Source organism: Oenanthe melanoleuca, chromosome 10 (assembly GCF_029582105.1).
Source record: "Oenanthe melanoleuca isolate GR-GAL-2019-014 chromosome 10, OMel1.0, whole genome shotgun sequence".
In the NCBI taxonomy this organism is placed as follows: domain Eukaryota; kingdom Metazoa; phylum Chordata; class Aves; order Passeriformes; family Muscicapidae; genus Oenanthe; species Oenanthe melanoleuca.
This window is the reverse complement of record NC_079344.1, coordinates 11928763-12071825: the sequence shown is the minus strand read 5'-3', so window position 1 is coordinate 12071825 and position 143063 is coordinate 11928763. Positions and strand designations below refer to the sequence as shown.

The 143063-nt window shown below is 46.9% G+C and overlaps 2 protein-coding genes across 14 annotated transcripts; one reads left to right on the top strand and one right to left on the bottom strand.

The window, feature by feature from the left end:
- Positions 1 to 23928: 23928 nt before the first annotated feature.
- RGMA (repulsive guidance molecule BMP co-receptor a) lies at positions 23929 to 48621 on the top strand. The gene is made up of 4 exons (XM_056500229.1): positions 23929 to 24030; positions 31033 to 31148; positions 42816 to 43327; positions 45513 to 48621. Exons 1-4 carry the CDS (start codon positions 24017 to 24019, stop codon positions 46200 to 46202), a joined length of 1332 nt encoding a protein of 443 aa, XP_056356204.1. The 5' UTR covers positions 23929 to 24016; the 3' UTR covers positions 46203 to 48621.
- Positions 48622 to 50965: 2344 nt separating this feature from the next.
- CHD2 (chromodomain helicase DNA binding protein 2) lies at positions 50966 to 140615 on the bottom strand. 13 transcript variants are annotated; one of them, XM_056500228.1, is made up of 44 exons: positions 121053 to 121493; positions 118405 to 118477; positions 117626 to 117712; positions 113533 to 113593; positions 105322 to 108501; positions 104853 to 104986; positions 95206 to 101135; positions 91650 to 91857; positions 88829 to 88915; positions 83200 to 83261; positions 81757 to 81879; positions 81297 to 81443; positions 80326 to 80459; positions 79469 to 79694; positions 78676 to 78776; positions 77969 to 78013; positions 77647 to 77822; positions 76845 to 76969; positions 76018 to 76234; positions 75311 to 75400; positions 74237 to 74427; positions 73050 to 73238; positions 72393 to 72555; positions 71877 to 72029; positions 71356 to 71427; positions 70147 to 70296; positions 69421 to 69569; positions 68823 to 68919; positions 67990 to 68082; positions 67336 to 67509; positions 66274 to 66449; positions 64780 to 64821; positions 63677 to 63816; positions 62883 to 63021; positions 62594 to 62744; positions 61228 to 61350; positions 60796 to 60924; positions 59909 to 60049; positions 58633 to 58767; positions 57367 to 57545; positions 56747 to 56846; positions 56095 to 56311; positions 55054 to 55303; positions 50966 to 53967 (listed from the first exon to the last, which is right to left on the bottom strand). In XM_056500228.1, exons 9-44 carry the CDS (start codon positions 88913 to 88915, stop codon positions 53634 to 53636), a joined length of 5220 nt encoding a protein of 1739 aa, XP_056356203.1. In that variant the 5' UTR covers positions 91650 to 91857; positions 95206 to 101135; positions 104853 to 104986; positions 105322 to 108501; positions 113533 to 113593; positions 117626 to 117712; positions 118405 to 118477; positions 121053 to 121493; the 3' UTR covers positions 50966 to 53633. The 13 variants fall into 13 exon arrangements, with proteins under 13 accessions (XP_056356203.1, XP_056356199.1, XP_056356200.1 ...); XM_056500224.1 differs by lacking the exons at positions 95206 to 101135; positions 121053 to 121493 and adding an exon at positions 140479 to 140615; XM_056500225.1 differs by lacking the exons at positions 95206 to 101135; positions 121053 to 121493 and adding an exon at positions 137694 to 138156.
- Between the last annotated feature and the right edge of the window lie 2448 nt (positions 140616 to 143063).

The window sequence follows — 143063 nt, the reverse complement described above, 5'->3', positions numbered from 1 at the left end:
AGCCCCGTGTTGATTTAGCAGCACTTTCCATTTACTTTGGACTCACTTTGTGCTGGTGTGAATAACTGCAGAAGTATCAGGCAGTCAGGAGGGCAAAGATGTGCAAGTAAAGCAAAATAAACCATACAAAAATGTGGAAAGGAACAGTTCCAAAAAGTCACTCAAATGTTTTTGATCTGAAGAAATTAAGCATCTCCTCTAAGTCCGGGTCTAGGTAACAGTTGCAGGTATTTCTCCTACAGTCCAGGTCAAAATTTAAAATCTCACCTTTTATTTCCTCCATCAAGCAAAGGATAGTTCAGCAGAGTCCGTGTTTGTGGGAGTTTTCCACAAAGGGCTTCAGGCAACATAAAATGTTCCTGGCACCATTTTCAGCTGTGTGTCCCAGAGACACTTAACTCTGTATTTAATTCAGGTTTAATAGGCTGCGATTATATTAAATAAATACCAGCTGAACTGATTATTTAATACTCAGTTATAGCTGTTTTAACAGCCCTGCAATTGACTGTTACATCTCAATAAACGTATGTTTTTCATCGATCACCTAGTATTTTATTTCACATCCCATAATTTTCCTATATAACTCCTGGACTTTGAAAGCATCGCCGGGGGTTGCCCCAGCCCTCCAGGCTGGAGGAGCAGCAGGAGTGTGCCCCAGAGCTGCTGCCTTTCCAGGGGCTCACTGCAGCTCAGCTCCCTCCTCTCCACCTCCTCCCTGCCTTTCCAGGTGATGTAAAATTCTCCTTGCATCCCTGGTCCAGCTGCTCCATTCGGTACCACAGCTGCATCCCTCCACCCCTGCTCTGGCCTCCCTGCAGGAAGTCAGAGATCATTCTGCTCTCAACAGGCTGTAAAGAGTTTAAACCTTCAAGAGCCTCTAGAAACGTATAATCCAGATTTTATCCTTTAAAATTCATGGTTCCTCACCCAGTGATGCTTCCCAACTGATATTTGTGCTCTCCACTATCGCTTTGCCTGCAGCTTTTCTAAAGGTGTTTACTCAGCTAAGCAGCATCATCACCCCAGCACTGTCAGGAGTTTGGAAGGATCATAAGATACTTAAATAAGAAATTGTTTCTAAAAGCTGCATTTCTTTGCAGGAGTAACAAGCTGTTACAAAAGCACATTGGCGGAGGTCTGACAACTGCACCACAGAATTCACAGAGCTGTGTGCAGAGCTTACCCCAAGGAATCCCTGTGCTTCTCCAAAGATGGTGCCAAAATAAAAATGATACATGTACATCTTTAATCACCTGGTGGTGTTGCTATAAACAAAATGGGGTTTTTAAGGGATACATTTTATGAAGGCTTTTAGCCAAGCATCCCCAGAAACTGCAGGCAAAGCCATTTCCATGTATTATAGCAGTGGAATTTCCATGTTCCAACAGAAATTTCAGGGGGACACAGCAAATAGTAGGTAATTTGTCTGATTTGTGTATGTCAGTGTAAGGTCAGCAAGCTGAAAATACAAATGTGATTCAAAAAGTGTCAGGGAAAAGAATAGAGAGATATTTTGCACTGTTTAGTGCTGCCTACTCTTTCAGAATAAAAAAGACAAACCACTCCATTCCTGGCTGTCACAAGCTGCACTTTCCTATTTAGATCCCAGCCCACCAAAGCCAGTAGTTATAAAAGCTCAAGAGCCAATAAACACTCCTCAGGATTTAGCCCTGGAGAAGCACATGGTAAGGAACAGACAATTCTGTGTTATTACCATACGTAGCCCCCTCCTTAAAATGCCCTGACACGATTTCTCAGGCAATAAATCAGCTTTCTTTTGCTGATGTGCTAAAGCCCATCTACATACCATAAAAGCGTCTTTTTCCTCTCCACAATCTATATCCCTATGATGGCTTTAATCAAAAGCAAGAGCACGTGCATGAGGAGAGAAAATGCAGATCTTGCATTTCTGAGAAATAATTCTTTTTGCAACTTAATACTCCTCTGAGCAAGTGAAAAAGTCCCATCCTCACCCAGCCAGCATGATCTTTATTTGCTTTATATTTTCCTGACACAGTCACAGCTCTGCACTGTTCCATCATATGGTAGAGGTATTAATTCACTATTTCCTGCTTTATACAATCCCCACTTCCTTTCCAGTTTTCTCACTATAATGATGCTATAATAAAAAACAGAGGTAATCATGAAGTTGGAAAACAGTGTAATTTCTACTCAAGTGGGGTGGATTTTGAGGTGGAGTTACAGCTCGAGCACAGTAAGGAGTCCAAGATGCAGGAGTTGCCTCTGCTCCCAAATTCCTCCTGCTGCACCACCTGGGTACTGAACATCCCTGGCACCAGCTTTGCTCCTCCTGATTGCACTGGAATAAACAGGATCTGAATCAGGACATTAAAATGAAGTTTTTAATGAGCAATTTGGAGATAACATTTCCTTTCAGCACACCCAGAGACACACCTCTCCCTGTAAGCTCTGCCCCTCATCTGATTTTCAACACTTCATTCATGCACCCATGACAATTCCTTATACAGTTGCCTTTTCCCAAAAGAAGTCCTCATGATACAGTTAAAGATAGTGATCTTCTGGCTGCCTGCAGCTTCCAGAACTCCTAACACCAGGGGAAATGGCATTTCAAAAGCTGGATGCTCCTGGGAAATGCAGTAATGCCAAGGAGAGAGCTTGGATGCTTTTCCTAACCAAGCAGAAGAAATATCCTCCTGCTCACACTGCACAGCCACGGGAGCAAATGTGAGGAAGGGAATGCCATCTCCAGAAATGGTGACAATGACAGCTTCTTGTGCAATCAGCTAGATCAGGAATGGAGAGGTTTGGCAGTTACCAAGGGAGAGCAGAGCATGGAGAAGGCTGTCCCCAGTGCCAAGGACAATTTTCAAGGTCTCTGCTCCATGGGTCCCTCAAGCTGCACCTCTGGGCTCACTCTCATCTTCCCTTAGCCCCTTCCAAATGCCTCATTTTATGGCTCACCTTCCACCAGTCAATCAGGACAGGCCTGGCCTTACCCTTCCCCAGCAGAACAGTGGGTTTGCAGAGGAAAGTTTACCTCTTCAGCTCCAAAACAAACACAAAATGTGGGATCTCTTTTGTGACACCAGCTGGAGCCTCCCTCCAATGCAGGGTTACCCCCTCACTACCCACGAGGAAAGGCTGGGCAGAGATGAAGCAGGGCCAGGGGCTCTTGCCAGGCCCTGTGAGCTCACACTGAACAGCCAGACACAAAATCCTCCTGTGGAAGAAAGTGTGAGAGCACAACCACTGTGCTCATCTGCCTCCCATGAAGCAGGAGCCTGCAGCCAGCCCTGCCCAGCTCCTGCAATTACAGAGATTTTGGGGGCAATAAACAGCACCCAGCTGGTTGCAGCACGGCCCAGAGCACTTGGTTCCATGTCTGGAGTCTCTGCAGGCTTTGCAAGCAGGGATTTAACAGGGAAACACATTTCCACAGGTGAAGCTGAGCTGCAGCTGGGAGGAAGTGGTGCATGCCTGGATGGATGGAGTGCACGCTGTGGGATGGATCCAGAGACACTGGATCTCTCCCTGGTCAAAAGCTGCCAACCCTGACTGCTAGCACAGGTAGAACTGAGCTCCTGGGGAGCAGGAGGGCTCCAGTGCAGAGAAAAGTGTCATCCTGCACCCCCTGCCCACAATAAAGGAGTGCTGGGTGTCCTGCACCCCCTCACCTGGCTGTCAGCACTCTCCACAGCCCTGTGCACCTGCAGAGAAAATTCCCCACAGCAGAAGCAGATCCCAGACTGCACCAGCTACTCCATACCTTGAACAGAAATGCACACCATCCATCTTCCCTCTGAAGGAAATTTCATGCCACCACTTTGCTTTTTGATCCAGTAGCTGTCACCTGAAACAGCCAGTGCTTCCAAGCACAACCACAAAGAAGGAGATTTGCTTGATGCAGCACTGTTCAAAATATGCCCAAACACATGATGGATACAGTGTCTGAGTGTTTTGACCTTCAAACCTCTCCCTCAGCTTTTCCACAGTCTGCAGTCAGATATCATGGTAGTTTCATTTATTTGGGGTATGTGGGCAGAGATAGGTGTCTGTTGACTGATGGTATCAGGTTGCATAATTTGCTTTTAATTTATATCTGTCCTCCCAAAGTGTCTAGTGGGTAGAATAAAATAGATCTGAGGATAAAAACAATGGCTTTGGGGCGGGAGGGATGTGCAGAACATACAGTCCTCCACTCCCCACACACGTCAGCCTCTGCTGAACAGCTCAACAGACATTAACAGCTCCTGTGGGCTTAAAATGTCATGTAAGCTAGAAAATTAAGCCTAAGTGGTTAGAGCCCAACTAGAACTGGTTTTGGAGCAGAGATCAGTAAACAATCATCTGGAATTGTACTAAACTGCAAGCCTGTGCTAAAGGGATGCTCAGGTGAGCCAAGAGTCGAGGCAGTAGAGAGAGAGCAGGTGCAGGAAAGCAAGAGAGAGGCCAGAGACAGGCTCAGTCACAGCACGCCATCCTGGGAACTGCCTGGCCCTGAGCAATGAAGCCTGGGACAATGTCCTGGCCTGGGACAGTGGGCTGTCTGGGAGCAGGGACAAGGACAGCACGTTGGATGCAGAACCTGGCCTTTAGGGCAAAAGGAGCAGGAACAAGACCCAGAGGGACAGCTACAGCACAGGGCACGTGTGAAAGGTGAGAGCAGCTGGTGGGATTGCCCAGCACCAGTGCCAGCTCTGGCAAGGCTGGTCTGGAACTCGTCCACCAGACAATCTTTCTGAGACTTTGATTAAGACAACAGTCTCTTCACTTGTCAGTGAACAAGTTTGTTGTTTCATTTACAGCTCCTTCTACTCTGCAAACACGAGAGCAGCTTGTGTTTGCAGAGACTGCCAGAATGTGTTAATTAATCCTGAGACACTGAGAATTTTCTCAGCCTTTGTAGTCACACCTGACCTCTGCATCTGCAGAAAATCATTTTAATGCACTTCTCACCAGATTTCACTGCAGTCATATTCAGCCATCCTGCCTCTGGCTTGGCCCTCTGGAAGCAGGCAGGTGCCATCTCTGCCCTCCTAACCTCCCCACACACCTTTCTCCAGGAGAGGGGGAGGATACAGGCACTGCCTGGCACCTTCACTGTGTGGCCATCCTTTGCATGGCCATATGAGTAATACTAAATTCAAACATAAGGGTACTGTTTGTCCCCACCAGCATCCCTGCCTGCTCACAGGAAAATATGGCTTTTGCAGCCCAAGACCCTCTTATACCACAGTGGTGACTCTTTACCTTCTCTATAGTTGCTTCCTAACACATAAAACATGTTACTCAGATTTAAATTGTCCCTGTGCACAAAGCAGCACTGGTGCATTTAACCCACCTGGATTTCCTTCTTTTTGCCATTTGAGGCTTCCCTGGACTCAGGACTCAGTTTATGACAGGCAAGAGCCCTAAACTGCTTTGCACTGCAGCATTGTACCAGACAGTCATTCACACACTGAATTAACTTGTCTGAATCCAGTGAAGATGAGGAAGCAGTACATAAAAAGCCCCATGTAAGCCAAATGTTCATCCAGTTTGATTTGTTTTTAATGCCTCAGCTCATGTCAAGTCTCAGCTGGGATCTGACAGCTTATTTCCACTGACTGGGGTAAGCCCAAATATCTCAAAGAGTCAGGGAGAAACATTCAAAATAATTTTAATAACAGCACTGGTCACTCCCAGCTCCATTGCTCACATTGGAAGGAAGGAACTCTTTTCCTTGCTTATCTCCCACTGTTTGCAACCCAGTCCTGCAGGAAAAGCATGGCCAGCAAGGAAAAAATATCCATCCCACCATCTGAACCTCTCCATGCCTTTGATAACTGACTTGACTCACAGCAAGACTATAGGTAAAACTGAAGGGGAGCCTGAGATCAGCAGAGAATTGAATTCCAGAAAGTAACAGTTGCTTAGAAATAAAACAATTTAGAAGTAAAATGAAATAAAGTAATTTGGAAGTCAAACAACATAAAGGAAGAAGCAGTAAGATTCCAAGTGGGATCAGAATCTTTTGAATATCCATCAGAGTCTGAATCCTGATCCAGCAGGTGAATGAGCCACCCTAGGGATGTGGCTCTGTGAGAGGGTGGGCAGTCCCAGGAGCTAGGACAATGCTCAGACAGAACAAAACTGAAATTTCAGCAGAGCTAGCCAGGATATAAAAATGATCACATAAAAATGATCTCTCTTACTCTTGCACTCGGTGAATGTTGGATCCCAAGAGTGGGTGAAGGACCCCTAGGCTTTCAGGTTTGCTCCATACACAAGTGAGTCTCAGGAGGGGTGGGATGGGGTGAGCCAAATTAACTGGATAGCCAGCATTTGGTTATCCAAAGCTGGCAACTGTGGGAAACCCTTAGAGACTTCTCCCTGGGGTATCTCCACTAGTTACCTAGAAACCCAGGCTGAGTTTTATGAGCAGAAAATATGTTGGGAGGCATGCTGGCCTCATCTGCTTTAAAAAAGAGCTATTTTCCTCTTTTCCCCACCCAGCAATTTCATTAGCTGAGAACTATTTATGGGCTTTAACTACTCCTCTCTTTGCAGCCTAGATTTCCCAGCCTTAAGAACATCCCAGCCCCTTCCACTTCCAGCATTATTTCCATCACCCAGAAGCAATCTGTGCAAGCTTCCATGGTATCCACAGGACTTTGTGTGAATAAGAAACCCTTTATGAGCCTACCACCTCTGCATGCTGTGCTGAGACCTTAGAGAAAACTGCTTGTGAGGCAGACTTTGGTGGGGAGGGGGCGGGTGGGAATGGTTAGGGCTGAGGGCAGCCAGCCCATGATTGAACCCAGCAAGTTTTCCAGTTGATTATCCTCTCCTTTTGTCCTGGACTGTGCTGAGATTTCTTTGCAGCCTGTTTGCTGAGCATCCAGAGCAGAGCCCAGCAGCCAGTGCTGGCTGCTCGTCATCCCTGGGCAGGGCGCTCTCCCTTCAGCCATCGGCTTGGCTTGCAGGAGAGGTTTCCCAAAGTCAGAGCATCACTTTAACAAAGCAGAAGGGGGGCTCAGTGGCAGGGAGGGAGGCCAGAGTATTAGCCTTTCACCTCTGGAGGCCGGGGCTCAGCCCCTGGCTCAGGTTTCCAAAGCAAGGGACTGTGATGTGCTCCTCCCTCCCCAGCCAAGCCAGCAGATGTGCTGCACCACGCTCAGCCCAGCATCCCACATCCCACATCCCTGCCCATGCTGGGCTCCCCTTCCCGGGAAACTTGGCCAGACCCACAGTTCAAACTGCCAGCAGCACCCGAGGCTGTGAAGATGAAGGCAGGCTGGGAAATATTTCCCCATTTATTTTCCTTGGGTTCGCTGATCTTTTTTCTCCAGCCCAACTGGACCAGCTGAAAATTTACTGAGACTTTCTCTCTCTGTCATTCTAATACTCTCTGTGACAAATGGGGTGGCTAAAAATATAGCAAAAAATATAGTTTAACTACAAACTAGCTAGGATCATCACTTTTCTGTGAGGAACTCTGCTTTATGTGGGCTGAGCTGCTGGGGGATTTATTTCTTTAATTACATCAGAAAGAAGCAAAAAGAATTGATTCTGGAAAAAAAATAAACTGAACTCTAAAAATCATCTCAAGCTCCTCTGACTGTTCCTGGAGATAAGGCTGAGCTTGGCTCTCAGAAATGTACTTTCAGAGAGGAAATTTTTCACTTTTCTTCCTTATATTTAACCATAGCCACCAGCTGTGAATTTTTGCAACAGCCTTCTGGGAACAGTATCAAGGACAAAAACACAGCTTTGGAGATGAAGGCAGAGCAGTTTAATGAAAGTTTAAGAAGTGACTGCCAACAGGAGAGATGGGGTTTTAATTTTATCTGAGATGCAGCCTACTTAAGGGTCTGACATAAGTTTAAATTGTTTGCATCTAGAAAGTACTCTGCTTTGGTTCAGGAAGAAGTGAAGCTGAGGTGTTCTTCCAAACCAGCTGATCTCCTGGCACTCTCAAAGAGGGCATTAAAAGGGACAGTAGATTTGTCAGCACTTCTAAATTTCCTGCTTCCTGACTCAAAGAAAAGTGGGTTTGATTCATGGTGAGGTAAACATCCAGATGATTTTGAGACCAGGTTGGATGGGGGAAAGGGGGAGGTATCCTTGCCCATGGCAGGAATGTGGAAATAGCTGAATTTTGAAGCTCCTTCCAAGTGAAACCATGCTGTGATTCTCTGTGCAAGTACCAGTGAAGGATGGGGCAGCAGGACAGCTGGAAGTGGGCTGCAAACTGAGTTACCAGACAGGCTCACCCACGTTCAAGGCCAGACTCATTGACCATGACAAGATCAGTCCCCACACTTGTGTTCCAGGAGAAGCCAGTTAATCTCAGCTAGATCAAGCCCACCAGAGGCTCCCCCCTCCAGCAGCACAAACCTCCAGGGGCTGATGACCACTGCCCTTCACATCTGTGCAAGCTCAGACCTTCCACAGCCCACTGTGGGTGCTCCCAGCACACCTGCAGGTTGGGTACAGACAGCCTAGAGCTGAGCTGGGTCTGGACTGGGGGCTCTTGGCTTTTGAACCCACCCATGTGCCCACGCAGGCACCCCAGGGGGCTCAGCAGGGACCAGTGAGTTTTCCCTGCTGCTTTGCAGGAAGCAGGGACCACCATGGCTGTGCAGCAGACACGACCCACTGGTGCTATTTTAACTTTAGGTATTTCTTTTTCCTTCATGTAGGGGAAAAAAACAAATACCAGACCTTTTGCACCTGGTGAGGAAGGGCTGTTTGTTTAGACAGCCAAATGAAGTCATCGCTGAGACACGATGCCCTCACACCCCCTTTAATACTCACTTGCCAGAAACCATAATGGAGTGAAATGACCCATCACCATCCACAGCTGTCTGATACAACCAGGAATGTTTCTGCCTCCTCCTCAGCCTCCTCTCACCATACAAAAGCCAAACTGATCATTGCCACTTAACGCAAACAAAAATTCATCTCCCTAGAATGAAAAGGAGGTGGAAATCACCACACTACCAATTTCTTCTGCAAGTTGCTCTGTGAACCTTCTAATGAAGGGTACAGCACCCAAACCTGCCCTGCTCTGGGGTCTGGCCAAAGCATTGCACTAACCCCCAGCCCAAGCAAAATTGCCCTAAGGAAGCTCCATGCTCTAACACCGCTCCTCAAGACAAATGGAAAACTAAGCATTTTTAATTTGCATTTTAAAACAAAGGCTTCTAATATCCAAACCATTAACTTGGCTATGAGGCTTCACAGCAAAACTTGTTACCCACTGTGTGTTTTGTTGTCACTAAGGTATATTAAACACTATTAATTGTGAAGCCTTGCTATTATGCTATTTGGAGACTTGCCACAAGCCTGCTTCCGCCCAACCTGTATTGTGCTGTGAACCTTGGAGGCATTTTAAACATCTCGTGCAAAATTCATGAATGTGAAAAGGAGCCTGTCTATGTTTCCAACATCTTGAGGGGCTGGGGAGCCTTCCTGAAACCCAGCTCAGTTCAGGGCTCATCCTTAGCAGCTACTACATCTCAATCCAACCAGCCAAGCCCCATCTCAAGCCCTGATTATTACCAAGGTCCATATGCACCTTCTTTCTAATGAATATAGGCTTAGGGCCATCTCATGCATTATTTACCAAGGTGTGCTTATTATGATTGCAGTGATTTAGGGCAGTTTGTTACAGGCACAGCTCTGAGTGATTGCGATCAATAGAAGAAACAAGAACAAGCCAATCTGCATAGAACAGCAGCCTGGGTCCTCAGGGGCTGTGCCTCCCTGCTTAACCCTTCCCAGCCTGGCACGAGACAGGCTTGCACTTGTTTGACAGACACAGGGAGTTGGTTCCCTCCCTCTTTGCACTCCCCACTCTGTCAGGCCTTCAAAGGGGTTCTGCAGCTCCTCCAGCTGTTTGTTGGGCAGGATCCCACGTGCTGGTACAACATTCCTCGTGGTGTTTAAGGTGCACCTTGGATGTGGCTGTACTCTACTCATGAGCATGTCCAGCCCCCTCCTCCAGGCACCATCTCCAAAACCTCCATCTCTTTTCCCAGACATGAATTTAGAAACAGTGGCTTTTGCTGCCAGCTGGGGAGATCCCAGGTTCAACCCCTGAGGATGGCTAAGGCAGCAGGGATGAAACAACCCAGTAGCTGGACACTGATCCTGCCTGAAAGGTGGTGGGAGTTTCCTCAGTGAGAACTGGAAGGAGACAGGGAGAGGAATGTAGAGCAGTTTTGTGACTTTATAAGTTTACTGACTGAGAGGTATCTTTGCACCTGATACCTTTTAATTATGATTCAGCATTTGCTCTGTGCACCCTGGGAGCTGGAGCAGATCTCTGGGCCAGCCTGGATGCCCCAGAGATGTTGCTGCAATGTCCCAGCACAGCAGCACGAGGTCCCAAATGCTACAAACTCCCTCCCTGTAGCACAGGGAGCAGTAAATGTGACCTCTGGGCAGGCAGGAGTGTGGTTTGAGGACAAGCAGTAAACACTGCTCTATATTTCTCCAAACCTCCTCCCATGAGGTGAGGCTGTCCCCACTAAGGACACCACTGGTCTCAGCTCACCTCACTTTCCATCGGAGCTTTGGATCGGACCCGGCACACGGGAAATATATTCATTACTTCAAAAGGGAAGCAAACAGGATGTCTGGACAAAGCACCAAATAAAAGGCTAATGACACAAATGGATATTTAATACAATGACTTCCTCTGATTATCCTATAAGGAAACACTTCAAATGCTGTCCATTTTCAACATCCTGCATCACTGCAACGTGCTTCAGAGGCTGGGAGGGAATTTTCCACACCACACACTGGTCAGGTGCCCTTACCTGCCTGCTGCAGACAATTTGGTGCATCATGTACAGCCTGCACAAGTGGCTCAGGGCCCTGGGATGCTCTGCCAAGCAGCAGGATGGGAGCATTCTTCCTCCTCACACTCAGTGCTCAGCACCCCCAGCATAGTGAGAAGAGTGGCAAGGCACTGCTTTGGTGGCTGACCACCTTACAGAGAAATTCTCAGTGCTACAGAGGAGCCCAGAGTTACCTTTCCCCCTCCACTCTATCCCTGGGATAGCCAGCAGAGCACCAGGAGCTGGGGATCACACCAGCACTGCAAAGCACTGCTTGGGTTCAGCCCCCAGACTGGCTGTCCCAGGTCTGTCCCACAGCCTGAGCCATCCCCAGGGCTCTTCTGTGCTGGGGGTCACTGAACAAACAGAGTTTATCCCAAATCCCTGCTTAGATTAAACCAAGACAGGATTTCATTAGCACAGCACTTGTTCTGCTGCTTCAGAAATCTCTGGAGAAAAGACAACTGAAGCCTTTTGCTTCATAGCAACTGGAGGGAAGAGACAAGAAAAATGTAGTTCAGTTAAAAAAAAAAAAATTGTTTCCAGAGCCAGCATGACCTGATGATTGCTTTGGGTTAAACTAAATCCAACCCAATTGGCCAAGAGGCCAGAGACATCAATATGTAGGATTAAGCTTAGATTTCTTTTTGCTGGTGAAAGAAGCCTGAAAAACTTCTCTGTAGAAATTACCTTTCATTTCTCTGTAATTTTTGATGTGAAAAATTCAAACAAGAGTTGAGCTTTATATGGTTACTAAATAGCAAAATAATGACACCATTAGGAACACAAAGCTGAATGCAGAAAGTTCCTTTCTAGTTTAAACTCATAGGTTTTGTTAACAGTTATTTCATTCCAGTGCCTAGCCAGCACTTTGTTTAAAAGAGGTCTTTGTTAATATTTTGATTAAGTTAATAAACATTATTAGGCAAACTTGCCTCTACACAGCTAAGGAAGATCTCCTAGCAAAACCAGAAGAGAACATTTGACAGTCCTAAAAATTCTAAGATAAGGAAATACATAGGAAATACAAAAAGGAAATTCCCTCAACATCAGTAGTCTTTAACCATTCCAGCAAAATTAAATACATAAATTAAATGAAGTCTAATTAAACAGCAAATTTTATTACAGGCTATTTTCAAGGCACTGTTCTTCCAATAAAGGAAATCTATGGTCTGGGGAGGAAGAGGAATACTTTGTAATGTCTTTTGAAGTCTGACTTTCTTCCAGCAATTTATACACTGTTTGCTGGGATAATTCCACTGGAAAAAAAAAAAAAAGGAAAAAAGAAAAGGAAAAACCAAGCAAAACTAAAACCCGTTTATCATTTCTCAACAACATCCTTGGGATATAACTTGCTTTCCTGATGCAATAAAGAGAGTTGTGACCAATACAGCCATTGCTGGTAATAATCAGACTCTGGCATCTCTGTACATGGTGTGAATTATAGTTATTTCTGTACCAGTGATGCAATAGCAACTTTCTACCCATCTTGAGTTGTTCCTAAGCTCAAGGGAAAGAGGTTCATTCAATCCCATTTTTGCTGTACAGCTGCTTTAGGAAAGAAGCCAGTTAATGTTCCATCCCAGGCCAAGAAAAATAATTTTCAAGGATGAGATAAGACAGAATTTGATCTCGTGTTTACAGCCCCCATTGCAACAAAGGCCAAGCACACAGACCTGTGGGAATGCCTCTCTGTCTCACAGAGCATCAGTGGCAACCAAGAAGTGTTTGCCCCACCTCCCAAACACCTTTCTGGGGCAACACAAGGGATTAACTGCTCTCATTATTTGATAGCTCAAAGCTCCCTATTGATTCCCAACTACTGCTGACACTAAGGAATTACAATTAGTCGTGGTCAGTTCTCCCACTGGGACAAAGCAGAGCCTGGGGTCCCATGACTCACTCACAGAGCCCAACACCAACAGAAAAATCAAGATGCAAAATGAGGAAAACACCTTCATTCAGATCCAAGGCCACCTCCTTCTTCTCCCACCGGAGCTAGGCTCCATCACCTCCTGCAGCCTGGGAAAAGGGCTGCTGCTCCTCACAAAGGAGCTGTTCCAACAGGCAGCAGCTGATGCGCACCCAGCTCCAGCTGCCGGCGGATCGCGCCGCGCAGGAGGTGAAGTGTCACCGGGGCTCAGCAGCAAGATGGGACCTGCCCTTCCCCAGCTGCATCCGCTGTGCTCTTGGGGCTGGGCCAGCCTCGAGACAGAGGATCTGACGGGGTGGAAAAGGAAATTCTGTGCATTCCTCATCCGTAGCCTGCATGCCAAGTGAAATGCAGCGGCGAGCAGCCGGAGCGGAGCGCTGGCCGAGGCACTGAGAGCTGCAGGAACTGCAGCGTTTTACAGCACTGCTCTTGAGCTGGGTCCAGAAACCAGCCTGCCTGGGGGATGAAATCATCAGCCCTCCAGTTGTACTGCTGCAACAGGTGAAATGTTAGGGGGAATGCAAATCCCGGGATACACCCTCCAAATACTGAATTCTAGCTTAGGAAAAACACCTGCCCCAAAATATTCTGAGCATGCGATTTTAATTTTCTATGACCTTTTTACATCTCTCCTTAGCCAAGCACACAAAAAAATCCTCATCAGAAAAACTTCTGCCTGGAAATGATGGTCCTGTTTTCCCCAAGTTATTTTAAAGGGAAGAAAACTGCTTGTCTTCCAGAAATATGGTGCTATGAACAAGCAGTGCATGAACTGCCTGTTTGGGGGAAGGAAAAAAAATAATGTTCTGCATGGGGAATTCTCTCAGTGCTTATCCATGCTCATCCCAGCTGTATCCTGAGCAACCTGATCTAGTGGGAGGTGGCCCTGCCCATGGTGGTGAGGTTGGAGCTGGATGATCATTAAGGTCCTTCCAACTCAAATCATTCTGTGATTATATCCTAACAAACTCAACTGTAATGAAATTAAAACACAACAGCAGGAAAATCCAACATAAATATAGTGTGACCTTGATAATTAGCAGCTGAAAAAGTCAGCCTTTGGTTGCCTTCTGCCTCCTACCAGTGCATTATTAACTTTGTACATGGAAATCTCCCACAAGCAGAGTCATGGCTGCTAATCACAGCATTGTGATAAATTCCCTTTAGTGCCCCATCTGCCTTCAGAGGGTTTTGGGGGGCAACTGTACTCCACCCCCACAAGAACACCAGCTCCTTTTCATCCCCTAAAGCCCAGGGTGGTTTGCTGGGTTGTTCCAGATTCAGACACATCCCCTTAAAAACTCACCCCAGGTAATTTTGGTCCCATGGTGTAGCTGGGAATCTGTGGGGATGAAGAACATAAAAGACACACAAAGTATGATCCTTTTATAAGAAATGCTGGAGAAGGCTCTGTTCAATATTCATGTCCAGGGGTGCCTGTCAAGTATCCCATGTCCCAGGAGCTGGACTCAATGATCTTTGTGGATCCTTTCCAACTCAGGATATTCTAATATTCTGTGTGCAGTCAAACCTTTAAAACTTTCAGCATGAGGGAGCTGGAGCCAGCAACACTCATGCCTTGGGGAGAGAAGACTCATCCCTCCTAAAACATAACCTGTGCCTTCCCACTCCAGCCTGGCAGCCAAAATTTTAACCAATACCACCACAGCACCTCACCCACTCCATCCATGCTGCTCTGATGGGCCAACAGCTCTGGTCCAGGATGGCTTGCCAGAGCTCAGTCAGCTTTGAGTCCAGGCATTTCTGGCAAATGTACCTCTGATTCAACAACTACATTGGGTTTGGAGACCTTTTGGCTTTTGAAAACACACCAGCTCAGCTAAATCCCTAGGGAACAGAATGGAAAAGGGTGCCAGCAGCCAAAGGGAAACAAATTACTCCAAGGCTCTTCCAGGAAGCCGGTCACGCTGTATTGGCATTGGCCACACAATGCTTTCTTCACCACTAAAACAATGTTTCTGCCCCTGCTACCACTATTTCACTCCAGTATCAGGAAAACACTCCTGCCTTTGTAAATCTGTTTCCTGGAAGGGTTCATAACCCTCCCACTTGTACCATTCAGTGTGGGACTCATTCCAAGCCACAGGGCAGGTGTGTGGCCCAGGCGCACTCAGTGGTCACCTCTGTTGTTGCTGTGTCACATCTGCTTGGAGGAAGGTGCAACACTCTTCAGACACCTATCCATTACTGGGATCCAGGAAAGAGGATGAACTTCAGGAGAGAAAATCCAAGAAAAGCAATATGTGAATACTCCAGAGCTCTTGGTACCATACCCACAAAACTAGAAGTGCCTAGAAATACAAATGTGTATTTCTACACTTCTAGTGTGCTAGAGGTATAAATTATCCCCAAGCAGCTGACTTAAACCACTTCAGCTTCCACATGAGGAGCAGTTTCAGGCTGAGATGACTCTGACTTGAGCAGGTCAAGCTGGAGGCACTGGCCCCACAAGAGAAATGGGTCACAGATCAAGCATGCAGGAGGTATGGGGATGTCACTGACACTTTGTCCATCAAAGGGCTCAGTTAACAGCTGTACCTGATGCCAACAGCAACGCAACAATGCTGCCTAAATGGCTTTTGGTGTTTAAACTTGCTCACATGGATTTGTTACTCTCAACATCCTTCATAAACCATGCCATCAGTGTTCTCTACAAACTGAAGAAAGTCTCTTTTCAGGGCTGATTTCTGCTGAAACTTTTCAAACTCAAATTCACATTCCCCCAGCCAAAATGCCAATGAAAAACTTTGGGATAAATATCAGCAATGACTTGTATTTCTTGAGTAGAGCAGAAACCTCCCAAGGCAGGATAATGCCTGTAGGTGCAGCAGATGGAGCTTATGCTGAGTTGGCACAGGGCTTGCTCTCTTGTTGAAGGACAAGTGACACAAGATCCACAGCTTTTCTTTCACATTTCTTCCCAGAAAACAGTTGGGACCCAGGAACAGCCTTGCAGCACATGTGCTGGGGGTAAACAACTGCACTCCTCCTAAAACAGTGCAAAAAGATCTACAAAAACATGGACCCAAATCCTTTCCCTAAAAGGGTTTTTCCAGCCCTGTGTCCTGTGGTCCTGTTCCTTTGACCTTGCCTTTCTAACATTAACACATACCACACATTTTTCAAAAAGCAACCAGCAAAATGAGATATTTCACTGCATCTGATCCTCCCAGGGAGAGATGAGAACAAAACCTCCTAATGCACGTTAATCCCATCACCAGAGCACTGCTGAAAGATGGCTGATACTTGGGATAGGGGCACTAGCAAGAGATAGGAAAGCCTATATCAAGGCTTCCACATCCCACCCCAGCAGTGGCTGCCTATCAATGGCTGGGGAAAATATTCTCAAACATGATTTTTTTCCAGCATAAATAAGTTTGCAGCAAGGCTCCCCCATGATCACAAAGCAGGTAGCAGCATGGTTCAGGCTCTGCAATCTGCCTGTGTAAGGTGTTGCATCAGGCAGGGAGTGGCCTGGCAGTTTTGGGGTAATGGGAAGCAAACCTCACTGCTCTGCACGTTTTGGGTCAAACCCCCTCCTCAGCAGGAGCCCTTCTGCTCCATCTCAGAAAAACCCAGAACGAGACAATTTCCATCCATGGGACCCTCAGCCACTGGTCTGGGGGAGAAGAAAGCCTCTGGCAAATCCACTGAAATACAAACAGAGCCTGGATGAAGGATGACACCTTCAACAGGAGGAAGGGAGAGTCGAGCAGCAGTTTCCATCCTGGGGCCGGGGCAGGTGGCAGCAGCAGCCGCCGGGCTGTGCACAGACTTGTTCTCATTTTTGTCCTTTGACCTTCTCTCCCTCAGCAGCTGAGCCTTGTTTACTGGCATTTTGGCAGCCCATCTCCTGTTTCCATTAACCCTCGGAGAGGTGGGGGGCAGAGAAAGGAGTGGTTTTGCACACTGGGTGCTTGGTGCCTGTGTGAAGGGCAGTGAGCAGCTCTCAGGAGACACCACAGGCACAGGTTTATCCCTGGGGGAAGCATGGGGACAGCAGCCTGGCACGGGCTTGCTGCTTTGCCTGGTCCACAGCACGGAGGGAGTGGCACAGCAATTATAAGGACTCTGGAGCCACCAGCTTTGCCCCTGATGCTGCACATCTGGGGGGCTTCACTGTTCTGACAATTAGACAGACAGTGTCAAAACTAGCCCTGCTTTGCCCTCAGGCTGTGTTTGTTCAGCACAGAGATGAGACATTTTCAGCATTCCTCCACCAAGTCTGACCTTGTAAGAGAACGAAATCTGAAGGATCTGTCCCCTGCAAGTGACACGGTGGAGACTTCAATGCTCCTGAACAGCCATGCCCCATGGGTTAAATCCAAGAGTTTAACATAAAAACAAAGGGAAAATGTTGCCCTGCTGACATTGAGAGTCACTGAATTCAACTGATCTGAGCCACTTCTGGCCAAACAGATCAGAGATTAAAGATACCTGCTACAGGCAGGAAGGCACATCACTCATTCTCCCCCTTGGTAACAGTGCAGTAACTACAGCACAGCTGGTACCTACCTGAGTTATAGATCAGGATTTTTGTGGGGACAGTGCTGGGACAGTCCTGAGCCATCCTGGCTATAAGCCAGGCTGGCTGCCCTGTGAATGCCCAATTAATTAGTGCTCCATGGAGCATGTGTCAAGGAGAAGCCCTCCCAAGTCTTCACATTTTCAATGCATAGTGAGATATAAGCTCTGCTGCCCTGCAAAACCATCGAGGTTTAGTTTTGGGGTATTTATATTTATGGACTTTTGCTTATCTTTTCTCTTTTTCCTTTCTCTTTATGGAATCTATTGATAGCAACAAAGAAGAAATTCAATCTGTGTACCACTGCCAACTGCAAGGCACCAGCCCTTGCTTTGGAGAAATCCCACAACCATTCTCCAAGAAAAATGCTGATTTTAATGACAAGCTCTTATGCAGTCATACAGAATGGACAAACAGACAGAATCTCCTTCTCCTCCTAAAGGGTTTCACTCAAGCCACACTCAGCCAGCCTGGCTTAGCTGTAGGTTTATTTGCCAATACAAGGACCTGACAGACAGTGAAGGGCACAGATTTATCATTATCCCTGCTGGTACAGGCTCCCCACCCTGTGCCTGGGAATTAACAAATGGCACAAAGAACAAATTGAGGATTACAAGGAGCCCTCGGTCCCTGCAATGTCCTGCTCTGCTGCTGGCCCCAGGGACTGAACGCTCCCCTTCCCTTTGTCTGACCCACACTTGGGCAGCTGGCAGCCCCTCCTGGACCAGACACCCCGCCAGCATCAGGGTGCTGATGAATATCCATCTAATTAGAATTACGGATTCTCCAGACCTGCCCTTCCACTGCAGAAATTAGCTAGTTTATTCCAATAAAGATGCTAATACGAGGGGCTTTGTGAAGGGCGAGAAATTCCCATTGTCATTCAGAAGCAATTTGTAGCGGATTTGAAGCCTTTGAAAAGGTGACGTGCTGGTGGCTGGGTTTGTATAATACCCATCCCCGAAATTCACAGCTGAGCATTCTTCCCCTCCATATGCTTCAGTGCTGCCCAATTTGTATTCCCCCGGTGAGGAGGCGCTGGAGCGGAGCAGGAGGGATAGTGAGGCAGGGGAGGGTGGCTGGTCCTGGGGAGGGGGGACACCAGCCCTGCACGGTGGGGCAGAAGGGTTTGGGATGCTTGGCTAATCTCCCTGCAATGCACAGAAACAGGGAGGAAGGTCTAAGGTGCCTTCAGATATTTGTATTAATTATTTAATGCTTCTTCAGGGTCTTCCTGCCATTTTGTTGGTATTGAGACCCTCCACACTGCTCCTTTGCTTTTTGGAGCTCAGACCTCCATTAGTCTTTATTTCTAGTGATTGATGTTGAAGTTAACACTGTCTCTCCATAACAACCCCAAAATCCTCAGCTGAATTTTTCTATTTAATTTAATTTTACCTCACACTCACTCTCCAGAGGCAGCTTTCTGAACTGGAGACTCTTCTGGTGGTGTCCTGCATGAGTCACTTGAAGGAAGTGAATTATCTGGGGAGGCCTAAAGATCTCCAAAGTGCTTGGCAGGTGACTTTTTACTCACCTTCCAGCCAGACTTGACTCTAACACACCAGTGTCTGCAGCAAACCTAATCAGCATTTTAGGAACAAAGCACTTCTGCAAACTGCAGCCTAAACTCACATAAAACCCTAATGCCTCCCTAAGCTACTCTTCGTGGATCGCTCTAGGAGACATAATGATGTAAAAATGTTTCTCTAACAGCTGCCTGGAAATGGAAGTAGAGCCCTGTAGCACAGCAAAGGACTATTTTTGTGGAGAGGGCATCCTCTTGCCGCTGACCTTCCATCCTCTGCTCTTTCCATCTCGTGACATAAAGTCAAGGAATGACAGCAGAAGCCATGAGCAGCTGGGGCTGCTCTCCAGAAGCCCTGATGCACTTGACTCCTGTCCATCTCTCTGTCTCTGTAGCTTTATCCACACACAGCCTGGACTGAATTTCACATTCGCTGTGGATTGCGTTGCTCCATTAAGTGCCAGGGGTTGCTCTACTGTAAATGTCACTCCAAGGCTCTCAGTCAGGTATTTCAACTCATGCCTAAATTTAAACACAGAATGGCCATGCTGAACCCAAGGGACTACTCCCATGCCTGCTGCAAATACTTTAAGGTCAGACAGTTTAGAAGCATAGGTGAGGGAGGAGAAATATTTCCACCTGCTCAGGATGCTGCCTTTGCCCATGGGCCATGGCCCTTCTTAGGAGAGGATAACACTGGCCAGGTCAGAGCTCATCAATGCTCACTTTCAGCCACAGTGAAGAGCTTCACAGCTCAGGGAATGAGCCCATCAGCAGCTGCAGCTGAGCCAGTACCAGGTTTTGGTGCTTGAAGCAAGCATCAATTTAAAACTAATAGGTAGAAGAATATTAATAAATATTAATAAATAGCTGCATAGGCAAAAAGGAGGTTTGGTCCCCAGCCAGGGCAGCTGATGCATCTGTGAGATGTTGGGTGTGCAGCCTGGCTTGCCATGAGTCCCTTGTGTGACCAGAGCACAGATGAGGATCATACAGAGTAGGAGAGGAGTCTTGGCTGAGCTCAACTTTGTACTCTGAAATAAGCTAAATTCAGCTCTGAAACCCCCTGAGTAGGGATTACAGAATCTGTTTGTGATCACAAAGTGCTACATAATTGTAACTGAACATTTCTTTTCTTATCTTATTTGCAATGTTAATATGAACTTTAATGAAAAAGAGGGGAAAAAAATGTTTCTCAGACATTTTGGCCAGCACTGAAGCAATGCTTTACATTATCTACCCAGAAAAAATAGCTTCACTAGCACAATAATTTTTTTTAAACCTCTTGAAAAATGGAGTGAAGATAGTATTTTATTTTTTGTTTCCAACTAGCTTTTTCAATGTGGGGCTCAGAACTGGGGAGTTTTCTCTGGTCCTTGATGAGGACAGGGCCATGGTATCTTCCTCCCAAATGCAAAAGGGAAAGGAGAAAGGAACCTATATCCCCAAAATGTCCCAAATAGGTTGGTCATGCTCAAGCCAAGGAAAAGATCAGGACATAGACCCAGCAGCACATGGTCACAACACCTCCACACTGAAGCCTCCACAGGAAGAGGGGAAAGGGAAGGTTACTGTGCTCCAGGCAGCAAAAGCATGGCCTTGCAGCCCATCCCTCACTCCAGTCTGGTGATTCCACATCCTTCCCATGGTGAAGAAACCCCACCACGCACCCCACAAAACACTGTCACCTGCCTGCAGGTCAGGTCTCACCTGTGAGTGCTGGTGTTGGTGTTTTGTGGCACTGGAAGGATGAACACATGCCCCTGCTCCCCAGCTCCTCCTCTCCTTGGTGGCTCCACATGCTTTAGCTCTGCAGTTCAGGCTTTTTGGGCCCCCATTTTAGTGCAGCCCATGATGCACTGAATGCAGGAAAGGGGCTAGAATGAAGGATGCTTTCCCTTGGGGACACAGTCCCTATGGGAGGTTTCCCAGTGCCACCATCAGCCCTACCAACACAGCTGGGTTGTCACCTCCTGAATGGTGCCATTGTTCCTGCCTCCAAAATAAAGCAGACACAGGAGGCGTTTCCACCCAAAGAAAACCAGTTTCCACTGGTGACTTCTTCCCCCTTGCTCGAGAATCCTCCCTCCCTTTCAGGGCCCCTGTAGCTTTCCTTTGTGCCTCTTCCAGGATGAAAAGAGGTAGTCATTGATTGTATTAATAATTCAGGGCCTAATCTCACAGACGGGTGTTCACAGCCCGTGAGGTGGCAATCTTTCATCTTGAGATCAGGATCAGCCAGATCTTTTAGAGGTCAAGGAAGATAGCTGCAGCATGGAAAATGCCTTCAAAATAATAGGTTTAGGCAATCCTCATGCATGGATGGAAATGGCAGATGAAAAGCTCGTGTGCCTCATGCTCTCGGTTGCACCTGCATGTCAGCCTGGTGATGCCCACAAACTCTTGATTTCCATCAGTGTCAGTGAGTGAGCCAAGGCAAGGGGATTGGATTGGATGATCTTTAAGGTCCCTTCCAGCCCAAACCATTCTATGATTCTACAGCATGTCCCAACCCATCAATATTCCCCCAGTCACCTGAGCCCTCCTGCATCTCAGAACAGCATCTGCCTCCTGATAATGGGTCTCGTGCTATCGTTCCCCTTTTCCCATGGCCAAGCTCCTCCTTTAACTGCCAGTTCACTTGTGCTGTTTTAATCATACCTGGAAGGACAAACTCTACTGGCACTATTTGCTTTGTTTGGTTTGTGGCCAGGAAGATCCCTGCACAGTCCAGGACTAAGAAACTGGTCACAGGCACTGAACTGAGGGTTCACCAGACAAGCTAAGAAAAGGGAAATCTGAATATGCTGGATCTAGTTTTAACCTGACTGTACTTTACACAAGGAGACCAAATCTACATCAGTACTCCTGGAGTTTCCCTGCAAGGATTTGACCCTCCAAGGAGTCGTTCTCTTGCCCCAGGACCTGCAGCCATCCCCACCAGTGCCCTGCCAGCTGGGTGCTGCTTCACCACAGGGGTGAAGCTCATGCAGAAGGTGCCCATGGAGGGCCGTTGCTGCTCCTACACCTTGCAGGGTGTTTATGGAGGAAATGGCAAGGTCAAAGACGTGCACCTTGCACCTGGAACTGGAGGTGCCAACTCCTGTAGTGATGCCAAAGATTAACGGGCGGGCTGATAAGAGCTGGGGGAAGTGGCCAGCGGAGACTTCTGAGGGTTCCCATGAATGCAGCTGTGCTTTGCTGGAGCCTCCCCAATTCGGGGCTCCTGCTTCCCAACAGGGCCTGGGCTCAGCACCAACTTGCTGCAATGCTCTGCTGCTGTTACCAAGGCACCTCAGCGCCCTGTGCATTAGCATTCTTCTGTCCTGTGCTTTGTCTTCTCAGGGAAGCCCTTCCCCAGCACAGTGAAGCTGCTGTGGTTGCGGTGGCAATGCCCCCCAGCCCACAGGGGCACAGTCCCCAAGAGCTGGGATTAGTAACACTCCAGTGTTGGGTATTTTATAGCCTGGGACTCGTGCCCGACCCACTGTGCACACCTGCAGGAAGGCCTGGGCTTGCCATCGCTTCTCCCCCCTCCTCTTTGTCTGCTGCATTCACTTGGGCTCCCCTGAACAAGCAGTTTACCTTCTCCCAGGCAGGGTCTGTGCCTGGTTTCCTGTCTGTGCATCATCCCAAGCCTGACAGAAGCTGCTCTGTCTCTGCTGTGGGGTCCAGACACCACAGTATCCAGAACTAACGACTGATTTGCAAATAATTATTACGGAAGGAAGCCGTTCCTTCTATAACTGATAACTTATCTGGTATACATCAGGCTTTCCCCAGTCTTCTCTCTGTTCCTACTTTAATAACTCATCCCCAAACACGTTATTCCTTTGTCAGAACTATACACTCACTGTGTCCACATTTCAGAGAAAGCCCTCTTTGATGGCAAGGTTTCTGTAGCAGGGCTGTTTAGATTTGTTGTGATTAAATCACATCCATTTTCTAATTTGTACCTTACACACACTCAAATCCCTTCTTAAGCCTGAGCTGTACAGGCACATTTTGTCTTCAGTGCTGACTTAATCAAGCATTGGAGAGCTGCTGTGTGCTCTCTGCAGTCGCTGTCTCTTGCACACAGAGGAGAAAGGGGAGAAAGAAACACTTTGCAAAGGGCTGCTATTATCCATGCACTACAGCGACAGCATATTTAGTGTTTGTGGCTCTGGGGCTGCAGTAATTAATTGTGTGTCTGACACTTTGGTTGGCACAGCCCGGCACCCAGAGCTTTCCCATCGCCCTGGTACCGTGCATGCCAAAACCAGCCCCCACAGGCTTCTCTGGGAGATGGGTACTCACCCCAGGAGTGGTGGGGAGACTTGGGGCCGAGCTGCCACACTGCCCAGCTCTCGGCAATGCTGGGTGCAGGGACAGCTGGGGTGGGCAACTACACTGAGGGGCTCTTAGAGCAGCCTGGGGTCTCCATCCCTTCCCCACCACACAGTCCTGCTGAGGATCCTCCTCCCGCCCCCAGTCCAGTCTTAGACACAATCCCTTATCAATGTAAAGATGCTCTCAGCACCTACACACACCCCAGGGGCTGGAGAGGGGGGATGCCCCCCAAACCCCACTTCCCCTTCATCCCCTCCTGCTGCAGGTGGAGCATCCCCACCTCTCTGGGAAAACCCTGAAATCCTCCTCCACGTCCCCAGCCCTGTGTGCCGGTAGGCGGAGAGGGGGTGCTGGGGGTCGGGGTGTTTCAGCGGAGACCCCCAGCCCCCTCCGCGGGGCCGGGGCTGCGCCTCCCTCCCTCCCTCCTTCCCTCCATCCCTCCCTCCCTCCGCCGCTCCTTGCGAACGGCGCTGCTCAGCGTGTGCGGAGGGAAGGAGGGAGGAGGGAGAAGAGAAGGAGGGAGGAGGGAGGGGACCTCCCTATCTGGCTCTATCTCCTCCGCTGCCTCTCACATGCTCCGGGAGGGCGATGCGGCTCCCCGCGTCCCGCTGAGCGAGGCCGCCTGCACCCCGCCGGGGCTGCCCGCAGGGCGGGGGGCTGCCCGCGCCCCTCGGCCTCCACCCCCCCGCCACCCCCACTTCGACCCTTGGGGGCTTTTATTATTTTATTTCGCTTGGGGTTTATTGTATTCAGTTTTTTATTTTTGTTTTATTTACCCCTCCTGGAAAAAAAAAAAAAGTAGATATATATATATATAAAACAAGCCGCCGCTGCCTGCACCGACCCCCGCGGGGCTGGAGAGGCTGATGCGGCCGCCAAGGTAAGCGGGGCGGGGGCTGGGGGCCCCCCGGCCGCATGTCCCCCGGCTCCCTGCATGGCCCTTCCTCCTCCGAACCTGTTGAGGCTCTCGGTCTCCTCCTGGCTCCCCCCACCCTCCCCGTTTTTATAAGGAACCTCGATTCTTCCCGCTTCCCCTGCCCAGCGCTCCCTGCCCGGCTCGGCGCTAGCTGGCATGCATGAGGTTATTCATTTATCCTCCCTTCTGATGGTTGCCACTAAAGCTGCTCCCTGCTGCGCTAAGTCAGTCGAGTAATTCCTTGCAGACCACTGATGAGAACTGTAAACATCCTCCCCAATATTTCCCCCTTTCCCTTGGATAGCTCATCCCGGGGCTGATCGCGGTTATCCAGAGCGGAGCGGGGACACAAAGCTTTCCCTGAGCTCCCCTGGTTGCAAAGTGCTTGGGGGGCTTAGGAGCTCCGAGGGAAGGAAGGCGGGGGGTGACAGCTGGGCAGATGTGGCACACGGCTGGCATGGGCACATCTGTGTGCAGGGAGAGGATGGGCAGCTGGAGCGTGGCACGGCAGGGGCAGCCACTTCGTTCCTGATGTTCTGAGTGCCTAAATAGCCCAAAACCTCCTCCAGAGGGGGGGACAGAATGCAGCCCCTAGATAAGACAGCTCAGACTCACCAGCTAGAGCAGCCCCTGCCCAAGCTTCCACTCTGGGACATGCACGTTGCCCTTTATAAAAATTATATATATTTATGGAAACGGGGCTGCATTTGCAAGACAGGTGCTTTTTGTTGTGGTGGTGGTTGCGTGGCAGGAGATGAAAGTTTGGTGTTGTTTTGATGTGATTCTTGATTGCTGCCTGTTGGAGTAATTGCATCGCAATTGCTCAGAGGTAGAATCAATTTCCCCAAATTGAGATTTTAATGGGAGCTCGCAAGCTGCTGTTATGTCATGTGGTTTAAGGCGGCGTTGGATTGCATTTATTTTATAAACTGGATACTTTTGCAGGCGGCGCAGGGATAACAGCACCACCCAGTGGGGCCGCAGCCCCGGCCCAGCCCAATCCCAGTCCAGCCCAGTACCAGCCTACTTCACCGCAGTCCCAGCTCAGCTCCAACCCTGCCCTAGTCCCAGCTCTAGCCCCAGTCCCAGCCTTAATCGCAGCCCAACCCCAACCCAGCCCAGCCCAGCCCAGCCCCGAGCCAGGCACACCCGGGAGGACTGCTGGTGCCAACTCCAAGATGCTTCCCCTCCACAAAAACTCCCATTTTCCTTTGCCAAAATGCCTACAGAAGTGCTGGATTAAAGTTGTTTAGGTTTAGGGCTTTTTCCCCCATAAGAAGGAATGTCTCTTTCTCAGATATTCAGGACAAAGTTTTAAATCAGCTGAGGTCACTGTCACTCAGTGCTTCACAACTGAGAACACAGGAAAGGCATCCTGTGTTGGGTTGTATTTCTGGCCACTGCTGTCAGGAATTGACAGAAGGAGACCTGGGTGATTGGGTTTCACAGAGCTTTTTCCAGAGGATCCTTCAAACACCCCTTGCTCAAAGGGCTGCAGATGTAGACTTGCAAATACTCGCTGCCATCTCCCACCTTTAAATAGGATCGAGGAGATGTCCTTAGCTGACCTGTCAGTCAGAGGAGGGGAATTAACAAGCTATGTTTGCACTTTCTCGAGATGTCAGGAGCTTTTAAAAGCAGCAGGGAAAGACTGTCCCATCACACAGACTGGCTTCAGTCTCTGCTGATAAATACCCAGTTCTCTGCAATTCTTCTGGTGTCCCTGCCCATGGCAGGGGGATCAAAACTAGATGATCTTTAAGGCCCCTTCCAACTCCAACTATTCTGTGATTCTATGATTCTGATCATTTTCTGGCAGTTCAGACTTATCCATCTTTTCTGCTGAGCTGACATTTGGCCATTTGAACTTGTTCTTGGGAACCTCCCAGCCCATCTTCTATTTTTGCTTAGAGGGGAGCCCAGATGTGAAGAAGATACACTACAGAGATATTGCTTGATATCTACCCCAAAGGGGAGACTGGGCCAGGAAGACCAACTCCCTGCAGAGAATTAAATATACAGATGGTGAATTCCAGCCAACCCTCCAAACACTGCTGAACAAGGGATGGTTACAAACTCCCATGTGTAGGAATTAGGCCTCACTGCCCCCGCCCCCCCCGCCCCCCCAGGGCTTTGCAATAAGGGAAAAGGAGAGACACAAATGAATGCTACGAGTTAAAAAAAAAAAAAAAAAGATTTTGTGATGAACTCTATTTGCCTTAAAATATCTCTGCTTGTTTTGCTTTCTGTCATGGGTGAGAGTGGAAGTTTTCCACCAGCCCATCTTCCCTTCCCCTTGTGCAGCTTAGCTGCTTTTCAGCATTCAGAGGTGATTTTTATGGCTGTGGGTTTGGAGCAAACAATTTGAGGAGAGATTACCCACTGTGACTTCAGTGGGGGCTGCTGATAATCAGTTAATCTGCAGATGCAAAGATGCAGGTCAACAAAGAGTTCTTACATTTCATTTGCTAGTGGCACAAAGCTGTATTTTTTCCCACCTTTCACAATTGGCTTCTTATTACACAGACAGGTTGGTGATGTTCACAGGGGCAGCTGTGGAAAGGAGGGTTTAGATAAAGCAACAAACTTCTCTATGCACTTTGCTACAGAGGTGGGTCGCTCTTCAAAGCCCAGCTTTGTGCCATCCCCTCTGCCTGTCCCATCCAGCTAATGCCAAAGTTCAGTGCAGGGCACTAAAGAGATCTTGGGGGAACATTTTCCTGCTCTACCTGCAAGGAAACATTGGTAGGGAAGGGGATTTAGATGCATATTCTGCAGCTTTGGGTGCACAGCTCAGGGAGAGTGTCTGCTTGGTCAGCCAGGGAAACTGTAAAATGATAAAAAATGGAATATTGAGTAAAAGGAAGGTCTTTAAAATTAATTGCAGATATCAGAGGTGGCTGTTACTGCATAAAGATGTTGAGGTATTTTTGGTTCTTATTCAGAGGGGTTTTTTTCTTTAGTAAGGGAATGGTTCAGCACATAAGTGTTTGCTTTCATTTCCACAAACATTTTGAAAAGGATCAGTTGTCAAACCTCTCCAGACAACAACTTGGGGGTTTCCATTCCAACTTCCTTTCTTCCTCCCTTAAGGAGCAGCTTGCTTTTTGCTGCTCACCCCAAACACACACAGATCCCTGCAGAGCATTTCAGGATTAGCTTCCTGCAGGAGTGATTATGGCTTATCCCAGACAGGCCACGAGTTGAACACTGTGCCCTGAGGCAGAGCAGGCAAAGGCACAAGTGTGGAGATAGTGGTGTGAAAAGTGGCCACACAGAAAGTTCATGGAAGAGTCAGGAGCAGACCAGGAGCCCCAACATCCATTCCTCTAACTACCAGTTGCAGCCCTCAGAAATACCCATGTTTACTATTTTAGCCATATAATTACAGGTAGTGAATGATTGCATTAGGAAGGCTGTAAGGGGAGCCCTCATCTGCAAAGCTCTGGGTTCAAACCAGCCACATTCACTCAGCCCCACTGAAGCTCACAGCCATGCAGGGCAGAGAAAAGGAAAGTTCAGCCCAGCTGAGTGTCCCATGGGATATGTGACTCCTCCAGCATCCTGCAAACACCTCGGAGAAGGCTGTGATTTGCATGTCAGCCCTCCACAGTGACACCAAACACGGCAATCACCGCGCAGATGACCACGGAGGTGCCTGTGCCCCGGAGCTGAGCTGCTGCAGTGGTTGCATTTCAGTGGTGGGTGGTTTCCCACATTCTGTTTGCAAGGAGCAGCGGGCTCAACGCTGCCTGAACAGGGAGTCCTGGATGAGCTTTGAGAAGGAAAGAAATTGGGGGAAACACAGTCTCCACATTTCCAAGCCTAGCTATCCCCGTTAAGCAGTGCAGAGATCCGAATTTCACACAGCCTCTGGTTCAGTAGGCGACTTAAAGTCCAGATCTTTGATTCAGCTAAACAGAAAGATGATGTTTATTTCAAAAACGTGTAAGGGGGAGCAGGATTTCAGAAACACACCTTATTTGGGGCCTTTTCCTCCCTGAAGTTATGGTTTGGACACATCTGTTGTTTTCTCCAGCGAAATCCGCTGCTTTGATGGGTGCCAAGAACAGCAATCCCATTTGCAATGCATGATGCAACGGAGCAAAATCAAGGAGAAATTTTTACAAACTGGAGCCAGGGGCATCCGACCGTTGCTTTATGGCAGCACAGTTTTCCCTACACCAAAGGCAGAATTTCCATCAAGGGTCTTATTTTAACTGTAATGCCTCAGACTGGATTCCAGGCTATCGTTGCCATGTGTCAGCCTGCCCCAAAAGGGCAATACCAAAGTGCTGCTTTAGGTCAAACCATCAAAGCAGCCTCGCAGCAGCTATTTAACAGCTGGGTTTTAAAAGTTCCTAATTCAGATGGATTTTTTTTTTTTTTTTTTAGTTAAACAGATCATGTTAAATGTCATCAGTGAGGATAACAGCAGAAATGATGTTTTTCATTTTGAAATAAAAGCAAAAGTTGCATTGCAAGAGGAGAGGGTGGGAGCAAGAGGAAGGGATTTGAGGTCTGGAACTCCATTCCCTGGATCTCCCCCCGCCCTTTCCTGGGCTCTCCCCAGCTCACAGACCCTCTCTCCTCCCCCCAGGCCCCTTCCAGCTCCAGCTGCCTACACATCCCATCAGCAGGCATTTCTTCTTGGGTGGTAGGAGCAGCTGGCAGGGTTTGGACATATTTGCCCCTGTTTGACATCCCCCACAAAGAGGTGCTTCGAGTCGGCGTTCCTCCCACACTGCCTCTGCTACAGGTCTGGATCCGGCCTGCCAGCTTTCATCTCCTGCCCAGCTCTGCCCACTCTGGCAGCTCCTCTGCACACAGAGATCCCTCTGACTTTAGTGGACACCGTCTGGGTGCAGCTTTGGGACCATATATTCCAAGACAGATATTCCGTTAGGCAGGCAAGGCCACAGGATTTTTGGATCCCATCTGGGTCCCAGATGGAAAAGCTGCAGTGCTTTAATTCCTGTTGCAGCCTGGATAAAGCCCTAGAGAAGCTCCTCCTTCATTTGAAGGCATGGGGGCTCACTCCCCTCATGGAGAAATAGATAGGAGTTTAAAGATATCTTTGCTTTTTGGATATTTATTCCCATCTTCTCTTCCTCTTTCTATGGGATGTGTTGTACTAGATCACAGGTTGAATCAATGACAGGGAGATGACAAACTCGTTAGAGACTTTAAGCCCTGGTCACTTGAAAAAGCATCCTTAAGGATGTTTATGAGCTGGAAGAGGAGGTTTCCAAGTATAATTAGAAGAAATGTCAAGGAGAATCCCAGCCTACACCAGCCTGCAGGAGGAAAGATGCATGGTCTTACAGAGTTGGGAGAAGGGTGGTGTAGAACAACCAGCATCCTTTTATTCTTTGTATAATAACCCCAAAAGAAAGGAGATTAAACATCAGGATGGCAAGGGGACACGCCATCAAAGGAGAGCTAATGACCCAAAACAGGGAAGTTATTAAAGCCTACACCCGTGGGCACCCTCATTCAGAAGTGGTGTTAGTTCACTGTGGCTAAAACATCCCTCAAGGGAAATTTTTAAGAGATCCAAGCTAAGTGCATGTCTTCCTCCTGGCCCGGCCCTCTCATGGGTGGCACAGACCTCTGGGACGGTGGGGATGCAGATGCAATCTGCTCACCTCCACACGCTGTGGCATTGCAGGAGGAAGAGAAGAGCAGGATCCTGAAACCCAGCAGCAAACGCCTGTGTGTTCCCAGCTGCTGCTCCATCTGATCTCTGTGAGCAGGCAGGGCTCTCCCAGGGTTGGTGTGGGACTGCACAGAGGGTCTCTAAGAGAGGCTTAAAAGTGAGATCTCGGGACAACCAACAAAACTGGTGAGACTTTCCCCCAGTGAAAGCTGAATATCCAGGCCTATAGTGGGCTGGGGGTGCAGAAGAGGCCGTGGTGGAGGTCCTGAGACAGTGAAGGTTTTGTTATTCATCTCCATCAGTCCTTGGTGGGCTGGCAGCTGGATCTGGGGTACCTGACAGCCGTGCCCCTATGTAAGGAGTGCCAGTCTAATGATAAGGATCTATGAATGAGACTTTCAGTTTCTGAGTCACCTGGGGTTACTTCACCGCTGCCAGTGCCAGCACAGGTGCAGGTGAATGACCTGGAACTGTTGTGAAACTCTCACCAACCATGGTGCCAGGGCTGGGAAGACATGGAGGAGCTCCATGTGCTGGGGGAACATCATCCCCCAGCAGTCTGGAGACTTCAGTGTCGCTGCACCAGCTGCCTAAAGCCCCCCTGCCTCAGTTTCCCTCCTCTGCTGCACGACAGCCCCTTTACCCCAAACTGCCTATTTTTGGGGGATCCAAAGAGCTCTTGGTAGGCCCATGGGAGAGGGGCACGAAGGCACAGTGGGGTTGACGGGGTGGGAGGAAGCCCCCCTCTCAAAACCGCCAAGACCTGCGATGAGTCGCAGACATCGAGAACCCTTCCCACTACCCATCCTCCGTGGGAGCACCGCCTTCCCCGGGGCACGGCAGAGCTTGGTGGCTCCATGCACAGCCACAAGCTCCCGCGCCCGCTCCCTCACGGCCGCGCTCCCTCACGGCCGCGCTCCCATGGCCGCGCCGCTCCCGCCCCTTCCCTCAGCATGGCCGGGGAGGCGGGCGCGCCCGGAGGAGGAGGCGCAGACCAGGATGCAGGCATTGGGAGGCAGCGGGATGATTGATGGCCGGGGCTGGGTTGTAATGGGAGGGGACGGAGAGGAGGAGAAGGAGAAAAAGTCTGTGTAATCTTTCAGTGCGGAGCCCGGAGCTGGGGCCGCCCGTGCCTACCGCGCTCCGCGGAGCCATGCGGGGCTTTTGATTTAATTTTTTTCCCCCCAAGTTCTTTCGACTGATTTATTTTTCCCTTTTTTTTTTCCACCCTCTTCCCCTCCTCCTTTCTCCTTTTTTTTTTTTTTTTTTTTTTTTTTTTTCTTCTCCTTTTTAAACTCTTCTTCCAGGGAGAGGATAGTGGTTAAAGCTCGAGCTGGATGGATGGGTATGGGGAGAGGGGCAGGATCCACAGCCCTGGGACTTTTCCAAATCCTCCCTGTCTTTCTCTGCATCTTCCCTTCAGGTAAGGAACAGCCTCTTTATTTTGCAGACTTTTTCCTTGTGTTTCTGGCAGCCCTTGGATCGCCGCCCCCGTTCCCCTGTCCCTGGGCCTCTTTCCCTCTCCCTCTCCTCGCAGCAGTTTGCCACATGTTTAAAATAAGCAAGCGGGGCTCAGTTTTGGTGCGCGCACCCCCAATTCCCCGTTCCCCGAGCAGTCGCGGTGGGTGTTTTTCCTTGACCTCATCTTCTTTGTCTCCCCGCTCCTCATCCCACAAGGAAGGAGATGGTGGAAATCAAAGCGGCCAAGGCAGCCGGGAGGTGTTCCTGACAGCGCCGGGTTACCTTGTCCTCCCCTCCCCGGCTGCCGCGAAAGGCACCGGGGGCACACTGCTGGTGGGGGGACCCACACATGAACACCCCCGTGTAAATTTCTGCCGTGAAAGCAGTGGGGTCCCGCTCCCCTCGGCGGAGGGCAGAGCCGGGAGGGTGGCGGAGAGGCTCGGGGGGGTCACTGCGGTGTGATTTGGGGTCGGTGTGGGGTCCGGGGGCCGCACGGGCAGCGGGGCGCACCTGGGCGGGCGGGGGATGCGCGGGCGCTGCGGGCGGCCGCCCCTTCTCCCTCACCGCCCCTTCTCCCTCGCCGCCCTGCGGCTCTGGGGGGGCTCGGCACCCTGGTTTGCTTGGAAACCCTGCCCTGGCTGGGCCCGGTGTGTTGTGCTGTCCGAGGGAGGGATGGCAACCAAATGGTCCCGCGAGCATCGGCACCCCCGGGCCGGCCGCTCGCAGCCGCCGCGGGGCTCGGCCCCCCCGCCGCCCCCGGCCCCGATGTTTGTATTGTGTCAGAAAAGGGGAGAATTTCAGAATTACAGCTGAAAACGCCATCTGTTTCCAATGAATCCCCCATAGTTTTTCACAATGTTTTTGGCAGATCTCTGCCTGCAAATTCCTTCAAGCCCTGAGTGCTTGTTTTTGTTGGGGGAGGGGAAACCCAGTCCACAGAGGCGGATTTGTTCCTTCCAAAACTCTCCAGTTTCTTTACCTTTTTTTTTTTTTTTTTTTTTTTTTCACTTGCAAGGGGGGAAAAATGGAGAGAAAGCAGGAGGGAGAAAGAAACGCTCTAAGGCTTAAATCTCCCTATCTTCATAGTTTAGTAAAACTTCGCTTTTATTTTTTTAAATTTTAATTTATTAATTTTTAAATCGCCTCTGCCTTTCTTTTGCATAACCGTAGGTGAAGTAGTCTTGCACACACATGCAGGAAATAAATAAATAACTGCTTTATGCCCTTCCTCCCATCTTTGCCCTCTTCGCCCTCTTCCAGGAAACCTTTTCAGCGCTGCCCTTAGCACTGAGGTGCTTCTCTGGACCCCACTTTTCCCATGGGACTTCCCAGCAGGCTGGCAGCTGAACCCCAGTTTTTTTTCTGGAAACTCTGGAGCTGCTCCCATATGTGTTGCTTAACGCCCTTTTCGGAGCGGTTGAGTTGCAAAGCATCGAGGCTGTGAGATTTACGGTGCAAGAAAGAACTTGATAGGAGATCTGGCTGGCTGCTTTGTTTGATTCTCCCTTCAGCAGTCAAATAAGGTGCAAAGAACTGGCAGAACGAGGCGATCCAGAGCCCGCGGGAGTGGGGCGCAGGCGGAGACGGGGCTCCCCGCGCCCTGGGCTGGCAGCAGGCTGGGGGCTTTTTGGGAAGCTTTGTGGGTGGGAAGGTAGGAAAAAGGGGGGATTTATTCCCTGCCGTATCCTTTTCCCCTATGCTTCCTGGGAATTTGTGGGTTCCCAGCATCAAGGAGGCTTTGCACCCCTCCTGGGAGCCCCAGGTGAGCAGGGCTGCTGGAGGCTGCCCAAGCGGGTGCTCGGCGTGTCAGATCAGAGTCCTGCCCTATTTATTTATTTGCTTAACCCCCCTACGCTCACAGCCCGGGCTGGATTCCCTCTTGTGCTGCTCTCTCACTGGTGGCTTCGCCCTGCTGCCTCCTGGGCATCCCCCACCAGTCCAGTGCCTTTGGTTGGGTCCTCTGGCCCTGGGTCAGGGTGACCGTGGGGCAGCTGGGGAAGGAGCTCTGGGCAGAGCAGGCCACGGCTCACAGTTTCCTTGGCAGAAATCCTCCTTGGAGCTTGTGCCAAGTCCCAGTGTTGGATGCTTATGGGTGCTCTCCCATCTGAGACCCTGATCTCCTGGGTGAACCAAACCTGTGCCTCCCAGTACAAGCTGTGCTTAGTTTTCTTGCAGATCCTTTTGTACTTCCAAAATCTGGCCCTGGGTGTTTTTGCCCCAGGTGTGGCAGGCTCAGGTTTGCTTTGGCTTTCCCTGTTTGTTTCCAGCTTGGCTGTTTGGACTGTAATACACTCCTGCCTCCATAAAAATTTGGAGTTCTCTGCTCCTGGTCCATCCAGGCAGCGCAGTAGATTCCAGATAAGGATCCAACTCTATTGGAGGTGTATCAGAGTAGTCAATAAATGGCTTTTGTCTCAGCAGAAGGGAGGTGATGGCAGCATTAGGCCAAAATTGAAATGGGGGCTTAGAGGCTAAAATAACCCCCGCAGTGCTGTGAACAGGGAGCCCATCCTGGGGAAGGTGGAGGCAGGCGAGGAACGCGCCTGTGCGGGATGTTGTCAGGGCAGAGAAGGGAGGGATTGAAACGTAAACCTGGAAATATTCTGGCTTCCCTGTCTTGTTGCAGGCTTGGAGCTGGTCTCGTACTTGGAACAGGGAGTTCTCTGCCATTGCCAACAAGGCACGTTGTGGGGCTGGAAGGAGGCGCCTTGTTTTTAATGTAGATGGGATGGATATGTTGGGTTTTTTTCCACAGAAAATCGTGGAATTCCTGGCCCTTGGTTACTGGGGATAAGGCAATGTTAAGAGTAACTTCGGGTTTATCATGGAAGCAGTGGATGTTTCTTTCTCTGTGGCCTGGACAGCTGTGCTGAGTCGGATGTGCACATGAAAGTGCTCACAGGGCTGGGCAACCATAAAAACTTCCTGACCTGGGGGCTCTTCTCGGGCTCTGCCCTGACCTACTGTCCCTGGAGAGCCACTCTGTGGCCCCAGTGACAATGAGTTTTGTGGTCTCTCTACTGGCTCCCTGATGGGCACATCCCATAAAGCATCCGTAGGCTCTGGCATGGCAGTGTGTGGCCCAAGCAAGCCCCTCCTCAGCCTGTCAGTCCTTCAGGGGATCCCACAACCAAGCCCTACTGCTCCCAAGGGGTAAGTGTTGGTGAGACAGCAAAAGAGGTCAGGGATGAAGGCTTTTGAGCCATCTGGATGAGTTTGATTTGGTCTGATTTGCTTTTCCTGTTGGAGCAGACACCAGACATGGAATAAGGGAGTGTGTAAGAACCCAGGACCAAAAGAGCCTCAGGGTCCCAGGTGGTTTGACGGGGGCTAGAGTAAGCTCAGGGCTGCTGGAATCCAGGACTAATGTGTGCTGGGGTTATGGGGAAGGGGTTTTGGGGAGGATGGGGGTTGCTTGGAGATACAGCTGTGGTGAGCAGGTAAGGGGGTGCCCTGGCCTGTGTCTGGCTGTCCTTGCAAATCCCATCCTGATGCCACAGATCAGGAGTGAGCTGTGCAGGCAGGGTCCTGCCTGGCCATGCACAGCATCCAGAGTGCACTTGTTAAGAGGAGAGCTCCTAAATGCCTTTAAAAAGCCTGAACTTGGCAGCTACTGGGATGAAAAGAGGATATTTATTCCCTTGTCCGTGAGCTCTCAAAATAACAGTGCGTTCGATTGTAGCCTCAAGATTGCTTTGCACTCAAGTGCAGCCCCGGCTGAGTAAATCACTGCTCCACCAGCTGAAATTCCTGCAGCAAGGGGGAGAATTGAATTATAGCCAACTGCAAAACCAGATGCCATCCCCTTGATGAAGTCATCGGGCTCTCACTGCAGAGAACAAGCTGGCTCCGACACACACACAGCCCTGGTAGGCGCAGACTGAGCCGCTCTGTCTGACGGCCTGGCCGTGGTGTGGGGGGTGGCCAGGGTCTCGTGTCCCCACAGCTGCAGGGACAGCAGGTCCTTCACAAGGGTGTCAGGTCCCACTTTGCACGGCCTGAGCATCCAGAAGTGTTTTGCCATTCAGTTCCCAGCAAGCAGAGCTGTGCCTGACGTACAGGTTTTATGGGTCAGGCAGAGAGCAAGCTTCACTTGAGGCCAAAGAATTTTCTCCTCCCTTGGTTTCCTCTCCTTCCTGGACAGCTGTTGACTTTGGTCCCCAAGGCCTTAGTAATGATCTATGACATTTCGGGTTTTGGACAAGCTACCTTTTTCTCTTGCTATGTGACACACTCCAGCTGGCCCTTTCTGAGATGACAAGGGCATGTGGCAGGACATGACTCTGAACGATGCCAGCCCACAATGATGAGAAAGCATCACTGTGCTGGGATACAAGTGGGGGAGCTGTGGGACTAGAGGAGTTAGAAAGTTACTTTGTTCCTCTTTAAATTGAAACCTGAGTCCAGGAGAGGCAGCATTTTTTTCTGAAGGTCTCTGTGGCTGTGAAAGATACTGTGGCTTCCATGGGGATATGAGCGATGGGGAGGGATACTGGTGCTGGGTGGGAGCCCAGCTGCAGGAAGGGATCCACAAGATCCCCTGCATCCCCGGGTGGGGCTCCAGCATCAGTCAGGTGTCTTGATGGGCTTGTGGGGCTGCTGCCTTCCAGCGGGGCAGCTGCCACCCCACACCCTGCGCAAGCCAACGCCTCCGATTGAGATGCCGCAATTTTTTGGCAGACATCTAATTGTATAAATTTGCCTCATCCAGATTTATGTGCTCCGGGCTTCTCTCCATCTTCTCGTTTTGTATCTCATTTACCTCTGCGTTTGAAGGGTTGAAATTTCACAAGAGCACAGCAGGGATGATTATTCCTAGAGGGAATCCACACCTGTGAGCAGAAAGCGTTTCTCTGCCAGCCCTGCCGCGGCCCGGGCGAGGGGGAGGAGGGCGAGGGACCCGCTGCCACACCTGGGGGGCCCCCGGGCACTGGTGGGTGGCAGCGCTGCCTTCAAAGGCACCCTGGGAAAACAGCTTTGGCGTGGGGAGAGTGATGTCTGCTGGAAGCCTGGAACACTCGGCAGTGGGGGTGGCTGGCAGAGGTGACCTTATCCAGGGACTGCTGCTGCAGAGGGATGGGGGCATGGGTGGCGCTGGCTGAGGAAGAAGGTGAGGGTGATGCTTCATGCAGGGCATGAGAGTGCAAATTTACCTCTCTTCCCATGGCACTCATCTTGGGTGAAAGCCTTAACATCCTTCAATGTCCATATCTCTGAACTGGACCATTTTCCTGAGGAGATTTGCCAGCTCTTGGGAACTGTTTGTGAAAGAGTCCAGGTGCACTCCTGACAGGGAAAGTCAGGTGTGCAACTCCAGAATTGCTTCCCAGCCTGCAGCACACTGTGCTGGAGAGCCAGCTTTGTTAGTGCCCTTCTGCAGATGAAGAGTCAGAGGAGATCACTGCCCTATCGTTTCCTTGCCTGCTCGTCCTCATGGAGGAGTAAAAACTGCATCTTCTGAACCACCCACTGGCACCACTTCCTCTGAGCAGGCAGAAGCCCAACAGCTGCAGCAAAGGCCCGAATCCCAGGAGGAAGATTCAAGAACCACGTCTGTAACTCCATTGCTGCGCTGCCTGTTGCGCTGGTTCCCTCTCAGCCCATCGTGCCTGCTCAACTCCCCGGGGTTTGCTGGTAGCTCTCAGAGCAGCAGGGCCCTGGCTGGCAGCTCCGCGGGGTTGGTGCCCTCTCGATGGTGGCTGCTCACCCTTCTCCCTGCGCATGATGCCGAGGTGAGGCTGCAGGAGCAGTGCTGGCTGGGGGCTGGGGAGAGCTGCCTCGGCTGGCGCGGAGCATGCCGGGTCAGCCGTAAGCTGAGGCTGGAGCCAAAAGAGCTGACTAAGTGACAGGATCAAGGGCTCCTTCGGCAGCGCGCAGCAGTTTGTGCTGTAGCTGCTGAGGACACTGACTCTGCTGCTTTCCTGCCTGTACTTGCCCCGTGTCTCTGCCATGCCTGCAGAGGAGAGATGGGGGGCCGTGAACTCGGCGCTGAGGACAGAAAGGAGGTGGCCGTGGCAGGTCCTCCGGATGCTTTAGTGATTGACACGGGCTGAAACGAGAAAAATCCTTGTGTGTGTCCATCTTCTGACTTCAAGGAACTGGTTTCTCCTTCCCCCAGTATCCTCTTGAGCAAGACAAGGACTGGGTTGAAGGAAGCTGCATGGTTTGAGCTGTGCTCTGGGGCAGATCTAGAATCACTTTATCGTACACAAAGTAGGGCCTTTGCCTGGATTTAATGCATCTGCTGCTTTTGCCGATGGAAATGAGCACATAACTCCAGCGTGGAAGGTGGCCCCTCCGAGCCAGCCTCCCCACGCACACCCTTGCAAAATATGAGCCCCAGCTCTTTAAGAGAGTCAGGTTTATTTTTCTCCTTCAGTTCCCTCCTCCCGGTCCTCCCCCCACTTCAGTGCAACTGAAACCTGATCTAATCCCTTTGCACATGGGTAATTTATTGGTCTATTGGGCTTTTCTTGATGGCAAATTGCATTGTCTTTCTTCCTGGGTTGAGGCTTTGGAGCAGTTTGCTGCATTCCTGCAGCTCTTTTCTCAGGGCTGATCTTTCACACCCCCTCTGAGCACAGTCAAATCAGTTTTATTGGGCCTCTTTGTTATGCAAACAAGGCAATAATAACCAGGCTATTATTCTGCAAGATTGTGCTTGATTAACAGTTCAAAGGAGGTCGCTGGAAGAGCCCGGCTCTGCCTTCCCGCACAAACCCTTTCACCAAGCTTGGGTCAGGTGGCCCTTGGCTCTTGCTCGCCCCACGGTGCCCCGTGGAGCTGCGGGAGAGCTGTCCCTGCCCGTGACATCCCATCCATCAGGGCTGCACCGAGCCGCTCCTTTCTCTCCCTGGTGTGACAAGGCGCCGGCTGATCCGTGTCATAAAATAGAATCACTGAATGATTGGGGTTGGAAGGGAACTTTAAAGGTCACCCCGTCCAGCCCCCTTTCCATGGGCAGGGATCTCTTCAATCTCACCACCTCTCTGGGAAACCGGTGCCAGTGTCTCAGTACCCGAATTATAAAAAAAATCCTTCTTTATGTCTAATCTCACGAGCCTCATGGGCATCCAGATGTGGCCACCATGAGGAATGGCTCATGGGGACACCCCCGGGACAGGAACAGCACAAGGGGCTGGATGCAAAGCACTGTTCATTCCCTCAGCTTGGGACTCCTGAAACCTTGCTGGAAGCAATCCACGGTGCCGTGTTTTTAAGGAGCAATATGATTTTTTATTTTTTTTCTTAAACTCTTTTGGGGTCATTTTCATGCTGGTGGTGACTGCTGTCTGCCTGTGAGCAGAGCAGCCCACATATCCTTGAAGCTGGCAGATGTTGCTGGTATTTAGCACCTTGGAGAATTGTGCCTTTCCTATTGAGGTGTCAGCATAAATATGTTTATTTAGATTACTTAAATAAATATGTGTTTAGGAGCCTAAGTCTGGGTGCTCAGATCTGAGGCCAAAGGTAATTACATTTTACTGTGTTCTCCAAAAAGGCCCTTTACTGCATGTGTGAGGCTTGCACATCTACACTTCAATCCATGTATTTGGAAAAACGCGGGATGATGTATTTGCATCACATGTGGGTGATGAAATACTTTCCAGCCCGTTAGGAACCAAGAGGATATTAAAAAACATTGCTTAGCAGTGAACACTTTAAAATTAACAGGTCTGGTGAATGTGCATTCAAGACTCTTAAAATAATTGGCTTTTGCTTATAGAAATTAATTTCCAGTAATTCTTTTTGTTACAGGAATTACAGGAGAATAGAGAAATGTTGGTTTTGTGAAAGAGCCTGATTTGGGTAAATGAAATCCAGGTTACTTGACACCAGCTGAAGGGAGGAAAGGGGGGCACTGGTAATGAAATGCTGTTAGAGTTAGGTGTGTGCATATGTTGGAACACTTAATTTGACATCAAGTAATGCAGTGTACTGATGGCGAGGGCAGAGCAGTGGGGCTGGGGTTGTGTGATACCCCAGGACCCTGAGCGTGTGTTTAGTTGTTGATGGGATGTTCAACATCAAGGGATGTTGTTGAATGGAGGAGCAGGGCTCTCCAAACCAGGAGCTCAGGAGAAGGTCACAACTCATTGCAATGTCCTGGTTAAAGGGCTGACCTCGGGACAGTTGTGAGCGTGTCCTTAATCCCCGTGTCCTGTCAGGGGTGGTAGGTTGTGGGGAGAACGAGGCTGCTGGAGGGAGATCTGATGGAAGGACCCGGCAAACACCTTCCAGCAAGAACTTAAAAGTGCAAACCGTTTAGCTTATCTGGAGGATTGACAAGGGACTTGATTGCAGTGTGTAAATATCTTTGTGGGAAACACACTCGTTACTAACGGACCTTTTACTGCTTTGGAGAAAATCACTGTTTCTTTTTATGTCCTTACAATGAAGTCAGATAAAATCCACTTAGAACCAAGACCCGTGTTTTGTAAAGGTGATAAACTCCTGAAGCAGCCCACCTGGAGAACGGGGTGGCTTTTCAGTCAGCACAGACCTCAGGAGTCCTCATGGGAAGTGTCCCTGAACAAACGGGGGATATGGGGGATATGGGAGGGGTCTCTCGTAGTCCAGGTGGTTTTCTGATTTTTTTCTGGCTTTAACTTTCTGAAACCGTTGGTTTCAAGATAACAAAGGAAGTTTTGTTCCCCGGTTTGAGTGGCACCAAGGCCTTGAAAGAAGATCATGGGGAGGGTTGGGAGGTGGCTTGGAGGGGTTGGATTAAGGCTGCTTTGCCATGGGCGAGAAATCACCCAGACCTGGGGATGTCTCACAGATCCCAGGAGAGCCTTGCTGGGTTCCTGCTTGAGAGGGATTTGTTTCCATGCTAAGTCATCTGTGGTTGAAAAACAGAACCATTGTGAGTCGATGGAAAATAGATTATGCGAAATTGAATAAACATCGTTTCTTGGCCAGGGTACAAATGAGCCTGCACCACTGTGCCAAAGCTGCTGCCAGAGGGGACGAGGCAAGGCTGCTTGGGAGGGGTAAGGGTCGTGTTTGCTCTCCTCCACTGCCTGTCAGCTGTGGTCCCTCCCCAGCAGCATGAGGGGTTTGCCATGAGCGTGGCTGGGGAAATGTCCGTGGGCAAGGCCAGACGTGAGCTGTGTGTGAGCTCACACAGCGCCCAGCATCCAGCCGGGGCACCTGGATTTGGAGATGTGGCCTTATATGGGGCCCTGAGCGAAACAGCCAGAAGGGGATGGGTGCCAAAAGTGGAGCGATAACATCGGAGAGCAGAACGCTCCCCCTTCAGGCGCACGGAGGAAGGAGATGGGCTTCCCTGCCCTCCCTGCCGTTGGGATTTTTTGATTCAGTACCTTATAAAGTCATGTGTGACCCCGGGCAGGGCAGCAGTGAGGGATGCTCAGCACCGGGATGTGTCCAGCACTGGGTGTTGGGGGCTGTTTAGCCTCTCTGTCCCTAGGCAGCCACAGCTCACGCCTGCATCTCCTCATCCAAGCAAGTGAAGCAAATCCTTAAAGAGCAAGAGGCTGTGGGTTTATTCCTACTAAAAAAATCCCCTCTATGCAGTGGCTGAAGGGCTGGAGCAGGCAGAGTGCTGCTGCCAGGAGTCTGCAAGCTGCTCACTGGATGAGATGCTTTGTGTAGTGCATCCTGATTGATGCCTTACTGAGCTGTGGGGTGTGTGGCTCCTGCGTGTCCAGGGATGTGTCCTCCAGCTTCTCCTGGGGCTGTGCGGGCAGGTCTTGCTGCAGTGACAGCACCTTCAGCCACATGGAACCCCAAGGCATCCTCAAGCTGAACATTAGCATAACAACTAGGAGAGCAATGACTTTAATTGCCTGATGCCACAAGGGTTTGGGATAACCAGCAGTGGTGGCACTGGTCACACTCCTGCGTGCTGTTATGACAGTCCTGGAAAACCACGCTCCTGGGATGAACAAGAGAGGGATGTGACATAATAAATAACTTTAAATTTAACCCATACATTCAGAAGACTTAGCAAAAACATGAGCCAGTTTCTCAGGTCAGAACCTTGTTGTTGAGTCCCCTATGGTCAATGATGAGTTAAAGGCTTTCCACAGAGCTTCTTGGAGGTTTAAGTGGGATGCTGCCAAGACCAAACAGCTCCTGGGTTCTCGGTGCTGTTGCTAGCATCTGAGTTTATTAAACATGAATTTTAAAACTGTGAGGAAACTGTCACCGTTTCCTATTTGCACTTCAGTCTTCTTGGAAACAGAGAGGAGACAGACTTGTTTCTCACAGCCGAACTGCTCAGTGTTTTATAGTCTAAGTCTCCCTTTCTGATTTTCCAGCACCAGCTCTGTTTAGGTTTCCAGCACTGTGATGTTTAAAACTCAAGCATACTGTTTTCCCTGAAACAATACTGGGTTTTGTAACTTTCTTTTTAAACAAATCAGAGATACTTCTGGCACGGATGCCTTCCCAGGCTCCTCCTAAACAAGCCCCGAGACAGGAATATATGGGTACGCCTGCAAAAGGCACCATGAAAGCATCTGGAAATGGTGGGGCTTGTCTTCTTCTCCTGCTGCCTTTTCTGCCTGAGCCCATCCTGTTTCCAGTTGCTCCAAGGGGGTGGATTAAGAGGAGAGGAAGGAAAATGCCATGAATTTTAAGTAGTGTGAGCCTGGGTTCACCCAGCAAGACTCCAAATTGGCAGGGGCAGAGCAGTGTCTGCGACATTCAGCGATGGCCATGTGCTTTTCTGCACAGCTGCTTTCAAGTCTGCTCCAGGGAAGCTACACTGCCCCAGGGAGCAGGCGTTGTGTGTGGGGGGAAAAAAACAGGATCTGAATTTTCTTTGCCTTCCTCCTCCTTGCCAGGAAGCGCCAGGGCTGCGGCTGAGCCCGGCAAAGGCCCTGCAGCCTCTGGCTTCGCCTCTGCCTGGGCAATGCACAGGGTGGGAAGGGGAGGCGGGGGCTCGCTGGCATCCCCCACCTGCTGTGCCGGTTTTTCTCCTCCACCTCTTGTTCTCTCTCAGCGGGCCGTGGTGGGGAACGGGCTCCCAGGGCTGGGCAGAGCCGCACAGACGTCAAGAAAGAGGCTTTTTGGCTCCCGTTTCTTTCTGCAGGCACGGGGACAGGGACGAGTGCTATCAGTGATGGTGGATGGCCTCTGGCTGTGCTGCAGGGTGGGATATGGTACTGCTTCTGCTCTGACCTGGGCACTGTGGTTGTGCTGCTGCTCAGTTTTTCCAAGCCATAAAGGAGAAAAAAGGAAGAGAGCTTTGTGTTGGTAGAGCTCAGTCTGGACACAGCGCCCAGTAACTCACGCAGCACATTGAGAGTTTATTATAATGTCAAACCCTAAAAGGGCATTAAAAACCCCATTGCATCTCCCCCCACATTAATGATCCTCCCTCATCACTGCCTATGAATATGCCCCATTCTTCCACACCATGCTTTCCCCCATGATCATTCATCTTTTTGGCTTCAATTGGGGCAGATCCTGTTGGTTTCTTTGGCTTTGATGCATGGGAGTTGTGCCATGTGAGAGGGTCACGTCTGGCGAGCGAGGCCCCGTCACGCGGCCGGGCCAGTGTCATGAGTTTGGGCAGCGGGAGGAGGGCGAAGCCTCTGCACGGGGATGGAGTTGGGCAGGCCAGCACTGACCCCCTCGTGTTCTTCCCCTCTCACAGTGACATCTCCATGCAAGATCCTCAAGTGCAACTCTGAGTTCTGGGCGGCCACGTCGGGCTCGCACCACCTGGGCGCGGAGGAGGCGCCGGAGTTCTGCACGGCGCTGCGCGCCTACGCGCACTGCACGCGCCGCACCGCCCGCACCTGCAGGGGAGACCTGGCCTACCACTCGGCCGTGCATGGCATAGACGATCTCATGGTGCAGCACAACTGCTCCAAGGATGGCCCCACGTCCCAGCCCCGCCTCCGGACGCTGCCCCCCGGGGACAGCCAGGAGCGCTCCGACAGCCCCGAGATCTGCCACTACGAGAAGAGCTTCCACAAGCACTCGGCCGCCCCCAACTACACCCACTGCGGGCTCTTTGGGGACCCCCACCTCAGGACTTTCACGGACACTTTCCAGACCTGCAAGGTGCAGGGGGCTTGGCCGCTCATAGACAATAACTACCTGAACGTGCAGGTCACCAACACGCCCGTGCTGCCTGGCTCCTCGGCCACCGCCACCAGCAAGGTGAGCCTTGTCCCCCTGGACAGAGGTGGGCAGGGGCAGAGAGGCTTCAGAGCAGCCTTTCTTTCCTCTGTGTCTTCCCCCGTTTCCACATCTCCATGGGGAGGGTAAGAGCGTGAGCTCCTCTGAATTGAATGTTTGGCCCTCAATATCAGATGCCCAGTCTTCACTGAATTGTGAATTTCTTGCTGAGCACATCCAGCCCCATCACGGTCAGCAGATTGAGGTGCTGCACCTCAGGGGGCCTTCATGGCCAAGCCAGATACTGCAAATTAAGAGGGCTCCCACCTTGGGACTCCACATTGCTGTGAACAGTCAGATCAGGAACGATCTGGCATCTCTTGGGGGACCCCCAAGTCCAGAGCAAACCCAGGACTGCCCTCCAGGGAGGCTCCAACTGGCAGGAAAAGCCTGGAGGGAGCTGAGCTCCTCACACTGCCCTCCCCTCTACCCAGGCTTGTAATTGTCTCTGTGGTTTACAGCCAGGTCAAGCCATTTTGTGGGGAACAGTCTGTTCAGGAGGTGCTCTAACAGACTGAATAAACATCCTGAAGGTACGAGGCAAACACAGAGAGTCCAAGTGAAAATCTGCTGCTGTGATACAGCAGGACTTGTGTGTCACAGCCTCAGGAGGGACCTGGTGGGCTGCCCCTGGTACAGAAGCTCTAAAGCTAGCAGGGCACTTTTTGTGCCAGAGAAAAAGAGAGGCTCAGCAGGAGGCATCCTCTTGCTTTTGGAAAATGTGTGCCACCCTGTCTAGGAGTTCTGCTTCTCCTGTGTGTGGAGAGAGGAGAGAAGCACATGTAGGACAGGGGCTCCTTCTCTGCTCTGGATGTAACCCCTTTATCCTGGGCTGGAACTGGCATTGAGGTTCTGACCTGCCCCAGATAAACACCCTAAAGATACCTAATGATGCTCTGATGTCCTTACCTGCTAAAAGACATCAAAACCTGCTGAAGCTTGCAAGGAAGTCTGGCTGGAGGAAAGTGGTTCTTAAGGATTCCAGGACCTGCTGGGATCGCAGGATCACCATCTTAATTGAGCCTTTTCTCTTCTTATCTGCCTCAGAGGCTTGTGGTGAGAGGGATTAGTCATGAGATCTGCAGCGTGAGCTGTGGGAAGCACTGCTGTGGGCACTGTGCTGCTGCAGAGGATGGGAACACTCCATCCCTGGGGCTCTTTGCTCTTTTCTCCAGCCCCACCCTGCTCTGGCCAGGTCTGTCTCCTCCTTCATGGGGTCCATGTGGCAGGAGGTCCCCTTTGCCACTTCTCCCTCATGGGCAGAGAGGTGCAAGAGCAACTCTGCAAGAGCTGAAAGAGGAAATGTAGTTTGTACTGTTTGTACATGCAAATTCTACTCATTTTCCTCCCCAGGTTTTCCCTCCAAAAGCCAGGCCAGCAAGGGAAGAGCAGGCACTGTGAGGTCCTTTCTCTGGCAAGGGGCCTGTGTTTGAGCCAGCCAGGGGTGAGGAGGCATGTTAGGCTATGTTTGTGTCACAGAACCACAGAGTCATTAAGGTTGGGAAAAACCTCTTAAGATCGAGTCCAACCATTAATCCAGCACTGCCAAGGCCACCAGGAAGCCACCATGAAGCCCTAGAAGGGCCACCCCACTGGAACAGGCTGAACACATGTGCCTGTGGGGCTGAGATACAACAGGACATGTTTGAGGGCCCATGGGAGAAATCCTGTCGGTCTGCAATTGGTTAGGGAAACAAATTGGTGCAGCCCTTGGGATGTAAATGTCATGGGAGTCAGAGGAGAAGCTCCACCGCCTCCCAGGGAGTCAGGGCTCATCCCTGCTGCCATCTGCCAGCCCTGGAGGCGAGGCAGTGCTGCGTGCACGGGCATGCTGCCACAGGCCTGCGAGCAGGGATACTCCACCCAGCTCCAGCTGCAAGGAAGCTCCTGTGCTGGGCCTGGAGATAACAGGCAGATCCAGGTGGTGCATTCAGCAGCCTCTGCCTCTTGGATCTCTACACAGTGTCCTTACCCTTTTGCTGGAGCAGGATCACCATGTCTGGGGGGCTAAAAGTCTGGGCCACTTCTTGGGATGAAGGACCTGCCCATGAGCTGAAGGTCACGCTCCTGTCCAGACCGAGCATCCAGCCTTTCCACTGCTGGTGGTGGCTGTGTGCTCTCAGGTGGTCATCACTGGCTGTAACCACACTCCTTTCCTCCCCCACAGCTCACCATCATCTTCAAGAGCTTCCAGGAGTGCGTGGATCAGAAGGTGTACCAGGCAGAGATGGACGAGCTCCCCGCTGCCTTCGTGGACGGCTCCAAGAACGGCGGGGACAAGCACGGAGCCAACAGCCTGAAGATCACGGAGAAGGTGTCGGGCCAGCACATCGAGATCCAGGCCAAGTACATCGGCACCACCATCGTGGTGAGGCAGGTGGGCCGCTACCTGACCTTCGCCGTGCGCATGCCCGAGGAGGTGGTCAACGCCGTGGAGGACCGGGACAGCCAGGGCCTGTACCTGTGCCTGCGCGGCTGTCCCCTCAGCCAGCAGATTGACTTCCAGAGCATCCGCTCGGCGCAGGCCAGCGAGGGCCGTGCCCGCAGGAAGGGGCCCAGCCTGCCCCCCGAGGCCTTCACCTACGAAACGGCCACGGCCAAGTGCAGGGAGAAGCTGCCCGTGGAGGACCTCTACTTCCAGTCCTGTGTCTTTGACCTCCTCACCACGGGGGACGTCAACTTCATGCTGGCTGCTTACTATGCCTTTGAGGACGTGAAGATGCTTCACTCCAACAAAGACAAGCTGCACCTCTATGAAAGGACACGGGTCCTGACCCCGGGCAACGCTGCTCCCACGGGAACACATCCCACCCTCTGGGTAGCACTGCTGTGTTTGTGTTGGTTGTGCTTGTTATAGAGGTTTGCTCCTTCACGCGTTGGAGGGAAGGGAAAGGGGAGCAGGAGGCAACCAGGGATGAGATGCAGGTGTTGGAAAACAAGAGGTTGGACATCAGAGCCACATGGGTTGTCCTCAGACCTCAGTGTCTCTCTTGGTGCAAGTCCTCCACCTTCCCAGCTCTTGCCTGGGAGGAATGTGCTGCCAGTGGGACCAGCCAGGAGTTTTTGCTGGACTCTACCTTGTCTGGACCTTCCTCACTTCCCCCTCCTCCTGCTCCCAGTCGAGTGGGTGCTGGGGAACCCTTGTAGCACTCCCCTGGTCCCAGCCGTGCACGTGGTGACTGCGACACTGGCATTGTCTTCAGAGAGCAGAGCCCACGAGGAAGGCACGGAGCAGTGGGACAGGACCTGGCCAGCACAGCAGGGCAGGATGTCCTGCTCACCAGGGCTGGGCTCTGCTTTTCGGCACGTGCTGCTCTGCCCACAGCCCTGCTGTTGCAGAAGGTGGTGGGCAATGATCCCACACTTGCTTGGCTGCTGGTGCTGGCACCTTCTGGGTGGATGGAGGACACGTTCCTCAAGCCTTGGCCTGCTTTTTTTGTGGTTCAAAGGCACCCCCTATTTTGGCCAGTTCACCTGGTTGATTCACTCAGTAGTTTTACTCCTGTCTCCTTTGTCTCTGCCTGGACCCACCGTGGACTCTTGATGGCAGCAGGAGAAACCTGGCCAGTATTCAAGCGGTTTCTGCAACTTCTGCCCAGCATTGGGTGAGTTCCTCACACCAGTCGCTCTCTGGTCCCCTAAAGCTGGCAGCAGGGTGGCTGCTCAGTGGGAGACCCGACCTGCACCTCCCTCCAGCCCCTCCCTGCCTGTGGCTTGGCCTGGCCTAGCCCTGGCATGGAGCAGGAGCATGGTGCTCTTTTTTTTGCTGCTAGGTCTCTGCTCTGCTCCCCATCCTGGGGCCGCGACTTGCAACCCCGTTGCAGACCAGTTGCACCTTAAGCCCTTTGGGGCTTGAATCAGAAATGGGGCAATATCAGAATTCAGCCAGGAGATGGGTTGCAGCAGAGGACCCCCCCAGCTGCCTCCAGTTGTCTGTTCCCTGCCTCAAAACCATCACTAATTTCCTTCCCCCACCACGTAGTGCTGCCCATCTCCTCCACTCCGTGTTCCTCTGTGGTTCACCCGTCGCTCACTGAACAAACATCAAGACCACCTTTGGTCTGCGCCTTCAGGACCTCCTGGTGGGTTTCCCCCACCTTTCCTCAGGGGGGAGTTCCCACAAACAGGCCCCAGAACAGGTGTCACACTTGGGGGCACCTCCTGCTCTCAAAAGGGAGGTCTCTGGGCGTGATGAGACAAACTAGCACCAAAAGAGGTGGGAACAGGCTTGGTTTGGCAGTCTGAACTGGTGCCAAGAGGCAGCCTGGTGTAAATACTGAACATGACTATTCATTGTGTCCTTACAGCTCTAGAGGTCCATTTGTAAAGCAGCAGAGAAATGCAAACTTGTGTCAATTGATGTAATTTATATTGTCTCTTTAATATATAGAGCCCTGGCATTGATCTCGTGTGACTGTACAGATGAAAAGATGTAATTGGTTTTTAAATGTTTAAGGAAAGAAAAGAAACAAAAAGATGTGTTTACTACTTTGCTCCTTGCTTTGTTTGCTGATGCCCCAGATACTCTTGTTTAGGGAGATTTTGAAATAAGGATATCACAGTTTGGAGGTGCCGAGGGGAGCAGCCACTGGACCACTGCACCAGACAGTTTCATTTCCCAATGCACTAATACTCAGCCAGGCTGATTTGTTTCCTTTGTTCTAGAGAAAACAAATTTTTATCTTCCCTAGAAGTTCAAAATACACCTTTTGAAAGCCAAAATCTGTCTCTGGGCAGAGAGGAGGTTTACCCCACAGCTAAATGCAGCTGTGTGCAGCCTCCCTCTGAGCACACGGTGCTGCCCGACAGCTGCCAACAGGTCAATAATTCCCCTAAGGCATCCCCTTCCTATAAAAAAATCATCCCACAGCAGGACACGCTGTGGTCTAGGGACAGTTTCCATCCAAGGAAAGCCTGGTTATGGTGTGGCTCATTCCCTCTGTCCAGGTGGGTGCTCCAGTGGTGGCTGATGGGGCCAGGTGCTTGGGGTATCCCTATTTTAGAAGCAAACAGTGAAGCACTTTATTTTGGTTGTGTTTGACCCAGTTCTGGTTAAAGGTGAAGTGTGGCCAAGAATGACCCGATACTTGGAAACAAACAAAAAAAACAAAAAAATCATAGGCAAAGGGGGGGCATTCTGAAAAGGCCCCCCAGCTCCTCCCTGCGCTGAGACCCACGGGAGTGTCACCGCCTGTAAATACTGTAAATTATTTATTGAGAGAAACGCAAGTAAAGTTTGAGGTTTTTTTGACAATAAATGAGTGGGTCTCGCTTTGTTCCCTGTGTGTTGCTTGGTGCTGTTCCCACTCAGGATGCAAGGGTTGTCCCATTTCTGCACTCCCTCCAAAGCAGCTCTCTTCCACCTGAAGGACCCTCTGAGAGATCATCTCTGTCCTGAATTCTCCTGAGAATTTCACTCGAGTTGGATTTATCAACAGCCAAATAAGAAAATTAAAAAGGGGAGGGGGGAAACATAGATAATAAACCATTAGAGCCTTGCCTTGCTGGGAAAGGAGATGTGCAGCACTGGAGTGCAGGTGGGTGCCACCACCTTCCCCTGCTCACCCCAGCAGATTGGGTGTACATCCTGGTGATGGTAATTCCTCATCTCCCTTTTGTTGGGCAGCTCTCCTGTCCCAGCTGGGTTTGTTGCTGCCCTCTAATGAGGAAAAACAAAATTGCATTTTTTTTTTTCTGTTAAATTTTCGGGTTTTGAAATCTGAATGGACTCATTGTCGCAGCAGCTGGGGACATGCTGGGAGATGCTTAGGGCAGGTGGGACGCTCACACCAACTCAAAACACATTATTTAGGTGAATCCATGCAATCACCTGGGGCCTGGGGTGGGTTTCCAGCCCCACTCTGGCTGTGCCTGCCCATCCCTGGCCTTTGAGTGTTGGGCTCTGAGCTCCACGTCTGAGTGCTGGGGTGAGCCAGGACTGGCTGTCCAGGGGCAGCCAACTGCAGAATGATGATGTTCACCAAAAACTGGCTCTTTGCTGTGAGCTGGCTGCCCTCTAGAGGGTCTGCCCACTGTAAAGCACAGCCCTGTCCCTCACTGGGGGGCTGCAGGCAGGGCTGGGGGTCCTGCTCCCTGTGCCAGCACACAGCTTAGCATGGACCATGTCCTGGTGGGTGACACCTTCCTGTGGGACTGACCAGGCCTGCCTGCCATGGACAGTGGGAAGGGCTCATTTCCTCACCCATTTTGAGAAGGATTGAATTTAGGATTGAACTGTTCTCTGTGTGGTGCTGTGGACATGGGTGGGCAGGCTGAGCTGTGCTGGGGAGACACCTGGCATCAGGGTGCCCACATCCTTACCTGCCTGCTTAAATAATAAAAAAAAAAAAATTAACTCACTGGCCTCAGGTTGATTCACCCAGGCATGTAACACCCAGCCCAGCCCCATGCAGCCCCTGTGCCTCCCTGCAGCTGAGCCCCTCTCCCTGCTGAGCCCCATGGCTAACAGCCAGTCACTCTTTCCATTAGGAAATCCATTTTTCAGGAGCATGTAACTCAGCTGTGAAATTTCACTCTTGGCTGAAACTTGGCTCAGCAGCAAAGAGACTGGGAAGGGCTGGACCCAGTGGCTACAGGTGTGAAAAGTGCTTTTTACAATGAGCTTTTATAACTTGGGAGAAATGGCTCCAATCCCTGCTTCATGTCCTGTGGTGTGGGCCTCAGTGAGAGCAGTGGAGGGTAAAGACCAAAGCAGCCACTGGATGCCATCACATCCCACCTGGGGAGAGGCACGTCCTGCCCAGGAGGGGCTGGGGACAGAGAGAACTCACTGATGGAGCAGGAGCAACCCTTCTCCTAGAGAAAGGGGAATTCTCCCCAGAAAAGGTAAAAAAGAAACTCACACATCCTCAGAGATCCATAAAACGTGGAGGTGAGATAAACACATAATCATCAGTATCATCCCAGTGAAATCCTGGTGGCTCTGGGTTAGAGAACATACAGCAACTTCTGATCAGGTGGAAATTCCCACCTGAAGATGCTTCCAAATCTCTGTCACCACAGACTGTGAAACTATGTAAAAACAGCCAAGCAGAACATGATTATTCCTGCACAGCAAAAATGCCCATGCTGGTTTGCCTGTGGCTGGCTGGAAAGGGCCCTGTCATCCCAAACCAGCCCCAGAGCTGCCACAGGACCCCCCAGAGACACCACGCTGGGGCCCTGCTGAAAATCTCAGTAACACTTTTTAATATACAAGAATCAAAAGTACAGCAGTTTTACAATGTAGGAAAATTTCATACATACTATATAAACAACATATTTACATCAGAAATCACTAGGACAGTGGCATTTCTTTCACAAATATAAATTAATATTAATTACTGTTTTTAGTCAACAGGTTTAAAAGTCCGTATTTTTACAGTAAGAGTCCTTCTCTCCCCAGAGGGGAGGCAGAGGTGGGGAGGAAATGGGTGAAAGCAGAATAATATTTTTGTGTGGATCACAAACCATTCACACAAAGACTTCCAGCACTCGGTTCTGTGTCCATTCTGGTTGGGACCACATTGCCTGTCCCACAGCAGGTTTTGGTCTGCAGGATTTCCACTGTGTGAACTCAAAACTTTACACCATTTCCAAAGAGGTCAGGCTGAAAAACACTTCTTTTTAATTTTTTTTTTTTAATGGAACCCTAGCAAGTTACTGCTTTTTCCTGCAGAGGTTGGAAGGAATCCCACATCTGGTTCAGAAGGAAGAGCTGTACCAGATGCTGACACAAACACCACAGGGAAGGTTATGGCTGTGGATGTGTCCCCTCTGATCCCACTCATGTGGTTGTGTTTGGTTATGGTCCCTATGCTGAGGGGACATAAAATGCATAAGTGTGTCTGTGTGTGCTCAGGGAAGACTTGCTCCCAAATCTCCTTCTCCAGCTTCACTAAAGCCAAACCCAGCAAAGACCCACCCACCACGAGTGGACATGATGTGACTTCAACATCAGGCTGAAGTGACAGTGGGGACAGCTCTACAGTGGATATGGATAAAGCTTTTGCTGATGCACAAGAAGGAAGAAATCCCAACCAATCTAGTGCCTGGAACCTGGGATAAGCAGAAACCCCCACATCTGGACACAGAAAATGCCTCTTGCTGGGACCCAAATTTTCCTGCACCAGCCCTCTCACTGGTTGGTCAGTATTGCCTTTGCTACACGAGTATGGCACCAACTTCCCACCATGACAAAAAGAGCAATTCTCTTTGCCCCTCCAAGGCTGCTTCCCTTTTCACATTAAAAGCTAATAGCTCTGAAAAGAAAGGACCTCTTTGTTGAACACCACAGCCTGCAATCACAGCTTAGTGGGAAACACCACAGAAACCTGCTCTCTCCACACCTCCCACCCCTCCCAGGGGGACTGTGGAAGACTCGCCTTCACCTCACCCTGCACAGGTAAACACAAGTGTAACACTTGACCAGGGCAGCAGTGCCTCTAAGGAAACAAAACTGCCCCGAATCTGGTGGAAATCTTGCAACACAAAAACAAAAGGGGAAGGAAACAGTTCCCGTGAGACGGGGAGGAGCGATGGCAGCAGATTCCAGGGACACACTGCAGAGTTTAGTGTCAGTTTGCAAGCGCCTTCCAAGGCACTGGCTGGAGTCAGGAAGCCAGCCCTGAACACCCACCTGCCCTCAGCCTTTTGGGGAAGGGATATCACAGCTTAGTAGGGTCAAATACTGGCATCTTAACAGGAGGCCCAGCTTCTGTGTCCCACCCAACAGGAGTCTGGAACAGCTTGGTCTTTAATACTGAGCTCTGGGGTGATGCAGCCCCAGGCACCACACTGGGGGAAGCCTGGCTCTTGGGAGAGCTTTGTGGGCTCCAGGGAACTCCAGCCTGAAAAATAATCACCCAAAGTGCTTCTGGCCAGCAGTATGTGCACAACTAACCCTCTCACCACACCAGTGTCCAGGCCAGATACTGGTTTACATTAAATGCTGTGGTTTGAATACTTGGAGGGTTTGCCCTGAAGTCCACTGAGCTGGGCTGCACAGCTTTTCCCTCTGCCACACTGGACTCTAAGACATTTGCTCCAAGAATCTTTACAGATCAAATCCTGAATTCCTCATTCTCTCCCTGCTCACTGAGGTGCTAAGTCCTCAGTTCATTTCCAATTTAGACAAACAAAAGGTCTGTAAGTGCAGGTACTTTTAGCAATTCAGAGTCACTGCTGACTGCTGGAAAGGCAGCAGGAATGTGACCATTCCCTGAACACTGATCACTGGATTGCTATTTCACTTTGTTCTACCATCCATTACCCCTCAGTTGCAGTAAAGGTTTGTGATCACTGCTTTGTGAAGCACAGAAAGAAACGACTTGCCCAAAGACCAGAGACTTCAGTGGCAGGAAGATTAGGAGTTCCAGGATCTCCAGAGCCAACTTTTGATCCTGCACCTCCCAGCCAGCATCTGTTAGTTCCTGGACCACCCAAGCTGCCCATGCCAGAAGAGTTTTGTTATGAATTTCTGAGCCCTGTCCATGAGGAAATACTGTTCTCACCCCAATTTCTTCCCTGCTGGTTAGAAGTGAGCTAAGCCTTTGCTAAGGAAGTTGGCCTTTTTTTCCCATATCCCTCTTACCCCTAGAGAGTCAAGATTTGCCAGTTCCAGCTCTGGAGGTGGGAGGAAGATCCCCCCACCTCTTCTGTTGTAGGGGACACAACAGCATCAAAGCAGAGCCAGTTTCTTGAAATGGATAAAGACATGGAAATGATAACATGGGCAGGAAAGTGATGGATTGTCACCAGCATGGCTCCAGCTCCTTTGGAGTCATTGTGCAGGGACATCAAGTGCCTCTTTCAACCTGTCCCTCCTTGAATATATCCTCCAGTTGCCCCATGCTGGTGACACACAAATCCCATCCCCAACCCCAAAGCAGCATCTGTCACGTAATATCAAGTCAGAGCAGGCACACAGCCTTCTGCACCATCCTAAGCAGCATCGATCTGCCTTCTCCTTCTGAGGAAATACTGGCTGGGGAAAATTCCCTTGGGTCCATTGGACTGAGGAAAACAAAAACAAAACAAAGAACGAGGCAGCAAGGCTGGTTCCATGACAGAACAGTTCAATGGTAAAAAAAAAAGGGGAAAGGAACCGGGAATCTAAACCAGAATCAAGAACTAGGGAAAATCTTCCTCCACCCACTCCCCCAAAATCTTCCTTGACCCAGCCAGGTGATAGCAGCATGTTCAGAGTTTCTCGTTGCTGGCTTGGAGAAAGCAGCCACCGCCACATCAACGCCAGTATCCCAGACGTGCACTTCCCCCTCCAGTCCCTTCATGCTTTCCGAATGTTCCAGTTATAATCTGGATTGTTTTTCTGTTCCAATGACCTATCCAGAGGTGACCTGTGATCGAGAGGTGACTTGGAGTCGTGGGGGGATTTCTGAGAGGGGGGCGAGCGAGGGTCCGAGACGGCGGGGTGGGCTGGCGGGAGGGGCTGTTTGTAATCGCCCAGTTTGTCTGTGTGGAAGGACCGGTAGTGGTCCGAGGGTCCCTGGCCGTGGTAGCCCATGGGCGGCCGGTGGTCCGACATCCTCCGGAAATCCTGCTGGTGGTAGTTCTGAGGCCTGAAATCGTCGGACCGCCGGCGTTTGGAATCGTGGTGGTGCCTGTGGGGAGAAAAAGGGGTGGAGATCAGCTCCCCAAAGCTGGGCTCTGTGGCCAGCGATGCTCACCCCCTGAAAGAGTCGGTCTCAAGTCTCTCTGATCTGCCTCACGACCATCATCAGAGACTGAGACCCCAGGACCCCACAGCTCGCTCTGGACCCGAGTTCTGGCCTGGCTGAGGTGGATGCTTGCCAAGGACTGTTTGTAGGTGTGCTTGGAGCTTGCCATGGCACACTGCTCTCCAGCAGGATACTGGTTATAGCGCCCTGTTCCTGCACCTGTTTCTTGGAGTGATGATCTCCACATACAATAGTCCACAAATTTCCCCACCTTTTGGCCAGAGGCCACTCACTTTGGAAAAGGACTATAAAAAGTGACTTTCCTAAAGAGACTTAGAGATCTCCTTCTCCCGAACAGATTGAAGACGCGTCTCGTTGGACGACCACGAGGATGCATCTGTCTGTTGGTAGCTATATCCCATCCTTTCTCTCTCTCCCCTTTTACTTCATTTCCTTTCTCTTTCTCTCTCCTCTTTTATAATTTGTTTCCTTTCTCTCTCTCCCCTTTTACTTCATTTCCTTTCTCTCTCTCTCTCTCCCCTTTTACTTCGTTTCCTTTCTCTTTCTCTTTCTCTTTCTCTTTCTCTTTCTCTTTCTCTTTCTCTTTCTCTTTCTCTTTCTCTTTCTCTTTCTCTTTCTCTTTCTCTTTCTCTTTCTCTTTCTCTTTCTCTTTCTCTTTCTCTTTCTCTTTCTCTTTCTCTTTCTCTCTTTCTCTTTCTCTCTTTCTCTTTCTCTCTCTCTCTCCCCTTTTACTTCATTTCCTTTCTCTCACTCTCTCTCCCCTTTTACTTCATTTCCTTTCTCTCTCTCTGTCTCCCCTTTTACTTTGTTTCTTTTACCTCTCTCTCTCTCTCTCTCTCTCTCTCCTATCACAAAACTGAATTGTTACACGCAATAAACTGCATTGCTGCTTTCTGCTGAACAAACCCCGAGTCTCTTTGTCCTTCGCAGCCCGGGGTCGAGCGAAGCGCCGCTGGGCAGGCAGTGCCCCCAGCCCAGCCGGGCGCAGCGGGGCAGCCTCGCCCTCACCTGTCGTAGTAGTCGCGGTGTCCGCGGTGGTCGCGGTCGCTGCCGTACTGCTCGTAGGGCCGCTTGCGGGACAGGTTGTTCGGCCGGTAGTTCCCCGAGCTGCGGTGGGGGTCGCCCCGCGAGCGCCGCTCCCCGTAGTGGTGCTCCTTGTACCAGTGCTGCTCGTACTGGTGGTGCCGCTCCCCGCCCCACATCTGGTTGCTGTTGCCGCCGTAGTTGAACTTCCGATCCCTCTGCCAGTCGCCTCGGTCTGCCAGGAGCAAAGAGCGCCTCTGAGTCTCTTTCATGCTTCCATTTAATTCCCTCAATTTTCTAATAAATAAGAGCTACTGACGCCCCTTTAACTTTCTCCTCCCTGGACTATGTGGGCCCAATATTATTCTTTCAATTTGTTTTTCACTATTTCTTTATCATCCTCTCAAATGTTATTCTGTCCCATTCTTACATTCTTTTCCTCACTACATCACCATGTTTCCTAGCCCAGCAGTAAGTAGAGTGGTAGTGTATATTCTATCAAATTGCCTGGAAAGGCTGACCTGGAACAGAGACTAGACAGAGCAAAAGGAATACAATAGGTATTTATTGAAAAGATGCACCTTGGGCAGTGAAAGAGCCCAGCCAGGGCTACACCCACATCAAATCCAAGACAGATCCTGATCACGAGTTTTACACTTTTAAAAGTTTTGGTTCATCTACATTTTGGGGTTAATTATCCAACCACAGCCCCAGGCTATGAAGTCTCAGCCCTCTGGCTTGCCCCCTTTCCCTCGCTGTTGTTTCTGCTTTTTGGGTAATGGGTGTCACTGATTCTCTACCTAGAAAGGAATTGTTTTGTCTAACTATCCTGTGAAGAGAACTTACTAACACCTAACATGATGCTTCAGAGTTACACACTAAGCAGCAGAGATTCTGAAAAATATAAAAGCTAAAACCCAAGGGATCACCACCTCCTTTAAACCTGAGCAGCCACAAGTCCCAGAAGGATTTGTGTCCAGGAGCATTAGGCGGAAGGGAAGGTTCTCCTGGCTCGGCAGCGCTCACCTGTGTTGCTGAAATGTCTCTTGTTGGGATGGCCGTAGTTGTCCCGTGGGTGCCCGTGCATCTGCTGCTGGGTGTGGGAAGGGGGCATGTGCATCTTCTGGGAGTGAGGATTGTGAGGCACGTGGGACTGGGACATGACGGAGTCGCGGCTGGAGCCCGAGGGCTCTGGGCGGAACGGCTTCTTCATGCTGGACATGTCCTCCTTCTTCTTCTGCTCCTGCAAGGTGGAGCAGAGGATACAGCTCAGCTGCTCTCCCACCTAAACACCCTGACTTGGCCTTGGCTGCCAGGCTCCGGATTTTCCTCTGTGCAAAAGAACGGCACAAACGTGGTGGGGACAGGCACGGTTTGGCAGCTCTGCTTCTGCACCTGATCTCCACGGGGCAGCACGCCCAGGCTTTTCCCTCCACAGGGCAGCTGAACATCACATACCACACCAACAATGCTTTTGCTTGGTCACAACAGCCAGGACAAAGTGGCCAGAAATGCCACATGAAAAAGAAGGCAAATGCAATCAGACTGTTTAGATGTTGAGAAAATCACACACTGCCAACAACAAAGAACACCCACAGTAAGAGGCAGAAAGAATTGGCACTTCCAGTGCAGCAACTTTTAAGGACAGAAATCAAAAGGACAGCACTTCAGATCTCACCTCCTCTTCCTGTGATCTTTTCTTATGAGCCATCTTGTAGAGTTTGTGTAGTTTTCTGGCATCAAATTCTGTAAATTTTGATACAAATATCCATAGGTTCCTAGAAGGACATGAACATTTTCTGTTAAGTGCTACAGCAGCAGTTTAACTGCTAACAGCTTCCAAACCAACATCAAATTCATTCTACCCTCTCTGGAAAACAGTCTTAGCTCAGGACAGGATGATCAGGAGGGCTGGAGCCACGTTCTTCCAAGTAAAATAAAGAGGTTTACAGTCGTTTATGTGATTTAGCTTTGAAATCAGTTTTAATGAAACCAGGGCAACTTGAAGACACTTGCCTGGAACTGGTAATGGAAGACCATCCCTGGAATGGGATGAATGGGGCTCTCAGCAACCTGGTCTAGTGAACTATGTCCCTGCTTATGGCAGGGATTTGGAACTGGGTGATTTTTAAGGTCCCTCCCAACCCAAGCCATTCCATGATTCTGTGATTTTGTAGATTGAGTGGACCAGAAAACACAAGATTAAGTAAGACACAAATGGCACATCCATCCACAAAAAAACCAGCAGCTCTGACTACCATTTCAAAATATCCTAAGGAAAACAAAATGACCCCTCACCTTCTCCATAGCTTGATGTGATCCTGGTCAGTGTAGGCTTTAAGGCACTCAGAGATGCGATCACCGATTTTTAGGAGGCAGTTGCGTGTGTGCTCCAGCTGTTCTTGAACTGTCAGTCCCTTGTCAGGCTTATCAAGTTGCTTCAGTGCTTTTTTGACTGGTCTCATCCTTTCCTTGCACTTGAAAGAGCAATAGAGAGGAGAAAGTGATTAATTTGGCAGAGGGCTCTACGTCATTGCCTGCTAATAAAGAAAAAAGCAGCTAATAAGCTGCTAATAAAGAAAAGAAGCTCGTTTAGCTTTATCTGCCCATTAGGCAAGGAGAAATCAGCTATTAAATAGCAGATTGTTAGACAAGCTGCAGACAATAATCAGTAAAAGACAAGAGTTTCCCCACCTCTAATGGTCCTTTCTTTTAGGGGGGAACAATTTGCTTTGCAATCAGTAACCACACATGGTATGCCCTGCATGGATCCAAGTGTATCCAAGCCTCCACACACTGGACCAGCCACCTCACCTGAAAGACTGCTCAACTCAATCCTGTCCAATCCCATCTCTGGTCACTTTAATGCTTGCTTTTACCAAAACTGGCAGACATGAGATGCAAGCACTATGGTTTTTTGGCCTGGGCACATCAACACTGCACACAAATAGGAAATCAGACAGGTTTTTTGACTGCCTGCCTGCATCTTTTGTGCGTCACAGAAGGAGAGTTAAAGACAAAAAACCCCACAGGACCTGCAGCAAATACAGAGATTTGCATTGAGAAAACTGCTTTTAAGAAGCCAAGGAGAATCTGCCATGACAACTTTTAGTAAAAGGCAATTTTCACAACGAGCCTTGTGGGCATGTTTGCTGTGAGAGCATTTACACAGCTCCGCACCTCCTACAAGGTCACCCTCAAAACTCTCCTGCATTTCCTGGCCTGAAAGAGCTTCAGTGGCTCCTTGGCTTCTACAGGAGAGGGACTGTAAGGCTGCAGGGTCTTCTGTAAGCCAGGGCTGCCAGCTGAGCAGTGGGAAGTCACCAGGTGAAGCAAGAGCCCTTGTGCATGCTCTGCTGACAGGCTGGCAGCACTGGTGGGCAGCTCTTGTCCAGGGCTGTCCTGCCCTGCTCTCAGATCAGCCAGAGGAAACCCCTGTGGGGCACTAGGAGGGGACTCACACCCCAACACCTAAACCACATCCTTGGATGACACCTGAGCAAACCTTGGCTGCCTTGCTGGGCTCTGGGCACTGCCCTCCCATCTCCTGATGAAAATACTCACTATGCTGAATGTCTCTTGGTCCAGATCATCATCCTCATCTTCTCCAATGGGGATGGGCTCGCTCCCTGCAGTGATGTGGACGGGACCTTGTGATCTCTTCCCTTTACTTCCAGATTTGGCCTCGCCACCTTTAGGCTTTACAAGGACAAATTGCACACATCACACCAAGAGCCAGAATGGAGGATCCCAAGTGACCCAACTAACAGCCTCCACACTATTGTTACTGGCAGTTGCTAAACCTGGGCACTGTTCCTACAACTTTCCTCCCAAAACCTCCAACTGTTGAGCTGCAATGGCTCTGTTTAGCTTTACATCATCCCTGAGGGAGCAGGGAGAAGTCAGAGCCAACAGTTTGGACACAAATAGGATATTCACACTCATGGGGAGAAACCAATGTTGAAGACTTGGAAGAGAGGTTAAAATAAAGAGTATCTCTCCCTTGCAAAGGACAGAGATCAGGGTAGTCTCATGTCTACAAGGATCTGCAACTTTATGTGATGTCACTAGTTCTCAAATCATGGCCTGTTCATGTACATTTTTATCAATATGACTTACTTGCACTCAAAGCCATACCAAAAATCACTGGAAAGCAAACTTTCCCCTACATAGGCAACAAAACTTCTTAGTCTGCACTTATGACCTCAGTGTCAAAACACACTGGGCATGCAGTACATACCTGTTCCTTGGGCAGGTACTTCAGGTCATTATTATGGAAGCTTTTACCCCCCTTCCAATTTGCACCCAGCCTCAGGGCAGTTGTACCCAAAATTCAAGAGACATTTGAGTCTCCAGCATACCAGTGATGTTGAAACACTCATTCTGTTGAGTCTTGAACAGTGACAATGACAACTTACAGTCTTGATGGTGTGGACACTTGGGTCATTTGGGCGAGTTTAAATTAAAGGGGAATACAGACAAGGAGCTGCCAAGCCTGTGATAAATCACAACTGGACAGAACTTTGATCTGAGTGCTCCAGGCTCTTCCCCTGTTCTTCCTTAACATCAGCTCTGTGGCCATACCCATGTCACAAGGACAGCTGTTTTTAAGGCAGCCTGACAAAATCTCTTCCGTTTTGGTCACACTCCATGAGGCTTCAGGACATATATTGCCTTTTCTACTTTTTATGGCAATTAAGAAGGGCTGAAAAAGGGATAGCCCCTCACCCCACAGTGCTTCACTGATGTCTCTTCACACAGGGCCTTTTGAATCCTAAGACTTACAGTTTGTCCTGCTCAGGGACTTCCCTACCAAGCTGCTACTCTAAGTTCCACATACCTTCTCTTTCTTGTCTCTTGTCTTCTTTTTCTCTTTATCACTTTCCTTTTCTTTCTTAGAGGATGTCTGTTTTTCCTTGTTCTCTTTGTTCTCTTTCTTCTTTTGTTTCTTTTTCACTGGGCTCTTGTCCAAGCCATCCTCCTAGAATATCAGTCACAGCACAAAGTTTGAGTCCCTCACTTCATGTACATTTTCTTCCATAAAACATCCTTAGAACACAGGCAGCTTTTGAGGTCCATCCAGATTTACCCTCACACCTCTTTAAGCAGACAGCAAGCCCTGCTCAAGCAGCTGCCATCCCCCCAAACGTGACAGAAGGGTATGAAAACCAGAGCAGCCCCACTCTGTGACAAGCTGGCAAGCTGCAGAGCAGCCCTGCTCTCCTGTGCCAGCTGTGCTCCAGAACACTCAGCCCCTGAGGTAGATACTGATCAGCACACGAACAAAAAGCTTCAGACTGCAAGCCAAACCACTCAAAGATTGAACATTTTCTCAGTAACAGCATGACCTTGGTAAACTCCAGCTTCACCACGGGCTGATGTGCCCAAAAGGAGAGGGAAACAATTCTTCTTTCTCTCCTTTATAAGGGCAACAGGCTTTGTCCTGAGACAACCTTTCCCCTGAGTCAATATGTGGATGTTTGTGGCCATTCTGGGATGCCCCAAATCCCTTAAAGCACTGACCTAAAAGAATAGGTGGGAAAGGTCCTTCTTTCACACCAATAGCTGTATGGGGGGTTTTGTGAGTTTGCAATCCTGTGGGAATTTGCTCTTGGTACCTCTGACTGCTGAGGGCTTTGCTGGGAATGCCTCCCAAGGTGAGCTTGGGCAGTCACAGCACAGCCCAAGGAAACCTGGAAAAGGCACTGTTCACCAAGGCTGACCCACCTTGACTTCACCTTCTTCTGACTGGTTGTCTGAGTGCCGAGGAGAGGAGAGTTCATTCCCATGCTCATCCTTGACTTTGGGAGCCTTGTTCTCTTTCTTTACTCGTGGTTTCCTCTTCTTTAGCTTGCCCTGGTGAAAACACAGAACAACTCAGGGAAAGCAAATAGCTACTTCCTGAGGACATTTCCCATCTCCTGAACATTGTGCAAACAGTGGCAGGCTGCAAGGAAGCTTGATGAGCCCAAATCCTTCAGTAAGTGCAATAATAACCTGCCCCTTATTAATTATCACTTAAATGAAAAATATCACAGTGCAATCAGACAATAGACAGGTCCACACTCCTTCACAGAAATGATGTCTGGTGACCTGGGAACACAGGGTGTCTCCAACCACTCCCCCTGAAACCCCCAGAATCAAGCAGTCACATCTCACCTCTTCCCCATCTTTCATGTTTTCTTTCTTGTCCAGATCTTTTTTCAGCAGTTTCAGTAGATAATCAACTCGGGTCTGAAGCTGTTTTCCCTGAGGTTTCTTATCTGTCTCAACAGGCAGGATCTTTGATAAAGCAGAAAGAAAAAATATATATACTCATGTGCACAAAGCTTGGCAACAGATTTACACATTAGCAGCAGCCTTTCCAGATGCTGCACCTTCTGGGGGAACAAGAAGGCTCAAGCCTTCCTTCCCCCCTCAGACTGTCCCTGTCTGGCCAAAGTCCTAGCAAGCAGGCATCCCTCCCCTTGGAATCCTGCACAAATTAAAGGATCCCAAGGCTTCCTAAGCCTTGCAAACTTGCTAAGTTCTCCTGAAGGAAAAAAATCCTTTACAAGTTACATTTGGGACCTCGAGTTGCAAAACTGAGTCCACTGGCCTTGACACATCAGATTTGTTTGTGACAGCTTGGTCACAGCAGCCCAGTCACTCTGGTAACCTGAGATATTGCTACAGCAGGGGCACAATTTTTAGTGGAAAACAAGGCTGAAAGGTGACACTTTGTGGAGGAAATACCTCAGCTTGCCAGCTAGGTTTGCTTCATACTTCACTGGAAAATGGGTGGCATGTCCCAGGCAGCTGTTCCCATTGCAAAATGCCTTTCTGAGCTCCACACATGCAGGGCTCTGAGGCAGAGGCTGATCTTTGCTAGAAGCACCAGCAGGGATGGCACAGGGAAGCTGCATGCTGGCAGCAAAGCTGCTGTGGAGATTCCCAGTGCTCCTCAGCCCTCTGCTGCAGTTTCCACACTCTTTCCACCACACTGACACAAGGGATGGTGGATTATTTTTAACCCAGATCATTTCAACATGGTGCCTGTATACTGCTCTTGTGGGGATGACTGAGGAACAGCGAGATGGAGGCTTTCCAGCTGGCTGTGCTGCCTTTCCCAGTCATGTAACCATACCCTCAAAGCTAACACAGACCAGCCTTGACATAAGCAGCGTCAAATCTGTGAAAAATTATTTCCACTCAGAAAATCACACTCAGCTTCTTGTGAGATGCTCAAGGAAACATCACATCACAGCCTCTTCTATCCTGTGCATGGAACCACACATGTCAGCACTGCCATTTCCTGCCTGCACCATTTCAGTGTGGTTCACCTGGCACTGCCCACCAAATGACACAACTCTGCTTTTTCCATCGAGCATGCAACATTCCATGAAGGTCACTGTTGTCCTCATTATTATTTATCACGACTGTTGGAGTAGTTACAAGCACAAACATCTGTTTCTGGAGTGAATGAGGCACGTTTGCTAAGAGCACTGCAATGGACCCAATGGAAGCACCAAGCAAAGCAACCTACCTTATCAGACAACTTCAACTCCGGATCTGTTTTAATTAGCTCCCAGTTTCCATAACCATGCTCGTAAATTCCCACTAACAAGCGAGAATCCTCCTCCACTCCCCAGTCTACATCAAAATGAGCAGCTTTGACACGGCACGTCAGGCGGTACCTAAAGGCATTTCAAACACGAGCTACTTTTAATGCTGGGGAGGATAAAGCAAATCCACACATCCAGGCTATTCCCTTTCCACTATAAAATCCAAACTCCCTGAGCCTCTTCCTGCATCGCCTACTTAGCCAAACTCACTTCTTCCTTTCCTCTGGGTCTGAGGGGATGGATTTGTGCAGCATTTCAAACTCCTCTTCATGCTGGATGATGGATTTCACATTGACTTGGACACCAGAAATCTTGATGGTAGGACCTCGTCTCTTCCCAGGTCCTTTCCCTGCTCAGCAATAAAACACAGCAATTAAGAGAGCTCTTACAGAAAGAAGTGTCTCTGTAAAATGGCTTCACAATGATCAAGACCTTGCCTGCAACCTATTATTAAAACACAAGGCCCAAAATATAAGTTTCCTTCCACTAACTCAATTAGATCTGCAATTTAAACACCTCCCAGTATCATTTTCTTAAAAATACTTTTAAGTATGCTGGAGCTGTTGGTTCTGCAGTCTTGGTCAGTTCAACAGACAGAGAGTGGGTGGTGATTCCAGCTCTGGGAATTGCTAACTGTGAATCCAGCTTTAGCATGGAGTACACAGCACCAGTTTGATTTCCAGTCCTAGGAGCAGCTAAAATAAGATCTGCTTTGCTTTGTGGCCCAGCATTCAATAAGCTGGTCACTTCAGTCTGTCCACACAAAAACTCATGTCCAGCAGAAGCTGACAGACCCAAGTGGCACTGTCCAGTCTGACAGAAAGCTCAGGGGCTCCTCTCAGTGGGTGAGAGCTGCCTGGCAGAGATGGGGTGGTTTCAGTGTGTTCTTGTTCATTGTTTCTCACAATGTGGCCTCCCTGTCCAGCATGGGAATGGTTCCCTCACAAGCCCCATGGAACATTCCCAAAAAAACCCTAACAGCAACACACAACCTCCTTGCCTACCTTCTGCTGGATTTTCCTTCAGCTGCTCCTCATATTCCTGCATTGCTGACACACAGCTGTTGTGGATGAGCTCCCCTAACCGCTTCAGGTCAGCCACAGACTTATCCACCAGCTCAGCATCCCGGGCAATGCACTCCAACCTGGGAAATGGGGAGAGTGTGCTCTTTGATACAGCTCATCATCTCTCAGTCACTTCCTATTCAATTGTTTCACTCAGTGCTCTGCAAATATGAATGTATGGAACGTGCACGAGTTGAGCTCGTGCAGGAAACAACCCAGTTTTTGTCTTTTCTTTGGTCTAACAGCTGCAGTGCAGATGTAGAAAAACTGATCCAATCCTCTGGATTTTTTAGTACCAAAGCAAAGGTGAGAACTGTTTATTTTGGGGGACAACAGGGACCCTCCATGACTGTCCAGTACTCCCTCAGGCTTTTCCAGTTCCACATTAACTCCATTTGATGGTCCAAAGCTGCCATCTGCTGTCCCTTTTGCCTGCCTAAAGTCAGCAACATCAAGACTCACACACAGGCCTTGTGTTTCACACCAGAAGAGCAGAACCAGCTGAAAAAGCACTGAACTACAATAAATACATTCAGGGAACTCTGCCTCAGCCCTGAGACCTTTCCAGAGCCAGCACAGGGCCAGGGCTCTGCAGATCCACATTTCAGGACTGTGCCTCTCTTTGATTCCCTTCAGGAGGGATAGAGGATGGAAAGATGCTCCAAATTCAGCCCTGAGGCTGACGTGCACAGAGAAGCTTGGCAAGCATTCTGGGTAGCATTTTCTGCTCTGACAGCTGCTCCCTCTCCTTTCTGGGCAGAGTGGCAATGCCCCAAGGGGCAGACTGTGCCAGCAGGACACTGCTGTGTCACAGCCCATGCCACGACTGCTCCAGCTGGTTTTTAGCCAGCATTCATCAGTACCCATCAACACAGACACCAGGGACTGCACAGCAGTGCTTGGGGTCTGATGGCAGGGCAGAAGGGCTGGTGCTGTCAGTGGAGGTTGTGTCAAACACCCAGAGCAGTGTGTGCCTGGCTGTGCTCACAAGCACAATGTGCCTCCACAATTCCCCTCTGGAGCAGGGCCAGGCTGGGACTCACCGTTCAAGAGGCAATCCAAACTTCTTGTAAGCCTTGATAAACCTAAGGAGAAAAAAAATATTAAAAAAACTAAATTAACTGCCATAAAAAGTAGGTTCAATATCAGAAATATGCTTGAATATATTAATTACAGCCTGTCACATTATCACCCTTGCATTCCCCACTGATCAGCTCAGCATCCCTCAGCATTGGGAAGCCTCATCCATTAAACCCCACAAAGAGTTTTGTGACCTTGGCTGAAGAAGAATACAACATTATTATGAATGCTGAGTGTTTGACAGATGAGGGGAAAAAAAAAGAGAAGAGTGGTAACTGTAGGGAAAAAAAAAAAAAAAGAAAGCATTGGCTTACACCATGTTGGTAATTATTAACTTCATTTTTCCAGGAAGAAAAGAGGCATTAAATCAATGTCATTAGTAATTTTAAAGCTTGGGCTGTAAATGTAGCAACCCATCACAGAAGAGCCAAATGTGGTCAATCGATCACAGAGGTTTGCAGATGAGGTTTGCTATTTATTTTCATGTCTTATTTTTATTGTGAAAATCCCTGCTGTGGCTAACACAACTTTAGGGCAAGAGTTGCTGCAATCAAACATTGCCTTGAGCTGGGAGTAGACACAACGGCTACAACTACAGGTTATTTTTAAAATTTGTTAATTCTTTGCCTTCTTTTTTTCATTTTTTATTCTTTCAGCCACTTTCTGCTACATCACAATAACCTAAATGGCTGTTGTATTGCATATTGTAACATGTCCTTCCTGCTCCATGGTTTCAAGATGGTTATGGGGCAGCTATGATAGCCCAAAAACTCTGGTATCTCCTGCTTAAAAATATAGCAGCTCAGAGATAGAAAGAGTTAAGGAAAACTCATAACTCCCTCTCTTCCATCTTTGGCTGAACATCTGGATAGAGCTGCAAGACAAAGATCTCTGGGAAAGACTCAAGAATTACAAGATAGGAGAAGAAAACAATGTTCTGAAATTCAGTCCCCAGCTGACATCAGAGACTGACACACAACCACTCAGACCAACAGGACCAGTGCTCCTCATGAGGTCATTTTGTCAGAGCCAGCCTTTCACTGAGGGCTTACATCAGCAGGATGACTGCCAGAAAAATGTCAGGAAGGTCAGAGCCCTTGGCTTCTCCAGCTCTGCAGCTCATGGCACCTAAGACCTCACATGTTACATGGCATTACCTCGATCCACTTGGCCCACAAAGGGCAGTTACAGCACAGATTAATTCCAGGAAGGTACCAGCTTCACTGAAACCTGACTAAAGACAATCCAGTCCATTCTGCACTGACCTGAATGTTGAGGTCATCAGCTGGGATCAAACTGAATTATATAAAGGTGCAGAAGCTGTGCCAGAGAACCAGCTCTGCCTAACCACTGATGTGCTTACAGGTGAACACGTCCTGGACTAATCTGGGATTTTCTCCACCTGCATGGGATTTCTATATTTGTTTTCTGACCTGTCTCTTGTGCCCAGCACTGACCTCCTGATTTCAGCATCAGTAAATCCCTCCACAGTGTCCTTTCTGACACTGCGAGGGCGTCCCCGGCGCTTCGGTCTCTTCTCGTCGTCGGTGTCGTCGGTCTCGCTCTCTGACCCAGATGACCTCTGAAGCCTTCTCTTGGTCTCTGCATCAGATTCACTGTCATTTGTCTGAGCCTGCACGTACCAGAGAAACAGCACTACAGTTAGCAACTGCTCATCTAATCAGCCAACAACCTTTTCTGTCCCTCTGTGCACTGGCACTATTTAATGGACTGTAAAACAGCTGAGCATCCACTCCTGAAGATGCAGGGGCCCATGTCACCAGCCCAGAGCAGCTGCACACCCCTGCAGTTCCCAGCTGGCTGAGGCTGTAGTGGTCATCCTGATTTTATAGCCACCAATTTCACAATTGCATTTTGATCTACTATGAGATGTTAAAATATTGATTTCCATGGGTTTGTGCCACAGACCTTTAGACTGTTTTGAAAACCAGGACACCTCAGAAATTAATCTGGATTCATCCAAGATGAATTATCCTCTGTGTTTTTCACATCAATGTTTTTCCCCAGCTCACCCCAGAGAAGAGCTCTAACCCCTAAAGTCCCAGCAGAGCATCATTGCAGTCAGCTTTCTTTTGGATTGGGGTAGATCCCATTACCTAAAGAAGAACCTGGGAACACACCATCTCTTTTGCTCCTCAGGATCCAGGTTTAGGCAAGAGCCACCCAGGGAGCTAGAGAGCCCAAGGAAAAGAGACAGCCAAAAAATGGCAAAATCCAGTACAATTGGATACTTTGCTTTGTGGTCACTACAGATCCTTTGTATTTTGTCTGCTAAGGTGGGATGAGTCACACCAAGTCCAGTCTGGGCCCTCACGCTGCACCCCAAACCACTGGCCCAATGCACAGTGCCAACAAGAGGTCACTGTGCTACCTCTGTGCTTTATTCCCAACCAACTTCGGAGGAGGGAAAGATGCTCAGATGGCAAGGAAGCTTCCCCTGAGCATTCTCTTTGCCAGCTCTCTCCTCCAGCCTCTCATCCCCTCAAGATGGGCTGTACCTTTTTAGTTGAGCTCCGGATTCGAGGCAGCATGTAGATTTCCTCCAATTCTTTCTGCCTTTCTTCCTCTTCCACCTTTTTCCTCTGCTCTTCTGGAATGATATCATCCCAGTCCTTCTGGGACCGCTCATCCAGCTCTGTCTCTTCCTCTTCCATGGTTGCAAAGTTGGCAACCTTTTACAAGCAAAGGAGTTTTAGCAATTCCCTCCCCTGGCAGGAACACCCCAGAGCTGTCTGCTAAGCCTCAACTCCTTCTCCATAGGAATTCTGCCAACACTTCCATAACTCCTTCATAATTGATCCCTATGTCACTGCATTCCTGGCTCCTTGCCTCGTCTTTGGACTAACAGCTTTTGAGGAAGTACGTGCAGCTTAAGAAGTACTGCTGAGTATTTGTAAATTATTGGGTTTGTTTCCAAATTTGGTAAATTCTGCATTTTATTCACAGCCTTCAAAACCACTTTATTGAAATTAAATTAATACCTACATCAGGGAGGTTAGAACTGGATGATCTTTAAGTTCCCTCCCGACCCAAACCATTCTGTGATTCTGTGATCTCCCTGAGGTGTTCCTGCCTGTTGCTGACCTCACCACCGTGGCAGGGTGTGGGGAGCCACAGTCCCACACCCCAGTGCAGAGCCTGGGGGTCCCTACCTTGAACTGTGAGAGCAGCTCGTCCGTGGCACTGGTGGACACCTCATTCTCCCGTGTTTCGGCCAGACGCAGAATCTCATCGATGTCCATCTCCTGCCAGCCGGGGACAAGGAGGGATAAAGTGAGGGTGCCAGGCACAGTGGGGAGTAAGAGGCTTTGAGAACAGACTCGTGTGCTGATATGAGCTAAATAAAGTGCAAATATCTGCAGGGTGCCATCCCAGAGGGCAGGGATGAACTGTCTCAAGTGGTAAAACAAAGTACAAATAAGGTGACAGAACAGAAGGAAAGGACCATCAAGGCTGAACTGCGGGGAATATTTCCAGGCAGTGAGATGCATGAACTGTTGACTGTTTCCCTGGGGAGAAGCTCTGCTGCTTGGGCCATTAAGAGAATTGGTCAAAACACTCCATGCTAAACTGTCAAGCAATGTTGCAGTGAGGCAGGAGAGAGCGAGCTGTTCACTGCACTGTGCTGACTCCTGCCTCGCTCAGAACCACCAAAAGAGGATGCTGAAAAGTGCTCAGAAGAGGCAGGGAGAGGAGCCTTCAGCAGGCTGTGCTGTCACTAGCTAATAATCCTCAGGAGGCAAGGGATTTGCTTTGGTAAGCAAGGCAATGGTCCCTGGGTGACCACTACTATTTAATCCCCAAAAACAAGGCTCTCCTCAGCCCATGATCCCCCAGTTCCAGATTCTGCTTTCAGCTTCTCCAGACTCCCACATGTCCAGTTCACCAACCTGCCCTCATGCACAGGGCAATAACAAGGCAGAAGCAACCACACAGTCCCTCTTGCAGACCTACAGACTGCTATGTGATTTCAATCTCAAACTACCTGAGGCTCTGACTCTTCCCCTTCAAGCTCCTTGAAAAGATCTTCAGCTCCAAACTTCAAAATAGCTGTCAGCTCCTCCTTGTTGAAGGGATTTGAGCTGCAAGAACAAGAGAAGGAAAAGGTGTATTGAGCTGTTCAGTCAGAACTGCTATAGAACAAAACCATACCAAAGCTTTTCCTAATTGAAGCAAGGAATGAATTTTCTACCCAGCACTATAAAAAGCTTTGTTATTAATCTTTTTCCTGCTCTAGCACAGACAAAGACTCCAATGGGAACCACCTCCATCTACTGGGGAAAATGAAGACAATCTGAGGTCACTGCCAAAATGCAGCTGTTCCACAGCCAGGTTCCCTCAGACCAGATGAACTCTGGGTGGAAGACAGAAACAAAAACAAGTAGTGCCCTAAAACTAGTTTTAGATTTCTGATCATCTTTATCCTATGTGTCCAATTTAATAGCTGCAAAAGCCAAATCAGTGGAAACTGCCATTATTTATTAGCCTTCTGCCCTGTACCCTATCAAATAAATACTGGGAAATGCCAGCAGGCAAAGCTGGTTATGCCACAAGTTCCAGACATTGCTGACACAGACACATACTTGGATCTCCCAGAGTTGTTGTCCAGCACAGTCCGGCCAGTGGTGTCCATACGCTGGATGACCAAATGATCCAGCACCATCTTCTTCTTGGCTCTCTCAATGATCTCTTCCTCCACTGTCCCCTTTGTGACCAGGCGGTAAATATTCACCTGAGAGGCAAAAAGAGAGCACAGCTATTTCCTGGACAGGCTCTGCTGATACTGCAATGCATCCCTCAGCTGTTTTCATTGGGCTGCTGACACTGTCTCTTCATGTACAGATGTGCTATTCCAGAAGAAAAACAAGCACATTCTCTCTGTATCTCAGGAGATCCAGCTAAAATAAGGATGGTTAACCCAGATCCTATAGTGTGCCTAAGCACAGAGTAAAAATCTTCTGAAACAATCACCCTAAATTCAAACAAGCATTAAACTAGCTTTTATATATCTAATAACCCCCAATAAAGGTAGATGTTCTACTTTTCATATTTTTCAGGGCAAGAAAGAACAGAGTCCACTAGGACTAGGCTGAGAAGTGCAGAGCCACAGGTTGAGTTCTGGGTTTGCTAAAAACCAATAGAAAGACTTGGCACCTGGCAAATCTAGGCTGGTTTTTTGTCTCCTACTTTTTAAATGGGAATCCCTTGGGCAGCACTCTCTGGAGCAAGGACTTGGACAAAAAGCCCATGTTTTCAGAAGCTGTGGGGAGGTGAGAGGATGCTTAGATGCACCAGGCAGCTCCTCTGACCTGCTTCTTTTGCCCAATCCGATGAGCTCGGGCCTGAGCCTGAAGATCATTCTGGGGGTTCCAGTCCGAGTCAAAGATAACAACAGTATCAGCAGAGGCCAAATTAATTCCCAGCCCTCCAGCTCGTGTTGACAACAAGAAACAGAAGTCCTGGGAATGAAAAAATAAAAAGCATCCATGAGTTAACCAGCTTGTAACTGTGGGCATAAAATAGCAATGGTGACTTAAAAGCTGTAGAAGGAAATGGAGGGAAGGCTCTGTTGCACTTATTCTTCTTAAAGCAGAGAAAGGATTTCCTTCCCATAAACTCTGCTCATTCAGGCTGAGCAGCACTTTAAGCCCAGACCCAGGGTGAGGCAGTGGTGGTCCAAGTGAAGGATGTGCTACTCCAGGCATGAATCAATATCAATATGAATCAAGCAAGCAGCTCAAGGCAAGGGCACCTTGGACTCACTTCTGAAGGTCAGACCACATTGCCCACCTGACTCCTACAAAGGCAGCAGGCAAACACCTCCTTTTTGTTGCCTGAATCCTGTTAGGAGTGAGATCAGCAATGAACAGACTGTGCCAGGTTAAAGCCAAGATGCCTGAGCCCCTATGGATGTCCTCAGGACAGGGAAAAGGGCAGGTTCTATGGTCATTCTTGCTCCTTCCCCCCTCACACTTCCTCTTGTTAACTTTCCTACAGCCACAATCTCTCACAATTCCTGTGTGAGCCAAGAATTCTGCTCCAAGCCCAGGCTTCTAGAATGAGGAAAGGTATTTCTCACAGCTGGGCTGACTGACACAAAAACAAGTGTCTTGCACCAGTCACTGTGAGTCAGCAAGCCCAGATGAGAGGCTTCAGATGCCCTCTCCTATTACACTGGAGACTTTCACCTCCAGCACCAGACTCCACTGCCTGCCAACACCTAAAATCCTTCTTTTGCCTCTGTCATTTCATATTCAAAACCAGCTTCAGACTGGAACCACTCAGCAACCATCTCATTCTCCAGAACAATAGGGAAAGAATTGCTAAATTTTGCCTCTTCCCAGCATCTTCAGGACTTTCTGGAAACGTGACCTGCAGCCCTGCTCCTTGGATGAGAGAGATTTAAAACAAGCAGTATGGCAAAACCAGCCACATCTGTGTCTTTAGAAGTACCCTGCAGAAAGCACTGAGCTGCCAAGTCCCCAGTGGCAGTCACAGCCCCGTGCCCAGGACAGTACCTCGGAGCCGTCGGCGTTGAAGTGATCCAGCGCCTGCTTCCGGATCTCGCCCTTGATGGAGCCGTCCAAGCGCTGCAAAAACCAACAGCAGCGATCAAACTCAGCAGCTGGAGAGCCTGAGGGGCTGCTGCACCCAGTGCTGCCTGCCCTGCAGCCCCCTGTGCTGCCTGCCCGTGCCATCGTTAAAAATAGCCGCCAATTACAGGTGGCTGCGCTGTGTCACAAGGGCTGGGGATGCTCGGAGCAGGCACGCAGCGGGTGACACCGCAGCTCCCGTTACAGCCTGGCCAGCCTCCCTGTGTCACTGTCCTCAGGGCTTACCACGTGGCACTGCCCAAAGCAGGGCCCTGCCAGAGCAGTTTTGCAGAGCTGGGGCCACACTGAAATGAGGGGACGCCCTCCAGCTGTAATCCCAGCCACCAATCTCTGGGGAACTCAGTGACTCCCACTCCTCAAGCTCCCTCCACTTTTTCCCACACTTTCAAGGGAATCCCACTGTTTTCCATGCTGATGTTTCTCACCTGAAAAGGGTAGTGTTTGATAGTCAGGTACTCTGCCAAGATGTCCAGCATCCTCACCATCTGGGAGAAGATCAGCACTCTGTTGCCTCTCTCCCGCAGCCTGGTCAGCAGCTTGTCCAAGAGAATCAGCTTTCCACTGCTCCTGATCAAAGACTGAAGAAATAACCATCATTTCCAATCTTACCCTTGTGTACATCACACAGAGACATGCACAGAGCTGCTCCTTTTGGGGTCATTCATCTCTTGTACATCTCTAATCTAATCATCTGGATTTACCCAGCAGAGCCCACACACACTATGAATCACACAAGACAGATCTTACACTGCCCACAACTCCTGCATTAGAAGGCAAATGTTGCCTACAGTGGAACTGGAGGGCTGGGGGGTTCAAATGGCTTAGCTGTGAGAAATATTTTTAAGGAAGAAGCCACAGGAGCTAAAGCTTCACCAATTATTTTGTTGCAAGGACAAAAGAATGAAATTTAAGGAAAAAAGGTGGTGACCAAGGATACTCACCTGCAGAGTCTCAAGGCCATTCTCTCTCTCATTTTCCTCAGGAGGTTTGATAAGGTAGCAATGGTTGCAGCACTTTTTCAATTCCATCACAATATTCAGGAAACCAGATGTGCTTCCCCTTGTTCCCTTTGAAAGAGCTTTGTAGTTTCTTGTCAAAATCCACCTGCAGGCAGGAAAATTAAAGTCTAGATCATTACTTGGTGCAGAGCAGAGTCTTGGAGGAACAAAACCTTCAGGAACAGCTCATTCAGCATCAGTTTACTTCCCTCCCACCATCTCTCCTTATTTCTCTTACAGGATGCTCTTTCCTCTCTAAAAGCCCTGACCTGGCTTTCCTATTGATATTATCACAGTTTAATATTGAACAGCATCCCAACTTTGTGCATACTGTCACTCCTCCAGAAAAGACATAACATCTGTCTTGCAAAACTGCCCAGTTGAACTGTATGACTCTACAAAAATATCTTCCAGAAGGAAAGATATCAACTACCCTACCTCATATTCCTTCTGGGAAGCTCCCAGTACTACAGGTGATGGTGTCACATTGCACTCTGAAGGCCACAGTATGCACAGAATACTGGAACACCAAGTTCCAAGGCCCACAGAAAGATGTGCCCTTTTCCACTGGCACTCCCAGTAGCTTCTTCAGTGACTCACTTGTAATACTGCTTCTGCAGAGCAGACATTTCCACCCGGAGGATCTGCTCCACTTTGGCTGGCAAAGATTTCTCCACATCCTTCTTCACTCTGCGCAGCAGAAACGGCTCCAGGACTTTGTGAAGACTCTGGTAGCCATTCTCTCTACCTTTACCATGATCCTCCTCAAAGTCCTCCCAGAACTCAAACCTGGCAACAGAAAGGAGGAGAAGGGAGGAGTCAGAATACCTCTTGTCTTATTTCACCAAACAGCACTTACTGGGCACACTCCTGCTGCAGCACAAGACAGGAGACCAGCAGTTTAATGGAAACAGTGGGAGATAACAGATTCACTCTGCTCTGGTTAACTGAACAGACTGGTGGCAAAGCTAGATCTCTGGGCTTAGACACTTTCCTAACATCTTACACTTGAGCTCCACACTGGCCCAAAATTCCAAGTTTCCCACTATTTTACTCTGTTGGCATTTACCTGGCAGCAGTTTCTGAACTTTTCTCAGTGCCTCCCCCAGGCACGGCTTTGACAACTGGCCTGTTTTATGCAGCTCTGAGGGCTTTTTTGGGATTGCTGCTTCATCTGACAGCTCCTTTGAAATGTGGAGATCTGCTCCCCTCCACTTGGGAGACCCCAAGCCTCTCCTTCACTCTTTCTGTGATCCAACAAAAGGAATCTGGGGGACAGCTCTTCTTGCATTCAAACATAATTTGAGTGAGTTTTGGGGCATGCCTGCTTTAGCCTTAGAGATGCCCATAGCTCATTTTATTTTAAAGAAAACAAAACATTTGTTACACTGTGGACACACAATCAGCCAGACAGCAGCCCCAGAGCTGCCATGAAATGGTTGGCAGAGGTGCCTGAAGCACAGAGTACTGGAAATGGCTGAAATGATTGCTTAAAACAAGTTCAGCTTTTTAGAGATGGCTGGAAGACATGTAAGACATGTAAGGCATGTATCAGGTTTTCCCATTCAGTTTGCTGCCAGAAATACTCCTTATGCTACTTATTTAACCATTGATTTTCCCCACTAATGTCTGTCCTCCTATCATTGCTGTCCCACCACTGAGTTTATTTCAGGGATTTAATTCAGGGATTTAATTCAGGGATTTCTGCCATTCTGCACTCCCTTGAGCCCATTTAACAGGCAAGAATGGACAGAGACATTTCTGGGAAGGCCCAAAAGGAGACTCACTTCTCTGGCATGATGAAGTGCAGCAGGGACCAGAGCTCCTTGAGTGAGTTTTGAAGTGGCGTGCCAGTGATCAGCAGCCTGTGGTTGGACTTGAAATCAATCAACGTTTTGTACAGCAAGGAGTCGTCATTCTTCAACCGGTGGGCTTCGTCCACGCCCAGAAAGGCCCAGTTAATGCTTCCCAGAACAGTCTGGGGGAAAAAGGGAAAAAACACAGGGGCTGAGGAGGGGCTGGGTCAGACTGGCCCCACCACCTTGCCCAAGGGGCTCTGTCCAAGGGCAGGGAGCTCTGCAGGGTGTGCTGTGTCCCTGCACCTGGACCCCCGCAGGATCTTCTTGCCAACAAAATTTGGGGACCAGGGTGCCTTCCCAGAAAGGAAAAGTGAAAATTAGCCATGCTGTACAACACTCCTGCTCTATTTCAATAGTCCTGCAGCAAGTGCTCACCTCCTAATCCTCCTTTGCTTTACCCAGAGAGCACAGTCCTTCCCCAACTCTTTATTCCCCTCTTTCTCCATGCCCTTGGGGCCCTGGGTAGCACTAGTCCCATGGGAGCAAGAATAGGAGAGCAGATGAACAAGTCTAAAAAGTTCAGGTAATCCAAAATTTTGGATTTAAATATTTTTTTTCTTTTTTTAAGCTTTCTGTTTTCTGCTAGGATGCACTGATACACCGACAGGGCCGATGAATATTTCCTAAGCAGACAGATTTCTTGTAGATATAAAAATGTAAAGTTAACACTTTGGCTAGAGGTTCAGTGTAATGTTTCATCCTCTTAACAAGCCTAAATTAAACCAGGTAAAAATACAGATACTGCTGGATCCTGCCAGATGTCTTACATGTAAAAAGAGTAGCACAACTACTTGTGCTACTTGTGCAGTACGGAGTGAAGACACTGAAAAATGTGTCCCACATTCCCACATTTGCTTGCATTATTGGGAAGGAAAAGCAAATAGTGGCTGTAGCTCTCCATCACCACAGAGGGAAGAGGTGAAACCCACTAGCTGAGAACTGGCTTTCCCCTTTGAAAATGAGAGGAAGTCTAAGTAAAAACATTCTTGGACCATTGCTCACCTTATCCTTCAGGAGGATCTCGTACGTTGTGATAAGTGCATTGAATTTCAGTCTTTTAGACTGAGAATGGATCCACTCATATTCACGGATCTGTCAGGGGAGACAAAAGTTAACCTGAACACATGGTATCAAAAGGAAAGAGCTAACAATTGTATTTTAGTGCAGCTGTAAGCCAGAGACTCCAACCAAGTCCAAACCCCTGCTGTTCCAAGGTGCCATTTGAGGAGCTCAAGGTGCCCAAGGAACAGTTTGTTTTAGAGCACACATGGTTCAAGTGCCCTTGCACAGGTAACAAGATAAGGTTAACTTGCTGTTGTGACATTAATGGACACATCACCTCACTGTGGACACCACTAGAGTCCCAACACTTGTGTGTTCCATTGTCTGAATAGTTGCAAACACTGCAGACAAGCACTTTTACACTGCTGGACTTCTCACTGCATGTTTCAGTCCAGATCAGTACTGGCTCCCAGACCCTGAGAGAAGCCAGTACTCCTGCACTCACTCCAAGAAGCAAAATCAAGCAGAAGATTCCCTGCAGCAGGGAGTTACAGCCACACACCCAGTTACACCAGCTCCAGCTGCCTGCAGTGCTGCCAGCACTACCCCCCAGCCCCTCCAGCTGACTGTGTGTCACACACATCACACACAAGCTTGCACCCAGTGCCTCTCCCTGAGCCCTCACCCTTTGCTCTCTGATTACACACCATGTTCCTGCTCATGAGGTCTCCAATGTAAACCACCACGTTTATCTCAGGGGCCCACACTTCAAACTCCCTCTGCCAGGAGGTGAGGGTGGACAGGGGCACGACCACCAGGAAAGGGCCATAGAGCTGGTGCTGATGGAACAGGTAGGACAGGAATGAAATTGTCTGAATTGTCTTGCCCAGCCCCATTTCATCAGCCAGGATCACGCTGTTGTTCCTGAGAAAGAGGAGAAGAAATAAAAATGCTGAGTGCGTGTTTCTGCTGCTGCTCATTTACTGTGCTCCCCATGAACAGCAATCCACCACAGGGACAGAGAGGGGCAGTGCAAAAACAGTTATTTGAACACTTCCAAGTGGATGCCAGGGACAGCCAGACTGAACATGGAACAATAATGTGCAAAAATTAACTATGATGACTCCAAACTGGAGGAAAACAGGCAAAGGCAGAGGGAGTCAGTGGCCTGATTTTAGAAGGACATCTCTCAAAGACTTCATGAGTATATAAGCACACTGAGCCAGAAACCACTTTTTCCCATTAAGTCAATGGAAATCTAAGGCTGATATGTACCAGGCTCACACAACAGCCAAATTCATCATGTGAACAGGCCCAGACAGGCAAATTCCTTTTGTTTTCACACAGGGTTTCCTAAGTTCATGCTTTAGGTAGTTCCTGCTTGCAGAGTCTGCAATGCAGCTGGGCATAACAACATCTGAAATCCTCCAAGCTGCAGAAGGAGGGTGGGTAAAGACCTCACTTGAAAAGGAGGAGTGCCAAGTCCTTCTGGCACAAAAGAGCCACAGAATGGCCCCCCAGGCTGAGCACATACTTGCACCAGGAGTGAGCGAGCCAGTTGAGGCCCTCCAGCTGGTAATCCCGCAGCTCCAGGTTCTCCCCGCCGATGTAGGGCGGCTGCTTCTTCAGGGCAACAAACCTCGGCCTCTGCTTCAGCACCTGAAACACATGCTGCCATCAGCCCTCTGCAGAGAGGGGCAGAACTCTCAGGGGCTCAAAGGCTGAATATTCAGCAATGAAGTCTATGAATTCAGCAAAGAGTGTCTATCTCTTCACTGGTTCAAGTCCATCCATATTTTCCCAGCCAGTGCAGTGTCTGCATTTCTTGTGATTTGCCTGCTGCCCTCTGGTTTATGATCAGGGCTCTGAGATCCCCAGGAGTGTAGTAAGCTGCACAAAATACACAGGAGTTGGAGCAAGCTCCACTTCCTCCTTTGTCCTCTTTTGGCTTTTCTCCCATTATTTCTGTCCCTCTCTTTCATTGTATCAGCATCTTACAGCCTTCCTCTTTTCCCAGGTGTGCTGTTTTTTCATCCAACTGATATTAAAGCTGCTGCTGCTCCTTCTGAGGAGGAAGCACTTTTCAAGGATTAATTAAGCCTCCCACTCCCCAGGGGGACATAAAGTTCTCACTGTGCAAAGAGTAAATGAAACTCAAAGGGTTCAGGTCCCTCCTTGAAATGCAATACAAGAACAGCAAACAACCCTTCAAATGCAGGTGGGAGGATGGGAGAATATTCTCTGACATTTATCCTGACAAAATTTTGTGTTCCCACTGCTTGCATCTTCCCCCAGCCTGGAGGAACCCATCAAAGAGAGGAGAGAAGCCAGCAAACCTTGCAGTCCCGGGTGGGAATCGTCTTGGAGTTGTTACGGCTGTTGAAGCTGTCAATGCAGTGCTGAAATTTCTTGCTGATCAGAGCCTCATCTTCCCAGCTGCACTCAGCATAGGGCAGCCCCATCCACTTACACAGGTATTCAGGGTCGTTTGAGGATGTTTTGCGACTGTTTGCTGTAAAATATGCAAAAAAACCCAAAGCTCAGCACCTGTGGTTGAGCAGCTGAACCACAGCTCACAGGCTGAACTGCCCTGACAGCCACAAGACAGGTCTTGGCTCATAGGAAAAGTGTACAGAGATCAAAAAGATGTTCCTTTACCTGGGAAATCTGAATGTCCCGTGGCAGACTTGCTGGTCTTCACAGCTGTGTTTGGAGAGAGAAGGGAAGGGAGGGTTGGAATGCTGGCAGCCAGCAGAGGGAGCAGGGCAGGCAATCACTGCATCACACCCACGTTTTTACAGGAATTGTACTGGAAATAGGTCAAGCAGCTCTCCAAGCCAATTCCCAAAGCAACTGGGTGCTGGCACCTCTGACTGATGTGACTGTGATATTACCAAAGTGCTCAGTTAGTTCTGGTTTTACTTTTATTAATTAATCATGAAAATCTCACCCCGAGCTGCCTTGCAGCCTAACCACATCCTCAACCACACCACAGAAAGTGGACCTCACAAAAGCCAGGCCCATGCTGCTGCTTTGGGAACAAACATCTTGCATCCAAAGAACTTCAAAGACAAAGAACTTCAGTAGCAACAATTTAAGCAACCCGTTGGAAACTAGTGTGTCACCCTGTACTCCAGGCAAGGAAAGTCACTGATTTTGCTTGTAAATACAAATCTATAAACCTATATTTCTACTGTCCAAATTCCTAAATTTCACACAATGAAATACAGTAAACACCATGGGGTTTTCTTCAGGGACACTGGAGGACAGGGAAGAAGAGAGAGCTGCACACTCATTCTGCTGTTATATGGAATAAAGTTCCCATTTCTACTTCACCCTTTTACCAAAGTTGTGGCTCCACTTACCAATTACCCTCTCCACTATTTGATACTGTTTGTTCAGCTCTGAAGCCAGCTCTTGTTGGCAGTTGAAATATTCCACATCTTCAGGTGATACCTTGCCCAGCCTAGATGCAAAATAATTCAAAACAAAACAATACAAAAACATTGTAATGCTTCTGTCATAGTGTTTATGAATGTTGTATATAGAAAATCTACTTTCCTATGGGGTTCTGTCATTTAGACAAGTCACAGGGGCAAATTATTGTTTTATGACATTTCTTAAATTTCCTAAAATTACAAATTATTGCTTAGAAGCAAATGTCATGGACGTTCAGATTATCTCCCTGTTAAATACTGCCTTATTCTAATGCAAGAATCAGTCTTTAAACAGGAACCAAACAGGGATGGAAGCTGCTACTCCAGCTTTAGCACTTTGGAAACACACTGTAGCTCCCCTAATAGATCCTGGAGAAGCTGGACATAAACTAATACAAAAACTTGCCACACAGAGATGCCCATAATTAACAAGGGTCACAGCACCTCCTGACCATTTATTTGTCATCAGCCTTCCCAATTATTAAGCCTAGGAAGTGGCAATAGTGTGGATTTCATGCCTTGTCCCCTCCATTTTCCAGCCATCCACACCACAGATATCATTTCTGTGTGGGGGGATGCTCCTCAGCAGGCAAAGGGAGACCAGAGTGCACGTGAAACAGACTTTGTAAGAAGAAATCAAACATTTTCAGCCATCACTCCTCAAACCTCTGGCTAAAAACAATTTGCCCAAGGCCAAATCACTGCTTGAAGTGAAGCCTACCACTGCTTGATCTCCTCCTCTTTTTTCTTGAAGTTTTCCAGCTTTTTCAGGCCCTTCACTTTCTGCTGCTGCAAGGACTCCTCGCTCTCCCAGGTGCTGTGGATGTAGGACCAGCCCTTCCATTTGATCAGGTACTGCACTTCCCCCTCGTCCTTCTCGGGGTCGAAGTCGGCGCTGGGGTTGCCGTTGGCCTCGGTCACGTACACGGTGGTGGAAGCTCCGATGGCTGCAGGAGAAACCAGCATTTGGTACCTCCTTATCAACCATGCACATCAGCTGCTTTACAGCAGAAAGCTACTCTTCTAATACATGCTTTGTGGCAGCACAAAGAACATCCAAAAGATTCTGCAACCCTATAAGGCAGGCACACAAAAGTTTCCCGTACAACAGAAGCTTTTTAAATCTGTCATAAGTAGCTTTTCTATAAGTATAATTCAAAGGCCTCTTGAAAGTGTTCACAACCATTCAGTTTTACAAAAACACTTCTGTAAGGCTTTGAGAAGAAAACATTGGCTTTATTTTCATTATGGCTTTGTCAATGGGACTATGAAAACTGACTCTCTTAGATCTGTTTTGTATTTCACAGCAGAGAAAAGCAGGAATTGCAGAACCACGTCTGCATCTTTAAAATATGTGCAAGCTAAATAAAAGCTGCCAAACACATAAACTATAGAGATACTAGGATTTTAAATATTATATGTTACAAAAGCTATTACATATTACAAGATGTAAATAAGAGGCATAGAGGAAAAGATGAAAAGCACTGGCCCCACTTTAAAGCTGCAAAAGCTTGCACCAGCTCAAGAGAGCGCACACGATTGCCGTCAGGAATAAAAGCTTCTTCCAGAACCACGCACCTCCCTTCTTTCCAAGCCTGATGTCCAAGACTTTCTCAATAGTTTCACTGTTGTCTTGCTGTTCATCAGCTCCTTCCCCAGTCATCTCTATCAGGTCATCAGAATCCGTCTCAAAATCGTCATCCTCTTTGTAGCTGGGTAAGATCAAAACCAAACTGATATAAAACCCTTGACTCTTCCCAGCACACCAACACAGAGAAAGGCTCAGACTGGAGCATCTTCTCCAGCATTTATCTGTGGTTCAGTGCACATTCAGCACACAGATGTCTTAAGTCATCCATTCAGTATTTTCCCCAAGATAGCTACAGTTTATCACTAATCCTCTATCTTGACTGTATAGTTTCTCTGACCATGGCCAACATCAGATGATTTATAAGGTGGAACAATCCCTGCAGCAGAAGCAAGGCCATAACAGAGAAAGTCTCCATTATTGATGGAAAGATTATTCCATGGAGGTTGCAGAGCATCAAAAGTCTGCCTGGGTGCTTATATTGCCCTAGGAACTGCACTTCTCATCTTTGATGGATGTTTAACTACCACAAAATATCATTTGGATGGCTCTTTGCAAGTCTCCTATTGGGACTGCCCAAAAGGTGAGAAGGTATACTGGGGAATGGATAAAGCTTTACCTTCATCCTGGCTCAACGCACTGACTAAGACAACTGGTCCAGTCCAGCACAGCTGCTCCCTTTTGCTCATTTTCACCTATTATTTGCAATTATTAATCTCATCTGAGAGTGCTTTATAAATATTATGCAAACCTCCTCACGTTTCTCTAAGAGGGACTGGTAAACATTCCCTCCTTCCCAGGTGGCAGAATGAGGCAAGCCCCGGGTGTGCTCAGCAGGAACCTGTCAAAAGAGCCACACCTCAGCCACAGGTCCTTGCAGGACCACACAGGGAGTCAGGGCACCCAGTGCCCCCTTCCCCACCCAGCTCTCACCCCCAGGCAGCCCCACACTTCCTCACACCTGACATTTTTGGCTGCTCTTCGCCGAGTTTGTCTCTTGGGGGTCTCATCGTCTTCGTCATCATCGTCATCTTCAGACGAGTCTGGTTTCTTCCTCTTCCCACGCTGGATTTTGTGGGGCTTTTTAACACCAGTTTTAGCCACTGTTCTAAAATAAGAGTTAATAAAGCCATAATACAGCATGGTTTGTGCAAGTATCCACTTTAGTAAGTCTTTAGGGAAGCACGAATCTCAGATATTAGACTCCTAAGGGATTTAACCTGCTCTAACTATCATGGAAACCACTCCAGTGCTCACTGGAGCATGAGATGGGGAGGTGAGGGAGTAACTAGGCCCTAGGTTTACTAGGTCATAAACAAATATGCAGTAATACTGCAGGAAAAATACATTCATTAGTGACAAATAGGGATTGCCTCTCCACACAGCACAGGCAGAAAGAGACTGAACCAACCACTCCTTACCTCCTTTGGACAGGTCTTCTTGCTTTAATTTTCTTCGGTTCAGGCTCGCTCTCTCCACTGGTGCCTTGCTCCCCTCCATCTTCATCCTCTTCTCCAGCAGAGATCTCTCTTTTCCATTTAATTCTGCAGTCAGAAATGTAGGTCATGAAGGGCCATGATATTTCTACACAAATACTTGGCTGAACAAACCATCAGGGCCATAATTACAGGAAAAAAGTTCAAAACAGTATCCTTGGTTGTTCAGTGCGATGCAGAGGGGATGTTGTGTTGTGATTCTCTGCTTTTAGGATGGGGGTCTCAGTCACCTGGATTTTGTTTACACAGTGGCAGGATTGCCTTGATTGAGAGCAGCTTCCACCACATGTGCTGGTGGCAGAGCTGTACTGCTCAAACCTGGGTGGGCAAGGGCTTTGACTGATGATTTTTTTTCTGCATTTTTGAGATGGGCTGGAAGGATCTGAAGAGAAGTGCTCAGTGTTACAGAGCATGAGCCACAATGTGCACAGTTACATGGGCTCCTTGGAGACCAGAAAATGGAACGAGTCTTCTGCCATCAAAATTCTCCTGCCAATTGAAGTTTCTAAGTGTGAAGCCAAGTCACACTGTACCATTAGTGGAAGGAAGCACGTTCTCTGGGGGCAGCTAGGAACAAAGCTGCAGCTCCAAAATGCCTTTTGGAGGAGCCCCTCCTCTCTCCAAGAGGACATGGAGGTTCCATGAGGATCATTGTCCTTACACTCCTCCCTGTGCTTTGTCACCTTCCCTCCTGCACTGATGGGTACAACTAAGTGGAGAGTTAAAAGACAAGATGCAGGAGAAAGCAAGCAGGATCACGTTTAGATTTTAGATTAGATTTAGATTTTAGAAAATCTGTTTAGATTTTCTCCATCAGGCAGCTCATAGCTCCCTACTTCACTTTGGTGCTTGCAAAAACTAGAAGGTACTTCCTAGATGGGAAAAGGCAGTAAAATATTACTGCAAGTGAACTCAAGTTATGGTGCTTAGACATCCAAAGCATTCTTTAAGGAAGTTCTTTTGTTTTAACAGAGGGTTATAAAAAATAAAAAAGGATAAAAATTTGGCATTTTATTCTCAGTTAATCAGAAAGGTGGGAGGAGAAGGGATTAAACTGTTTTAAATATCTCTGAAGGAGAATCATTAACTTGATGGAAAAGTGAAAGACTGACAACAGAAAGTGAACCTGACTCATTCAGATTTCATCAAAGGCACAGCAGGAAAAAACAGACAAAAGTTGGAAAATTGCATCCATCTATAGACTCATATTCATATTCATACTTCAATTTTAGTAATCCAATGTATTATTAAAGTACTTATTTTACAAGCTCATCATGTTGACAGCTCCTACCAAACAATCCAATGCACTGCTGTTCTGAGACATAAACCAAAGCATCACCACTCAAAACCCTTCCCTTGGAAACTTACTTTCTTTTCAACTGCTTCTGGCGTCTTCTTTTTGGGCTCTCATTTTCAGATTCACTACTTGCCTTTAATTGAAAAGAAAGAAAATCAAGTTGTAGGCTTCACTGTGGACTGGCTCCTCAAGGATGCAAATGAAACATGTGCTCATGGGTTGAGCTGGAGTCCTTTCCCTGCAGCCTGAAGGACACTTTGGTGCAGAGCACCAGCACAGCCACCTCAGTCCTGCTGCTCTGCTCTCAGTGTGAAGAAAAAAACTCTGCAGGAAGCCTGGAGAACTCTACAACATCACCTATCTTGAAGTCCCTGAGCTCAGGACCCATCCACCCCTCAGCACCAACCCCCAGTGCCCAACAGACACCATGGCAGCAGTGGCCAGGCAGAGCTGCAGTGTGTGCAACACCCCAGGGATTGCAAACACACTGAATTTATCCCCACAAATGCATTATGATCTCTGCCTTCATTGCATGAACTTCCTACAAGGAGTGAAATAAAAAATATTGTCATAAAAAGGCAATATTCTCATCAAAAGTGTCCTTGTCTTGCTGTTGGTTTTTTCCTCCCATAGCAAGTCACCAAAGACCTTATTGGGTCAGAGCTGTGTCCTGCTGCCTTCCTTCCTCCTAGTCCTACAGTCTCCACCAGTGAAGTCTCTCTGGCTAAATATATCTAGAGCTATTCTAACTACTTGCTGTACTATTTTAAAAGTGGGCATCGTGAATTCCCACAACCAAGATAGCTAAAACCATCTCTTTATGCTGCTTGCACAGAGCCCCATTTTCATAAAAACTAGTCACCCATGAAAACAGATCACCACACAGATAACATGACTTCTCCTCAGCCTCCCCCAGAAAACACAAATAGGCAGGGACAAAACTGAAGAAACCCATGTGAGATTTCTGAAGAAGTATTAAAATGACAGAGGTTGCCTCCAAGATTGCTTGCTCCACACACTTACTGGAAATCTTCCACTTCTAGCTGCTCTTTGCCACAGCATTCAGCTTTGGCACTGTCTGTCCATCATCATGGGTGCCACAGTTTGCATCCCCTGACACTCCCCCCTGCCCTTCTGGACAGAGCTCACACAGCTGTGCACACAAGGACCTTGTGAAATGGTGCAACATGCATCCTTCATTCCCATTTTCCACCTTTCCTTCCACCCACAGAAACTCCTGGCTCACTTCCATCGGTGTAGCCACTAAAATCCACTAAAATACTGGATGCCACGTCTGACCATGAGCTTTCCTGGATTTGGTGTCAGATTTGCATGTGGCACAATAACACCTTTTGCACCATATCCCACTACAAACACGTGTCCATCCACCTGTTTCACAGCCCTGCAGGAAATCCCTATCTCATTTACCAACCAGGAAGCAAGTGCCTGGATAACACCATGGAGAGCCCTACCCACCCTTGCACCACAAGCCAAGCATTCCCCAGATTTCAGTTCTGACACACAAAATTTACAATTCCTCAGTTTTCTCTTTTAATGTCTTATGCATTTCTGAAGCTTTTCCATTCCAATTGGGCATGATTTGAACAGCTGCCCCTCAGTGCACATTTACTCTTGCTGTCTTTTTTGGCAAGCCACAAGTAAAGAGAGGTGGATTTCTCTTCTGCTCTGCGTCAGAGATCACACTGGGAGAAAACCAAATACAACCTTTAGCTCTTTGAAGTTAACTCCACTTCTGTGCCAAAATCCCCTTTTCCAAGTTTCTGGTGTCCATTTTCTTAATGCCTGTACTCTCCCCCTGCTCTGCCACTGTCTCTATAAAGCTGATGACAATCTCTAAATGACCCGACTTTCCTTCCCTCTTCCACCTTGAAAAATGCAACTTGTGACTGCAGCTCAGCCGCCTTCTCTTACATTTTCAAAGACAGCCTTGTCTGTTTTGGATGTGTGTCAAGCCCAGCCCTACCTCCCCTGACATGGGCAGTCCCCAGCCTGTCATGTGCCTGCCTTGTGCTCCCACATCCTCCCCATCCCAGGATGGAGGGCTGGGAAGCACTGTGCTGCAGCTCCTCAGCCTCTCCTCCCCATCCCTGTGTCTCCTGGTGGTAAATTCCCTGTTTTAGGAAGCAGAGAGGACAGACAGAGTGTGCCAGGGTATGCCAGGTCCAGAGTGTGCACCTGAGACTCTGTCTGCCCACCACCAGCATCTGAACAGACTGGTTGGGAAATCACAAGCAAATTGAATTTTAATAATGTCACCTCCTCAAATGACACAAGCTAGACTGGCAAAGTCCATCCCCAGTCCCAGTGGGAATTTTGTCAGCCCAGATGAGATGCTGGGGTCATGCTGCTCACTCCAGAGCCCAAGTGCTCAGGCTGCCCTGCTGGAATGCTGCTGCTGTGGCCAAGGGAAAAGACAACCCTGAATTCCCCTTATCAAAATGTGCCCAACTTATTCCTGCACCACTCCTTCCAGCTGGACTAGGATCTGGCCTCTTACAACTTCCTCATCTCCAGCTAAAGGGATCAGCCTTCCCTCTCCACACCTCACTGACTCCTCCCATCAATTCTTTCCCTCTCCCAACATATAAAGTGCATACACTTTTATTAGATTAATTGCACTGTATTTTGCTGTGGAGCAACACTGAACAAACATAATGATGCCGCACATGTAGCACCAAGCAGAGCAATTCAAAGTTCTGCTCCTACAGATTCTCCACGAGTGTCCTTGCCACTAGCCCAGGCCAGGAGAATTGGAGATTCCAGGCTATTGGAGAGGAGGTCCAGATGAGCCTCTGGAGCTCACATCAGGAGAGATAATGACTTGCTTAAACAGAGCCAAAAGTATTTCAGACTAAAGTCAAAGTGAGGACTTGCTCTTTTCAGGCTTAACAGAGGCCAAACTCTAGTGCACCAGAAAAGCAGGAGAATCTCAGCTCACCAGGTTAGTTTTATGTCTGCTGAACTTCTCTTTCCAGTAGTGTTTGAATTTTCAGCAAATACATGAGGCAAAGCACTGACCAAAATGCAAATGAGCAGATTCTTTTTTCCAACAAGAAAACCAGCTGTATTTTTAGAACACACTGGTGCGTGACTTCTGGCCTCTCTCTGGCAGAAAAAATACACTGACATTTGTCACCAATTTCAATCTGAAACTGTTCTTTTTATAGAAAAAATATTGGGTCTGATTGGGGCACATTTATATCTCAACTGCCCCAGAATCACAGAATGATAGAATGATAAAATGATTTGGGTTGGAAGGGACCTTAAAGATCAGCCAGTTCCAACCTGCTGCCATGGGCAGGGACACATTCCACTATCCCAGGTTGCTCAGAGCCCCATCCAACCTGGCCTTGGACACTTCCAGGATGGGATAGCCACAGCTGCTCTGGGCACCTTGTGCCAGGGCCCCACCACCTTCATAGGGAAGAATTTCCTTTATATATCTAACCTAAATCTCCCCCATTTCAGAGTATTTAAATTGATTAAATTTAACCAGTTTAAATACTCTGAAAGACACCTGGTTCTGCATGCCTCACATCCCCTGGCTGAAACCTGAAGCTGATTAATTAACTGCAAAGAAAATGCCTGGGGAAGTTGTGTTTTTACTAAAAACCTCACACGTTCTCTAGTTCCTGGAGACAGCTGTGGGCCTGTGAGCAGATCTGTGCTCCTATGCAAAGCTGCACTTTTGCTTCCCCGATGGCTCAGCCCACGCCTGGGTATTGATCATGAGCTATCACCCTCCCTGCTCGCACCTCAGACACCTACACAAGGAGCCCAGAAACCCCCAGAAGGTAACCATTCCTAAGACACAAATAACCCTCCCCTGAGTGCTGCTCTGAGAGGACGCAGTGATAGAGCAGGGCCCCAAATCCTGAATCAGCTCCGCCCCTGCGCCATCTCCCCCACGCAGGTGAGTCATCCTTGCTCTGGTCTGAGCCTGCCACGCTGCCTGCACGATGCTCTTTGCTCATCTGCACAGAAGCATTAGGGAAGAAGGCAATTAGAAGCCCCCAGACACTGTGCTGGAAGCCCCAAGCAGCAAGGAGAGGTGCAGGTCACTGGCGACAGGATTAACGCTGCGAAGGCAAAAAGCATCTTCAGACGTGCCCTGTGTTTCTGCCCCCTCCAGCAGCAGCAAGGCTTGAGCTATGCTATTTCCTCTCTCTTGGTGCCTTCTAAGAGCAAGCCCTTCCATCTCCTCCTGCTCTCTGCGAGGCCCCAGCACTGTGCTCCTGACAGGTCACACCCTCCATCAGACTCTGCTGCAGATGGGAGTTGCCCTGTGGGGACCAGTCGGTGTTGCTTTGGGGAAAAAGGAAAGAGGGGGTGCTCCAATTTTTTTAATTTCTGCTGTTTCACAGAAGTTGCAGTGGGGGTCATTTGGAGGACCTTTAGGGTTTTTTTTTTTGTTGTTTTTTACAATATTTTGTGGTATAGCAAAGTTTTTGCATCTCAGATTTTAATTGTTTGGTTTTTTTTTTTTAATTTTACCTTAAGTAGTAGGAAATAAAGATATTGGAAGAGAAAACAACATTTGCAAAACCACGTAATATTGTAAAACAAAAAAAGAAGGGACTTACCTGGGCCCTTAAGAGGGCAGGGGAATGTGCAGCAGAGCTCTGGGGTGGGTGTGAGGTCGCTGGCACAGTGCATGCACAGAGGGGCAGCCAGCCAGCCCAGCCTCTGCCAACTTGAAAAGGAGAACAAAAGCTACGCCAATGGCGCACCCTGAGCCCCTTCCTGACCCCTGCTCTGCGGGACAGCCAGCACAGGACTCTGGGGGCAGCTGGTGGCACTGGGGTGCCACCAAGGCTCAGCAATAATGCACCAGAGCAAGGAGCTGCAGACCTGCGTGTGACATCCCGAGCATCCAAACGCACATCCTGGTGGTGAAGCACAAACAGCCTGAGTTACTGAGCTCCTGCTCTGCTCAAAGTCTGCTGCTTATCTTCACATTCCCAGCCCCAAGCTCCAAGTTCTCCACAGATGCCTCTCTCTGGCTCTCTTTCTCCTCTGCTATAGCTATTTGACCTTCCTCAAGACCTGCAGATGAAATGCTCCACACAGAAAACCTGTCAGATGCAAATGAAGGCGGCACCTAATTTCTACATCTCAGAAAAAAACCCAACAGTGTTCTGAAACAGGAACAATTGGAAGGTTTGGCTGCCAGGCTCTGACCACTGTAACCTTCAACAGAAGCATAAAAGACTCCTCAATATTCAACCACAGAAAAGTGATGGGTCATAAAGCTGCACACACACAAACACATTTATTAGTGGGATCCATTCCAGGATGGGCAGCAATGACTCTTTTGTAGCTATGAGGTGTTTATGCACACTTTCCTTTATTCCTGGTTGAATTTGTGTGGCATTTTGGTGCCGTTTTTTTATTACACAGACTCCTCTCCAGGATGTTCCTACAGCAGAGCATGACTTGCATTATGCCTCACTCCAGCAACCAGATCAGTGCATGCAGATCTCAGCCCACGCAGTGTCCTGCTCACTCCAGGGGTCTCAGGCCAAGGATCCAGCTGCAGGACTGGGACCTCAACTGTGAGCTCCAACATCCATGCAGCAAGCTGAGACTCTGTGTTTGCAGGTGAGACTTCCCTTTCCTCTTTGGGTTTGGCTGGTTTTATATGTTCAGTAATCCCTCATCCTTTTTTTTTTTCCTTACCTCATCTTTTATATTAAATCGTGACGGTTCTTGTCTGCTTCGGTTTGACCTCCTAACCCCATAAACATCAGGATATTCTTCCCACATCTGCAAAATAAACAGACCATCAGAAGGCCTGCTTCACCCCAATTATTTTTGACATTTTAGAGAAGTTTGATGGTGGCTTAAAAAAAATTAACAAAAAAACATTAGGGAGTTAGCAACCAGTAGATGGACAGTTTAAAAAAACTGGCTGAAAAAGATTATTATTATTTTGGGATATTGGACGCCTCTCTAAAGCAGCATGTGATTATCTCAGTGTTATCTTTACAGTGGTCCATCTTTCCACAGAGGCACAAATCACTCTCCAGCCCACTGAGGCTGAAGGACAGAGTGTTGGGGTAACCAGCCCTCTGCAGCACTGGTGCCAAAGGAATGGAGGCAACACCTTGGACATGGAATGAACAGAGCTACCAACTCAACAGGGCAATTCTCTGTCACTAACAGGTTCCAGCACAATTCCTTTCCTGGTGAAAAACCCCATCAGCTGGCTGGAGACACTGCCAGCTGCAGCTTCAAAGGTGAATTCTGTGGCTCAGTCTGGATGGCAAATGGAGCAAGATACCCTGTCCTTTGGCAAGACAAGGCAGTGGCAGCTGGTTCCTCTCCCAGATGCACTGATGGGAATGTGGTTTGGCAGCACAGAACACATGGATGTGCAGAGGTGACTGCTGGGAATGGCTGTGCTCTTTGCTGTAAAATGAGACCCTGACCAGTTCAACACACTGTGCATAAGAGCATGCAATTGTTCTTGTGGATGGGCAGGAGAAGGGGACACAAAAATGGATGCCCTGAGGGGGATGAATGCAGAGCTGTGTTGGTGACACAGGACACAAGAGTTACAGGGCAGACACAAATGACCACCATGCCCCTTAAATTCCTACACCAGCAATCCCCCTCTCCCTCAGCAGAGCTCTTAGGTGTCTACATCTACATGTATTTCCTTCTGATTCTCTCTCCCTCCAATCCTCAAATATCTCTGCAAACCACTGGCAGGAAAAGGAAATCAAAATATGCTGCCAGATGCAGCAGTGATTGGGATTGAGAGGGTGATGGATACAAGGCTGCAGCCCAGCAATTTTTCTGCCTCTGTGAAAGGACTAATGGGATAAGGGACAGTGTGACAATGTATATGTGTTGGGACTGCAAGTACTGAGGTACATTCTCATTAAAGAGCAAACTCTTAAATTTAATGCTTCCCAAACCATTTGAAGAACTGGTCTTCTCATCTATTAAATGGCATGGCTTTTAAATGTGGGAGCAACTTCCATGACAAATCTTAATAGCACCTAACACAGATTAACCTCGCCTTCATGGGTGTATCTAGACAAATACCAAATAAACAATAATATAATAATTAATTGCATTGGTTATTCAAGGGGAAGAGGTATCAACATGTCTAGGTTAGAACTAGCTAAGGAAGACATCCATTAACAGACCAATTAAGGAAGGGAGAGGCTTTCTTATTAGAGGGTGTCCTGACCTTTTCATGTTTCATCCATGCTAATTATCACCCTGTGTATGGATGCACTTCCTCACAGGATTATGTTAACATTTATTGTTAGGGACATGCTCTTAGAATCCTTCAGAGGGAGAGAAGACTGCATTTGGTGCTCACTTATCAACAATATAACACAAATTTTAATATGGTGTTACCAGAGCTCCTTTATAAACTCATCCTCTCTTCCCAGTCTGCTCACTGCAGGATTTAGCCACGACCTAAGCCAGCAGCCTGAGCTTTGTGGGAGGGAGAAGGTGGTAACAAAATCCTTCACTTCTCCCTGGCAGGTCCATGGGAAGCACAGGCTAGAAGCACTGTCCTTCCTCCTTTTATACACTTAGCACCTTTCTCCATAAAACCCACTCTTGGGAGCAATCTGTGCCCAGTCCAACCCACAAGCCTAAGAACAACAGGTAGATTACACACCAAGAACAAACAAACAAGCTGACCTAACCAGAATTTTCTCCTTCCAAGCAAACTCAGTTCACTGAGTTCCTGTCTCCAAATGGTATTTGGGCTCCTCTTTCTCACCTCACACTGCCCTGTGTTACTCAGGTGCCTCCAATCCCTCAGGTAAAGCAGGTACCTGAGGTGCAGCTTCTGCCCTGAGGGGTGCAGAGGGACACCATGTACAGTGACACCTACAATCCCCTTCCCTGCTGCACAGCAAGTGGAAGAAAACCTAGCTATCTGGGGGGTATTGCTACAGAGGAGCTGGGAAGCTGCAGGGAAAAAAAAAAACACAACAAAGAAGCACTGCTCTGGACTTAATAAATAATAGAAGTTAAATAGCTTTTTCATTCTTCCACTTTTTTTTTCCCTATGTTTTTTTTGAGAGGAAGAGTGATGTAAAAAAAAATCAAAGTGGTTCAAACTTCAAACCCTAAACAAACCTTCTTCCTGATTATTTATCACATGGGGAGCTTAACTATTTCTGAGGGAGAGACAGGAGAGAGGGAGTGGACAGACAGAGGGAGAGGATGAAATGACAGGATCATGTACTGATGACAGGCACCAGCCCCTCATTCACACCAGTGGCAGCATCTCCTTGGTGCCCAGGGTTTGTTCCACAAACACAGCAGCTCCTGCTCTCAAAGGTGACACCAGCAGGGCTCCAGCACACACACCAAACAGCCTCTGGGGACACTGGAGGTCAGAGGCTGTTTGGTCCATGTGCAAAGCAGCCAGGAATTTGGGCACAGCTTCACTGAGGTCCTGCTGTCTGACCTTCCGTGGTGGGTACAGGAGTGATGTGTCTGTGCAGAGCAGCAGGGGTAATACCTTTTTAACATCTGCTATCCTTTCCTTCTTAGAGGCTGGTTTTTCTTTGGTTTCAGGAGGGGTCTGCTGGGATTTGGAACCCGTTGATTCACTTTCGGATTCAGACTGACTCTCAGAGGACTCGGAGCTGCTGTTTGACTCGCTGCCCTGCTCACTTTCAGACTGGCTTGCAGAGTCAGAGCCAGAGGCTTCTTCGGATGCCGAGTGACTAATGGTAGAGAAAGAAGAGGTTACATTTGAACTGCACTGACACAGCTGTGAAATACGCAGCAGTGAGCAAACCTGAGACACATCCGAGTCACAACAAGAGGCTTGGAAAAGCCTGAATGCAAGTGTGGACCCTGCAGGAGCAGACACCCCACACTGGCATCCTGCAGCAGAGGCAATTCCTTCCCAGGACTGGCAATGAACACGGGTGAGAGTGCAGACCCAAAAATCCAGCATCTCCTGCTCATCACCAGAACAAAAGCAGTGGGGGCAGGTGAAGAGGAGCACTAGCAGTACCAGCAGCACAGGTACTGTCCTGGAGTGAGGAAGAGTAAGGTGCAGTGGGAGCTGCAGCATCCAGACACCATCCTGCTGTATTAGATATAAACAGTTGGTCCAGCACAGCTCTCTGCTGCATCCCAGTGTGGCCAGTGCTTCCAAATAAATCTGATATCCACTTTCTGGGGGAGGCCAGTATCAAACACTATACCCGTAACACCATAAATGATGTTAAATATATATACTTTTTTTTTTTTAATTCTTTTTTTTTCAAAAAGAATGAGTTCAGCAACAGGACAGAAGAAAGAAGCTTGTATGGGCTTGTGGCTGGGGCAGCTCCTCTTTAAAGGATTACACCAGTGCTGTGCAGACTGCATTTCTCAAGCCAATAAGGGGAGAACAGAACACTACGTAGGTGTAGTCCCTTCTTTTTTTTATTTTTTTGTCTCTGTATATAAAAATGGGTTAGCACACAGAGTATCCCCTTAAATAACAGCTCCTCAACAAATCAATGAGAGGCCAAACTATTTTTAGTTGGCCAAAATATTCAAATACCTTTGCCCAATCACTCCCAACATATATATTTTTTATTTTAAGATCCAAAAAGCAAACTGAAATCTCTGTACACCTTATCACACGTGCAGTGGCAAGGCAGCATTCAAACCCCACTGCCACAAACAAAAACACAGTGAAAATGATGCTACAAACTCGTGGAACAAGGAGTACCCTGTTCCCAGTCAGCTTTGCACTGGCAGCTGGATGTGTTTGTGATATTTAAGGATTCACTTAGAACACTATGAAAGGAGAGTCAGGATTCACAGAGAGATTAAACAAATTTTTATTTATTTTTGTACAGAAGTAACAAAGTACATCAAAGGCTTTGCTCAGATTTCACGATTCAAGGAAGAAACAATACAAAGAAAAAAACCCAAAAACAACGAAACCACAACAACCACCACCAAAAAGAAAACCAAACCAACAACAACCCAAACAAAAAAGCAACCCAAAGCCAAAAAACCAAAGCACTTGCACGTGTCCGTTTCCAGCCGTCCCCACAGGGATACTGCCGTCGAGCCGCGGCCGGGCCCGCACGAATCCCGGGGAGCGGGCAGGGGGCAGCACCCGCGCGCCCTCAGCAACGCCGCCGCCATTTCGCGGCCGCCCCTCGCCGCCATCTTGCGACCGCGGGGCTGTGCCCGGTCCCGGGATGGATCCCCGGCATGGATCCCCGGCACTGCCCCCGGCAAGGGGAACCGCGGGGAGCGCGGCCCTCCGAGCCTGAGGGGGCACAAACGGAGCCCCTTCCACAAGGAGCGGGGGCAGCCATCACCCCACTGTTTCACTGTCCCAGCCTGGGTCTGAGGGAACGGGCTTATCACATTGCATCCTGCAAGCAGGGCTGGAAATCCAGGTTGAACCACGGCTATTGCAGGCTGCCCAGTCCCTCCTGCCTGTCCCTGTCCATGGATGGAGGTTATCCACGAGAACCAAAGGTGCAGCCCCACGCACTGCGTGCCACTACACCCCTTGTTCTGCGGGCTCTACAACAGTCCCTCCCCTTGTCCACCACAGCTCTCCATCACCACAGCTGTGACCTGTGGTGGTGCATGACCATAAAATGTGGGGCCACCCTCATAACCTGTGGTAGTTCCATGGCCATAACCTGTGGTGCCACCTTCATAACCTGTGGTAGTTCCATGGCCATAACCTGTGGTGCCACCTTCATAACCTGTGGTGATGCCATGGCCATAACCTGTGGTACCATGGCTATAACCTGCAGTGCCACCCTCATAACCTGTGGTGGCACCATGGCCGTAACTTGTGGTGCCACACTCATGACACATCCATGACCTGTGGGGCCACTCTCCTAACCTGTGGTGGTGCCATGGCCATAAACTGTGGGCCACACTCATAACCTGTGGTACTGTCATGGCTATAACCTGTGGGGCCACACTCCTAACCTGTGGTGCCACACACACGACTGTGGCACACATGTGGCTGTGGTGGTGCCACACTGCTCCTGGGAATGGCACTCCAGCAGCTCAGGGGACAGATGGTGTCCATGGGCAGGGCTCAGCAGGACACCATTCCGCTGGGCCTGCACAAAGGAAGGGATCTGGAAGCATCCAAACCTGTGCTGTCACAACAGTAAGTGCCAACATCAGGCTCTGCTTGAGGCATGTTGGTGTGCTGTGTCTCACAGGGATGCAGGGAAGAGGAACACAGCTTTTCCTTCAATCAGATTTCTGAGCAATAGCTGGAAGGAATTTTAACAGCCCAGGCAAGACTGAGGCCAGACAGCTCTGACAGTATTTGTTTAGAGTCAGAACAGTAATTAGTGTCCTCCTCCCGCTCTGGAGCTCTTTGTTCCTCAAAGCCCTAAGCTTTATTTCAAGGACACAGGGACACAGGCTCTCTGCACATCAATAGCCATAATTCATGTGCTTTATCCACAACATTGTCTGAACACTGCAATTCTTTTTTTTCAGGCTGTAAACTGTGTCATCTGAAAAGAGGAAGACTTCTCTGGTGACATACACATTTGTATGTGCAGGTATTTGCCTGCACACCTGCTTCCCCTACTAAGGAAAGAAACACAGATAAGAAGTGGTTATGTCCTTTTGAAGGCTGTTTCAAGTAATTCTTTTTTTTTAAGTAACAACCTGTTATAAAGGCAAAATATGTGTTTGTCTTTTATATGTTGATCAGATAAAAAAGATAACTGAAACACCTATTTTCATAAAATAATCCTTTCTAACTGTCACTGGGACAATCAGGAAGCATTTCCACCTGCCAATAGAACATAATGTATTAGCAACATCAGATGTCAACTCAGGCCTAACACTGTATATACCTGGAGACCCAAGTCCTCTTTTCAGAAGTTATTTTTGGAATTTGTCCTGGTTTAATGCCCCGAGTTAGCATCCAAACAAGTTCTACTTTCAATTAAACTATAAGTGAGGGACAAGCTAGAATTAATTGTCACAAAAATCACAATTCAGCCAGACCACCCTCCTCCAAAACCCATGAACATCAAAAGAAAGCAACAGATGGACCATTGGTAACTTACTTGAAGTGAGAAACTCCTAAAAGAAGTTGAGATCTGCAAAGACTCAGCCAAATACATTCCTCTGGTTTCTAAGAAATACTTCAGGCTGTTAAGTCTGTTTTAATTAAGAGCCTGCTCTTGACCTGAGGAGGAGCAAAACTAAATCATTCCTTACCAAGAAGGATGTGTTCCTTCCAAGAAATAAGTAGCTGAAAAGCAGCGATAAGACCCTTTAGAATGAGGCATCTGAGTTTAAAATGTGCCTGAAGCCTCTGGACTTTGCATTTAATATTTCATATATGACTTTATTTTGTATGGTATCATCTTTGCAAACAGCAAATCATTTTATAAGCTTTCACTCAGTAAGAACAAACAGTAGATATGCTTCCAGAAGGTGTGAGACAGCTGAAAAAATGATCCCAATATGCATTTGTGAAACCAAGAACTGATCAGGGAATGGCTCTAACTGGGACCATTCTATCCCAGTGTTTAAAATGTGGCTTTTGAGGGACAGAACTTGAATTCAGACAGGAGAATAAAGGAGGATTAATAACCCAAGACCTTCCCACAAGCAAAGCTCCTCCCAGCTTTAAGAACTGTTGTGACTATTTTGAATCTAAACAAGTTTGAATCCAAACAGCAACATTCTACTGTGCTTCGCAAGCTCTGCAGGGATTCGGCACCAGCAAAACCACCCTGTGAAGGCTGGAGAAGGACCTTGGCAGATTGTCCCATGGCTGGATCACATCAGGGGCTGGATGACAGAAGGAACCGTTGTATGTAACTCCTGTGCATTGCTGGCCACAGCGTCAGCAGCGCTGTGGGTAACTGACACCCAGGTGCACATCCACGGCTTGCTGACACCAAAATGCCCCGGGCAGGTGGCTGGGACGCAGCCCCTCCCTGCTCCCATGCCTCCTCAGCCTGCAGCCCATGTTCCCAGCATGGCTGGACCAGCCAGATTTCCTGATATCACAGCTGGATAGCCCAGAGAAACAGCAGGTCAGCACCAGCTTCAGCCTGGCCCAGACCCAGCCTTCACAGTAACAGGGACAGTGGAAATAAACTGCACTTGGCAGTGCAGCGAGTTGCTGAGTAGACAACACAACAATAGCTTGGACTCCATGATCTCAGGGGTCTTTTCCAATCTAACAGATCCTGAGAAGGGGGTGAGCAGCCCAGGGTTGGAGGCAGCTGCTGGGTCAGCCCAACTCCATGCCCTATCCCCACAGCCCCGCTGGCTTGGCAGGACCGTGGCAGGGTCCAGACCAGGTGCCTGGCAGAGCCAGCTCTACCTGAGAGGAGCTCCTGGGCCCCCACAGCTCTTCAGCTCAGGCTGCCAGCTGCTCCAAGCCACTCCCATCCACCAGCAGAACCAGCCTGAGATTTATTCCGAAGCACAGAGCAGCAAAGCCACTGCAGGCCACCAACTTAAAACTATTTAAACAGGTCTGTCTTCCTAAAGTGACCTGCACAAACTATGGGATACACAAGCAGGGCGACAAACCACAAAAAGGACAAATACACCAAGATGAGAAGTGTGCTGCTATTAAACATTTCCTTTGAATATCTGATCTATAAATGTGATGTTCCCTATTATGAAGAAAAACTATTTACAAGAAGTGACAGGATAAGGGAATGGCTTCAAACTGAAAGGAAGTGGGTTTAGATTAAATATCAGGGAAAAATTGCTTACTGTGAGCTTGCTGAAGCACTGGAGCAGGTTGCTCAGACAGTTTGTGAATGCTCCATTGCTTGAAAGCATTTGAGGCAGGTTGTATGGGGCTCTGAGCAACATGGTCTAAGGGAATGTGTTCCTGCCTATGGCAGGGAGGTAGGAATGTCCTTTCCAACACAAACCATTCTATGTTTCTATATAAACATATGTGAAATGTCTACATATATTGCAAATACAAACAAGCATCGTCAATGCTGATATGTGTTACTCAAGTCACAGGGTAGCTGTAAAAAGGCACTAAACTAAATTTAACCTTTAGGCTCAACAAGCCAGGGAGAGGAACACAAGATGGGTTCTTGCTATAGATCACTGGATAAAGATAATATGGGTACCACAGAGGACTGAGCAAATACCACAGAATCATAGACAAGGCCATACAGACACGGCACATGGAGTGTGCAGGAGAGCCAAGCGAAGGACAGATTGTGACACTGAAGATAAATAAGTAAATTCCTAGCGTTTTCAGTTCCCTTGATTTTACTCTGAAAGTCTGCTAAAAAGTGATTGGTCCTTGCCTGTCTCCCAAGGCAGATTTTCTGAGTGAGAAACCTTGAGAAGGGTCATTTGGTGAAAGAGCTTTTCCCAGTTTATTTCCTGCAGGGAAAAGTAGAAATGGGGGGAAGAGAAAGAAGAAAAATAGTCCTGCTCCTCTACTCTCCATACCTATGCATGGTACTTTTACACATTGACTGTCTTCAAGCAGGAACTTAAATTACAATATCCTAAATGCAACCAGGCTCCTCATACTGTTTAGGAGTAAGTCTCAAGCAACTTTGAATACTCAAAGGATTATTTGTCCAAATCTGGGTCTGCTTTAAAGGGGCACAACAAACTCCAACGGTGACAGGGCTGCCCCTTCCAGTTTACCATGTTCTTCAAAGAAGCATAAAAATATTTCCCTAACCTCACTTTATGATCAGCAACTTTTTTTTTTTTTTTTTTTTTTTTTTCCTTAAACAGACACGTGGTAAGTTCTCATGGAGAATCCACACTTCTCCCACCTGTGCCTGCAAACTCGGTTTGCAGGGTTGGGTGTTAATTACATTTACACAGCGCTGGGCACAGCTGTGCTGCTGTACCAGCTGAGGGATTACGCATCCAAGAAGTATCTATCCAAAATATCCACTTGAACTAGGCTGTGAGGCTTTCCAGCCTATTCTGGCCACTGCTACTTACCTCAGCACAGGACTCCCAAATGCCAAAGGCAGAGCTAAATATACCCCTCACTACTCGCTGCAGTTCAGCAAAGCACATTGGGCTATCCTGAATGACACAGACTTTCCAAAAGTTGGTGAGGGTTTTTCCTCCACTAGGAAGACACTGTGTTGTGCTTGCACCAGCAGGCAAAAGGATCAATTCATTAATGATGGGGAGAGCTGGCTCTCTCCTCTCTGATCTTTAAGCCAGAGGCTAAAAATGCTTGGGATGTTTAATGGGAAAAGAGAAAAAAAAAAAGAGAAAAAGAACAGCAGAGGGACAAAAGGAGTCAAAACCTGTCTGGTTGATTAAGGAGCACCATTGATAATCTCCAAGACAGCATCCTTCCCTTTCCCTGCACAGAAAGGGGAGAACAATTGCAGTTCTCAGGGTTTGAAAGGGCCCATCTCTCCCTCCCCGGGAGGCAGCGAAGCCTTTCCGGGCTCCACATCCCACAGCAGCGGGAGAACCCCGCTGGCTCCTGGCAGCTCCCAGCTCCTCCTCACCCCAGCCAGGGAGAGCAGCAGGAGCCCGGGGGTGCACATCGTCATCAGGCTGTCCCTGCATGATGGGGCAGAAATTCCTTTATGGCTCCAGGTGACCTGTAGTTCAGAAGAAGGGAGCCTGATCTGGCTTGAGGGGGTTATTCAAAGTGACTGTTTTTAACCAAGACATTTAAGGCTCATCACTATCCAAAGTTTTACAGACAGCAAATGGCATTCAGATCTCAACTGGTGACAACTCTGTAGTGAAGCACAGAGATTCCTCCCCATGAGAGAGGTGCAAACGACTCGTATAATTAAAGTATTAGCAATTCTATTAAGTCATCTATACTTAACAATAACACTTGCAAGAAACATTAATTGGTGCAACAGGAGTCGGGTGTTCTGGAGTCAGTGGATTCTTGACATTGCAACACCCTTGTTCATAGCTGGGGTAAAGGTTGGTGAGCAGTGAAGTGTTAACCATCCCATCCCGTCTGTGGAGCTTGGCAGACACTGCACTGAGCCCTGCCAAGATCAAAAGTCATGCCAGCACTTCCAGCACAATACCAGAAAGGAATCTGAGATCACTGTTAAAAATTTTTTAATTTTTAACCCTTATTAGTCAAGGTAAAAAAAGCACATGTATTACCGAGTAGGTTATCTCAGCCCACAGGTAAATATAAAGGATAGTGAAGATTGAAAATTATAATTTGTGTAGCAGCAGTGCATTACAAACTGTAATGTAAAATGAGCTGCTGCACATTTGGAAAGACTCGGCAACACTTGGCTCATTATATCCAAAGACACTCCCTGCTCTAAGAAAATGAGGCATTAACAGTGTGACAGACTTAAAAAAGCTTCACTGCAAGTTACTAGGGGTGAACTTTTCCTCTGTACTTTTTTTCTTTAATTTCAAGGCTCCCCTAAGGGATGTGAAAGGTGGATTTAAGTACACACTAGCACTTACTGAAAGAGCATCTTCACGTGGTATTTCAGCACACCAGAAAGATTGATGTGAGACACCATGTCAGTGGAACAGCACATCCTTTGCTAGAAGGCTGCTTCTATCTAACTGTGGTAATCCAGGCCATCCCCTCCCCCAGTGCTGTGCTGTTTGTATTTATTTTCTTTGAAGGAGAAGAGAGAGAAAGCAGAACAGAAGCTTTCTCCAGCCATTATCAGTTCTTTCATGAGCTGGATTTCAGCTAGGGGCAAGGAGAGATTTAGAAGCTTTTTCCATCTCCAGAACTTAGCAGCCTAATTTAACATCACAATTCCTGCTGGGACCATTGTATGCAACATGAAACAAGATACAGTGGATACACACACCTACATTTATGTATCAGGAGATGCAATTACAGTGTAAGCTGCCAAACCCACCCAAAGTAGGTTTACTTGGGCTGTCTCGAGTTCAAAAGCAGCCAGTCCATGGATCAGAATCTGCAGTTCAGTCCTAGACTCCTGCTCACTGTCTCAGGTACTTCACCTCAGGGCAGTCTGCATCTGCCACTGCTACTCTCACCTGCTCTTCAAAACCATCACTGATAAACCTGAATTAAGAGATGCCCCAGTATAAAAATTCCTCAGAGACAAATCTGGCAGCTCAGTAACCTGTCAATGCTACGTGCAACTTTCTGAGGGGTGAAACATGAAAACAAAGACAGGAATTGGTTTATCCCTATACCGAGTTGGAAGATTAAAATAAAACATTGGTGCCTTCCTGGCCCTCCTGAGCCCAGTCAAAGCCCCCAGTGGAAGTGTTTGTTTGAAGGCAGGAGTGTGGTTATGGCAGCCCCAGGCACAGCCAGGATCTGCGTTCTCAGAAATGGCAGCACGGAGCCACAGCTCGGCTCCAGCGCTGGAGGAAGTGGGGAAGGTGCAGATAAGGGCAGCTGCTGCCCTCAGAGTGCGGCAGGTGAAACATCAACCCGGCAGAACGGGAAACAGATCGCAGATCCGAGCCACGTCACCTTCCCTGGGCTGAAGGCGCTCATGGAGTTGGGAACACGCCTGCACACACGTGCACTCGGCCATGGCAGTGCCCCTGCCCCGGCACAGAAACTGGGTTACACCATTACCCAGGTGAGCTCTTTATTCCCATTTTCCAATTTTTATTCAGCAAAAGTCATGCATTTTAGAGAATCTACACGATTTGATTAATTAGCTTAAGATGTTTAACTAAAAAAAGAACAATCCAGAAGACAATGAATGACAGCTAAAAGTAGCTTCTTGCAGTTGGTGAGCCCTTTTTATAGCACTGTATATGCTGTATCCATCTCTGGCAGCAATCACAAAACAGGGGAGTTGAAAGCCTCAGGACTGTGCATGCGTAATTAGATGAGACACTTCCTTCACAGGGTAATGTGAAACAGAAGTAACAAAGCAAAACAAGAACAATCTCCTTTGTGCTGCACACAGATTACATCATGATTCATGTGAATTCCTTGCACATTATTCTTTTTGTGTCCCGCACTGATCATGCACACTTCCTTTTCAAAAAAGCCTCCGGACAGTTTCACAAAGGGTTAAAGCTTAAAAAGGGAGAAAAAAAAAGTGCTTGAAGAATGCAGCGGTGCAAATGAAACTGAAAGCCTCGCACATGCACATGGCCACAACAGCTAAAAAATAACTCGTCTTTGGATAAAAACTTGAAACCCACAGTTTGAGGCATTTTAACAAGCATGTTCAATGTTTCTACTCATCTGAAAGAAAATCAATTTTTAAATGTACACTGAAAGGAAACAGTAAATTTTAGTGATTTAAGGATACTGAAAACAGTCCTTAAAAAAAATAAAAAAGGCAGATGTTCCGGGAATACTATGGCATTCTACAATTCCTTTTGAAGTTTAAAAAAAAAAAAAAAAAAAATCCGCAGCAAAAAATAGCCCTGTTTCTTTTCAAGTGACGGCTGAAAATAGGCTGCAGTATTAAAACGAAAGCCCTGAAGGCGGGCTGTGCGAGCCCACGCCCGGGCGGCGAGCGGAAGCGGGGGGAGCACGGCAGCCGCCCGCAGCCGGCGCTGAGCGCGCTCAGCCAATGGCGGCGCGGCCGGCGCAGGGCGGCCTTTGAACCCGCGGCCGCTTCCCGCGGCGCCCGAGCGGTGCGGCACAAAGAACAGCCATTTTGTGACAGCCCGGCCGCCGCCGCCCGCCCCGGCCGCCCCGCCGCTGCCCCGGCCACGGCGGGCTGCCCTGCTCCCGGAGCCTCGCACCGGGGCAGGTTGGGCTGAACGCGATCGTTCCCTCCTCTCCCCCCGCTCCGCCAAGTGCTGGCTCGCGTGCACCGACATCTCCATAAAATGGCTGCCACGTCAGGCGAGGCTGTTGTGCTGCGCAAAGCCCTGCGCTGGGAGGTGGCTGCTGAGCGAAAACACGCCATTTCAGACCAGGGAGCTCCAGCTCTGCACTGAAAACGGGCTGGCAGATAACCCACCGCAACCTGGTTTTGCCCCCTAAAAAGCTGTTTTAATGCTAGAGAAGCTCAGGGCTGGATACAGACACAAGGGCTTGTCCAGCCTTGCAAGGTTTGCAGCTCAAACCGTTCCCACGCCGAGTATTTCAGAGGTGGAAGAGCAACTGCAACAGACACAGGCCAAGGGAAAGAAAAACTATGTATCCCACTCCTGTTACTTACTATCCCTGTAAAACTCACTGCTGGGCTTGAGGGGGGCCCCAGCCTGCCTCCAGCCTCTGCACTTCCCCTGAGGACCGCCCATGGTGTACCTTCACACTACCTGCCTTACAGACACGCAGCACTGAAGATGCCAGAAAACACAGCAGATCGTGTTCAATTACTTATGCAAATCCCAGGCACACAGCTGGGGGTCAGCAGGAACTACAGCAGACCCAGAGCAACTTTTCCCTGCTGGGCAAAGTTACATGAAATAATCACTCAGCTCCAAGTTCCATTTACTGTAAAAGCACAAAGGACAGGTATTGCTGGGCACCTGGAAAGGCAGGAGTACAACCCTCAGCTTACAGACTGTAAAGAGTTAACACCATAATCATCTGACTTGGGACAATTCTCAGGCATTTCTGTTTGTTCCACAAAAGCCTTTGTATTTCCTTAGAATTGGAAAAGTGGGAGTCAGTTCCTAAGTTAGGCCACTACAGTGGTGTGCAAGAACTGTATTTTTTCCTCTCTAACACCCTTGCCAGCCCAGGTGAATGGCACAGGCCATATTCACCTCCTCCACCACCCAGGGCTCCCACCAGGACTGTGCCACTTCCACCTTCAGGTACTTCCACAGGCCGGTCTCAGCAGCGTGCAAGGTGCAGACACCGGTGCATTTCTGGGCTACAATACAGCAAAGTGGTGGCTTGACTTCCTAGAAATCATTTCCCCTACTTCAGGTCAACCTCAGGAAGTAAAGCCCATTTTATGACATTGAGCTGACTCACAGCTCACAAATAAGCTCAACAGGGTTCACTTGCAAATATCCTGTGCTCGACTGTTCCCACACTTCAGGTGCGTTGGTGTCACACACAGCAGGTTTATTTTGAGAAAAAAAAAGATGTGAAGGGGGAGAAGGGTAACCTCACACAACAGGTGTTAAATGTAAATGGATCATTTATGATAAATAACCTTTCAATGAAAACCCCACAAGCACATGAGGCACTATGCAAATCTCATACCCCTAAGGACAAAACCCCCTGTGGGACTCTGCTACATGGCTCAGATTTTAGCTCCTATTCCTTTCCAACACTGATAAAATACTTTCAATTTCCTCAACAAATTATGTCTATTGCTGCTCTTGTTGATAATCTCCACTTCAGAAGAGCATAAAAATGTATATAACCTGAAAAATAATTTTTATAAACGATTTTTTACATAATATTTTGTGTGCATTTGCAGTAGAGAAAGCATAGTATGAAAATCTGACGTGTTTTTAAATTGCATTATTAGAAAAGATCTGTTGAAATGCCTCAACAATCCTTGAGGCTAATTTAGTTATTAATAATTTCAAATTAAACAATCTTACCCATATCTATTTTAGAATTTCGAAGTTGACTGCATTTTTAGTACACTCAAACACCATCCAAGTTTATACCAGAAGGTTACGGTAATTTGATAATATATATACTGCCACACCATTTCAAGTTCGTGTGCTTAGGAAGGTTAAATACTGGACATAAAGAATACTATTCAAACACCTGAACATCACATAGAGCACATGTGATACAACAGACAGTTCAGAGTTCTTTTTTATTAATGTTGGTTAAAAATGCAGGAAGAGAACACCAGAGAAAAAGAAACAGGCCAAGATTCAACTAAAATTAACAAAATGCAAAACTCAGTAATATTTACAAACTAAAAAAACCAAAAATGCATATAGTTTAATTTCCAATGTTTGGAAGAGTCAACCTTTTAAATACAAAATGAACGATTTGGTAATTGTATTTCTGCATTCCCAGCAAATAAACATTTTCAGTATTTCATACTTTTCCCACATCAAGGTTAAGTTTCTAAAAATCTGTAAAGAATCTCATTACTAGACAAAAGTAAATAAAAACAATCTGAGCAAAAACACGTTAAACAAAGCAAGCAAATCATTTGGTGCCTCTTGTTAACAGTCCCAGTGAGTATTTTATGATACAAAATGCCATCACCATCAGGGAAAAGTCTGGTTAAATTGTATAAAAATATTCTAAAATACCTCCAACAGAATCAAAGTTCTACAAGCTCAAATAAAATTTGAAGTAAGAGGTATCCGGCAAACAGGCACTTTTCAGTTTATATTTTAAAATAAGCTTTTTTTCATTCATGTAACTTTTTCTTGTGCCTATTTACTATAATTTACTACTACACCAGGCTTCTGTATGGCCCTCAGTTAAAGTTTAGACTTCTGAGATTCTTCAAAGAAAAATTTGCCTTGTATGTAAAATGGTGCAATGCAGCAGTGGCTAAACCGACAAGGTCATTTTTCACAGCACAAAAAACCTAAAAACTGAAATTCAAAAGCTGGAAAAACATCATACAGGGGCAAGGGCTGCCCTGAATAAAGGTACAGTACCTTTTGCCTAGGACATGGGCCCTTAAGTCACAACACAAGTTTCAGAAATTGCTACCAAAAAAAATTAGGGTGTGGCATGCTAACAATCTCAAGGTCATTCCTTAAAAAGGAAACAAAATCAGTAAAATGTTTTCTATTAAGCACTGACAGTAACCCAAGGCTGTCAAAGTAAACAGGGTATTCACAGGTTTTACAAAAAAAAAAAAAAAAAAAAAAGAAAGTTGATAGGTCATACCTCGATGCATTGCTGTGGACTGAACCCTCCTCTCCTTGGCTTTTGTCCTTATTTCTCATCATCTTTTTATTCTTAAATATTAAAAGGGGGTCAGGGGTGTCTGTTTGCTTTGAAGTCCTGTGCCCAGGTATTTACTGTCAAAAGTTGAAAGAAAGGTAAGGTCCCAGTTCGTTTCACTGGCTTTCATTATCAGGAACAAAGTCCTGACGCTGCAATGATATTGTTATAACAATACACAGCACTGATCAACACGGCAAACCGGAGATTTAAAACAAATAATCATTTTTACAAGAAAAATCCGACAATAAACACAGGAGAGGAGCATCCTGCAAACTTTCCCAAAGTAACACTGGATGCAAATAATCTCTGTATCTTATTGCGTCATCCCAATACAGCACAAATCGGTCGAAAATCAAAGTACCCAAAACGGCAGAAATCTAAAAATTATTATTATTAATTGCTCACCTACCTGATCCATGCACCGCCGCCAGGACCAAGTCGATATTAGTTTCGGGTAGTGGAAAAACATTAGATCCAAAATATTTAGAATTATACCGACAAAATACAAATTTCAGAAAATGAAAAAAATATATATATTCTAATCCCAAAAATATGCTGCCGATAAAGCAAAAGAAGCGGTAATTAGTACAAAAATGTCCGGGGGAAAAAGCTCATTAGGAGAGCGCACAAAAATGGAGGTACGCCATGGCTTCTAAGCTGGAAAAACAACGACCTGGGCTCTCTCCACGGCTTCTTCTTTCCAGCAAGGCACGAAAAGGGAGCCCTCAAAAGCTGCTTTTCTGCCCGAAAAAGGTCCGCTCGGCCCCCGATTAGTGCCTAGGAGAGGCAAGGGGCTGTGGGGGCCCCCTGAGGCTGCCTGAAAGTTAGGGAAAGTTGCGTAAAGTGTTGGGGAAGGCACGGAGCTGAGCGCGCTCTCTCTAAGGCACAGCCGCCATCTAGAGCTCCTTCCCAGCTCTGAGCTCTGCCTTTGATTGACACTCTCTACATTTACCCCACAACTCAGGTGATGTACCATAGACCCACCCCTTCATTTCTACCAAAAAAAGAGAGAGCCTCCACCTAAAGAGTGCCTGCTACCCCACAGCCCTGGCTCCTTCCAACTACCCCAGCTCAAGGGGCACCTTAACCCCATGTGGCTCAGGCACCCTTTGGAAGCCAGAAAGAAATGGAATTTGTGCCTTTTGTTTTAAAGATTTGCTAAATATTTCAGTGCCTGGGCTAAAATTACTTCCTCCCTGGACAGGAAGTGGTGCTGTTACAAGCCATTTTGAAGGCATGGAAGTGGAGCTCACAGCCATGCAGGCAGCAGCAGCCCACCCTGGGGGTCACCCCACCCAAGGGGCAGCTTCCCCCCAGTTCGGTGGCAGAATCCCCAGACAGGAGCTCTCCCCTTTGCCCCCCAGTGCTGGCACTGGCAGGGGGGGACAGGAGCATCAGCCGCTGCCAAGCCAACCCTGCAGAGCTGAGACTGCCCTCCAGCTCCACAGCGCCTCCCTAGTGGTTTCCCCCAACAGCTCAAATCCGACAGCCACGCCATTGCCATCAGCTACACCAAGGCACTGCGGTCATGTCAGTCCAACACCATCAAACTGCTTATTTCCAATGCACATTCTTAACCCATTCATGGTCATTAACAGATCGTAGCACAACAAATTAGTTTTAAAGCTGCACAATAGCCAAGCTGCAGAATTGCAAATCAATCAATGGACATCTCCAACACAACATCCTGGAATCAAGAGGATGTATCACCAAGGGAATGGAGGTGATCCAAGTATTCCCTGACCACTTGATTCTGACTGCCAGTTGTATTCCAGGACCAAAAACAACCCCTTAAAGCACAAGGACATCTGGCATATTCATAGGCATCACAACAAGACAGAGGCATCAGCCACTGGGGGACCACTGGAGGACAAAGGGGCAATGGGCTAGTTTGGGTTTCTATGGGAACATCCACGGCACAGCATCCCAACAGCCCAAAACCATTGGCTTCCACCAGTAGAACCAACACCATCCCTTTTAATTCCTCCACAGACCTGCCATTTATCTCCTACAACCATCTATCCTCTTTCCACAAGGGGTTTCATTAGGAACTCTTCAATGCCACAAACCATTAAAAAAAAAATCCACTTTACCAATTATTCACAGAAGACTGCTTGCACCTTGACTGCAAGAACTAAAAGAACCCAATGCAAGACCATTCCAAGCATTCTTGGTAACACTCAGGAAATCCACTCATTTGAATGAGAAACCCTTCAGAAGACCCACAGTATCCAACTCCACCATAAAAACATATGGCAAAACCAAACTGGGGCAAGTGTGTACCACCAAAATGGCTGGATGGAACAGCTATGAGCAACTCATCATGGCAAAAATGGGCATTTCCAAAAAAGTCTGAGCAAGCCAAACGGTTAAAACATAGACAATGAACAGGATTTTTTGGGGGTTTGCAAAGATAATTTCAAGGTATCTTAGCACCAGGTTTGTCACCTTGGCCCTCCAGCACAAAACAAAGACAACTCTGAGTTTCAGATGAAACATAAATGAGAAGAAATGCCTACAGTTAAATTATTAGATCCACCAGAAACCTGTAAGGAAATAATGACTTCAAAATATTAGAACCATTTTAAAATTGATTTGCAAAGGTTAATATATCACCTGTATCAAATGCAATATCAAAAATACTCAGTTTTTTCTCATCAAACAATGGCACAATATCATGACACTAAGGCTACATGCAAGAGCAGTGAAGCAGATTGGACACTTGCACAGAACAATTTTAAGACCAAAGAGACTGTTCAGGAAGTCTGTAGTCCAGGAAATCTGTTGAAAAGTTTCTGTACCCACACCACAACCCAAGAACATACCTAAAAAAGTTACACAAAGCATTCAAGTACTCCTTTATTGTCTTATTTTCTCAGCCTTCAATTGGTATCAATTCCATCTTAAAATAACTTCACAAACTTCAGCAGCAGTGCCCTGACAATAGGCCAAGTACTGAAAACTCCTCATATTAAGCACCTGAATGAACAAGCCAGCGAATAAAAATTCATTGAAAGTCATGGCAAAATGAACATAATTTGCAAATGAAAACCACATTTGATACCAAGTATAGCACAAAATTTTACCTCGCCTTCAGTATTTAGCTGAAGTATTTCTCAGTTTAATAGCAACCAAAAAAAAGTAGCCCACTTCAATACCAACACAATAAAAAATATTCAGCCAGAAAGGACCAACACAAAGTGTGAAATAAAGCAAAACCTTTTATTTAAATTCACTTTATAAATTACATTTTTTCAAAAGGGGTAGCAACAGATCTTTTACCAAATTAATTTGCCTGTCATGCAAACACAACCCAAAAAGAAAATTTTGCCACCCAGTCCTCAAACAGATCCATCATTGGATAGTCACTGATTAATTCAAATGCAAAGTCCATTTTGATAAGATGATCACAACCCAGATCTTCTCTGGTTTAATAACATGAGAGTCCACGTTTTAACATCCTTTTCTTGGACAGACATCCCAGCACTCAAGCCTTAGTCCACTTCCTCAACCTCTCAATCCCCAGTGGAACTGCCATCTTGGTGTCTCATTCGTAGACTCCTTTTGACACTCTTCATCTGAATGGATTCTTTATGAAAAATTAGAAGAAAAATGCTGTTGGAATACATATAATTGCTATAAACTAAGACATTCAACTACTATATCTTGAAGATAATGTAAACATGTAACTGATGCTTCATTCCATGTTACACAGTTCACAGTATCTACTTTCATAAAAAACAATGTCAAATACTCAATTCAAGAATCAAAAATAGAAATTTTAACCAAAACTATAAAAAAGGGGGAGAAATTATTAGAAGTCCAAGAATCCTTTCAGGATCCATGAATTCCATTTGAAATTTGTTCTCAGCGTAAAAACCACTAGAGAAATCTGTGGTGGGAAATCTAAGAAATTTGCTCTTGCAACCATTTTCATTGCACTGGCCCATCCCCTGAAGCCGACATTGCTTGGTAGAACACCAAGGTTCTTGTAACAAGCCAAAATTTGTAAGTACTGTTCAAGCTCCTTTCATCAAAGACACAGATCCATCAAAAACAATGAAAACTGGTTTCTTATGGACAGATGGCAACTGGACACAAGACATTGCACCATCTTAACCCAGTTTTCCAGCTCATGAAAGATGTACAGTGCAACAGCAAACACACAAGCAAATGGAATGACTGATTTAGTTACTAATGGGAAAGGACACATCAGAAATCAGATGAAAATGGTCACAAGTCACACTAGCTGCCTTCAGCAAGGCTACTGAGCCATTTTCCAACTGTATTCATCATGGAACAGCAAGCAAGCCCATAGGTGAATGACAAACCAAACTGAGCAAGCAATATCCACATGGATAAATACAAACCCAATGTTCCCAATTTCCTATCTTCCAAGAAATATAAGCTCAATTTACTTCAAGTAAAATCTTACTCCTCCTCACATGCAAAACTTAGGTACAGGAAGTTACTAAATGTTAAGAATTAAGAACATAATTTTGAAACCAATGCTGACTGGAGGATGACATGCAAAAAGGGTTTTAAACTGTCCTCATGATTTTGAGTATCTGTACTCCAACATCAGTTTATTTTTGTGAGCATGTATAGGTTTAACCTCATTTTACTCTGAAAGCCAACTTCACCACCACTCTGCTCCCTGATAGTCTTGGGCAGATTCTGACAAGGGACGCAGAAATTACCCACAGCCCAGCAAAAAACAGTGAGGCCATCTAGTGGTCTCTGCCTCAGCATCCCAGCTTGCCCAGTCTCATCTCAAAATAACCAGTTACAGCAAAGCAAAGAGCACTGGAAGCAGTGCAACAAGCCCCAGTCTGACTTTCACAAGTACCCATGTGTCCTGTTTTATGCTGTTCTATAGACTTCCTTGTTTTAAATACAATGGGAAAGTACTGCACATAGAAGTGGAATATGGGATCTGGTAATTTCACTTTGCACTGTGAAATGTGCATAGCTGCAGGAGTATTCAACCCCAGGTCATTCATGTTTTCAGAAACAGAACCTTCAGGTTTAAAGGAATGCTCTGTTTCAAACATTCAACTCACCCTCAGTTAAGACAATGTATTAAATATTTTGAAAGGTGCTTTTCCCTCACACTAAGATGGTCTTGGGGCTGCTTTGGGTTTGGTTTGGGTTTTTTTCCCAGTTCTCACTAAACTAATTTCAAGTCTATTTAGGCATTTGAAGATGAATTAAAAGTTTGAATATTTTTTCATGGTAATGCCTTGACTGAAGTATCAAAATTATAAAAAAAACACCATAAGTTGTCCATTATTGACACAATCAAGCACTCTGAAGCACTAAGTTGTACAGTGGAAACCCATAAATAATTAAAATATTAAAATCTTGTAATATATTAAAATAAAATCATTTTTAGTTAACAGAAATCCAATTACTGACATCAACTTTCCCCACCTCTCAAAAAGGTAATTTAGTTATGTTTTAGTCAACCTTAAAAGGCTCTTTCCAGTTGGTATCAGCCCTCTGCCTCAGACACCAACAGAACCTGCCAAAAGCAACTTCAGGGCAAATTTCCCTGCTAAGTTCACCTACAATGGGTTGGAGCAAGAAGTTAGCAAGTAACCTCTAAATCTTGTAAAATAATTAGCAGTAAACAGAACTGACAAGGTACTATAATTAAGAACACATTCTTCTCCAAGTTATTATACATCAAAAAGATGCCACATGAATGGCCAAAATATTAATAGCAGTCTCTACATTTGTGAAATTTACATTTGCTTTAAAAGACTTCACAGCATTTGTTTACTTGTGAATTAAGGCACATTTTACTAAGAAATTTCAATAATGTTACAAAAATACACTCCTCCATGAAGACATATGCAGTGATCCTACACTTGAGGTAGATACTGAAAAACCCATTTTTTTCCTAGATGACATGGTTCTACCATTCCTTCTGTAAAATGAATTAGGCATCTGCCCATTTTTCAAGCTTCTGTTATCTACTAGTTATTGGTTTGGCTTCCAAGCACTGTACTTTGGTCAGGATAAATCAGGAACCAGGGTAGTAGTCCCGTAATACTGAACAAGCTTTCTCCAAACCACTGGTAACATGTTGAAAGACTCCATGCCATCCATTCCCAACCTGCCTAAAGGTTCAAGGCAACAATTACAAAACATCTGAGTTTACAAAGTTTTTCAGTTCAGCTTTTTTTGCAATTATTTGTTGCTGCATTAAAAGATCCCTGCAGTAAGAGACATCCCTTATGGTCAAATCCATGGCTTCAGCCATTTCAGGCTCACTGTAACCCTGCATTCCTTCAAGTGTGAGACTGAAGTCCAGCACATACAACACCCCTGCATAAGACACCACCACATTCACAAACTATTCCAGAATGAAATCTGAGTCTTAAACTTTTAATCAAGGTGACCTACTTGGGAAAGGGAATTCACTCCAACAGAGGGAGCTGAATGGACAGAACTAGGTTCTGAGCAAACCAAACCTCAAGTTCTACACTCCAAAGTTCATTAAAGCAAGGTTTTATTCTCAACATCCCTGGTCACTTATACACTGGAGGACAGAAGTGTCCTTTATTGGCAGCTAAGTCCATGAGGTTATTCTGTACCATCTTTAGCAGGAACTAAGTGCTCTGGATGGCCCTAAATCTGCTTTTACCACCATTAGATGTTCCTTAAGCAAAGCAGTAAAAGCACAACTCATGTAGGTTTGGGTATTTTTAGGTAAGAAAGGCTATTTGACAGGTTTGACAGACAGATTTCAAGGTTAATTTCAGATAAGATGTGGAACTTTATTCACAAGTGCACTCTTTTGTGGGTATTACTTTTAAAAAATAGATTTTATTGCACTAGCAAAGTATGCCAGCTTAAATAAAGCTGCTGGTGTTTTCATATTTTCTCTCTTATCTTAAAAAAGAGAGTTAAAAATAAACTTCATATGCTTCAACTAAACACCATGTTAACCAGAGAATGCAACACCAGATCCTTCAAGATCCACCTATTTGAATGCTTTCTCAACTGCTTTTTGAAGCAACTTCTTTTGTAGACAACTATTTCAATTAAGTAATTTAAGGGTTTCACATTCACCTCTTCCTTTAGGTAAGGATTGTAAACCAGAAAAAGATGGAAGAATTACTCAGTGTTTAACTGAAAAGCCAAAGTTCTACTCAAAGCCACATCTGACAACAGCTAATTTACAACCCAGTGAAAAAACAAACATGCACACAGAAAGATGTAGAATCACATAAAGATTAATATTAAAATGGAACATGAGTCACACGTTTTAGAGATTCTAGAAAGGCACCACTGGATAGCATAGGAAGAGTTTTGAGGAACAGCTGGAGAAGAAACCTCCCACATATTCCTTTTCCCCTTCAAAAGGGCTCTACATTAGTCTCCACACCATGGAGTGGAAGAGAAGCACAGAACTTTGGAGTACAAAACCAGCTTCTCTCCCAGCAGCTGAGGCAGTGCAGAAGGCAGTGCCTGCTGGAGGTCTGTGCTAACACAGCCATGGGACAGCTAAAATTCACTGTCATCGAGCCACAAATATGAGTGGATTTGCATCTTGGAACAATTTTCCCAAGCTATCTGAAGCCTAAGGAAGGCCTTGCTCAATCAGGTAGCATGTCAGACTAAAATAAACTCTCTTAAAGAAAAGCAAATATTCCAAAGCACAGTGCTACAGGAATAGAGCTTCCCACAAAAAAAAGTTAATCCATGTACACAAAATGCAATGGATGCCCTAATTAAATATGCAGAATCAAGAAGTCTGAATTTTAAGTAGACAGGAGACAAAAAAACTTGTTTCTTTCCACAGGCACCTCCCAAGAAAGTCACAAAATGTGCCAGAGACAACAAAAGGTCAAGACCAAATACCTTTTAGTTAAGAAAAAGGGAAAAAAATCCTGTTCCTATATTCATCTAGTATAGAACTGAATTAATTTACCTACTCATGCCTGCCAATTTTATGTTTTGACTATATGAGGAATGATTTCAAGTCTATAAGCTAGCAGTTTAATTTTAAAAAATTAAACAGAAAACTGTACTAGCATTTATCATTTTGTACAAAGCCAGAGCTTTATGAAGGAAGAACAGAAACAGAACAATTGTAGAACAGCAGACAGTAACTGCCTGCTCAAAGGTTCCCACTGATCCTGACAGAAGCATAAGGACAACACAAGATGCTTGCACAGTTAGTTCTTCCTGCTACACTTCCCATGGCATTTGTTATCCAAATTGTGTGTAGTATCTCTCTAGAGACAGACATCTGCATACCAAAATCTCTTCTGAACAAGCAGAACTATGATATAAAAGTTCTCAGTGAAATCTGGAGTCATATCACGGAAGCCCCCAGAAAGAGAATCAGATCTGAAAGCTGTTCTGCAGCCAGACAGGGAGAGAACACTCTCCAAGTACTGCTCACTGCCCCAGAGCCCAGCAGGAATGATCCCGGGGCCCTTTTAACTGAACTTTCCTGAAACACACATGCACACATGGCCACACACTAATGAACTTCAGAATGTATTCAAGCCAAAGCCTTCAGCCACTTAAACATTACAGCCATGTGTGGTTGCTGGGGTTTTTTAAAGCTAAAAAGTAAATGTTATTAGGAATAACAACTTACCAGTACTTCAACCAAGAGCAGCTATTTTGCTTACAATGTGTCAATCAATTCCTCAACACATCTGTAGGGAAAATGGTATATTAAAACACTTCAATTAAAATAAATTAAAAATAAAAGAGATCTAGACTTTAAGGTCTAGAAGACCAAGCATTAGCTTTTATTACATCATGCAAAAATAAAAACCCAAAAAACCAAATATTCCCAGCTCACGGCATGTGCTACAGAAATTATTTTTATAAAAGAAATTTAAAGTATTGCTAAGGAACTTGCTATAAAAGGACCTGCAAACAACCTCAGACTCAGTCCACAAATTCACCGAGAAAAAACAATAAAAAAAATCTATTTTTTAAGTTTTTGAAAAAGATCAATCAGGCATGAAGTGGAAGCATGCTTAAGCAAACTGCCTTGACATTCACAACAGAAAATAAAATGCTTTTTATTGAGAGAAGGTATCAGCTGGATGCAGGGCAATTATGTAACACATTTACGTGGAACAAATTATCTACTCTATCTCAAAGTTACTCATGTACGGTCAAGGTCCAAATGTGGAAATCTGACTCTGAAAATGCCTATTGGCAATCTGTATCAATAAATTCTTAATCACAGTTACACAGTTACCTTAAGCAAAGGTAGCAGGATTAAAGACCTAAAACAACTCATGAATCCTCTTTTTACAGTAAAAAGTTCTACTACATGAAATTCACCATTCAAGTTTATCCTCCTGACACATACAAACCACTTCTCCTGTAATCTCTCAGAATCTACTTATATTGAAATATAGCCTCAAGTACATAAAAATTAATGAACCTATCCAGCAACAGTATAGTGTGCAATCCTCTAAATTTTTCTTTTCCATTTGACAGCTACTCAGATATGTAGAAAGAAAGATGGAACCAGGATTGTAATTTCTCTGTTGATGTAATTTACTTGAAACTCTTATCATGGAAAAAGCCTTTTAAAAAGGGAAATTAAAAAAAATATACCAGTAGACTGGCAGAAGCATGTAGAATATCCTAATGCATGTGAAATTTGAGGTTTAAAAGTGTATTAATGATATTTTAAAATTTATTTGAATGTGCACAAGCAGCTGCTATTAAATGGAAGCACAGAACTTCTGTGAAGTGCCCATCCACCATTTTAGAAGAAACACAACATGGCTGCTGAATTCTGATCAGCCATGAGGCATCCACCAGTCATCTAAGGCATGAAAAATGAACCAGAATTACTTAGGCCCTTTCAATCATTTCATTCAAAAAAAGGCCAGTTAGAAACTACCATCTAATATATGAAGACAGGTAAAGTTAATGACTGGAAGACTCAGTTTACAGTTCTCAGCCATTTTTAATAATTTACAGCATGGCTACACATCCATCATTGCTTTCAAGCTGGTTCTTGTTTTCTTTAGTTCTAGAGCAAGTACACGGCTATGGCAGTTTGACCAAAACTTTAATGAGGGTATTTAATATGGCTGTCACAAAGCACCTTCCTCTAATGACAGTCTTATGAAGACTCCACCGGAGTTTCGTTCTTTGACCTCAGCACATTTGTGCAAAAGTAATCTTTTGTCTGTCAGAGTGGTAGCACATAGTAGTGACACTTCTCTTCTTGGAAGTGAGTGGATGAACCAAACAATGAAGTTCTGTAAAAGCAGCATGAGGATGCTGATATTACATTTCATTCACATGAGTTATTTTTTTCACTATTACAGAATATATCCTTGTAATCTGAGTTTTAATTTTAACATCCAAAACACATTCTCTCAAACTACAGAATAAATCACCAAAGCTACAGGTTTATGCCACAAGCCAGAACCAGAGCACGGAAACACAAGCCTTGGGTCAAAAAAAATTAACCTTTCATCTTAACAGCTGTATTCCCTGTATCTAATATCAAAATCTTTTAATCAGACTACTTGCTGTAATTGTTGTAGCCTGTTTGATTGATAAAATACCTTACTTAAAAATAAACATGAATTTACTCTAAGTAATCTAATAGCTATGGCTTATTCTTGTTTTAAAATTACAGAAGTACAGTTTAAAATTACTTGAAGTTCAGTACAGCCTACACCACACAAAACATGCCCAGCCTCATAGGTCCATGGCTCCTTCCCCCAGAGACTGGCACTAGCCATCACACAGTGCATTTCCTTTTACAGCAAGAGGCAAGGTCAGATACCCAAAAGCTATCACATTTTCTCTTGTATTCATTATTTAATTAACAAAGTATTTTGGCAAAGACAACGTGTATCACCACAGTGATGTTCTTCCACGTGCACCGTCAATGCTACCAAAATCTATTCTATGACAATACTTAAGATGGGTTTGTATCCCACAGAAGAACAGCTTCCTCTGAAGAGGTCTGGACTCAGCCTGAGACTCTCCCGACCCCCTCGATCCTCACAAGCACACTGTAACGTAGCCATGAACTTGGAGCTTCCCTCAAGTCCCAGTAGTGTGCATCTAACCCAGAGGTCTACTTAACCTAGAGCTGAAGCTACTGTTAGATAAAAACAAGCTGTCCTTGCAAGAAAAGGCAGCTCGGAAGAGCTCACAGAAAGGACAGTTAAAACTGCTTTTACTGTAATGTCTATGCAGCACTGTCAGCATCAGGACAACACTGGAAAGAGGCAAGACTGTTAAGATCAAAGTGCTCAGTTTCATAGTTACCATAAAATGCTCAGGTCAGCCAAGATCCACTCCTGAGCCCTCCGAGTTTTTAATTTTTACTTTTTTTTTTTTTTTTTTTTAAGAGCAGGTCAGTTAGAAATTGCAGATTCAGACATTTCAGAATTTAGTATCAGGAATATAAATCGAGTTTGACATGTTTAATCCCATCACTATTATCAGATAGTGTGTGAGCCAGGCTGGTCTTGCCTTTATCGTAAGAGACTGTGCAGTATCTGTGATTTTTTGACCCTCTAAATTGAAAATTTAGATTTACATGGGATTTTAGATATGCCCTGTTGCTCTGAAGGTATGAGATAATTTCTAACATGAAGTTCTAGCTCTCACACTTCCCATCAGACAGCCACACAATGAAGTTGCAGGAACATACTGACGGATCACCTTGCTCGTTAGCTGTGTTTGCTGCAGGACATCCATGATGGTGGCACATGTCCAATATCTATAAATATAATTTGAACTCTACCTTGCACATCAGCAGTGACTCACTGCAGATAAAGGTTTATTACAACCTGAAAAGACATTGGTGTAAAGCTTATGGAAAACTGCGTACAATCTCTTTTCTATTAACAGACCGAAGGCTTCATCCAAGCCATAAAAAACTCAGCAGCGCTCAGTGGGGATTCACAACTGTACTCTTTGGTTATCATGATGAACTATGTAACTTTAAAAAGCAAGTCATCAAAAGTATTTTTGGGAATCCTGATAGATGTGTCCTCATGAAGACGCCTTACACTTTGAGGTCCTGAGTATGCACCGAAGTACATGAGCATGGTAAGCTGTGAAAAGGAGCCAGTTAAGACAGGCAAACAGGATCCCCCACTTCTAATTACAGAGTGGTGAAAGCCTGACTCAAAGGCAACACGGTACTCTGATCCTAAATGTACAATCTGAAGTGCAAAAACAAAAAATAAACATTAAAAAGATGCTTTGTTTATACTGCAAGGAGGAGACCAAGATACTCGTAACAAGCTGGTACTACTTCAGGCTTTTAGAATAAAATTTACACCAAAACTAGAATTTTTAAGTTTATTGTGTAAACAACTTCTTGAAAAAGAAAAGCTTTTAAGTGTCCCTTGAACTAAGGAAAAGCATTCCTGAAGTTGGATTAGACAACATCCTTAGGAGATGACAATCCTTTGGCTTCACCACGTGTCAACATGGTCATAGCAGATAGTTACAAAGTTGTACTCGTGAGTGACCATAAAAGTCTTCAAAGATGCAGGAGACATTAAGATTCCTGTAGTAGGTACACACTAACAATTTCCAAATGCACTAAGCTCGAAAGAAAATAAATTCAACAAGGTAAAACACTGAAACTTAAATGTTTAATTTTTATTTTGAAAAAGTGTTTCCACAATAATTTAAAAACAAGAAGCACAAACAAAGCCCCACGACACAACGTAACATACCTGGCACGCAAAGTACAGAATTTTGCTCAAGGTCTTTTGCCCAACCAGTCATCTGAATCTTTGGAAGATCAATATCCAGTAACACTCCTTAAAGGAAAAAAAAACAACAACAAAACCAGGTTTGTCTGAAAACAAGGTATAGACAAGCTTTTTAAGTCCTAACATTCTTGACCAACAAACTTTCTGAAAACATGTAAAGGAAATGTCTTTGAATAAATAAAAGTTTTACCAACAGTACAAAACCAATATTCCATCATTGCTAAGCATTAACAGATCCCCCAAAAATCTACTTCTCTATGAATCTCTGAAGTCTTGGTTTAATACTTTCATATACGAATTCCACAATTTTCCCAAACATTAATGCTACAAACTCATTAAGTAAAAAACCTCAATCATTTTCAAAGTTTAATGCAGATTTTCACTGATTAAATGGGATATACAGAACTTGAGTTTATATGCACATACTGTTGTTTTCCATCAAATACAATGCATATACATATGTACCCATATATTATAAATATAAACAATCCATCTATTAAACAGCCTTAAACTGAAATTCATACCCAAACAGCACACAAACATGACATTATATGAAGACAGTCTACCTGTAACTGCAAAGAAAAGCTTTCTGGAAATCCAGACAATTTATAAAATGCGTCCTCTCCTTATAAAAGTGATTTTTTTTTTTCTTCCCATCTGCACAGTAGCAAAAAGGCAAATTCCAGTTAAAAAAAAAAAAAGGAAATAAACATATTAACACAAGACATAACTGGTCTTACCTAAGAAAAATAAGGCATGAACGAATCCTCTGGAAGCCAGTCAGGAAATACAGTTCTGTTCATGAAATTCTACCTGAAAAAACAAAGCACGGAAATTTTCAGTATTTTGCTTTAGAAAAGCAGCTTAAGTCACATGCCAGAAATCCATCAATCTTTAGATAATTATTAAAGTCAGGAAAAACTTATGATCACAGTAACTATCTTTCGAACTGAACTCTAAAAATAAAAGTATGAGTGGCTGTACATTCCTGGCTGAAGAAAAACCCACTGGAAAGGAGTGACTGACATACAACACGCATGATCTGTGTTTTTCATGAAGAACTGCAGTCTGCTCTTCTGTCTCCCACTACTTTAATTTTGAAAGACTTAAAGCTAAAACGCCAATTTTAAATTTCTTTAAACTGAGTAATTTATCACACAATATCTCTCAGCCCTTTTACTTTTTTTTCCACATTAAAGTCTTTAGAAGTAGGCTATGCAAAATTAAATAAAACCTCTACTGATAGCAAGGTTATTTTAAAATGGCTTCTGTCATCAGCTTCTCTGAATTTTAAGTCCTAAGTTACTTCATCTCCAAAAAAAATTTTTTTGCCCTTTACAATACAGTTTTAAAGCCTTCAGCTTCTTTAACCTTTAATCAGATCTCGAACTATGCTCTTTTAGCACAAGGAACACTATATTTGCACTACCTCTAACCAACTTTTCTTGTCTTTTGTGAAAAGCCGTAACATTTTATTTCACAGCAATTATATTTATCACCAGCACAACTTCATACTTTAGAAGTATAGAATTATTCTGTAAATATACCATTTTAAAAGATATTTTAATGCTGGATTAAAAGACATAAAAATTCAAACCCCTACACCTTAAATATAAAAAGCCCGCCACAGAACTATTAAATAAAATACATTATGTATTACAAGTAATTTATTTTCTGGACAATTACCTACTATTTTATATTCAGCTGTTGAAAGAAACCAGTAAAACTATTTAAAATTTATCCTCTAATATACTTAAGACAAATCCAGCAGACACCCACCTAAAGCTAGAACTTTCTTTAGGGCAAAGTGTGTATGCCAGAACCTGTTCTACACTGCAGAACTGTTGCTGGGCTTATAAAACCACCATAATCCAAATCTAAATTAGAGACACCAAACACTTTGCAAAAAGGTGACAGAAGTCCAATGGTTGGTGAAACTTGTATTTCAATTTCCAAAAAAAAGGGCTAACGTCAATTGTTGCAATGACAGATTCTTATTTGCAGAGGAAGTACCGAAAAATGTAGATTTACCTCCAACTGCAGTATTTAAAATCGGCACAGAGTTTTATAACCTTGCACAAGCATACAACATTGAAATCCAACAAATACGGCTATACACGACCTCCAATTAAAACTTAAGTTATTAGTATTTACCTCTTGCTCTGCTACAGAGACTTTTTATACATTTAGAATTACAATTTTACCCTTAAATTGATAATTGCTGAACGCGAGCCAACCCAAAACAAACGTCAGCCATTACATTTAAACTTGCATTTTTAAAAAGTCTTGCAATAGGTGTTGTACAACTTCTAAATTACCAGAACACAGAAACGATGATTAAAATGTTATGTGCAGATAAGCAACTGTGAGGTCTCCGAAATAACTATAAACTGAATAAAAACAAACCTGATAACCATAAAATGTTTTTTAAAAGCTTTCAATGCCAGACACAAACTCATCCGTTTCGTTATTGTGTAATTCCTATTTAAGTAACTCTCTTTTCTTTTTGTAGTGTCGTCTAAATCACAACTGTAGTATTTTGCCAACTTTAAACTGTAGACTTGGCATGACCGAGCTGTGTTTTTCTCAAGCTTTTAAGTTTCTATATTGCCGTTTTAACTGCAAAATCAATTTCGCACGTAATTCCCAAGAGTTTTCTTTTAAACTTCTGCACCTGAATTGCTGTGAGTCGATTTCTCTCATTGTTTCATAAAGTACCAATCTGTCTCATCCGCAGCCTGTTTCTCTCTTACTGGTTTACAAAGAGTTAAAAGCCAACACCCCACAAAAAAATCACTCCAAGTTTTATTTTTAAGAGAAAAGGACATGGCGTCTTTGTTCTTAGAAACTACGAAAACATATCCCTAACCGACCAGCGACGGGCAAGTAACACAGACATGGAGCTAAACATTTCAGTGATGCTGTCGTAGAGCCTTCACCTCTCCCCCCTCCCTGCACTGCTGCATTGGAGTTCCAGGCTGATTTGCAGATACCCCCCTCGCAGGCTGCGCTGGGGGAGCGGGTCTGCAGCCCCCCCTGTGCTGGGTGCTGCACAGGGGAGCCAAAACCCGCCGCTGCTCCCCCCGGGGCTGCACCGGGGACGGGGCGTGCGGAGCCCCCCGGCTGCTGCAGGAGAGGGAAGGCAGCGCCCGCAGCCGCCGAGGGTCACCGGGGCTCCCCTTGTCCCGCCGCTGCCCCTCAGCCCAGCCCGGTCTCGGGCACGGGCGGGGGTCCCCGAGGGTACCCGCAGGTCCCCTCAGCGAGCGGCGGGCGGGGAAGGGGGGGGCAGGGGGAGGCAGCGCCCCCTCCCCCTCCCGGCTCCAAGGACATTTTGTTTTTCCTCCCAAGGACAAAGGACAATGAGGAGCCCGAAGACTCCGGCACTTACCCGGCGAAGAGCAGCCCCGCTGGCAGGCACCCGGGGCCCCGAGGACGGGACGCTGCTGCCGGCTCTCCCTGCCCGCGGTCAAGGGCAGCCCCACGCCCGCCCGGCGAGGGAGCGGCGCGGGCAGGGCTCCGCAGCCCGGCGCCATTGCTGCCCGACCGTCGGCAGCCCCGCTCGGCAGCCCAGCTCGCCGCCCTCCGAAGCCCCGGAGCCCACAGAGCGCCGGGCCCGATCTGGCGCCCGGGAGCGGCACCGAGAGCGCTCGCCGGGCGTCCCCGGTGCGAGCGGCGGGGAGAGCGCCGGGAGACGGGCGGGAGGTGCGGCTGCTCCCCGGCCATCTTGTGCCGTGTGTGTGAGGGAGCCTCCGCCGTCTCCTCTCAACTCCTTGCTCCCCTCCCCCCGCACAACATGGCCGCCCGGTCGCTCCTCACTGCGGCGGGGAAGGGGCGGCACCGCGCGCGCGCCCCGCCCCTCCCCGCGCCGCCCCTCCTCGCCCTGGGCTGCGCGCGCGCCGCGCGCCGCTCCCCATTGGCCTCTCCCCGCCCGGGCCCCGCGCGCGCCGCCGCCTCCGCCTCCCATTGGCCCGCGCTGCCCGCCTCGGCCGCCCCCCATTGGCTCCCGCCGCCTCCTCGCGCGCCGGCCGCAGCAGCCGCCCCTCAGGGGGAGGCGGGAGCGGGAGCGGGAGCGGCCGCCGCCCCCTCGCAGCCCCACCTGGCCGGGCCGTCCCACCTGTGCTGCCCCGGCGCAGCCCTGACCCCGCTCGGCCCGGCGCCAGAGATCTCCTCGTGCCCCCGCCTGCCTGCGCTCACACACGGCGGGGTTCAGCCCCCTGAGGTGCTGCTGGCGCCCCTCATCTCGCGGCCCCGTTTGCCGCCATTCCACAAACACCACCTCTGTCACCAGCCCTTGACTGGAGCACAGAGCCAGCAATCCAGTCACCTGCCTGTCTGCCACATCATCCCCCGTTACTGCTGCTCACAAACAGCACAGACGCACAAATAAAACTAGGTATCCTGCTTTTTTCAGTCAACACCATAGAAACTCTCTGGTGTGCCAGCCTCACCAGGATACTGTCTCCTATTTTGACTACAGCCATAGAAACCAATATGGAAAGGCATCCCTCACATTCCTGGTCACTGTCATGAATCCTGTCCCAAGTTATGGTGCTCCTCTGCAAGAAGCATATACAGCAAACACGATAAAACTAATATTTATACACTTCAGCAGTCACTGAATGATATGTGCACCTTTCACCTTCTTTTATTTGCCCAGCTGACTCCATCCATTATAAGCAGAAATAAATTATCTAAGTCTCCCTTTTTCATATTAATGAACCTGGGTAATTACGACAGAATTAATCTAAAAATACTTCAAATTATTATGGAAGGCCTCAGGATCCAGTCTGGCACTTGAGATCATGCAGTTCAACTTTGGTAGCTCTCTCCTGAGTCCTGGAAAAACCACAAGGAAGTGGCCAGCTGAAAAGAATCAATCTCTATCATTTTGAGCCAAGAGATGTATTTCCTTCCAAAATACAGAGAAAAGCTGACCTTGTGTATAGGATAGCAGGGGACATCTACCACTTGTAGGCAGTGGGATAAGGTGTTACCATCCTCAGAGAAGGGATGGTGGTGACTCACACAAAGGTGCCACTGCACGGGAACCTCCAGTCAAGGAATCAGCGGTGCTTTGAAAGAGCCAATGCAGCTTCTCACTGAAAAGGGGCAAAAGGCCTTTTTTATTTCCCTCTCACAAGAAGAATTATTGAAGTTCTGGTCTATGGAGACTATGGATAGCAGAAAGCCTGTTCTGCAACTTCATTCCCATTTAGATTCCTGCAAAAGCCAATCCTCTTGCTCTCAGTGGAACTGCTCCCATATAACTGTAGCTAAAGGTGCTTGCACAGACAGAACCCAGATGCTGTCCTCCTTGGAAAACCACCAGCAGTGAAAAAAGGGGGAAGGATGAGGCAGGATCCTGATGAAAGCAGGGTGCAGCAACAGCACTTCTCCTTATGTCAGCATTTTCAGCCAATCCTGCATGGTAAAACTTCACAGAAAGGACCAAGATTAGAAATTCCATGTACAATTTCCAGCCTTTCTCTTAGTTCTTCCCAAAACACAAGTACGTTTCTAGAAGAATATATGTGTAATCACTTGCAATAACCACATGAAAGGGAGAAAAGAGATCAGGACTTCTAGACATAATTGTGCCTTGTAAGAGTAGTGTGATTCCAGCCAGGAGAGTTTAAGATTATACCTGAACAAGATGTAACCTGTGTGCTCAGACTGTTATCTGATTTTCTCTAACTATACCAGACTGTCTAGTGTAATAGACTGTTCCTCTTCAAAAAAATCCCCCAAACTCTATGTATATTTATAGACAAATGTTTTTGGAAGTCCCTTACCCTATTGCTGCTACATGTAACCAAAAAATTGCTCAAAGTCTGATATCTTCATTAAATATGTGCAGCACTGCTCTTTTGCTTCCTGGACACCAAGACCTGAAGCAGCTCCAAAAAACCTTGCGTGAGTATTCATGACCTTCTCTGTTCCTTGGCCCCAAGTGAGTTGCATGGAGGTGAACACAAGTACAGTCACTCTCAGCAGAGACATGGCTCCCCTCACACAGTTTTGCTGTTCCTTATCAGGAACAGACTGTTTGCATTCTTCTTCCTAATGAAAGAGTGGAACAAAATTCTCATTCCTACTGCCTCTGCAGTTACCCCATTTTTTTCCTTCTAATTTCAGCATTTCTACACTGCAATTTCTTCTGTAAAGTTCATTCCTTCTCTTTCAGATGATATGCTCTCTTCCTTTGTGTATCATTAGATGAAACACTTCAGCTATGTTTTATGAACCACATGTCTGAAAATAATGACACAAGTTAATGTTTCCATTACTAATTTGGGAACTATTTTCTGAGATTGTATCTGTGGCTGGAATTTCAGATGGAGGCACAGAACCTGACTTTCTGATACTCTGTTTTCTTCTAGAACCTTTCTTCCTTCCCCCGGCCCCATGTTATTATCCCTTAGGGAGCATACAAAGGCACACTGTGATCCCCTTCCCCACCTGTCCAACCTGCCCTCTGTACCAGAGGACACCAAAGGATTCCTGAAGCAGTTTATTCTTTGTTATACAGTGTAGACCACAGATCTTGGAGACACAAATATAATGGAAAGGCAAATATTGGACAAAATGGTTGGAAAGGCAAATATTGGACAAAATGGTTAAGTCTTGTATCCGCTTCCTGAAGTAGAAAACTGGAGTCTAAACAAGACTGAGAAAAATCACCAAACCTTTCTCCAAAACTCTCACTTTTCAGAAGAAATCAATGCCAATTTCCTAGGCCCTAGGCCAAACAGAATAGTTTGGATTGCTTGGACAGAGAATATTCAAACAGGATATGGAATGCCCTTTGAGCACAGCAAGCTGTTTGTGGCAGGCATTTAACTTCCTGTGAACTGGGTGTTTATAGAAGTTGTCACTTTGTCCTGAGTCAAGCAAGTGCTCTATTTTCAGATTTTGTACATAACCTGTAACATGTTGGTCAAACAAACAATCTGTTGGGTTTTTTCCCCCTTCTGTTTCCTTCCTCAGTAATTCATTATTAAAATCACAGTAACTGCTCAGGTAGATACAAATTCACCTTCTAAGGTGGAACCACATTCCCTGCATGACTGGTAAAGATGATTACAGTGTATTGATCTCAGCTAAAGCTTTTTGCTAGTGTCACAAGACAAGCAATAAACTCAGCAACAGCAAGGATAAAACTCAGTTCTAGCAATGAAGTCTTTCTGTTCATTCTGCTTCGAGTCTGGAACTGGACTGAAATCCAGACTTTTGCTCCAGCCGGTAATGAATAATTGCAAACACATCGACACATATAAAGAGAACTTTTACATATGCCCTTTTTGTTCATAGGCTTTAACACTGAAAACTGAGGTTATGTTAATATGGGGGGTTTGCTGGCACTTTTATGGGGCTCATGTTCAGAATGAAGAACCTTGTGAGCAGCAAGAAAAAGATTTATTACCATGAATAATTAGAAACAAATTCTTATCAGTGTTATAAACATATGGTAAAAAAAAAAAAAAAAACAAAACTTCAGTCTAAGCCAAACCCCAGTGTTTTTTCAATTTATTCAAAATGAAGCAATTTTAACCAAGATTCAGCTATTCAGCTCTTTCTATTCCTGCTCTCAAAGAAAAATAAAGACAAAATGGAAGTCAGAAATGGATTCAACATATTTTGTGGGATTTAATGGTCTCTCCTAAGCAAATTTTTAACTTGTTGGTCATAATGTATCAAAGAGTCAGTACTGTTACTGACATGTGATCTTGTGGCATGAGCTCAAATTTTAGATCTAAGGGCTCCTTAACATCAGACACACCTCGCTGTTTCAGTTTTGCATGAGTTCCTGTATACAATAAAGCAAATAACAGACCAGCAACTATTGTCTAGTGAGAGGATTAATTATTATGCTTTATATTAACTCCACTAGGGAATATACATACATTTTTCTTGGGAAATCAAATCCACTTTTCTTAAGGAGGTTTGAGACTTGAAGCTCTTCGTTTTTATTACAGATCATCTTCAAACTAACCCTTGTTGCCATCTTAACTGGATATAAGAAATAGAAACCATCTCAGTAAAGGTATTTATGCTGTATTTGGTCTAACACAGCTATTGCCTTAAATGGCAATAGCTTTGAGGTATGAGAAAAGTCAGAAAGATGCAGTAGTCCTTATTTTCATAAAATCTTATCAAAGTTTAAAACTCTAGACTGTTCCAAACTTAAACAATGTGGGTGATTGGATAACAACATGTTTAATTGTTTCTTAAAGTAAACGACTGGAGCTTGGAACAACAAATCTGTTTCTTTACCCCCTTTTTGAGCCCCTGCTTCTTGTGTGCTGTTTTTTCAAGGTCACCTTTTACGTAACAAACTATTCTGCTTGGCTTGGAAAACTTTTATTAGAGGACTGGGACATGGAAGAAAAATACTGACCATTTTACCTGTCTCCACTTAGACACTGGAATTTATAAAAGTGTTAACAAGGTATTACATATCTCCTTACATGAAAAAAATATGATGCAACATTGCTTACTGCTGACATCACCTTTGAAAGCAAATAAGAAACTAAAGTGCACCTTCCCAGGGACTGTAATGCCAGAGGTAAGGCACACCGAGGCAGGTGTTGTGACCTGGCTTACAAACTTGAACTGCTGGAAGCTTGCAGGATTGGAACCACACAAGGATTAGATGTGGTGATAGGGCTTAAAATCACTTTAAAAGGTAGGAGCTGCAAGCAGTGTTCTTTATCTCACCATTCCAGCTGGAAATAAGAGTCTGCAGAGTCATGGGAGTGTTTTGTGGTCACTGTTTTATCAAGAGTTTATTTTTAAAAAACCCCAAAAACATCAGCACAATTAAGAAAGCCTAATCCCATCTTAGATTTCAAAATAGATGTTGTTCTCCCATTTTCCAATATGTTATGGAATTGTTACATAAAGAGTCAGAACATTTTATAACTTTTAAGCCAAATCTTTAGAATATCTGGATTGTAAATGTAGCTGCAAAATTGTATTTTTAGAAGATATAGACAAGGAAATTAATTTTTTGTAAGTTCAGATAATTTGAAGTTCTAACATGATTACTTCCTTATGCACAGTTAAAGCTCATTTCCCAAAGGCGTTTACCTGACCATCTTGAAACTTATTTCCTGATAACAAAAGCCAATAAAGCTTGATTACTTAATTGTTTGAGGAATATGATCAGAAAAGGGAAAATAGGTTTAGCACATATATGTGTTTACACGTCAAAACCGAGGGAAAAAATTTCCAAGTATAAGCTCTAATTTTTATTTTTACTCACTCTCCATTTGAGTTCTAGTAGAGACTTTGGAAAGTTATGATGATGATTGTAACAACAACTGTATTTTCTTGGTAAATCTCCTTGGAGTTTTGGAGGCAAAGGGTTTCATACCAGCCTCGCAAACATGAGGAATTTCACTCAGATTGAACAAGATAAATTACAGCTACTCTAGAATGAAAAGAAAAACAGTCCAGGCCTCCAAAACTGCAAGTATAGAACTGAGATTTTTATTTCAAGCAAGTTTCAAGCCTGTTTCCATAATGATCTTCATTTTCGTCTCCCGTGTGCAGGTAGCACCGTAGGGCATTTATTGATTGCTATATAAAAGTTGACAAAATGATGCATTATTCAGTAAATTGCCACATGCAGGGAAAAGAAACCTTTTTCTCTGAAATCGTACAAGCATATACTTTTTTTTATTTCACAGACAGTATGACAAAGCACTGAATCACCCTGTTGTAATGCATCAGATATACAAAAGAGTAGTAGTTTGTAGTAGCTCAAAACAAACCTCTTCCTATTAGCCAATACTTGCTAGATGTGGAGTCCAATCAATTTTTGCTGTAATGATGCACCAACACACTTGGATTAGAATTCACCTGAACAGAAACAACTCCTGTGTCAGGCTGATGTTTCCCATGAGCTTTTGTATTTTCTTCCTACAGTCAATTCATTATAAAGTGGCTCCTGCCAGCCAGAGTTTTACCAAACTCAAGAGAGCTCATCAGCCTGGGGACTCGAGCAGCTCTGGGCATCAGGCACATAAACTCTGGAACTCCCAGCTTTAACTGTTGCAGACAAGAGATTTTCATGCTGAAACAAATACTCCCCCTCTCTCTGACCAAGCTGTTAAGGGTGACAATCTTGTCTCAGCTTAAAACCATTCACAGTGCACTTTTTTTTTAATAGTCAAAGTTTTGTATTACATGGTGAGCTGTGCCAAAACATAAGCAGCCCTAGAAAACACTATTGGTACAATCCTGACACAAAATTAGGTCAATGGCTTTTTGTGCAATTAAAGCAGCAGAGCAAATACAAGACATCTTAGCTGAGACATGCACAGTGCTTGATCACCACCTGAAAAATCTGACTGCCAGCTTTGTTGCCATTTCACCCAGAGGAAGATCCCAACAAGGTTCTATGTGCCCAAAATAAGATTTATTTTCTTCAAGATTTAATCATGCATCTAACCAGAATCTGCCTCTCTCTACAGATGTGTCTTAAGTGTAGAAACATTTACTTTAATGATGAAACCTGAGATTTTGATCTCTTCTCGTTACTCCAAACACATGGGGCATAAGTTATGTGCCTGTGCCTTTAATTCCCGGCTGAGTAATTACATTTAGGCCCGTGGAACCACTCCAATTATTTCTTGTGTCTAAACCGAATGTTGTCCTAAGGATTTGGAAGCACATGAAGTGAATTTAGGGATGAGCATGTATGGTAGTACTTGGAAAATGCAACTGAAATGAGCTAATCCAGTCTGTAGAAGGGAGAGAAAACCTGAAGCAGAGATCTAAATTTCAAGAGTAAGAGGAAACATGTTGTAGCTTTGCACATACAGATATAATTGCATAACCCTTCCTTTAATTTTCCTCAATACTTATTTTTCTTTCATATTTTTATTAATAATGACAAAAGAAAGAATATAAATTGTGCTAGGCACTTCACCTCCTATTCCTCTCCTTCAGCACGCCTTTAAAACCTTTCCATAAAACAGAATATTGACTATGAAGAGACCAAACGTTAGACAGAAGTAGAAGCAAATAGGTCAACATAAAATGCTTTTAACTGAGAAACTCTCTCAGATTTTCTTGTAATGAGTCACACGTCCTACTGGTATTAACCAATACATTTGAATACTCCAACCTAGGGTGTAAGACTAAGGAAACCATAGAGCACTTTGGGGAAAAAAGTGGGGAGCGTAAGTTCGTACATGTAGGAGCTAAAGGCAAATGCTTGAATAATTTACAATCATAACATGCATGAAAATGAAACACTGTGACTTTAATAACTAGCTTTTTTCTCTCCTCTTAAACTCCAATTATTAGGCTATTGTGCTCCAGGCTAGCATATCAGGTGCTGATAATGAACATTCAGGCAAAGGACTTCTGCTGCACAAACGAAAACTGTTCTGCTCAAAAGATTAATAAAGGATTATTTTCTTGTATATATATATATATATATATATATACACACACTGAACAGAATGAAAATTGTAACCAAAATTGGAATGTTGAAGTCTACTCAAGTGCTGTTAATAATGCAGAATTAGGTTTAGCAGAAAACATAACCTAATTAAGGGGTTCCAAAAGGCACATTAGTATATGCTGGAAAAGGGATTTTTATATATGAAAACTATTTTATGCTTTATATTATCATTATAATGCAGAGTCTTAGACAAACAAACCAAGGATATGCAAGAATGTCACAGTAGAGCTTTTCACTACATTTATTGCTGGTGATCAGTGCACTGCACCGAGGTTATGGTAGAACTGCAGATGGAATGTAACCTTAGCAAAGTAAAAAAGGGCAATCAAGAAAATAATGGTTGTGAGGTGGCAAAGAGGCTTTTCTGCAATAAAGCAATCATCGTCTCAAAGAAATCTTTGCAGGTGACAAGCTTGAAAAGGAACCTTTAGACCCAGAGTGAGGAGATCAAAGACCTTGCAAAATTCAGCTGCATATAACATGGAGGAGTTTTAAATATGACTAATACTCCTTGCAAACCTCGTCGAGATTTGAATACTGGGGCTGAAAGTTTTCAAGTCTTTTGTGAGCAGCTGAAATAACGACGGCTGCTTTCCTGGGAGTCGGCAGCCCCACACCCAAGTGTGCCGCACTGCTGCAGCATTCCCAATCCCACCCCATATTCCCGATTCCTGCAGAGGCTGCAACATTTCCAAACTGAACATTATGGACTGGTCAGCCAGCAATGAGATGCTCATTGATGGGTCAGCAAGGAAAGTGAACAGAGACCCTCGGCACTCATTTTGTAGCTCTTCCTTTAGCAGATGCACTGATCCATCTCTATAACGTGCAGCTTTTCCCAAAGTGCAGAACCTCCAGAACATAATAGTTGTTGAAACTGAACATCAGATCAAAAGCTCCAGGCCTTCAACAACACAATTTCATGAGCTCTGCCTCCTTAAGAAGCCAGGAGAAAAAAATACAGCTACATGAAAAATAAATGAGCAGCTTTTCCTGACTCCGAAACCAGAAAATAATGACATGAAACCAAAATCAAATGCAGCACTATCAGCTGTATTCCCAAATGCCAGCATTAATTCTCGCTCTCCCAGCTCCCACAGACTTGTTAAACAAATGAGCCTGATAATGCGTTTTGCAAGTGAAAGGCCTCAGAGTGGTAAAAAGTCAACTCCCTTACCAAAGGCCCTTAATGAAAATGCTGCAGCTTACTCCAGGAGTTCTGCACTGAAGAGCATCAGCCTGAGCTCACTCCTGCCACAGTTCCTATTTTCTCCTTTGATCAAAAGAGCAGTTCTGCACCACTAGCAATAGTCTGGGCTTTTAGATCAAAACTAGCATCTCAATACCTGCAAGTCAAGTCAGCTCATGTAAATCACAACAGACCAGTCTTGTCTGTGCACAAACCAGTCAGACTTTCTTTTGCAGCAGGAAAAAAATCCTCTATTTAAAACATGCCTGACATACCACATTTTCCCTGCACACCTGGGTTTGGTGTACAGCCACGTTGTCATCCTGGTTATCCTCCTTACACCCTCCGTGGCACTTTTGGAACCAGGTACACCTCTAAGATTTTGTGTCTCCTGGACAGAGACCTGATTTTGCTTGCAGACTCTGATACCCTCAGGAGAACTTTTCCCCTTTTCCCTGCTTGTCATTACTTTTTCCCTTCAAGTTTATAAAAACGAGAGCCTTAGGACTGAACGAGGGTGAAGGCGGGATGAATAACCCTCTTGCCTCAAACCAAGGAGAAAACCCTTAAAACACAAACTGCACGAACACAACATGTCTCCTCCCGCTGCACTAACGCCGCCTCACGAAATGGCGCCTGCCTCTGCAGACAGCTTAAAAACGCCCACGGCTCCTCGGGAAAACAGAAATGAAACTTATTTTTGTTTGCTTGTTTTTTCCCCGCAAAGCTTTTATTTTTCTCTCTTCACATTCAGCCCCGAGAGCCCTCCGCAAAGCCGAAACGCTGTGGGGAATGTTCTCCTTCGCGTTCCCCTCGGCTTTGGGAGCCCCCCGGCGCTGCTCCCCACGCAGCCGCGGGGCTGTGGGCTCCAGCCCCTGCACACTGTGAAATAAATGTGCCGATTCAGCCGCTATCGCCGCGATCTTGCCTTTCCAGAATTTTCTCCCTCCGCTTCCCAAATATAAAAGGAGTTTTTGTGCTGAACACGGTGACGGGCTCGGCGCAGGGCGCCATGTGGTATTTGGTTTCTCTACAGTACATGTTTTTATAATGAAGGGGGAAGGGAAGGAAGGGAACTGCTCCTACCAGCATGCCAATAATCTGTTGCAAAGGGCTGGAGCGCTCAGAGCCAATTAGTGCTCCAGTTAACCATTTAACTGCGGAAACAAAGCCAGGCAGGCCGCGGGATTCCAGGCAGAAAAGGCGGTGTGGGCTCCCAGGGCATCGTGTTCGTACACATTTTTTCATATATGCATTTTTTTCTATACTCTAGTAATAAATACTTTCGACAGACAAGCTGGCCACTGCAACTCCCTTAGATCACAGCAATGGTGGGACAGCTGTATCCTGCACACTCACACCGCAGTTTTCATAAAAGCTGGATGTGTTTCAGGATCAGTGCTAGCCTGTGGTGGACCGATGAAAGCCACCCACAGGAGGTGCATTTCCGATATGGATATCAGGGCCCTGCCACAGGAACAGCAAATCCGTGCTGTCCGTGGCGGGCTGGGAAGGGTCAGAGTGCTGCTCTGCCCAAGAATGTGTCACTGCAACATCTCCTGGCGACGCTGCTGTGCGTGGAAAAACACCCTAAGGTGCCACAAACCCTAGGAAAGCATTGGCAGAGCCTGTCTCCCTTTAAAAGTGATGTCTCCATCATCCAGACAGCACTACCCTGCACCAGTCTTGTTTTTTCAACCTCTTAACCGTATCAGAAAAAGACCACCCCCCCCCAAAAAAAATACAAAACGTTATTTTTATATTCTGCAGTAAAGCCTGAGGCCGGCCAGCTCAGGAATTGTTGTGTGCAACTGAACAAGGCAGGGAAGAAGACACAGAGGGAATTCTCAGCCTCTGGCTTTTTCTCTGGGGACAAGTCAGAACATTGCCAGAGAGCACAGACAAATTAGTCCTAATGCACAGCAACAGTAACCTGCTCCTGCTCGACCCAGCGGGTCAGTAAACCTATTTTTGTCCTCCTTTTTTATCCCATGACGTACCAACGACTATTGGATCAGACTCCCAGGGATGCCAGGAGGACCAGCAGAGTTTGTACATCTCAATGAAATGCCCAGGGTGCCAAAAGCTGGTTCTGCACCCCAGCTCAGCAGTCCTGGCAAGAAGCAGGCTTTACTTGCTTGGGAAGGGCTGCTGCAGGTCTGCTCCCACCCAAGCAAGCTCTGCAGTGCACATGAAAGGCATATTCGAACATCACTGCCTTCCCTAAAAGATGAGGTCAAATTTCCCTAGTCGCCATGGAGAAAGTGCAGTGCCCCTGAAAGTTGCAGGTTGCCCGCCTGAAGTGCAGTACCAAGGTTGACACTGTAACACATCCCACTTTTAAACGCTAGGAAGGATCCGACAAAACTTCACATTTAAATTAACAACACTGGGGACCAGGGGGAGGAAACATATGGGTAAGAAACCAGCAGATTATTTAGGCAAGTGAGCTGTCAGAGCACAGGCAATACAAAAGCTCCCTTGTTCCTGCTGCCTCCCACAGCTGCATTCACTAAATATATCCCGGGCTGAGAGCTGCATTTCTCCTCCCCTTCCTCAGCCCAATCGCGTTTGCACAAACACCACCCAGGTCCCTTGGGACAGGCAGTGAGGCAGCAGCGATGCCCTAGTTACAGACGGCATGAACGACACGAGTGACTAATCGTGTCTGCAACAGGGTGAAATTGTTACATCCACACCTTTTTTTTGGAAAGGGAGGCCATGGATCTGATCCATATTTAACTTAAACCCAGGGTTGTTTGTACTCTATAAGGATACACCCCATTTGTGTGACAGAATCAGTGACTGGAAGTTATTTCCATCAGTTGATTTTCAATAGTTTATGGAGAGGGAAAAAAAAAAAAAAGTAGAAGAATAGCCACCTCTGCTAAAAAACAATTAACTGAATCCACCTCCTGGCAGATGTGGAGGAGAGCAATGCTCCTGGGGACTGGCTGTCCCCCAGAGAGTTGTACCCAGTTTTACCTTCCATCAAGTCTCTGTGGTGTATTGACTGATCATACATACATTTGGGGCGGGGGAAAATATGATTGAATTTCCATAGGACTGAGGTGCTTCCCCACCCCACTGACCTCCATCTGGCTCCTTGCATTTCCCCCATGCACACTTTGCATGCTTTAACCTCAAGGACACGTCCTTTGGCCCGGCACAACAGAACCTTGGTTCCAACCGCAGCCTTGAGACACTGCTGCAATCACAGCAAGAGGGAAGAGCTGCCTCTTCTCATATAGCACATTCTACAATAGATCAAATTGTGGCAGGGGAAAAAAAAGTCATCTTGGTGTCTTTCCTCACTTCCAAGCTGTGAACCAGCAGGGATTTTGACCCTCCTTGGTCTCTGCTTCTTCCTTTCCTCACAGTTCCCCATTTCTTCAACACCTCCAGTTCCACTAGCAGTGAAGCAAATTTGACAGAATCTGGTCAATTTTTCAAGCTTTCTCATTTTAAGAAGTCAGTGGGAGCACACTATCTTGCAATCAAACCTCACAGGAGGGAGAATTAAGTATCTCATGCGTGACCTTAATCCGTAGGATTTCACAGAGAGTTTCTCTTGTAATCTCAGTACCCGGTGCTTATTATGCATTCAAAACATATCTGTAGCCCCGGAACATTTTGCGACAAAAAGACCTCAAATTCATTTTGATATAATTATGCAGTCATACCAGTCACATGCTTGCTATGGAATAAATATAAATACTGGGCTTTTGGGAATAACTTGCAGATTTACAATGTAAAACAAAACAAAACAAAACAAAATAAAACCTAAAAAAAAAGAGAAACCAAGAATGAAACCATCTATTATATATGGAAAGAAACATCAGGTTTAGATGTCAAATTGCAGTTGAGGAAGATGGCACAATTATGTATGAAGTCTTTTATATATTTTTTTTTCGATCTGCAAAACATAAAAGAAAGAACTGAAACTGATATTTAAGCACCTCCATAAAGTAAGGACTTAATTTTCTAAAGTAGGAATATCATTTAAGGCATTTTGAAACCAGATAATTCATTCACAAAATGGCCACAGGTTCCTAAGTTTAAATCGCTGAAAGCTAGAAAAGTTAGAAAACTGTCCTCTGGGTTTTGTGTCTTTCTAGCACATTTTTTTCCTTTCTCTGCTTTTCTTGCCTTCCTGAAACAAAATGACCTGAAAGGCTGTTCTAATTTTGTCGTTGGAAATTGCCTCTTTTAATTAGCGCCGTTGCTGTTCAAGAGCCACACCCCGCTGCACTGGTGGTGCTGGAAACCAGCCCCGCTGGCTGGGGACCGGCTGGGGGTTTGCCTGCTCTCATCTCTGATCTAAAGCCTTCAGGATCCTAGGGATTTTGGACCACTCGCGGGAGGATGTAGTCCCATCCCTGTGCTTTTAAGAAGGGAATACAAAACGTGAAAGCAGATGTTAAGCCTGAGCCCCAGCGTAGCCACGGGAGCGTGAGTTACCTTCAACAGCACTGCAGTTCTAAAAGCAAACAAAGGCATAAGGAGTTGGGATGGAAGGTTTCATTCCTCAAAGAAGGCGGTGACTCACCCACATTCCTAGCTGCACAAACAGGGGACGAAAACCCTCCTCTGTGGATCCTCCACATTTTCCTGTGTGGAGCAAATCCCAAGCAAAGGCGGCTGTGGTTGTGTTTTGTACAGCACAGGGAAAAGGTTTATTTTGGAAAGGGACCCTCTTTTGCACACCTCTCTGTTTATGTGCCTTCTTGAAAAAATAGAGTTCCCAAGTACTGCTTTTCACTTCTGAAAACACACTGAAAAGGAAAAGGGCTACTACTAACAACCGGTTTTTAAGAGCCAAACCCAGCTTTTCTCAGATACGTTTTTTTAATACTAAGAGGGAGTAGTTTACTTTAAAAAATACAAACAAAGGAAAACCAATCCAAGGACAGATAAAACAAGTCAAAAAGTTCAGTGAGCAGAGAGCCAAGCAGTGTGTAACATGGATAAGGTGCTGTTTCTAACCATCAACTTACCCATATGGGAAAGTTTGACCTTGGGATGTTGAAACTCACCCTCCCAAACGTCTGCTCAGTCGTTCCCATCAAACAAGGCACACTTGGATGGAGGACAAGAGTATTCCAGGTGATGGATGGCATGTAGCCAAGCTTCTGAACATGCCCTGCTCCACCCTTCCTGCATGGCTCTCCCGGAGGTGGGGAACGCTGTGCAGGTCCCAGATGGTCGGGGCATCAACCGAGCTGCTGGGTGGCAGCAACAGAGCCCTCAGCAGCAGGGATGTGGAGGAAGTGGTGGAAAGTCTGAGTGTGAGGAAACAGGACCAAAAAGCGCAGAAAACAGAGAACGTTGCTAATTTGCGAGAGAAACTACAGGAAACCAACATCTCTTAACTGTAAACCTCAGAGAGGTTGTGGTTAGGAGACACAGGTGTCAGGGTGACAGGGCTGCAGGGAGGGCTGTGCCTGTGCCCAGGAGAGATACCTCAAAGCCACCATCCAAGTGGAGCTCCCCAGGGAGTGGGGCTGGGTAGGTGGTCCCCTGTGTAGCTGTGCCAGGGCTCTCTTGGATGAGGTTTGTTCATCTGTGCAATGCAGGATCCAGAACGCCAGCACAAAATTCCCCTCCATGAAGCCAAATTAAAGCTGATGCTCAGTGTGTTCTACTTTATACCAAATTTTTCTATTCTCAGGTTTCCAGTGGTAGACAGACAAGACACCCCAAAGTCATCTTCATTCATTCCTCCTGGGGAGCAGCTCCTGAGGGTTCCTGGAGCTGCTGCAGAAGGGAAGTGGCAGCATTACCTAAGTGGGGGGGGCTTGTGGGGTGCCACACTTGTTTGTGTGACAATTACCAGTGTAGTTTCTCTGCTGATGCTGGGAGAGACCTTGGCTCCATGGGCTGCTAGCAGGAACACAGAACGCTTGTTAACGACAAGTATCAAGCCTCAAACAGATAAAATAAGCTGTCCTGGAGCTGAAGCCATCATGGAAATGCCTGTTGCACTGACGCTGCTGCCATATTTAAAGCTAAGCCTAGCAAATAGGAGCAGCACACAGACCTGCTCCTCCTGCTGCTGCAGGTTCTGCTGGTGGCATTTGAAATATTTTAGGTATTTCAGACTACTCTCCTGTCAGAGCTCCAGAGCTTAGATTAAAAAAAAAAAAAAAAAATAACCTGCTTATCAACTTGCAGAACAACAGCGATCCGTCTGGTTCATTAGACGGAAAGAACAAGAGCGGGGGAGGATTTTGCCGACAGTATTTCTACCTCGATTAAGTGACTGTTACGATCAGAGCAACAGCAAACAAACATCACGAGCTCATTACAAGATATTTCCTTGCGCAAAGGAAGAGAAACCGCCACAAGAGATGGACTCCATGCATATTAATTTATTATTATTATTATTATTATTATTATTATTATTATTACTACAACTAGTGAGCATTTTGGCTGGCTCGTGCTGTTTGGAAAGCCGAGTTCTGCCAGGCTGCTTGAGAAAAGCAGCATTTGTCCCCAGCTTTCGGCATGAAAACACGGCTCAAATCCCTGCTCGGGAACAAAGGTGCTTCCCAGGAGCCTGGCGCGCTGCCGGCATGCCGAGCGTAGCCAGGCAACCACAGCCGGATCGGGGCTTGCGCCTCGCCCGCGATGCTCAGCCTGCACAAACAATTCCTGCCACGTAGGCAGGACCGCGCAGGGTAATGGAAAATTACTGCAGGCTTTTTCTTAAAGGGCGAGCACGGCCGCTGGCGGAGAAGGCAGAGGCGCGTCCCCGTGCGCGGCGCGCCCCAGGGCCAGCCTGTGCTCCCCGCAGTGCGCCACCGCGCCGGGACATTAATACACTGAAATGCCATTTGCATGCTATTCCAGCCGGCTGAGGGGATCAGGAGCGTAAAGCAGCGAGCGGAGCTGCGAGGGAAAGGGGGAGCAGAGAAGCCGGAGATGAACAACCGAGGGCTGCCGTTCTCGAGATGCTCTCGACGCGGCTCCAACACGGCAACCTTAGCGCAGTTCGTAGGGGCTGATGCCAAAATAACCCTCCTGGTGCCAAAATAACCCTCCTGCGCTTGGCAACCGCAGTGTTTTAACTGCCCGGCACATTCCTGCAAGGCTGCAGGAAGAAAAGAAAAAACCCCTTAAATAAGGAGCAAATTTTGATAGCGGTTATGCTGCTATCAGGACAACAGCAATTAAAAAAAAAAAAAAAATCATGGCCATGTTTACCTCCATTTCTGGTGTAAAAGAGAATTTAGTTGATAAGGTAGCATTGTGCTTACCTAGCTTTTAATACCAAGCTAAAAAAACCCGCAAATAGCTACAGGAGCAATAATCAGCCAGTTCGAGCCACTGCACCTCTGAAAATCAGAGATACGCAGACTTACTGGTTGGGCGGGGCAGGATCTGCCCGCCGAGCGCGCAGCAGCTGCCCAAAGACGGCAGAGATGGCACAGCACCAAACGGTGCTCTTCCCAGCCTTCCGAAGTAGCTCCTGTATCCCTTACACATTTAATTTCGTCTCCTGCAGGAGCAGACCACACTGCCTGTTCTTGGGGTACCTATGGGGAGCTGTGCCCAGCCTGTAGCAAAACGCAGACCTGCTGCTCTTGCTTTTACCTTTGTGCTCACGGCATGCAGCTCCTGGTGTGGCTCAGGATCACAGATGTTGCATGCCAGACTGGTTCTAGGTCACCTCCTGTAACAACAGTGCTTTTGTTCTTCCCTATCTTCATGTATTAACTCGCTTGTTTTTTCTCAGATAAGCACTGTTTAAAGCCTCAACCCAAATCTTTTTTCACTCTGTTGTAGCCAGCAAATGAAAACAAAGCCCCTGCACCAAGTTAGGGGACTACTTTGTAATAGAAACTTCCTCTCCCTTAAATAGAAACCTTTGTTGTGAAGCTTTTCATTGCAAGCTCCACAGGGAAAGTCATTATATTTAATAGAGGTTGACCTCATTTTGTAGTCCTCAATATTAAACCTTATAAGAGGGAAACGTAATTAGAACCGGTAAGTTCTCAACAAAGATACACAGTAATTGTTGCTGTTTGCTTCTTACCTACGGATTAATTTAATATGGTTTGGAAAGAGTAACTTGAAACAGCTTATGGCAGATAAGTGAACTCAAAGTAAAATGCAAAGATCTGGTTTCCAAGAAGCTTTTTACAAGCTGTACAGAGAAGTGAAATAAAACCCTCCAGCAGCACACAAGGCTTCCTGCAGAGCCTCCCTGGAATAGCTGCAAACCTGCATTAGTGAAAGCTAATCTTGGTTGGAGGCTGGGGTTACATAAAGATATCTTGCATAGAGAACCCGTGGTCAGGCATGGACCTGCCTGTGTGGCAGCCTCTGCTCGGCTGGAGGGAACTGAGGGAATTTTCTGCTGCATTTCCAAGGCTGTGCTCTGAGACAAAAAGCAAAAGGGGTTTCATCTCAGTCAACACAGACAAGGGAGGGAATGCAAAGGTGCCCCGGCTTTGTTAGGTTTGCTAATGCAACCTGGGTTTCCACACAGTGGACACTGTTGTAACAGCATAATGGGTAAGCACAGCATTGGGCACCACTAAATAAACAAACACATTTTCCACAGAAAGGGAGGCAAGGCAGTGAACGATATGCTGCACTGTGCCAGTCCTCACCAAGCAGAACCCTGTGTTGGGGCTCTTCACCTTAATGTGGTTGGAGTTTAAAACATATCTTCACAGCCTGCTTTTCAAGTAACCCCATCACTTTTCCAAACGACAGAAGTTTGCCTGAAATACACATTTTCAATTCGTTTTCCCAGCTCTTGTGATAGCCCCACTGCTCTCCCACCTCCTGAGCATCCCTTGCATTCCCAGTGCTCTGAGTCCTGCTGGCAAAGTGTCACCTTCCTGCTGAAACACTCATTATGTAAAAAGAACAATTTCTTGTTAAAAGGCCCAGGCTCCCTTAAATTTTCTTTTAGATTCTGTGGTTTGCACGAATATTTCTGCTTCAGCAACCCTGAGAACTTCCTGATTTCTGCACAGCTCTCCTCTCTGCGAAGAGCTGACTGCTTTAAACTCAGTTTTGGACTTGCTTTCATGAAAAATCAGATAAATGGTGGTGTCCCCAGCTGAAGCACTTTCACATGGTGTTAAACAGCAGCTTCTTTTCTGTAGCCCAGCTCTCCAGGGTCAGTGCTGTGTGGGGCAGGGTGGTTGCTGCCCACACCTGCAGTGGTTTTGCTCTGCCATGTGGTTTGTGGCACAATATGTGTTCCAATGGGAGGAAAGAGAAAGGCAGCTCCTCCAAAAACATCACCAGAAACCCAAAAGCCCAAAGCATGGTGTCTTAAAGCACCCAACCTTTTGTTTCTCCTCCCTGGGAACAGATTTCCACACAAGCAAAAGGGATCACAGTCATGATAGATATGTGAGGAAGCCAAGAGTGGGACCACAGCAGTGGGACAGTCCTGGATGGGTGGGCTGTGGGGCTGGGAGAACATTTTGTGGCCAGCAGCTCTCCTTGTGGACAGGACATGGCATAGATAAGACACCTTTACCCTCCCACAGTACTTTGCCTCCACCCTCAGCAAGGCCAGGGCTATTCTGGTTTAGCTGGTTTTTCCTGCCTCCTATTTTAGATGTAGAGTGTTATTAAATCACACCCAACAATTCCCACCACACCTCAAGCAATTAACCCTATCCCATGGCTGCTGGGGAAGCCCTGGACAATGTCCTGGGAATCCCATAAAGCTGAGAGCAATTTTGCCACCCCATTCAGCGTGAGGAAGGTTGGGTTTTTTGCGTTTATTTTTGGAGCAGTAAGTTATTTTCAAAGAGCCTTTCTGTCAGGCTTAGCCGTGTATGAGCTGCCAAGCGAGCTCTGTGGGCACCATTAGCTGGGCTGCCCTGTGCTGAAGTGATGTCAGCACTTCCATTACAGCACCTTTCCCCTGCTCCAGCCCCCTTTTAAGTGGAACATAAAAATCCAGTTCTGGCAGAAACACTCGGGCCAACAAGGAAAACAATCAGCACTTTAACCTGATCCTTGCTAAACGTATCTGGCTGGGTGGAGAAAGCAGGGATTTAAAATATATTTCTCCCTCCCACGCTTAAATCATGAATTTTAAAATCCAGCTGTACTGCACTCAAATTACTCACGGAGAATTTTTTTTTAGGTTGATTTTTTTTTTTGGTAACTTACCCGCGGTAAATGGAGAAGTGATCCTTTCCCTCCTCGGCCTCTTTGTAAGGCACTTGATTAAAAGTTTCCATTGTCAGTCCTGCTAATGAATGCCACAGCTAATAGTCATTTTAATTGGGCACAAAGCCATTGTAGTGCTAAGGGAAGGGGCGGATGTCCTTCTCACCACCCTTGGTGACACACAGCCACCCAGGGTGCTGGGCAGGAATTAATTCAGCTGACGACTCACCAGGAGCTTCCAGCCAGCTCAGCCCTGGTAGAAACCACCCGACAGCAGAGCAGGGGCACTGCTGGGTTGGGACACGGCAGATGGGGCTGGAGGGAAGCAGGAGTGCTCATAGAACATGTTTTTTAATAGCTGGCTTCTAGATCAGCTGCTGCTCAAGTACAAAGCAGCCCCTTCTCTTGTGTAGACACTCACTATTGAGTGGCCATGCTGTCAGCCAGACTGATGGATTCATCCAGGCTCAAACTCCATCTTTTTCCTTTTTTCTTGACTTTTCAGCTGGATCAGTTCCATGAGCACAAGAGCCAGCACACACAGAGTGGAGATAGGGGGCTGAGACAGAGAAGTGCAAGATGCCTGCAGCCAGCAGCACCAAGGACTTGGGGAAGTTTGTCTCTGAACCACAGCGTGTGCACCATGACATCAGCAGGCAAGGAGAAAGAGCCCATGGCCTTCTCTGCACTGCCACCCCAGATGTTAGAGGAACTGCAGGAAGATGACCTGTAAGAGGGAGCTTACCAACCCTTTCACTCTTACAGAGAAGTTTCTCCATTTCTGGTTTCAATATTTTTACATTTTCTAAGCTCAGCATGTATTCCTGTGTTACCCTAGAAAAGGCAAAGCCTGGAAACAGGTCATACTCCAGCCAAGAGGAGCTTGGTCTGGTGTGACAACATCTGCAGCTCCAGACTTGCTGAGGATGTTTGGGAGATGCAGAAGGTAGAGGTTCTGTGGAGTAAGGCAAGACAGCAGCCAGCCCAGCCCAGCCCTGCCATCCTGCTTTCCTGGGGAGGGAGTGCTGTGCTGCACGTTCTGGCAGTGCCTGCTAAAACACTTGAAGCTCCAGTGGCACATCCAGCTGCCCCTGAAAGACATGTTTTAGAGCTGAAGAGAAGTTTCTGTGTGTCTCCTGAAAGCTCCTTCTCCCACTGACCCCCCAGACAGTGGGGGTAGGAGGGCTGTGAGCGTGGCCATCTGCCATGCTGCTGGAGGCAGCTTTCTTTCAGCCCGCTCATTAGTGTGCGTGTCATCTCACCACACTCTCTGCCTGCTGTGGGGAGCGATTCTTTTTCACAGTGGAGTTCAGCAATGCAGGACAGAGATTTACAGGAAATGAGGCTTTACTTCCTGCTCATGGAGAACCATGTCCCATTTGTCTGATTAATTCTGGAGGAATATGCTAACGGGTGCACATTCCACTGCAGGACACACATCATGCCAAACTGCCACCCCTGAGAACGCTTGAAAGGGGACACTGGTATTTTGGCTGCTGTGCTCCATCTCAAGCCCCCAGCAGGCTGGGTCAAACATTGGTATCCCACTGTTACCCTGCTGTCAGCATGGCTGTAGTTTCCCCTGTACCACCTGCTGCAGTGCAAGGGGCATTTGGCAAAGCTTTGCTATGACTTGCACCTGGCTAGAATTCCAGCTCCCCAGGGAAGAATGACACATTATCCCAAGTAAACAAAAACCCTTTCATGGAGAAATGAATGTCAATACCAAAGGTGGGTGAGAGATTAAAGTAGTGCTTAGAGGACACTGGGTTTCCCTGGGGACTTTGATTTCGCCTCTGATGCTGTGGTTTTACTGGAATTTATTCCTGTTAAATATGTACCTAATGAGACCAGTGACCTCCTGGGAGAGTTGCATCAGTTTTCATTGCAGCTGTTCCAGCTTCTCTTAGGGTTTCCATTAAAGAACTGGTTAATATGAGGCCCACTGGTCCCATTTTCTTCTTCTAGCTGGGTCTGGGACTGCTCCAGCCCCTAAACATTAACCTGCTGCTGGCTGGGAGATTTGCACAGGCAGGTCCAGAACTCAGTCCTGTTGTCACTGTGAAAAGCTGAGGTCCCCTGTGAGCCTCATTGACGTAACTATGAAACAGAGAGAGATTAAATCAGTCCTGAAATGTCATTTCTCTGCCTGAACTTTGTGCCCAGAGCTGAGAGGTGAATATGGCTCTGCTATACTGAGAAATAAAACAAACCCCCATCTGTTTATGAGATTGAAATGTAAGCCATGGCTTTAAGGTATGTATTGTACACTTTCTTCTTTAAACACATAAATATTTTATCAGTGAATATTCTATTTCAGGAGTCAGGCATGAGCTCACTCCAAAGTCTGTTGCAATTGTGAGTTGTTGCAATTTTGAGTTAAGCAGTCATTTGGATTGTGCAATTTCCTAGTGTTTGAGAATATCTCAACAGAGAAGAAACAACAGAAAATGAAAAATGTTGTTTTCTTAATCAAATCGATACCAGAAGACTTAAATCCTTCCTGTTCTGAGCCAAGGATAAGGATTTTTTTCAAGGATTTTTTTCAAAGATCTGCTTGTTTGTTTTCTGTCCAGCACCACACC

Bases quoted from the DNA above. Each gene is read 5' to 3' on its own strand.
- RGMA (XM_056500229.1), top strand. The intron at 31,149-42,815 runs GTAAGGAACAGC...CCCCTCTCACAG, and splicing joins TCTCTGCATCTTCCCTTCAG to TGACATCTCCATGCAAGATC. The intron at 43,328-45,512 runs GTGAGCCTTGTC...CCTCCCCCACAG, and splicing joins CGGCCACCGCCACCAGCAAG to CTCACCATCATCTTCAAGAG.
- CHD2 (XM_056500224.1), bottom strand. From the start codon at position 104,914: ATGATGAGAAATAAGGACAAAAGCCAAGGAGAGGAGGGTTCAGTCCAC. The intron at 88,916-91,649 runs GTATTACCCCTG...TTTATTTTGCAG, and splicing joins GGATAGCAGATGTTAAAAAG to ATGTGGGAAGAATATCCTGA. The intron at 58,768-59,908 runs GTATGTGGAACT...GTCCTTGTAAAG, and splicing joins CAAGAGACAAGAAAGAGAAG to CCTAAAGGTGGCGAGGCCAA.